Source organism: Pongo pygmaeus, chromosome 4 (genome assembly GCF_028885625.2).
Source record: "Pongo pygmaeus isolate AG05252 chromosome 4, NHGRI_mPonPyg2-v2.0_pri, whole genome shotgun sequence".
NCBI lineage: Eukaryota > Metazoa > Chordata > Mammalia > Primates > Hominidae > Pongo > Pongo pygmaeus.
In genome coordinates, this window is record NC_072377.2 from 152,646,767 (window position 1) to 152,767,843 (window position 121,077).

General features: G+C 35.7%; 2 protein-coding genes across 4 annotated transcripts; both read left to right on the forward strand.

Moving 5' to 3' along the window:
- The first annotated feature begins 27,956 nt into the window (after nt 1-27,956).
- On the forward strand, nt 27,957-102,556 carry SPINK5 (serine peptidase inhibitor Kazal type 5). 3 transcript variants are annotated; one of them, XM_054489198.1, is made up of 34 exons: nt 27,957-28,076; nt 29,329-29,354; nt 34,256-34,383; nt 36,084-36,156; nt 50,094-50,221; nt 52,222-52,285; nt 53,186-53,313; nt 54,854-54,917; nt 58,040-58,167; nt 59,492-59,579; nt 61,509-61,636; nt 62,874-62,955; nt 64,106-64,233; nt 65,007-65,088; nt 65,437-65,564; nt 68,617-68,665; nt 70,693-70,820; nt 72,411-72,495; nt 75,339-75,466; nt 76,440-76,506; nt 77,929-78,056; nt 79,928-80,024; nt 81,998-82,125; nt 82,547-82,619; nt 83,573-83,700; nt 83,859-83,937; nt 87,899-88,026; nt 88,832-88,904; nt 89,593-89,682; nt 89,792-89,919; nt 91,066-91,162; nt 95,331-95,461; nt 97,865-97,955; nt 101,060-102,556. In XM_054489198.1, the coding sequence occupies exons 1-34, from the start codon at nt 28,022-28,024 to the stop codon at nt 101,066-101,068; spliced, it is 3,267 nt and encodes a 1,088-aa protein (XP_054345173.1). In that variant the 5' UTR covers nt 27,957-28,021; the 3' UTR covers nt 101,069-102,556. The 3 variants fall into 3 exon arrangements, with proteins under 3 accessions (XP_054345173.1, XP_054345175.1, XP_054345174.1); XM_054489199.1 differs by having other exon boundaries at nt 27,966-28,076; nt 34,313-34,383; XM_054489200.1 differs by lacking the exon at nt 89,593-89,682.
- Nucleotides 102,557-109,653: 7,097 nt separating this feature from the next.
- Nucleotides 109,654-113,102, forward strand: LOC129036257 (double-headed protease inhibitor, submandibular gland-like). Its single transcript, XM_054487148.1, has 4 exons — nt 109,654-109,724; nt 111,209-111,251; nt 112,494-112,600; nt 113,057-113,102. The coding sequence occupies exons 1-4, from the start codon at nt 109,654-109,656 to the stop codon at nt 113,100-113,102; spliced, it is 267 nt and encodes an 88-aa protein (XP_054343123.1).
- Nucleotides 113,103-121,077: the final 7,975 nt, after the last annotated feature.

Below are 121,077 nucleotides of genomic sequence, written 5' to 3' on the forward strand. Positions count from 1 at the left end.
GAATACATGTGGTTTAGCCTTGACTATGACACTTTCTAGAAATTATGTCCTGAAATTAATTCTTTGGAGTCATCTTTTCTCAGCCACGAAATTCCAGTAAAAATATTTCACAGAGCTGTTGGAGTTATGAATAATTAAGTTGAAAATAATTTTATAGTATCTGGGACTAATATTAATGACAAAACTTTTTTTGGAACAGGCAACATCCACAATTTTGAATACATTCTAGGTATTTAAATTTTTAAATATTAGGAAGACAAGAAAATAAAAAAAAATTCCTTGTGAACAAAAATTTGTTATCTTTGGATACTCTTTTAGGTATTGTGGTTACAGACATGTATAAGACATTGAGTCTGCACTGTTAGATACATAGCTATGAAAAGAAAAAGCAGTTCATAATTTAGTAATTAAAATATTGTATTAAATGGGTGATCTAGTTGACACATGTGTCCTAGAGGAGATTTGAGGAGAGAATGGTTCCTGAAGCCAGGTGGACACAGAACTTTGCTTGTAGCAGATGAAACTGCTCTACTTCAACGTTAAGGGAGTAGGCAGATTCCTCAACTGATACTGTGCTCTTGTAATAACATTGCATCATAAAATTGGGAAGAAAATGATGGATCAACTAGTCTTTCTCCCTCATTCCACAGATAGGGAAACTGAGGCTCAGAGAGTGCAATTTTCATATAACGTAACTTTTTTTGATGATAAAAGCAGTACTCAATTCTAAATATATCTGACTTCCAAACCATTGTGCCTCACCATTTCTTCCCTTTTCTACAGGTAATTGTTTCCCTGGAAGACGGCTAAAAGAGTGAGCTGTATTATGTTTATATCACATTTTATGTCCATGCTATGTGATTTAAAGTTGAGTTGTCTGCTTCAAATGCCTTTTAGAATAAGGTGGGGTGGAAATAAATTAGTAAGTGAGCATAAATGCACATGAGTAGTCCTGGATAAAATGACAATCTTTAAATCTAAGGAAATCCTATGGGATGAATCATACCTCATGCAATTCACAATTTAATTTGACCGGGGAGAATTTGATGAACTTTAGGGACGATGTTGTTTAATTTTTAAAAAGGAGGTGATGGCATCTGGAATGAAGAGGAAAGAAGACAATCATTTATTGAATACTTTTTATTTGCCAATTATTGGGCTAAATTCTATTTAACCTTAATTCTCAAATTATTTTATGAGAACAATGTCATTATTTCTCCTTCCATATCAGTGATATGCCAAAGTTCATGCACTCGTAAGTGGAGAAGGCAGGCTCTAAATCATGTACCCCCTCCTCTGCACTGATTTGCTTTGTACAGTCGCCAGATAGGATGGGATGTTAGGTTTCCTCATTTATAAACAGTAATGATACTAACTTTCTCATCTGTTTCTCACATTGGAACAAGCGAAGCAGCCTTATTAACCAAATGGGCTAAAGATAGAGTGTTCTGAAAAATATTACCTTATTGTTTTCAGTTAGAAATGGGGGAATCACAGACATTTAGGACTCTAAGCTGGAAGGGGCATGATGGCAAGGCTTTGTGGGCAAACCTTTTGGGGATTGAAGGCTGTCTGTGCTACTCCTTAGTATCATGGTTTGGGGTACGAATTTTATCCCTCTGAGCCTCAATTTCTGATGTTAAAATGGGGATAATGATACTTCATAGGTTTTCCCATCGAAAGTAATGGCAAACACCGCAATTACTTTTGCACCAACTTAGTAGTGTGTTGGTCCCAAGGAGAAGAGATTTTACCCAAGCTACTTCTAGTAATGGGAATGTATTGTGAGATAACACATGGCAATAAGAAAGAAAAACCCTAGAGGGAAAATGGGATATATACATACATACAATGGAATACTATTCATTCATAAATAAGAAGGAAATTCTGTCATTCTACAACATGAGTGACCTTTGAGGGCTTCATACTAAGTGAAATAAGCCAGTCACAGAGAAAAATGTTGCATTATTCTACTTATGTGAGGTATATAAAGTAGTCGAACTCATGGAAACAGTTTGGTGGTTGCCTGGGGCGGAGAGGATTGGGAAATAGAAAGTTACTGTTCATTGGGTATAGCATTTCAGTGATGCAAGCTGAAAAAGTTCTAGAGATCAGTTGTACAACAGTGTGTTTAGAGTTAACAATACTGTACTGTATACTTAAAATTTTGTTAAGAAGGTAGATCCCATGTTATGTTTTTTTTTCTACGACAATAAAAAGATGGAGGAAAAAGAGGAAGAAGAGGAGGAGGAGGAGGTAAAGAAGGAAGAGGAGAGGGAGAAATTCTAGGGCAACTCTGGAATGGCTGTGCAAAAGTAGGTCAAATAAATGGTCCAACAGGAAGACTGATAAGGACCTACAAAACTGAGGTACCAGAATTTTTTTATAAAGGTTTTGATATTTCATTACAATTAGGGTATTGTCACAAAGGGAAAACACAAGTGTGTTAGGCTGCTGAACACATGTTTTAGTGTTTAGTAATTCACAATTTTGAATTCCATATTTTGAGGAGGGGTGTGTCAATATAATCACAATACTTAGGATTTCCGCCTTCCTCTCTGGGAGCAATGGATTTTTTTTTCTATAACTTTTACTATCTCTTCTGACTCTACTACTCTTCTGGGCTTGGCTATCTTCCCTTCCCTCCTCTAACCTCCCCTTCCCTTCCCTTCCCTTTTCTTTTCGACTGAGTCTTGCTCTGTCGCCCAGGCTGGAGTGCAGAGGCATGATCTTAGCTCACTGCAACCTCTGCCTCCCAGGTTCAAGCAATTCTCCTACTTCAGCTCCCTAATAGCTGGGATTACAGGCACCCGCCACCATGCCAGGCTAAGTTTTGTATTTTTAGTATAGACGGAGTTTCACCATGTTGGCCAGGCTGGTCTTGAACTCCTGACCTCAAGTAATCCACCTGCCTTGGCCTCCCACAGTACTGGGATTACAGGCGTGAGCCACTGCGCCCTTGGCTGTCTTTCTGAGTCTTTTTTTTTTCTTATTGCCAGTTTGTTCATTTTCTCCATATTATACTACTCAAATTCTAGTGGGGTAGAGGGGTGTTGTTTAGTTAAATAGTTAAAATAATATCCATTGCCTTATTCATGAGAAGCCTTTGTGCACAGTATCTTCAGCCTGTGGATAGACTGCCCTTGGACTAGGTATCCACCCAAGGGCAATTAGTGGCTATTCATCCTCATGCTCACAAAACAGCCCAGAGTTGCTTTTCATCCAATAAATCAGGTGAGGTAATTTCCCATAGACATGTCATGTCAGGTATCATAGAAGACAAAATTACTATTATTGTCATTACTTGAAATTAGAAGTCTTTTGGTTGATTTTCTATAGTGAATAAAGAGTATCTGTCATGAGAGGAAATGTAATTTGTCTAAGACCAGATGACTTGCAGCCAAACTTATAGAACAGGTTCTCTGGATTTTCAATTTCAATGTTTCTCCTATGCCAGGTATTATGAGCATGTTAATCAGCCTTGTTAAAAAATAAAAATAAAAATAAAAACAAAAACAAAACTAGCCAGAGTCAAACACTTTTTCTGAGCAGAATCAGTCTATTATTACATTTGTCATAGCAACTGTTATCATCAATGAATGTTTGAGTAGATAGATAAAAAAAGATAAGTATAGATGGATATAAATAGATATATAGATTCACAGATATGTTTAAAAAGCACAAGCTTGCAGTATTCTTTTAAAGCAACTCTGATAATTTTTCATTTTACTTTTTTTCAAATTATTATTTGTACAGCTGGACTAATTTCCAGTAAAATTGTTTACTGCAGTTGCATTTTAAAATGTAGTTTGTGTTAACTTTTACCAAATTTTTAATAAAGATATATCCATATTGATGATGCACAATTGACAACTCTTTCCACTGATTATATTTTCTAACTTATGGAGGTAAGTTATGAACAGTTTACTCCTCAATTTGGCATGCAAGAATTTGGCCACACTCAGTAAATATTCAAAGCAGAATAGTTAGCCAAGATGTTTGTTTCAATATAACATTAGCCCAGTATATTAACTTGCTATAAAGAGGAGATTTGCTAACTGAAAATATCAGATAGAAAAGCCATGAGAAATAAAGCAGGATCAGCCCTTATGATCCATGTATTGTTTCCTTTGCATTTTGGACTCAAATTTTTTTCTAAGCATGTCTATCATTATTTTTATTCACCTTTGTTACAGTCTAATTAAACTCTGCAATATCACTTTCCCCCCAACTATTCTCCTTTGAGACTTACCCACATATCTGTGTCCAGATCATCCATCTCTTAAGGTTTTTGTCAAATTTTATTTGTCCTATACATTTTTTTATCTTTCAGCTAGGAGTAAATTCACCCATTCCAAATTCCCATGGGACTTTATTTTTTGGCAGTTATAACTTTTCATTTCAAAGTAGGTTACATTGGGGATATGCCTTCTCCATCTTATTATATTATAAGCTCCTTTAGGGCAAGGTTTGTATCTGATTCATTGCCAGTAACGCCCACAGAACTTTGAAACTGATGCTAAAAAATTACTGAATCAATGAATGAGTAAAGGTTTTTGATAGAGGAAATGAAAAATGAGAAGTGGATTTTAAAAATGAAGAAAGGGACAGCAGGTCTGAATAACGTGTTCAGTGCAGAAAGATACAATTCTTCATAACGTGAGAAACATTCAGCTGATATATGACATACCTCAGAGCAATTGAATACAGGAGAAAACATGGCAGGGAGAAAGTGTTCACAATTGTCATTACTGTGATTTTCAAACTCTTTATATGCCTTTTTCCTTTTTCCTTTTCACCAGTTAATCAATATATAAATAAACATGTACATACCTCTTTGCATGTCCTTAGTGTGCTAGATCCTGGATAAAAACTGATGATTTAAAAAGTTATGCTCTTTGAACTTTCGATAAAGGAGAAGGCTGGCTGAAGCACCCTGTTCTCATCTCTGCTTGAACACATAACACTTCTATTTATTATGTATATTATGGTTATATTCAAGGTGTCATTTGAGCACATTTTATTGCTTAAACAATAAATTAGATATATTAAAGGCAGAAACATTGTAAGTCTCAGAGAAAGACCGGAAGACAACTGAAAGGTTCTAAATGAGCAAGCAGAGAGCAAGTTAGGAACGTAAGCCTTGGAACACAAGTTTCAGATAGACCATGGTTGTAAGACTAAAGAGTTAGAAATACAAATAAAGCTGTAAAATGTGACAAACTATGGGTCTCTGAGTAGCTTGTTAAAGTTTTAGCACAGGTGGGAAGCCACTCAAAGAAGAAAAGAAAGGATTTAGAAATTAGATCTCAGAGAAGTTCAGCTGTAGAGATGCTAGAAGACATAATAATGATCGGAAAACTTGGAGGAGACAGGTAGAAAGACCAAGGTGAAAAATCCAGTGATGTACATCATTTGAAATGGTCCTATCTCTGGCTGAAATGGGTAATTGATGGATTCAATATTTTTTGAGGGGCATTCTGCACTCACTAGAGTAAGGATTTGATTTTTAAAATCAGAGATGAGAAACTGACCAATCTAGTAGATTATTCAAAAATAAGTGTTGGCTGGGCCCAGTGGCTCATGTCTGTAAATCCCAGCACTTTGGAAGGCCAAGGCAGGCGAATCATGAGGTCAGGAGTTTGTGACCAGCCTGGCCAACATAGTGAAACCCTGTGTCTACTGAAAATACAAAAATTAGCCAGGCATGGTGGCAGGCACCTGTAGTCCCAGCTACTCAGGAGTCTGAGGAGGGAGAATCACTTGAATCTGGGAGGCAGAGGTTGCAGTGAGCCAAGATGGTGCCACTGCACTCTAGCCTGGGCCGCAGAGTGAGACTCCATCTCAAAAAAAAAAAAAAAAATTGTTACTTGGCTTTTTCTATCAGTACCTATATCCCCTCTAAGTAACATACCAGAGTCCCTTCTTACAGAATTGACTGTCTAATCACCAAGATAATTAACAAAGCTTTGAAGCTAATTCTGGTTATTAAGCAGAGAAAAGAGTTTCTTTCCTCACCTCTCTATTAACATTTCAAATGGGATGATTTTTTTTTCGGGGATAAGGGTTTGTCCTGAATATCGTAGGGTGTTTAGCAGCATCCCTGGCCACTATCCACCAGATCCCATAGCACCTCCACAGTTGTGACAACCAAAAATGTCTCTAGACATTGCCAGATGTCACCTGAAGGGCAAAATTGCCGCTAGCTGAGAGGCACTAAAATGGAGCAAAGCTAATAAAAACGCAAACTGGAGGTTAAACCCATTATATAAAATGCTGTATATGAGATGAGTGTGTTTGTCCCCTGGAATTCAGGGTGATGAAACAAGAGTCAATCCCCAAAATCAGACATGGTGGAAGATTGAAAAAGAAGCTGTGGTTTGGGAAAACCACCTAGGACCGGGAGTCAGGAGAACATGAATGAGTTCAAGTTCTGCCACTTTCTAGCTATGCTTGAATCAATGACTTTCTCTTGCCAGAGCTTCTTAATAAAATGAAAGGATTTAAACATGCTCTACTAGAATATACTGCAGCCCATTCTAGATCAAAGGCTATGGTAAGTTTGTGACTCTTCATAAATCTATACTTGGTTCTTTGGGTACTGAACTCTCTCTAGAACTAGACTCTCAAGAAGGCTGAGTGTGTTTTCTTGTCAGAGCCCAACTAACAGGTTTTCTGTTTCTTTTTTCCTTGTCTCACAAGGTTCATTTCTATATCTATCCTCACTGCTTAAAGAGAAATGGAGGTAGAATCTGTGATCTGGCAAAGGCAGCTATTTTGCCCTAAAATGATAGTCATTTTTCCCCTTGGAGAAGAGGCCTTAGGCTAAACAGTTTCTCTGGAGTAAGCACAATTTTTTTGAGCTCAGAAATATAACCTAAACGGGCAAGGAATCAAGAGTAAACTTCCATGGCAATTGTAGAGCCCAGGTCTCTACATACGCCTCTCTTAGAAAATGGACGTCAGAGGATATTCACTGTTTCCTCCATAAGTAGGCTGCCATTTTCCCATTGCATCACAGCTTTAAGATGAGAGATTACTTTGACTCCCAAGCTTTGTTTTCCAGTTCAGCTTCATGCATACCAGCTAATTAGGCAACATGACAACAGGGTGGAGCGATACTTGTATTCTGGATATCTCCACACCCACAGTGGATTTGGCCTGGTGCCACTGCCAGCTACCCTCAGAGCAGTGGCATCTTAAAATGCAGCCACACCCAGACACCAACAAATTGTATTTTTTAAAGATTCATATTAATGAAAAATTGTATATTATTAATTAATCTGTAGGCAAAAAAGAAAAGTGTCAGCTCTTTCTTCCCTCTTCTCACCCTCTACCTTTTTTGAGATTTACAGATACAGATTTTGGCATATCAGGAACATGGGCTAGCTTTTGCTTGGCACCTTAGAGCTTGTGGAGTACGTTCATTTACAGTTTAATTATATTTTAATGACAAAACTGATATACAGGTGGTATTATTATTTATATTTTATAAATAAGAAAAAATGGGCTCAGATATAAATAAACGTGTCAAAAATCACACACAAGTTGAGGGGCCCAGTTTTGACCCCAAATCTCATTCTTTTGTCACTCTTTTCATAGCTATTTTCTATGTAACTTAATGGTGGAATGTTCTGGTCTAAGATGTCATCAATTAATTCTGTATATATTGAGTGCTATTATGTTCCAGGTACTGCTACCTGCAGAGGCAATATTTTTATTAGATTGGCTGATATACTCGACAAGTACGGTTTAATTGGTCTGCCTTCTTTTTGTCTTCCTGTTCCATTTCCCAGTGTGCCTCACCTCATGAGTAATTCAGGAATGTAATCTGTGCTCACAGTCTTGCTTCAGCTAAATGTGAGGGCTGGAATTAAAACACAGACTTCCTAACTCCATAACAAATATTATTTTGAATACAATCATGACCTTGCTAGAAAATTAGAGAAATAAGAGGGATTGATAACAGCATGAAAGGAAATTTTTTTCAATAAGACATTTCTTCTCTTTAAAGAAGAGAAGATGTTTGAACATTTAAGAGCTTAAAATGAGCTGTTTGATTTTCTGAACTACTTGAAAAGGTGTCATTTTTTCATGACTCAAGTGACCTGTCAATCCTTCCAGCCATGTGTAGCTATTGTTCATTGAAGGTGAACCAATTCCTTCCAAAGACGTCACCATTTGTAATACAATAAACTGTTCAAAGGAAGGGGCACTAACAAGTAAATGATTTCTCTACCCTGGAGGTTACTAATTTGTACCCTTAAAATTAGGCACGTTTTTTGGCACTTCCCACAAAATGTTCAGCACTTCAAGAAACTCAGAGGTGAATTGCCCCACTATAATCTCTAGTTCGATGTAATCAACAGGCTAACAATTAAAAGACTTCTAATAATAGCTAACATTGAGCATTCCCCATGTGCCAAGTGTCATCTAAAGGCTTTACAGCATGAATGAATTAACTTAATCCTTGTGACAATCATGATTACCACCTCTCAGTTTAGTGGTGAAGAAATTGAGATAGAGGGTTTAGGCAAATTGCCCATCCTCATACAGCAAAGAAGGCAGCATTTGACCCCGGTGGCATTGCTCCAAAGCCAAACACTGAACTTCGGAATTATGCTTCCTTCTCAAGAAGGCTTGGCTATGTATAGCTTGACTGTTACCAATAATAGTTGCTTCAGCTCTGTAATGTAATCATCCCAATCTGCTCAATGGTCCTATCAAGGGGATGATACTCATGGTGATTTGCCTGAGGTCAAAGTGTTAGCTTGTCACACATTTCCAAAATGTCACTGGTCTATGTATGGTGCAGACTGGAGAAGTGATCTCTGTTGACGCACTGTCTGGGTCAGTCTGGAAAAGACATTCCAGGAAAATCCTGAAATACAGTCATACCTCAGAATAGACCAGGACTGATTTCCAGGACCCCTGCACATACCAAAATCTGCAGGTTCTCAAGTCCTGTAGCTACCCTACTGAATTTGATGGGATAAGTGAGTCCTTGGTATAGGCCGGTTTTGCATCCTTCAAATACTGTATTTTCGGATATGCCTTTCGGTGAAAAAACTCTGTGTATAAATGGACCTGCGCAGTTCAAACCCAGGTTGTTCACAAGTCAACTGTACTTTACTTTGGAATTATGGTGTGGGTGTTTTAAAAGGATAACTATCACGCTTACTCTCCATCAAAATAAATCATGACGTTTGTAGTTGAATCATATCAGGGAAAGGTGTCATTGAGGGTGTAGGCTGCTTATTTTTAAACTTGAAATAACTAGGAAATGCACTCTATTTGTCTTAGCCCTCCTATCTTCGTCTGTTAATTAAAGGAAGGAGGTGTGCTAGATGAATTTCAATATTCTATCCAGCCCAAAAGATATATATTCACTTAGTTAAAAAAATTTCATTTTTGTTCTTAAAAATAATACCTAATTTGTGCAGAAAATTTATCAGGCAAGAAAAGTAGGAAGAGAAACATTAACAAGTCATAAGTAATTCCACCCATCAGAGATAACAAATGTTAAGATTTTTTTGAAAACCCGTTTCTGTCTCTCTTAACAGAGACATATATAATGCTTTAAAAATAGTATGAAATGAATATGAATTTTTTTTTTCTAAAGTTAGGTTTACTGAGATACATTTTATAAAACCAAACTTCACAGTTTGGGTGTGCAGTTACATGACTTTCGGTAGACAAAATCACTTACGCAACCACCAGCAAAATGAAGGTATAGAGTAGTTTCGTCACCCCCAAAGCTCCCATGCGTACCTTTGTAGTCAGTCCCCTCCCCTGATCTCCAGCAAATGGCAATCACTGTTTTGATTTCTGCCCCTAAAATTTTGTCCATTTACGAATGTCCTATAAATGGAATCCTAAAGTATGTAACATTTCGTTTCAGGCTTCTTTCACTTAGAATAATTCTTTTGAAGTTCATCCATGTTGTAGCAAGTATAGCATTTCTTTTGTAAAATTCTTGAGTAGAAATCCATCATGTAGATGTGCCAGTTGGTTGACCTATTCATCAGTTGATGTACATTTGGCTTGTTTACAGTGTTTAGTGATTATGAATCAGGTCATTATAAATATTCTCTTATGGGTTTTGTATAGACATGTTTTAATTTCTCTTGAATAAATAACTAGGGTTAGATTGCGAGGTCGTATAGTAAGTGTAGGTAGGATTTTAAAATCCTCTTTTGTAAAAACTTGTTTTAAAATATATTTTGTTTCATAATTTGAAAAAATATTTGTTTTGAAAAAGATTTACAAGAATTTGGAAGATGGTACAACAATGCTCTGTCTGTGTACACTTTACCCAGTTTCCTCCAATAGTTAAGTCTTTTTTTCTTTAGATTTTCTTTATTTCTAATTCATTTGACTCACAGAATAAATGGGTGCTAACTACAGCAGTTACAGTGATATTATTCACACTACACAGAAGAAACCTTGGGTCATTAATTGATAACATCAAAACCTCATTCACCTACATTGAACTTCCAGAATCTTCCGTACCAACTGCCTATAAATACTAAATAAAACATATAAATATACAAATATAAATATATGTAATATAAATATATAAATATATAAAATATATAAAATACTAAATAAAATATATAAATATATATAAAATATATAAATATATAAAATATATAAATATATAAATACTAAAAATGTAGAATACTACAAATTAAAGATGAATACTTTGATAGGCATGAATGGCCAAAGTAAAACCAAGATTTATAGAGAGTCAATTAATTAAAAGTCTTCCACAAAGAGAAGCCCACAGCCACATGGCTTAACTGACAAATTCTATTAAATATTTAGTGAAGAATTAATGCCAACTCGTCACAAACCCTTCCAAAAAATAGAGGAACACTGTTGGGAACACCTACCAATTGATTCTGTGAGGCTAGTATTACCCTAATACTAAAGCCACACAAAAGCATCACAAGTAGACAAGTATGAATAAATATCCCTGATAAACACACACACAGAAATCCTTAAAAATGCTAGTGAAATGAGTCTAGTAACATAAAAATGACTGTACACCATGACCAAAAAGGATTATTTCATGAATGCAATGTTGACTTAGCCTCCAAAAACCAATCAATGCAATACACATAATTAATAGGATAAAGAACAACAACAACAAAAACAACAAAAAGATCTCTTCAATAGACACAAAAGAGTGTTTGACCAATCCAACACCCATTTGTGATTAATTAAGCTAAAGAGCTTCTGCACAGCAAAAGAAACTATCATCTGTGTGAACAGGCAACCTACAGAACATGAGAAAATTTTTCCAATCTATCCATCTGACAAAGGTATAGTATCCAGAATCTACAAGGAACTTAAACAAATTTACAAGGAAAAAAACCAAACAACTCCATCAAAAAGTGGGTGAAGGATATGAACAGACACTTCTCAAAAGAAGACATTTATGTGACCAGCAAACATGAAAAAAAGCTCATCATCACTGGTCATTAGAGAAATGCAAATCAAAACCACAATGAGATGCCATCTCATGCCAGTTAGAATGGCGATCATTAAAAAGTCAGGAAACAACAGATGCTGGTGAGGATGTAGAGAAACAGGAATGCTTTTACACTGTTGGTGGGAGTGTAAATTAGTTCAACCATTGTGGAAGACAGTGTGGTGATTCCTCAAGGATCTAGAACCAGAAATACCATTTGATGCAGCAACCCCATTACTGGGTATATACCAAAGGATTATAAATCATTCTACTATAAAGACACATGCACATGTATGTTTACTGCAGTGCTATTCACAATAGCAAAGACTTGGAACCAACCCAAATGCCCATCAATGACAGATTGGATAAAGAAAATGTGGCACATATACACCACGGAATACTATGCAGCCATAAGAAAAGATGAGTTTATGTCCTTTGCAGGTACATGGATGAAGCTGGAAACCATTATTCTCAGTAAACTTACACAGGAACAGAAAACCAAACACTGAATTTTCCACAATGGTTGAACTAAAGTACCCTCCCACCAACAGTGGGTGAAGAATATGAACAAACACTTCTCAAAATAAGACATTTATGTGGCCAACAAACATACGAAAAAAAGCTCATCATTACTGGTTATTAGAGCAATGCAAATCAAAACCACAATGAGATACCATCTCATGCCAGTTAGAATGGCAATCATTAAAAAGTCAGGAAACAACAGATGGTGGAGAGGATGTGGAGAAATAGGATGTGGCAAATATACACCATGGAATGCTATGCAGCCATAAAAAAGGATGAGTTCATGTCCTTCCCAGGGACACGGATGAAGCTGGAAACCATCATTCTCAGCAAACTAGCACAGGAACAGAAAACCTAACACTGCATGTTCTCACTTATAAGTGGGAGTTGAACAATGAGAACACAGGAACAGAAAACCAAACACCACACGTTCTCACTCATAAGTGGGAGTTGAACAATGAGAACCCATGAACACAGGGAGGGGAACAACACACATTGGGGCTTGTTGGGTTGGGGGTGTTGGGGGCAAGGGGAGGGAGAGCATTAGTACGAATACCTACTGCATGTGGGGCTTAAAACCTAGATGACGGGTTGATGGGTGCAGCAAACCACTATGGCACACATATACCTATGTAACATACCCGCACGTTCTGCACATGTATCACAGAACTTAAAGTTTAATAAAATTTTTTTTTAAAAATACAAAAATTATCTGGGCGTGGTGGTGCACACCTGTGATCCCAGCTACTCAGGAGGCTGAGACACGAGAATCACTTGAACCTGGGAGGCAGAGGTTGCAGTGAGCCAAGAACATGCCACTGCACTCCAGCTTGGGCAACAGAATGAGACTCTGTCTCAAAAAAAAATTGTATAGTTTAAAATCCACTTATTCTATCATAGAACCAGATAGTAGCAGCTCATTTAAAGGATCTGTAAGTATAAGCTGTAATTTTTCTGCCATCTCCAGATAAACACTTGCTTGATTTCCAGTCAGATTTTACTGTTAGAGAGCTGTCCCTTTCAATGGAGTCATACCTATCTCTAATTTCAATCAGGTTCTACCTGTGCATTCTTGGGTTATATGAAGTAGAACTAACTGTTGTTATTGTTGTTTTCTGCCTGATCCTAAAGAATTTCAAGCCTTTCCTAAGTGTTCAAAGTGCCAATGGGTAACAGTTCTGGATTAAAGTTGATTATAAACAGATTCTATGAATTCTCTATATATTATGTGAATACTTTATTTTCATCAAGGAAAACATTCTCTCATACAATTTTTGGAATTCGTGGCTATCTCTCATTTATTAGGTACGAACTACTTAGAATTGTAATGTCCTCTCCGTGAAATGATTCTTTGTCATCACGAAATGATTCTTTATCCCTGGTGATACTCTTTGCTCTGGAATCTACTTTATCTGATATTAACATAGGCACTCAAGCTTTTTTTTTTAATTTGTGTAGGTATCATATATTTTATCCCATTCTTTTACTTTTGAACTATTTTTGTATTTATATTTAAAGTATGTCTCTTTAGGCAGCAAATAGTTTGGGCTTCCTTTTTAAAAAATCGAATCTATCAATCTCTTTTAATTTACATATATAACCCATATTTATGTATAATACATTTACATAAAGTATATTCTTAGATTTAATATATACATAATTTACATAAAACAGATTTACATATTTCATAATCCATACGGTCAGATTTGCATCTACCATCTTATTATCTTTACCAATTGTTTTCCACTTTTATCACCTGCTTTCTATTTTTACTACCTTTTTTCTGAGACAGGATCTCGCTCTTTTTCCCAAGCTGTAGTGCAGTGGCATGATCCTGGCTCACTGTAGCCTGGAGCTCTCCAGGCTCAGGTGATCCTCCCACCTCAGCCTCCCAAGTTACTGGGGCTATAGGCATGCATCACCATTCCTGGCTAATTTTTCTATCTTTTGTAGAGATGGGATTTCACCATGATGTCCAGGCTGGTACCATCTGTGTTTTAATTCCCCTTTTCTTCTTTTCTGCTTTCTCTTGGATGAATCAAGTATTATGATATCATTGTATCTTCTTTTGTTAATTTACTAACTATAAATCTTTGTTTGTTGTTGTTATTGTTTAAACAGTTGGTTATTTTCAAAAGAGATTTAAATAATAAAAAAAATATTTATCCATGTAGCTACTCTTTTTAGTGATTTCCTTTCCTTTGCATAGATTCATATTTCTATCTAATATATTTTTTCTTCTGCCTGCCTGAAAAATCTTCCTTTAACATTTCTTCTGGTACAGGTCTGCAGTAAGTGCTGAATTCTTTTAACTCTTTTACGTAAAATCGTCTTTATTTCACTCTCATTTTCAAAAGTTGATTTCATGGGACATAGAATTCTAGCTGGTAGTTTTTTCCTTCAGTCACTTAAAGCTATAGCTTCATTTCCTCTTCACCTAACATTGTTTATTTTTTTTAAATCTGGTATTATCTTATTCTTTATTCCTTTGTATGTAACGGGATTTCTCCCTCACCTCTCTCACCCATCTACCAGCTGATTTTAAGACTTTTTGTCTCAATATTTTTGAACAATTTGATAATGGTGTGCCTTGATATAGTTTACACACACACGCACACACACACACACACACATTGTGCTTAGGATTCTTTTAAATTCTTGGACCTCTTAGTTTATAGTTTGAACAAATTTTGGCTGTTATTACTTCTAATTTTTTTTTACTTCCCAAGGCCCACTTTCAGGGACTATAATTATATTAGTCTGCTTAAAATTATCCCACAGCTTGCTGTTGCTCTTATCTTTTTTTTTTCTGTTTTATTTTGGACAGTTACTATTGTATGCCTTCAAGTTTATTAATATTTTCTTCAACAAGGTCAAATTATTGTTAATTACATTTAGTATATTTTTAATCTCAGATTCAGCTTATGTTTTGTTTTTATTCCTTGTCTCTGCTTTACATTTTTGAATTTATGAAACAGTTATAATAACTGTTTTAATGTTCTTAAGTATAATTCTAACATCCGTAAGTTTGGAGTCATTTATCCTACTTGTGAATCATATTTCTTTGCTTCTTGGTATGCCTAGTAATTTTAGACTGAGTGCCAGACACTGCTAATTTTACATTATTGAGTAGTGAATGCTTTTTGTATTTCTATAAATATAAAGTTTTGCCCTGGGACACAGATAAGTTACTTGGAAACCATATAATCTTTTTGGGTCTTGCTGTTAAGTGTTTTAAAGTAGAACCTATGGCTAATTATCCCCTACTACTGAGCCGCAGCCTGGTCTTCTGGGAATCAGAGCTGTCTCCTCAACACAGAGTCTGTGTGCCTGTGCCTGAGCTTCTTCTCCGTGCTCTATGGCTTAGACATTTTCTCAGGTCAGTAAACTGGAGCAATTTTAGGGTTTAGCTTGTTTGTTTACTATCTTGTGTATGATTTTTCTTTATTTCAAAAGACATGTCCACAATCTTGAAAATCATTGTTTAATATATTTTGTATTTGTATTTGCTGTTGTTGTTTGTTTGCTGCAGGCAGGAGGGGAACCCCAGTCCCTGTTACTTTATTTTGGCTAGAAGAATACATCCAGACAGTTTTTTCCTATTGATTTTGCTTCTTATTATGGGATTATTTTCCTGTTTCTTTGTATGTCTGGTATTTTTTAATTTTCTGCTAGACATTGTGATTTACTTTGTTAGGTGATGGATATTTTTTGTATTCCTGTAAATATCTTTGAACTTTGTTCTGGGACACAATTAAGTTACTTGTAAATAGTTTGCCCATTTCAAGCTTGTTTTTAAGCTTTGTTAGGTGGAAACAGAATAGGCTTTGCGGTTAATTTTGCCCCACTACTGGGGCAACACATCTCTCTAATCTGTAAATGAATGGCAAGGTTTTTCTTTCTGACTGATAGGAACACAAGTTATCTCCTCTCATATGTAAGTTCTGGAAATCATTCCTTCTAATCCTTAGAGTGATTTTTTCTGCAGCCTGGAGTATTTTTCTCACGTACATTTACTTGTCAGTACTCAATTGAAGATTCTAAATAAACTATGTGCCACAAATCTCCAAATGTTTCTCTTTGAATCTTTCTCTTCTTGTTAACATGCCATGGGAATTTTACCTCCTTTGGTCTCCCAGACCCTCAGGTTTGTATGATCATCTCAGGGAAGCTTCTAGGAGCTACCTGTGTTCTCCCTCTCTGTGCTACAGCCTGGCAACTTTCCACAGGCAGTGAACTGTGGTAATGTAGGGATAACTTGGTTTGTTTCCCCTTTCCCAAGAATCACTGCACTGTATTATATCATGTCCAATGTCAAAAACAATTGCTTTTGCTTTTATTTTTTTCTCATTGTTTCAGGTGAAAGAATAAAATTTTTTCTGTTATTCCATTTATGCCAGAAGCAGAAATCATATTTATAATTTAAAAATAAACTGATGTATTCCTTAACCCACACCTAAATTTGTGTTTCTATTTTCAGGATGTAAAGCAGGCATATTAATATTCTCATTTCCCCAATTAAAGCCTTCACCTTATTTGATTCCTAATAAAATTATAAAAGCTATGTCTTCAAGCATCTTTAACATTGTTAAGAAAGGTGAAGGACATAAGGAAAAGACAGAGTCTTGATTTAATAGACTTCTATCTGATTCCAATTATCACCACTTATTATTTGTGTCTGTGGAGAAGCTCCTATATCTCTCTAAGTTTCAGTAAATGAGAATGATAGCAATGATACGTGTCCAGCCTATTTTACAGGATGATCATGAGGACAAATGAGAATGCATACAGAAAAACACTGATAATTTGTAAGCATTTTACAAGTGTTAGTATTTACCTTCATCACCAAGACTAGTTAAAGTTCATTTTTTGCTTTCAATCCATTGATGTCTTTCAATTCTCTTTATTTTTCTAAAGATACACCTCTCCTTTGGACTCATTCCATATTTTCCTTTTCTTTCATATCCTAATGTCACTGAGTTGGTGTTTAAAACTCTGTTGAATATGAAAGACCAGAAAAAAAATATATATCAGAACATGAGTCATGAGGCCTGAGTTCTTGTCTCAGCTCTTCCATTTATGGCTAATAGATTTGAGACAAATTAGTCAATCATGCAGATCTTTAAACTTCTCATCCATGAAATGGAAATAACACCTTCTCTCCTTAACTTAAAGGTGAGGATCAGCTATATAAAATAAACAGAATGTAAATATTTAAATATTAATACACACATATTGTGTGCAAATTGGTATTATACAAGTTATTCTATATGCACTATTCTATAATAAATTATACATAAAATTGCTCTATAGTAATATAACAAACAAATGCCTTTAGTAATGCTAATAACTGTAAGAAGTACTTAAATAATTTTCTATACAGTTTTTAAGTACTTTTCCCAGCAGCATAACTAGTATTTTTTATCTAGAAGAGACAGAAAAAATAGTCCCTATACTGTAGACAAAAGATAGTTATTACTTTTTCCAGGGCTGTTTATGTGGATGGCAAATAAATGTCCATTATGTATAGTTTCTTGCTTAGAAATATGAAAATTAAAATTTGACCTCTCAGAGGTCAGAGATTCTATCTGTTTTTTTTTTTGGAAGTTTAACATTGGGCTCTAACACAGTGCTAGGCAAATGCAGGCATTTAGTTAATATTTGTCACATTCATGTGGAGAGTGTTATGGAGCTCATCTGGAATACCATAATAATTTCTTAACTTTGGATTTAGATTTTTAAATTTTTAAATCACATTTTAGTAAGTTGGTCCCATGCCTGAGAATTCCCTGATTTTAGAGTTATTACTCATTCCCTTCTTCCTTTTTTTTCTGTCTAATGAATCAAGGTTATGGTGTGACACAATGGTTAGTGCTGTTTAACTTGGCACATTCTTAATTTTTAAACCTTACGACCTGGATTTGAGTCTCAGCTTGACTGCTTACAAGCCATGTGGCCTGCTGTGAGTCACTGAGCCTCTCTATGTTTTTGTTACCTTCCTTTTAAACCAGCCTTCTTTCTTAAAGCAACTGAGATGAAATAAAACAGTAATTGTGGAAATTTGTTGTAGATTATAAAGCTGAATTCATCTTTTAGGGTTTTTTTACTCATTCATTTATTGATTTCACTAAAAATATCATTTATCTAATTGGAGAGATAGACAAGTCAACTGACAATTGCAAGACTGTGTCATGAGTGCAAGGTGTGGAAGTAGTAATGGCACCGGGTACTGAGGGGCAAAGAGTAAGAACACTCTATGAAGGGTCAGGAAGGGAGCCCCTGGGAACACACAGTCTAAGCTGAATCCTACAAGCAAAGATATACAAGTAAAGAAGGAAAAGATCATCCTACAAAACAAAGAAGCAATATGTGAATGCTTTAAAAGTGGGAAACATTATCAAGTAAACATTTTTGGTGGATGGTATTTGGGTTAAAGCAAGAGAAGTCTGGAAGTCTGTCTAGCTCTGTTACATACATTGCTGAAAGACATCAAAATGTGTGCGTTAAAGCCCTTGAGAGTACAAAAGATAAAATCTATACGAAGGAGCCAAAAGACTGATAACAAATGCAATATGTGAACTCCAACCTGAAAGTTTGTTAACCAGTTGGTTTTCTACTTTATCTAATGGCAAAGATTATTTCTTTGACCAAACTTTAATCAAATTCCTCTGAACCCTCTTTTTGACTAGGCCTTAACCTTGGCCTATGAGAACTGCAAATTCTTAGCCCAAATGATGTTGTCTACCTCCCTTTGTACTAAGAGGCTTGAACAAATGTTACCACAGTTTCTAATACCTCAAGAACATGTTCGTGATGACCCAGCCCCTGCTTAATTTCCTATCTGAAAAGCTCAATGCTACCTAAATAATTTACTGTTTACCTGACTGTAGACCCATGACCTCCCATTTCTTAGAGCATTTACTTTAGAAAACTTGCAACTATAAATTAGCAAACACAAATGGCCTAACCATAATAACCAACCTCCCCTGACATCTCCTTTAGTACTTTTCCTTTAGCACATGATATGGTTTTGGTCTGTGTCACCACCACATCTCATGTTGTAGCTCCCATAATTCCCATGTATTGTGGGAGGGACCTGGTGGGAGATGACTGAATCACAGGGGCGAGTCTTTCCAGTGCTGTTCTTGTGATAGTGAATAAGTCTTACGAGATCTGATGGTTATAGAAGTAGGAGTTTCCCTGCACAAGCTCTGTTTGCCTGTTGCCATCCATGTAAGATGTGACTTGCTCCTTCTTGCCTTCCACCATGATTGTGAAGCCTCTCCAGGCATGTGGAACTGTAAATCCAATAAACATCTTTCTTTTGTAAATGCCCAGTCTTGGGTATGTCTTTATCAGCAGCATGAAAACAGACTAATACAGTAAATTGGTAGCAGGAGTCGGTGTTTCTGAAAAGATACCCAAAACCGTGGAAGCAGCTTTGGAACTTGGTAACAGACAGAGGTTGGAACAGTTTGGATGGTCCAGAAGAAGACAGGAAAATGTGGGAAAGTTTGGAATTCCCTAGAGACTTGTTAAATGGCCTTGACAAAAATGCTAATAGTGATGTGAATGATAAGGTTCAGGCTGAGGTGGTCTCAGATAGAGATGAGGAACTTGTTGGGAACTGGGGCAAAGATGACTCTTCTTATGTTTTAACAAAGAGACTGGTGGCATTTTGCCCCTGCCCTAGAGATTTGTGGAACTTTAAACTTCAGAGAGATGATTTAGGGTATCTGGCGGAAGAAATTTCTAAGCAACAGAGTATTCAAGAGATAACTTGGGTGCTCTTAAAGGCATTCGGCTTTTTAAGGGAAGCAGAACATAAAAGTTTAGAAAATTTGCAGCCTGACAATGTGATAAAAAAAAGAAAATCCATTTTCTGAGGAGAAATTCAAGCCAGTTGCAGAAATTTGCCTAAGTAGAAAGGAGCCTGATGTTAATCCCCAAGACAATGGGAAAATGTCTCCAAGGGATATCAGAGACCTTTGTGGCAGCCCCTCCCATTACATGCCCAGAGGTTTAGGAGGAAAAAATGGTTCTCTAGGCCAGGCTTAGGGTCCCTCTGCTGTGTGCAGCCCTGCGTTGAAGCCACTCCAGTGGCTGAAAGGGGCCATGGCTTGGGCTATGGCTTCCGAGGGTGCAAGCCTGAAGCCTTGACAGCTTCCACGTGGTGTTGAGCCTGTGAGTGCACAGAAGTCAAGAATTGAGGTTTGAAAACCTCTGCCTAGATTTCAGAAGATGTATGGAAATGCCTGGATGTCCAGGCAGAAGTTTTCTGTAGGGGTGAGGTCCTCATGGAGAACCTCTGCTACTGGGCACCACCTGGTGGAGCTGTTAGAAGGGAGCCACCATCCTCCAGATCCCAGAATAGCAGATCCACAGGTAGCTTGTACCATATGCCTGGGAAAGCCACAAACACTCAATGCCAGCCTGTGAAGGCAGCCGGGAGGGAGGCTGTACCCTGCAAAGCCACAGAGGTGGAGTTGCCCAAGACCATGGGAACCCACCTCTTGCATCAGCATGACCTGGATATGAGACATAGATTCGAAAGATATCATTTTGGAACTTTAAGATTTGACTGCCTTGCTGAATTTTGGACTTGCATGGCACATGCAGCCCCTCTGTTTTGGCCAATATCTCCCATTTGGAACAGCTGTATTGACCCAGTGGCTGTACCCCCATTGTATGTAGAAAGTAACTAACTTGCTTTTGATTTTACAGGATCATAGGTGGAAGAGACTTGCTTGTCTCAGAGTGTGGACTTTTAAGTTAATGCTGAAATGAGTTGAGACTTTGAGGCATGATCATGGGAAGGCATGATCAGGTTTGAAATGTGAAGATATGAGATTTGGGAGGAGCCAGGGGTAGAATGATGTAGTTTGGCTCTGTGTTCCCACACAAATCTCATCTTGTAGCTCCCATAATTCTCATGTGTTGTGGGAGAGACCTGGTGGGAGATGACTGAATCATGGAGGTGGGTCTTTTCTGTGCTGTTCTCATGATAGTGAATGAGTCTGTTGAGATCTGATCATTTTAAAAATGGGAGTTTCTCTGCACAGTCTCTCTTGGCCTGCTGCCATCCACATAAGATGTGACTTGCTCCTCCTTGTCTTCCACCATGATTGTGAGGCCTCCCCAGTCACATAGAACTATGAGTCCAATACACCTCTTTCTTTTGTAAATTTCCCAGTGTCAGGTATGTCTTTATCAGCAGCATGAAAATGAACGAATACAGCACACCTCAGCATTAAAAAAGCATCCTGCCTTTGGTTTTAGCAGAATTGAGCTTGGTTTCTACTGGAGTTTCTTTTCTCTATTGGAATAGCCCAGATGAAGTGAGTCTTGCCACTTTTAATAAATATTCAGCTCTGTTTCTCTTTAACACTATTCTACAGGATCATAAGTTTAATGTAATGGTTACTTAAAGAGAAAGGAGCCTACATAAGACTGTATTCTCAACTGTATAACTGTGTCTATACATTTTTACACAGTTTGCATGTGACTGGGTCAATACATACGGTGAGTGTATTGTTTGCTAGGGCTGCCGCCACAAAATACCACAGACTGGGTGACTTAAACAACAGAAATTTATTATATTTTCACATTTCTGGAGGCTAGAATTTCAAGATCAAAGTGATAGCAAGTTTCGTTTTCTCTGAAGCCTACTTCTTGGTTTGTAATGGGCAAGTTCCCACTGCGTCCTCATGTGGTTTTTCCTCTGTGTGCATCACTAGTGTCTCTTTTGTGTGTCCAAATTTCCTCTTCTAGAAAGGACATCAATCAGTTTGGTCTAAGGCCTAACCTTATAACCTCATTTTAACTTAACCACCACTTTTACTTAACTCCAAATATAGGCACATCCTGAAGTAGTGGGGTTTAAGGCTTCAACATATAAATTTTGGGCAGACAGAGTTTAGCTCTTAACATTGAGTACCTGAGACACGTTAGTTACAGTTGTAGGTAATGTGGTTACTATGGTGTGTAGTGTTTAAGAGGCTGGGCTCTGGAGTTTGAATGCCTTTATTACATTGACTGTGATCATTTGCAAGATCACTGCTTACAAGCTGTATGACCTTGGAAAAGTTATAGAATCTCACCAAACCTCAGTTGCTTTACTTGTAAGAATAAAATGATACTTAATCTTTATATTTATTGCTGTACCTAAGTTCATGAAATGTGTTAGCAAATTTTATTTCTTTACACTTTTTTTTTTTTTTGAGTTGGAGTCTTTCTCTGTCACCCAGGCTGGAGTGCAGTGGCGTGATCTTGGCTCACTGCAAGCTCCGCCTCCTGGGTTCATGCCATTCTCCTGCCTCAGCCTCCCAAGTAGCTGGGACTACAGGTGCCCGCCACCACGCCTGGCTAATTTGATTATTGTTAGTAGAGATGGGCTTTTTTTTTAGTAGAGATGGGGTTTCACCATGTTAGGCAGGATGGTCTCGATCTCCTGACCTCGTGATCTGCCTGCCTCGGCCTCCCAAAGTGCTGGGATTACAGGAGTGAGCCACCATGCCTGGCCTACAGATTCTTTTATAAAGATAATCTTTTTCTAACTTTGCTATAAATCTAACAGTTTCATTCTTGCTTACTGTAAACACACACACAAACACACACACATATTACACATATAAAATTTGCAATGCTTTTTTGCTAAAATTAGGTAGACTCTTTTTTTTTTTTTTTTTTTAAGACGGAGTCTTGCTCTGTCGCCCAGGCTGGAGTGCAGTGAAGCGATCTCAGCTCACTGCAAGCTCCACCTCCCAGGTTCACGCCGTTCTCCTGCCTCAGCTTCCCGAGTAGCTGGGGCTAAAGGTGCCCGCCACCGTGCCCGGCTATTTTTTTTGTATTTTTAGTAGAGACGGGGTTTCACCGTGTTAGCCAGGGTGGTCTCGATCTCCTGACCTCGTGATCTGCCCATCTCGGCCTTCCAAAGTGCTGGGATTACAGGCATGAGCCACCACATCCCGCCGGTAGACTCTTAGCTACTTCAGAATTAATTCGTTATGATTTATTGAAAGACTGTAGCTCCTCAAACCTCTGTTTTCTATTGTCAGGATAAATCCTAGGAGACTTTAAAATGCACTAAATTTTTGAGTGATAAACAGTGTGGGGCCATGGGTCAGGGGTTCCAGTACATCAACTGTAGGGAGAAACTGATTGTTGTTTCTAAAATAAAATATAACCCATATGAAAATATTAATACAATTCAAAATTAGACATTGAAACTCCTGTCTTCTTAATCCTAATCTAATAAAAGCAGTAATTATGTCTATAAATAGCAGGGTCTATATATTCAGTAAACAAACAATGCCCATCCCATTCTATTACTAGATAAAATGAGATGCTTATCTCTAGTTTCTTAGTCTTTCCAGATAAACAGAAAGGAATTCCTGCACAGGGAGTGAAGTTAGTTGATAATGGAACATTACCAGATAAGATGAGTAAAGGCTGTTTTCCAGTTAGTGTCTTTTACAAAGGAGAATATAGGCCGGGCGCGGTGGCTCATGCCTGTAATCCCAGCACTTTGGGAGGCCGAGGCGGGTGGATCAAGAGGTCAGGAGATCGAAACCATCCTGGCTAACACGGTGAAACCCCGTCTCTACTAAAAAAAAAAAAAAAAAAATCAGCCGGACGCGGCGGCGGGCGCCTGTAGTCCCAGCTTTTGGGGAGGCTGAGGCAGGAGAATGGAATGAACCCCGGAGGCGGAGCTTGCAGCGAGCCGAAATTGCACCCCTACATTCCAGCCTGGGAGACAGAGCAGGACTCCGTCTCCAACAAACAAACAAACAAACGAAGGAGAATATAGACATGTTAAATTGATGGGGAAAAATATTAGAATTATAGAAAAGAAAATAGAAAAGAAATTATTTCATCTTTTAAGATATATTAGAATATATAAATTTTACTCATGGTCACAACATACCTCTTTTTGCCCAAGTGATAGTGTGTGTGTGTTTGTGTGTGTGTGCATGCATAGGGCTGTATCTAGTTTAAAGCACTATAATGTCTGGAGTCTCTTTTTTTTTTTTGTTTGAGACGGAGTCTCGCTCTGTCTCCCAGGCTGAAATGCAGTGGCGCGATCTCGGCTCACTGTAAGCTCCGCCTCCCGGGTTCACGCCATTCTCCTGCCTCAGCCTCCGGAGTAGCTGGGACTACAGGCGCCCGCCGCCACGCCCGGCTAATTTTTATTTTTTTGTGTTTTTAGTGGAGACGGGGTTTCACCATGTTAGCCAGGATGGTCTGGATCTGGATTCTCTTTGAACTGTATAAAAGTCTGTGAGATGGCCGTGGGGAAACTCAGAGAAATTAAAGGTATAAAAAGTGAGAAAGTGTCAAGGCTGAGATGACCATCTCAGCTAGTTCCTACTGCAGGTTTCTTTTATGACACCAATTTTGGCTGGTAAAGAAAAGATAATAACACATAATTGGCTGCCTCACAACACTGCATAAACAAATCAAAAGAGTTAATGAATGGCAGGTTGTTTTGAAAGCTGCGGAAGGTGATCTAATCATAAAAGACTATAGTTATTTATTAACTATTATCGTCATCAAGGATCCCTCTGTATAGAAAAACAGAAGACTTTAAGAATGATATGGTAACTTCGTATTTTGGAAATAACCTTTGTTTGTAGTAATATTACTGATCTACAACAATCTTTATAATTTTCTCATTTCCTCCCCCTGTATCAGTATCCTTCAGATTCTGCCAACCTCATAAATGTGTAAGATTGTAAAGTTCATAGCTTTTATTATCTAAGCCCCCTCATTTCTAATGAGAGGGAAAAAGTTTCCACATGTTTGATGAATAATTGAAAGAGTTAAAAACAAGGATGATATTTTGAGTTAGAAGAATACCCTGATAACCTAACTCTGACCCAAATCCGAGTTCTCCAAACCTTCAGTCCCATTCATTTAAATGCAATATTCATGGTGATTTTCAGGAATGAGGAGTGATTAACAGAGCATGCGATGAATCGCCTCTGGATTTACAACATTCCTAAAATGAAATGGAGAAGAAGCGCTAATGAAATGAAGCAGCTGATGGGTACTTCCAATTTTGAGGGTGCTCACTGAATCTTCTTTTTACTACTTTCTCCATTTGGAAAAGATATCAGTTTCAAACTTTTTATTCATCATTTCAGAAAAGGTTGGCATCTCTGAGGAGCTCTTTTCCAGTAAGAAGGAAACCAATGTCTTCAATGTTTCCTCATAGTAGAGATTCCTAAGACAGGCAATCATCTTTTGGTTCTTCTGTTCCACCCTAGCACCACTTCCACTCCTGGGAATATTCTCCGTTTGGGCTAGACTAGGGGTCACTAGAGCATAATACACAGTCATTGATTCCATTTTAAGGCATCAGACTGTTTTACCGTCAATAACAGAATATATGGTTGGGACACATTTCATATGGTCTGACAGGGCAGATGGAAGACAAAAAGTTAGTACTGAGATGTGACTATTTAGAAGAGGCTTTTAGAGAAAGTGACAAGAAATCAATGCTGACTGAAACAGAGCAATGGTTTTCGTAAGTTTTAACAGGTGATGTTTTGATTTGTTTAGGCATTATGGTTTAAAATACAATTAAAAGGGAAAAAGAAAACATATATCTTTATAGTTTAATTTTACCTCAAATTGTGTTGGGTAGTTATTCTACACTGAGTAAATATAAATCTATTGGTGAAATCCACAGTCAACAGATGTTTACTTTTTTTGGTATCTTAGAAATTATCTAGTACAACCACATTATTATAATTATGTAAAAATGCAAGACCAGCTATCATTAACTATCAAGCTTATCACATAAACTTGATAATTGTTCTAAACACCTCTCTCTCTCTCTCACACACACAAACACACACGCATTATATATATGATTTATCTCTAAACCTCTTAACACTAGTACAATGTAGGTGTTATTTTTATTTTACATATTAGGAAACTGAGGCTTAGAGAAAATAAATGACTTGTCCAAGGCAACATGGCTAACAATTCAAGATTTGGACCCATTTCTAGCTTGCTTCAAAGCTGGATTCATTTCTATCCCTACATAGTTGAAAAGACTACATGGAATAGAAATAGATTTCTGAAACCCTGTCTCATTCTCTTTCCATTAAGCTATGGTGGACTTTGATTTTCTAACCTGTAACAATAATGGAATTTGAACTTGCTCTCCGTGGTCACTAATTTTACTATTCCATTGGAAAGGAGCCAAGCTACAACAATAGTGCAGACCTTGAAACCAATGATTATATATATATGTATATATGTGTGTGTGTATATATATATGTATGCGTATGTGTGTGTGTGTGTGTGTGTGTATAGATCATTTTTTTTTTTTGATGGAGTTTTGCTCTGTCTCCAAGGCTAGAGTGCAGTGGCGCCATCTCAACTCATGCACCCTCCGCCTCCTGGGTTCAAGCAGTTCCCCTGCCTCAGCCTCCAGAGTAGCTGGGACTACAGGCACGCACCATCAAGCCCATCTAATTTTTGTATTTTAATAGAGATGGGGTTTCACCATCTTGGCCGGGATGGTCTCGATCTCCTGACCTCATGATCCACCAGCCTCTGCCTCCCAAAGTGCTGGGATTACAGGCGTGATCCACTGTGCCCAGCCCAATGATTATATTTTTATAGGAAATAAATTATTTCGTGAGAGAAAAAAGAAAGGACATATTATCTCACTGTGATAAATCTCATAATATTGGCAGACTCCCTAAGTTGGGCAACTTTGATCAGTTTTCTGGAACCATCATAAAAAGGCCTTTAATTGGATAAAGTCTCGAACTGTTCTTCTGTGGATGTGAATACCCTGAGAAGTACTGGAATGAAACAATTTGGCTCTGGTTTCAGTCATCTTCACATGTTTCTTCAGGTGCTTTCTTAAGCTATTAGGGCAAAATAAGCTGGTAGAAAAAAAAGTGTTACTTGTAGGATGAAAGAAGCAACTAAAGAGAAGAAACTTTCTCTAGAAAAATGTTACATTTACATATTTATAGTTGTTAACAACTTTTTTCTTTTCTTTTTGGGAGACTAAATAATGGGATGATACAGGAAGAAATCTAATTTAGAGAAAACTGATTGAGCCAAATTTTTCAAACAGTAATATGGGTAATCATAGGCTATGGAAAGTTAAACTGAGTCTCCAATGTTTATGATTATGATGTTTGGCTAGAATATAAAATAAGGCTTCAGAATATAAAATATCCTGCAGATTCAGAAGTTTTAAAACTAGTTACATACAAGTTTTATTTTTCCAACGTTTCTGCCTCTTCTAATGTCTAAGGATGAAGCAGTGTACAGAGAGGAAAGGATGCTGTATGTGTGGTCTGCCTGCAAGTGCTGGATGCCTCCTCTGCCTGCTCCAACTAAACTGTCTGCTTATGAGAAAGTCATTGCTCCTCTGAGTTCCTGCCTCCCTATATATTCAACATTAGAATTTTGCTAGGTTATTTTTTAGGATCATTCAACTCTAACATATATATGAGTCTGTGACACTGAACTCAGACACTTCAGAACATCTACAAATGAAAGGAACAGGAACCCTGGATTTCTCTGGATGTGGAAATCTTTAAATCTATACCTCACTGGTAGGACAACCAATCTGTCTTCCTTTCCTCTCCTCTCCCACTTATGAAGGGAGTCCGGTCAGAAACATGTTTGTCTACGAGGTAGTATATCTGGTATTTCTGAGGAATTCGGTTACTATATATGATTATAGAATGTTCAACTTTGAGTAGGGTCTATGGACTCAATCAATTGCGTTCTGGGGGAGGTACCATGAAAGAACATTACCACTTTAGAAATAGATATTCTCTGTTCAAACCTGTCACCCTGACAGGATCCTAAAGGATGGAAGCTAAAGTGGTGTGGTATATAAGTCCCATGACCTTGAACAACTGGTTTTATGTGGGTGTCACCAGTGCTTTATAAAAGTAAACTGCATCGCCCCGAGTTCAGTCATACTGCACCAGCTGAGCAATGCACAGAGTGGACCTGTAGGCGACTTGCATCATCTTCAACATGAAGATAGCCACAGTGTCAATGCTTCTGCCCTTGGCTCTTTGCCTCATCCAAGGTGAGCAATTTGTGTGTAATCTAAGCCTCTTGCCACACATCTCAAAGCCCTGGGGAAGGGACTTTTCTCCCCCTACTCCTGCCAAAAAATGTTTATGTATGCATGTATAATCCTGAAATGTCTTGCCAGACACAGAGTTGTGAAGATTTATATATGTGGCTTTATAATTATGTTGTTATCTTTAGAAATGGCAAGTAGTTTGAGATAATCTGAATTTTCTAACCACGAGAAATTCTTCCATTAATTCTTTATTAATTCTGAAAACTGAATAGATTCTTCTTCATCTTCCTCTTGCTAAATGTATCAATTCATAGTGCATATTCTTATATATGTAATAGACATTTAAAACTTAATTGTAAATAATATATGTATTTTAATGCTATAGGTATAAATGAAATATTTTTTAAAATTCAATCATCTGTTCTTATTTTAAAGCAGTAGTATCTTCTAGCTTATTTTAGTCTTGTGTTTTCAAATGCTACATGGGTTGAAAGCATTTCTCCCAAAGAGTGAGGGACTTTTGTGGGAGCTAGAAGGTTGAGTTTTATATTTGCTATTTAACCTTAAGAGAACACAAATTGCCTAGACTTATGTTGCTCTGAAACATTAAAATTTTTTAAAAGAGAAACTCATAGATAGTCTGAAATCATATACAAATAATGCCCATTTTCCTAAAATAGGTGTGTAGGTACAAAAGAGCCTATGTTAATGAGAGAGTATAATAGCCTGTGACCTTAATCTTACCTTCTGTCAGATCTCTAACTTTTGTAGCTATAATAAGGAGGTAGAGCTGCCAGAATTCAGAAAATTAAATTTTATGTATATATCCTATAAATGTAATGCTATATTATAGTTTCAACTATAATATAGTTTCAAAATTATATTATAATTGGTATAGTATTTTGCATGTATGTTATATTGTAATTTTAAAAGGGAGGCTGCCATTTATTACTCCGAAAGGACCTTTTGAAGATGAGCTATTTTGATGGGGTTAGAATTCACATGAGTATTATTTTCCAAAGTAATTGTAACCTTCTGAGTGATTAGACCTTTGTGAGTATATATACTAATCTCCTGGTCCAGTGCCCTTCTTTTATTTGCCATGATAAATCTTAATGTGTTCAAAAACCATTTGCGGTTTTACAACATATTGTCATTAAAGAAACCAAGATGCTGCATTAAATGAATTGTTTGTTTTGTTTATTAAATATTTTACATTTCCTTAACTTTGGTTTCTATATTTTCATCCCAGATGCTGCCAGTGAGAATGAAGATCAGGTTAGTCCTGCTTTTTCTGTTCATTGAATTCATTCCAAGATTCCCAAAGAAAAATGGTTTGTGGCCAACACCTTCATGTTAATAATACAAACATATTATACTGGTAGGTACTAATAGCTTTTGTTAAAAACACAGAAACAGATTTTTATGAATCAGGACATAAGCCTCTCTCTTTCTCTCTCCCCCTCCCCCCACACACACTTAACATATTAATGATGATGGATGTCTGCAAGAGGCAATTTATCATGTTAAAGGAGCATTTTAAAATTTCATAAACAAAAAATTAATCAACTGGAAAACTACTATTTTTCCATTTAACATCTCAACAAGCCATGATATACCACATAGGAAGCTAAAATAAATTTTCTAGTAATCATTATGCAAAACAGGGTGGTCTGTATCTTGTATATAGTCAGTGTATATAGTTCATGTAATGAATATTTATTGAGCATCTCTTAGATGTCAGACCCTGTTTAAGATGCTGGGGATATTTTTAAGTAAACAAAATAGATGAAATTCCTGCCCTGAAAATTACATTTTAGTGTAGGAAAACAGACAAATTAATAAGTAGCTTAGCAAAACATATGGTACATTAAATAATGATAAATGCTAGGAGAAAAATAAATCAGGAGTCATAATAGGATCCCTGAGAATGGAGGTGGTATCCATTCTAATAAGGATAATCAGGGAAGTTCTCTCTGGACAGACAGTATTAGAATAGGAATCTGAAGGTCATGAGGGAATGAACCATGAAGGTATTTGCAGTTTACAGCAGACCAGACAGAAGCACCTGTGAGTGCAGAGGCCCTGATGCAATAAGGTGCTTTACCAACTCTTAAAGCTCTTTTGTTTGATAAATTAAAAAATCGTTTTCTACTAGAAGTTAAATTTTTTGATCTATTTGAAAGATAAGATGACCAATTACTCACACACACACATTTTATATATTTATATACACACACACTGCTATGCATGCTATTAATTCAGCACTTAAAACACAATCTTAAATGTTTTGCTGAATATGTGGCAAAATTTGTTTTATCTCTGGCCATGAATATTAAAGGAATAAAAATGTGAAACAGCTTTTCTTTACGTTGGAACTCTGAGAACCATGGTTAAAATACTCTCTTGCCGTATTTTGTTGCAATGATTTTTTTTAAAGAAACTTCTTACATGAGTGTTCTAGAGAATTTTATCATGTTCTCTACTATTTCATCTAAGTTTACTGATAAGGAGAGGTCCAGAAAGTTCAGTAGAGTAGAAAATAAGCTAGACATTTGGGAAGCAGAGAGCATGCTCACTTGGAAGTTTTATACTGGAAAAAAAGAAGGATATTATATAAATATCACTGTGTATAAAACCATCATTTTCTTTTTCAGAGTCCGTGACGATGGTTGGTGATTTATGGCAGATACTGTGAATTTTACACTGATATTTTTCATAGCATTAACCTCTATTTCACTGAAAAATATTTTTAAAACAAATTTAGTGACTTCTTATATTTGGTATTAAAGGCAAGAACACAAAGAAGTAATTATTTATTTGGAAGCCTTTCTAATCAGAGTTTTTGGATACTGTGTCAGAAATGAAAACTATTGATGTAGTCTTTTTTATGATGCTGTGATTTTGATTATTTTCCAAGTTTAGTAGCTTGGGTTCCTTTCAGCATGATAAAAGCATGTTAAATGTCATAAACATGAACCTAAACAGCAGGGAAAAGCACTGCAACAATCTGCAAGGATCTTAAGCATGCTTAAATTTGTCATCACCTAAGAGTCATTCTTTAGGCAAAAGCAAGCTAGTCAGTGCTCTAACACTGAGACAGGGCAGCGGCAGCTCCTGGAGGGTTTTATTATAATATCTGGAGATGGACAATAGAAGACAACAAATTAGGCCTCAGCCAGTGAGGGAAACAGAAAGAACTTGGCCCTAGAGGGCTCTAGTTTTCCTGGGACACGCTGAGAAAAGGAGAATAACAGCAACAGTAACAAAACAAAACAAAAACAGGTTAGGGACTGGAAGTTACCCTGCAAGTAAACAGGTGCTGAAAAGTCATCTACTCAACTCAGGATGACTTTTGGTCTAAATATGCTTCTGTTTCAACCCTCTCTATTATGGTCATTGAAAGGGTATTCCATTTTGCTCAGAGAAAAACTCAACTGCTGCTTTCCATTTTTATGGTCTTTTCCTCTTTCCCAAGAGAATACATTGGATAATTTCATAACTCAGAAAAACAGCATTGATTCTCATCTTAACTAATTAATCACTGTGAACAAATTTCTTAACCTATTATTTGGGCCTCTGATGCTCGGTTTGTAAGAAAGAGAGTCTTTCTAGGAATTAAGTTCTCATCTAACAGTGATATTGGAGAAGTCCAATTTGGGGATTATTCTTATGGATGCAACTCTTTAATTTTTTTCATAAGTAGAGACAAGGTCTCATTATATTTCCCAGGAGGGTCTTGAACTTCTGGCTTGGCATCCAAAATTGCTGAGATTACAGGCATGAGCCACTGCACCTGGCCTGATGCTACGCTTTTATGATAAACTTTCAAAATTATTTAGAGCTTTATTCCAGGATTATCATGAGTCTTCTATACACTTTCTATAAGTCTTAATAAGGGATATATTTTCATTACAAAGACCCCAGGCTCTTCTCTGATTCTACTATATGGATTTTAGGATCAATTATATTCAGCAAGGTAAGCATAACTTGCAAAGTTGGCATTTGATACTGTAGAATCAGAGATCAGACAGATCTCAAGACGCCCAGTTATTAATCTGTGTCCAGAAATTACTACTGTGCTACTCTGCTGGAGTCACTGTGTAGGTATAATAATCTTAGAGATATTTAAGCATGCCATCCTTAGCTAAATTTCCCAGGGCGTCTGTGATATTGTTTAGTTATTCTCCTTCACCATTAATCATTTTGCAAGTGCTACCAACTGCCTACCATTTTTAAGAGGCTAGATTAAGTACATCATTATTCATCCAGGCAAGTATACTTCTGTTCTACCTAATGCTGTATCTATGGCACCTAGCAAAGTATAGTAATCTAATAATAAGTGATTGCTGGCTCATTCAATGATGATCATAAAGATATAGGAGACTACTGGTGTTCAAGACCAGCCTGGGCGATGTAGTGAGACCCTGCCTCTCCAAAAAAAAAAAAAAAAAAAGAAAGAAAGAAAGAAAAAAAACCAAGCACAAAACACCAGATATAGATATAGGAGCCTAAATAGAAACCTTTAATAAATTTTTTGGAAGAGGTTGTGTTTGTCAGAGTTGAAGCAAAAGCTTGGTTTATTTGTTTCCTGATACAAGCAACTTGAAGCAGATTAAAAAAAAGTCAAAACAAAAAACAACCAAAATCCCCTTAGATTCCAAAGGCCTAATCTAAAGACCTAGTGAATTTTCACTGGGTACAGTGGCTCATGCTTGTAATTCTAGCACTTTGGGAGGCTGAGGCAGGTGTATCATTTGAGGTCAGGAGTTCGAGATCAGCCTGCCCAACATGGTGAAATCCCATCTCTGCTAAAAATACAAAAATTACCCAGATGTGGTAGCATGCACCTGTAATCCCAGCTACTCAGGGGGCTCAGGCAGGAGAACCTCTTGAACCTGGGAGGTAGAGGTTGCAGTGAGCCGAGATCACGCCACTGCACTCCAGCCTGGGCGATAGAGCAAGACTCCGTCTAAAAATAAATAAATGCCTAGTGAATTTTCTAAATTAAAAGGGAATATAACATTTTAAAGTTGTACTTTACTAGGTAGCAGAAATGCACCATATTTTAAGCTCCTAAAAAAGAATGAGTGATGTATAGCAGGACTTTAATAATAATATTTAATATTATTTGTTAACATTTAATATTGAATGAATGAAAAAGAATTACCACTTTTGAAGATCATTCTTTCTTTTTCTCCATCAATTCTATTATTTAAAATGTTTCCACTGTCCTCCTTAAACTTTGTATAATGCAGTTATTGGTATTTACAAAACCAAAAGCCCAAAACAAATATAGTAGGATTTTAGTTCCAAAGGATGTGCCAAAAAAAATTACCAGAGAGAGAGAGAGAGAAAGAGAGAGAAAGGCTTATGCAATTATTGAGAAATTTCCTCAGTACTTCCATAGATTCACAAGGTTTGATTCTGATGGTAACGATAGTGTTGATGACATTTGTGGTGATGGTGATGGGGGTGGGAGTATGGGTACTTTTTAAAAAATATAATACAAATTTGAAAATGCAAAATGGTTAGGCCTCTCCCAGAACCTCTGAAGGGGGATATGACAGTGAAGGGCCCTGAATCTTAAGCTTTATTAGCTTTAAGGTAAGTCTGCCGGTGCTCATAAGTCAAGTGATTTATCAAGGGACATGAAGCTCTTTTCAGAAAATAAACCAGTCTAGAAACTTGTTTTCCAGATATGTATAACCAAGAAATCCTTTTTTCATTTAACACTTAAAATTTCTAGGAACTGATATGTTGTAGTACAGCCATGAGGAAATGTAGGCAGACATTTTGTAATGTTCAATGCTCAAACACCTTGCCTCAGTCCTTCAGCAACATTTTCATATTCCTTTCACAGCAATTAATATTGGCCTACTGTGTGCTAGGTATTTTATATGTGTCATCTTAGCATATTCCAGTAATAATGGCAATCACCAGCAACATCAAAACAATAATAATAAAAAAGGAGGAAGCAGGAAGGAGGATAATTTATTAATTGAATATCTACTATGTATCAGGCATTCTTTGAGGGCTTTGCATACTTAATCTTCAAAAAACCTTGGAATTGTGTGTGTATATATATGTAGACATATACATATATCTACATATATATCAAAACAAAGCTTTGTTTTGATGTACTTTTAGCTAACACAACTTTTTTGGCATTATCTTAGGAAATATGCCATGAATTTCAGGCATTTATGAAAAATGGAAAACTGTTCTGTCCCCAGGATAAGAAATTTTTTCGAAGTCTTGATGGAATAATGTTCATCAATAAATGTGCCACATGCAAAATGATACTGTGAGTAAAGGTTTCTTTCTTTCTTTCCAATGTTTGAGTTAACAGCTAGTCTCTGAACTGGTAAATGTATTCTTTTTCTTTTCTTTCAAGTGCATTTTTCTAAACCGAAATGGTTAAATAAAAGTGCTGAGCAGATCACTCTGACATCTTCCATCAGATAAAGTTGGATAATTGCCACCCACCTGGAAAGATTTTAATAATCATTCAAACAAGATTCTGAAAGCATTCCAGAGGGCCCGGTGTCAATACTTTGTGTAGCACTCTATAGTCTTTTGAGGATGTAGTTCAACTTTGAACTTCCTGGTTTTGGAAAAAAAATGAATTTGACAAAGAAAGTCAGATTCCTTGGGCCTGTTAAGACCTGATTCTGTTGCAGCCTAGGGGCTGAGAAGATCAGCTTAAGCATAATGCCAGACTCTCCCGTGGCAGCCAACCAGCAGAAGGACTTAAGCAAGTCCTGATTCTGTGAGCTGCCAGTGTCTTTAGACACCTAGCATTATTCTAGGATGAGATGAACTAAAGGGTAGATTATAGTTTCCAACTCCTTGCAGCTCAGAAAGAATTACTATCCTGGAAGTTTACCAATCTCTATTCAATGCTTCTTAACTTGGTTTCCTTCTCTCCATTCTCACCCTAAAGGTAAAAGAAGGCTTGAATTATCAATTGCAAATCCTCAAACCAGAATGTCCTAATTTGTTTTTGAAAAGGAAGGTTAGCCTCAATTTCTGACCACTGTCAAAACTTCAACAGTGGTAGCAAGCCAATACTGAGCTTACCCACTTAGGATAATTATGTTATAATTGGCTTTTTAAATGTCAGGTTGGTGTGTGTCACAGGATTTAATTTGGGGATTGACCTAGTCAATCATATTGGGATAATGAAGCTCAGATCGTTTGATCATGCACTGCTTCTAGTGAAGAGATTGTGAGACTATAAAGAAGCCAGGACAAGATTTAATAGAGGATGGGAGGCCTAGGGCAGGTTGAATAATTCTTTCTTCTTTTGAAAGTTGAATGTAAACCAGCAGGTATATTATTTATTATAAAATTTTCTTCTTGTTTCATAAGATGTTTTAATATGAGACTGAAAGTATGAATATAATAAATTTACTGAAAAATAATGTAAAACAAAAATGAAATGCCTTAAGAGTCTAAAGACAGTTTATCATTTTGAAGTTATTCAATTATTATTTTTATTACTTATGTAAATTATGTTGAAATAAAATTGGTTTTTTTTTACCTGGAAAGAAGGAGGCTGTGCAAGGCATAAAAGCTGTCACCAGATTCCTAAAGAACTGGTTTATGGAAGAGAAAATTGATTTGCTCTGTGGGTCCCTAGATGTTGGAATTAGAACCAATATAAGTAGGTTCAATGTGAATATTCTCTTTCAAAAACTGCATTCAAAGAATGGTTCAGATAGCTTTGAGAGTTGGTGACCACCTGGCTGTTGGAAGTATTCCAGGAAGGTAGTCTGTTACACAGTTAAAGTTAGAGATTCTTCCTATAATACCGTGTTCGAGATATTTTTCAATGTTGAAGGGAGATCTGGGGTTCTGTGTCCATTTCTGAACATGCTACCAATTTTGACATGCCAGGCTAGGCTGAGGAGAGCAGTTAAAATTAAGTTTACCATGTTAGCTGTTATTGCTAAAAGTTGAGCAAACAATGTTTAAACTATGCTATTTCTTGTCCTTTTCCAGGGAAAAAGAAGCAAAATCACAGAAGAGGGCCAGGCATTTAGCAAGAGCTGCCAAGGCTACTGCCCCAACAGAGGTGAGACTATTTGGAGCCAACCTGTTTACTTTTGAGAGGATGTTTGACTCTATTTAGAGCTATCTGTTTATTCCTTAATTACTAGGTCATACCTGTTTTGAAGCCAACAACTTAGGAGGGAGGGAACATGGGTTAGTCCAGGGGTGGGCTAAATATCTGGTACATCTTGTCCATAGGCCCAACCCATGATCCATCTCTAAAAACATTTTAGGCACTGACAGAAACTAAGAGGTGGAGTGAGCCAGTGTGATGTCTGCCTTCCAAGGCCATCATTTCTCATTCCTCTTGTCCTGTCTTAGCCCAAAGAAGAGCTTTCCTGGGACTGTAGAACTAAGTTCAAATCTTAGAATTCTTATCGCCTGTGTAACTTGGAAAATTTATGTATCTCTGGATCTCAATGTTTTCATCTATAAAATAAGTTTTAGACCGAATAGAAACTAAGTTTTAAAAGCCAGTCTCAGGGTTTAACATGTTCTAGCAGGTATTTGACTCATTCTATTTCCTTTTTCTTTTACTCTTTTGCTTTTTACTATATATGTTCCGGTACCTGGAGGGTCCTCCTAATTCAACTATAGTTGCTTGTTTATATCTATTTTGCAGACAGGGCCTCAGGCTAATATTTTGTTTAAGAAAAGTGTTCTCTGGTAAAAAAAAAAAAATGGTCATAAAACATTAAGAAGTAAGATAGAAGGAAGGAAAGAAACTGCAAATTTATCCTACTATATAAACCATTTCACTTTATAATTTTTTTCATTTATAAACATTTTTAAAATCTTTACAAAATTATAAAAATAAAATTTAAAAAATAAAAATTTGGGGTCCAGATTGGTGGAAATATGTGTCTAGCCTACAATATCTCACAAATGGGTTATTGACAAAGCTGGGACTACCACCAGCTATTCTAATCACCACTCACATCACCCCAGGTCTCCTATGCAGTTTCTTCACTAATTTCCTCTTTCTTTTCCTTCTCTGCTGGCCCCAACACATAATTAAAATAATCAATCAAGGTTAATTACTTACACCTTAATTACTTGTAACATCCATGGTCTGACAATGCTGACATCTTCCTTAGCAGTGTTAGCCAAGAACGTCTGAGAACCTCAGCCTCCACAGTAAACATAGTCTACTAAATTATTTGCCTGGGTGCAACCAGTCTCACTTTTAAAACAATAACAGGCACCACAAAATTGATCCATAATTGAAAACTCTTTATCTGTAGCAAAGGAGAGCTACTTTTATATTCTACAAAATCTGTGGGGGGCCAGAAAGGTTTAGTGGCAACTTTGTGTGTGTCTTATTTGTCACATTCAAAGAGTGGCTCACTTTCTAACATCCATTCTCCTCTTCCTCCTCTCTGTTCATCATAAAAAAATGATATATCTATAGTGTTTAAAAATATAAAATATGAGGAAATGACAAAAAAGCAAAATACACACAAACATACCAATTTTAACAAACCTATCTGAAAAATATAGCTAGTTAGATGTTTCCATATGTAGACACAAATTTATTGAATTTTAATCAAGTAGGAGTTTTAAAAAATAAATTTACAGTCTTAAGAAATAAAATTACTTTTTGTTAATATATTATGCCTGAGTGACACACACACATACACACACACACACAAAAATGTAAAAAAAAAAAAAAAACCCTCTTGATAAAACTCTTAATAGCGATGTGGTTCACTACTTAGGAAACTACTTACATAACCAAGTAGTAACTTACATTAAGTTAAGGCAGTTAACATTTGGCTGTGTGCCTTTCAAATAAGCTCTGTCTAAATTTTTCCTTGTCTCTGTATTTAAAAGGATTCGTCCAATTATACCATGTGTTTTTTGTTGTTGTTGTTGTTCTCTCCACTATAAAACAGAACAATGTGCTCATTTTTTCTGCTTAGATTCTGCCCATCAAAAATCAACCCTGCTACTCACTCTCAGAATAAGGTGCTTTGCATTTCAAGGAGTTTCCTCCTACAGACATCCTCTCACTCTCTCTTTCATCACTAATTTTCTTTTCACTAGTATGTCATCCCTTCATTTCCTGACTCTAGTGTTCCCTCCATTAACAAGTCTTGTTGGTACTGCCTCCAAAGTCTAACTCCTTTTCTCCATTTCCATCCCTACCATCTCAATCCAGTCATCCATAATTTCTGATCTCTGGTGTTTTGGTACATGTAAAGACTTGTTTTTTTAATTGATGAATTCATTCATTCAATGTTTATCATGGTTTAGGTTGCCAACTTTATAGAATATTAGGTTCACACGAGTCTATGTGTGTGTTTCTGAGGTCCCTCTTTTTTCAGATTCATTTATTGCTTTAATAACTAGTATGGTAAATCCCCCCTTCTTAGTTCATGTTGTTAAAAGTTGATGGGACCTATGCATAGATATATGGTTTCCATATACATGTTAGAGATAAAAATAACTGAGTTTATATAAACTTCATCTTGAATTTGGTAACCCAGTATGTTTATGGATACAAAGAATTTGTAAAGTAATTTGGGTAAAATTGACTTTTTACAGTATTAATTTTCTAAGCTCAAGAGCATAGAATAGTTTATGAATAATTCATATAATTTTGATCTACTTTATAAAATTTGCAAAATATTCAGAGATTTTTATAATTTTTGTTAATATTTTTAAAATGTGTAAATTTATTACTATTTTTAATATATTTTGTTTTTTATTGCATTTTATCTGTTTATTGTTGATATAGACAAATTCTATTGATTTCTTCAGGTTAATCTTATGTCAGACAACTTTTGTTTTTGTTCTTGGTAGTTGATCATATTACCTACATATAACAAGAGTTTTATAATATTCCTTTCAATCTTAGCACATCTTTCTTTCTTTTCTTATATAATTGGTAAAGGATCCAGACTTCAGTAGTTAAACACTAGTGATGGTAATGAACATCAAATAATCCCCTTGTCTCTTCATATTGAAGGGAATACCTCTAAAGTTTCTCCATTGAGTGTAATATTTATCATAGCGGTTTTTACCTATACAGTTTAGCAAGTTTGGAAAATTCCTTTCTATTTTTAGTTTGCTGAATATATGTTGCTTATTATTAAAAGTCTTCTTTGCAACTATTAAAATAATTTGATTTTTTAGTCTATTAACATAAATAAATTTCTGGATATATTTCTTAATATTAAACTATTATTGTTTTCTTAGAGTAAATCATACTTTATAATATATTTAAAATAAATTTATGAATTTGGATACTAATAGATCCATTAGATCTATTAGTTAGATCTAATGGATTAATTAGAAAATTTGCAATTATGTTCTTAAGTAAAGTGAATCTCCACTTTTCTCTTTTAAATTATTCTTATCTGGCTTGGGAATTTACATAAAATTATCCTAAGGTGTGACACTTTAGGCTATGACTAAATGAGGTGGTCAGGAGATCCTCTCCTCAGAAAGCAACTATAAAGCTAGACAAAATTGACCAAAAAACATTTTAGCAATCTGAAAATTGATCAGCAGTCTATACCAATCTGAGAAGCATTTATCTTGAAAAACTGCTGACTTTAGGAATAAAACGAGAGGTCTGTGATGTTCTTGCTCAGGGATATTGCCATTTCATCCCCTGGCTTGGTTGGCCATGGAGGTTCTATACAGGGTACAAATGTCAGCAAAGGCATTGCCATTGTTGAAGAAGGCTAACCTAATTTGGAGTAACGAGCAAAAGTCATACCTAGAGGTGTTTTCAGTGTAAGTGATAATCTTCACCAAGGGTAAGGAAAATGGTCTGAGATTGCAGTCATAATTGAAGCAAGTGTATTCCTGGTTGAGCCTTCACACGTAGTTGAAACAGCCCAAAGAGGGTCAAGAGATTCGCAAACTCCTAACTGACTATAAAGCTGTGCATATCCACTTAATAAACACAAAATGTCCCAGTGAGAAGCAAATGCTGGAGTAGATGCAAAAGTGGCCTGAACTTTGCATGCCCTCCCCTGTACACAAAGGTCTATCTGAGAGGGTGAAGCATTGTTAGCTTGAAGTATTTGAACACAAACCGTGTTAAATCCTTAGCTGACCATTAAACTACAAAAACATAGGGGAAAAACATAGGAAGCCAGGCTTAAAAAATTACCATGGTAAAAACTATCATTTTCTTAGCTGCACATCAGCAGCTGCAATTATGAGAGAGGAAGATTTCAAAGACTTAATCCAGCCACAGAGGCAAAAAAAGAATAAAAAAAGCAGTGAAAATAATCTTTAAAGAAAAAATTGTAAACCTGAGTACCTATATTATCTAAAACGTTCAGTTTTTATAATCAAAATGTTCAGTTTTTATAATCCAGGTTAGTGAGGTTAAAAAAATGTCAGTTTTCACCAAAAGTTAGACAATTTTCAAAGTAACAAGAATATACAACCCATACTCAAGAAAAAAATTTAATGGAATTTGTCTTTAACTGTGTATAGATGTTAGATGTGGCAGACAAAGACTTGAAGCAACTATTAACAATGTATTCAGGATACTAAAAAAAATCATGTTTGAGGGTTCACAAGAAAGTATAATAGCAATGAATAAGCCAATAAAAACTTTCAATGAAAAGATAGAAATAATTTGTGAAAAGACCCAATGAAAATTCTGGAGTTGAAGAGCACAATAACTGAAATGAAAAGTTCAATAGAGAGGCTCAAAAGCAGATTTGTGAATCCTTAAAAAAAGGAATTACCAAACTTGAAGAAAGCTTAATAAAAACTAACAATGGAAATACAGAGACAGACAATAGAGAAGAACAATGAACAAAATTATACACTTTTTGAGACAGCAGCAAGAAAGCCAACATATGCATAATAGGAATACCAGAAATAGAGGTGAGAGAAAAAGGAATACAAAGATTATTTGAAGAAACAATGGCCTAAGATGCCTTAAATTTGATGGAAAAAATTTAATTTTAACATTTAAGAAACTCAATACACCCCAAATAGGATAAATATGAAGAGATCCACATGTGGCTCATCATGATTAAAATGTTGAAATAAAAAAAAAACAAGAGAAAATTTAGAAAGTGGCAAGAGAAAAATGACACATCCTATATACAGGCTGTATACAATTAAAAGCTGGCCCCTCATCTAAAATAATGAAGGCCAGAAAGCAGTAAAATGACATGTTCATAATGCTGAAAGAAAAAAAAGATTAAGCAATATTCTATAGTCTCAAAAGCTATCCTACAAAAATTAAAACAAAATAAAGATATTACTGTACTAAAGAAATCTGAGAGACTTTGTTGTTAACACAATTACCTTAAAAATAATGATGAAGGAGGTCATTTAGCTGAAAGGAAATAACTACGAGATGGTAGCTTGGACCTACAGACAGAAATGAAAAGCACCAGAAATAGTGAAAATTGAGTTAATCTCTTAGCCTTTTTAAAAGAAATAATCTTAATATATAAGGCAACAATTATAATGCTGTTTTATCAGGTATATATATATGACAACAATAGCATAAAGGGTGATAGAGAAAATAAAGCTTTATTAAGGCAAAGTGTCTGTATTTTACCAGGATTAAGTATTATTCTGAAGTAGTTTGTAATAAATTAAGGTGCATATTGTAATTACTAGAGTAGCTACTAAGAAAATAGCATATGTAATGAATATATAACATCAACAAAGGAATTATAAAGGTGTACTTGAAATATTTAACCCAGAACAAGATAGTAGTAGAACAATAGAGAAGCAAAAAAAGACAAAAGCATATTGAAAACAAATAGAAAAGTAGAAATGTAAATACAACCATATAAGTGATTATATTAAACATAAATGGTTTAAACATCCCAATCAAAATGCAGAAATTGTCAAATGATAACAAACGAACTATAAGCTGTCTCCAGTAGGTGCTCCTTAGATTCAAAGACACAAATAGTTGAAATGATAAAAGATCGGTACCATGCTAAGTTTAACCGTAAGAGAGCAGGATTGGCTATACTAATATGTGATAAAATAGACATTAAGACATTATTAGAGACAAATAGGGATATTTTATAACTTTAAAAGTGTCAATACATTAAGAAATATAACAATGATAAATGTATACACACCTAATAGAGGCTCCAAATTTATATAACAAAAAATGCTATAATTAAAAGAAATGAAAAGAAATGAAGAATTCAAAAATAATCGTTAGGAATTTCAATACTCCACTTAAAATACTGATAGAACAGCTAGATTAAATATGACCAAATAGAATACTTGAAGAATACTATCAACTAATTCAACCTAAACTGAAATATAGACAGTGCTTCTCCATTGATTGTAGAATATGTATTATTTTAAAGCAACAGAGGAACATTTTCAGGATACACTATATACTAAGATACAAACATAATAAATTTTAATATATTAAAATCATATATAGTATTTTTTTTTTTTTACCACAACAGAGTTGAATTCAAACCCAACAAGGAAAATGAATCATGAAAATCCCCAAATCTTTAGAAATTGGGCAACATGCTTCTGGATAATTGGTGGGTTAAAGAAACAATCTTGAGAGAAATTGGAAAATAATTTGAATTGAATGAAAACAAAAAGACAACAATTTAAGACTTACTGGACTTGTCTAAAGCACTTTCTAGAGATTTAAATGGCTTAATCAGAAATAAGAGATTGGATTCAATAATTTAAGCCTCTACCTTGAGAAGATTAGAAAACAAAGTTTAGCAAACTAAACCCAAAGCAAGCAGAAGAAGAAACACATAAGGATTGGAACAGAAATTAATAAAACACGAAACATACAAATAATAGAAAAAATTAATAAAACCAATGTTGGTTCTTTGAAAAGATGAACAAACCTGACAAATCCTTAGTTTTATTTTCCCTTCAAGAAAAGAACAGAAGACAAACATTACGAAAATCAAGAGTGAAATAGGAGACATCAGTGTGTGCCCTGGAGAAACTACGAGGCTTATGATAAATATTATGAAAAATATTATGCCACCACATTAAATAACTTAGATGAAATAGAACAATTCCTAGAAATAATCAAATTATTGAAAATTGACCCAAGAAGAAATGGAAAATCATAATAGACTTACAGCATAAGTAAAGACATTGAATCAGTAATTAAATTTAAAAAAATGCCCAAGAGCAGATGACTTCATTGGCAATTTCCATTATATACTGAAAGGAGAAATAATATGAATTATTTACAGATTCATTCAGGAAGAAGAGGAGACACTTTACAGCTCATTATATCAGTCCAGCATTATTCTGATACAAAATGTAGAAGATATCACAAAAGCAGAAAACTACTGACAAATACTCCTCATAAACATAGACAGAAAAATCCTTAACAAGACACTGGCTGGCAAATGAATCTGCAATATGAAAAAAATAAATCATTACCAAATAAGAATTATCCCAAGAAAGCAATGTTGGTTTAGGAACAGAAAATCTATTAGTCTAATACACAATATTAACAGAATAAAGGGCAAAACCACATGATTATCTTAATAGATGTTGAAAAATCACTTATTAAAATCCAGCACTCATTCAAGATGAAAACTCACGCAAATATTATCAATAGAAGTAAGCTTCTTCAGTCTGATAAAGAACGTCTGTGAAAAACCTATAACTAACATTATAATTAATGGTTAGAGAATGAATGCTTTGCCCTTAGGCTTGAGAAGAAAGCAAAGGGTGGTTTACTGTCACCACTCCTATTCAACATTGTACTGGAGGTTCTTAGCCAGTATAAGGCAAAATTAATTAATTAATTAATTAAAGACACTTTTTATTGGAAATGAAACAACTGTCTTTAATTCCAAAACATGATACCATATATGAAAAGTTCTAAGGATCCACAAAAAGAAAAATTACTAGAACTAATGAATGAGTTTAGTAAGATTTCGGTGTGCAAGATTAATAATACAAAATTGTATTTCTATATACTAGCAATAAACAATTTGAGAATTAAAATATTAATTTCATTCACGATAGCATAAAAAATGTAGAAATGAATTTAACAAAATGAGTACAAGACTTATACGCTAAAAACTATAAAATGGTGCTGAGAAAAATAAAGATCCAAATAACTAGTGGGATAAATAGTCCATGTTCATAGATGAGAAAACTCAATATTGTTGAGATGGCAATTCTCCCACTATTAATCGATAAATTAAACATATTCCCAATCAAAATTTTGTCAGTCTTTCTTTTTGGTAGAAATAGAGCAGTTGATCCTACTAGTTATATAAAAAATATTGAGACACTTAACAGTAACTGAATTTAAATTTTGTTATAATGCAATAGTGATCATAACAGTGTGCTGTTATTTCAAGATAGGCATAAAGATTAGGGGAATAGAATTGAGATTACTTACTTTTATGGTCAGTTAATATTTAACCAACATGTCAAGATAATGCTGAGAAAATTGAATATAATTAATTTTAAAAAACAGTGTTTTATCTTCCACCATACACAAAAGTTAACTTAAATTTTATTTTGGTACTAAATGTAAAAGCTAAATATATAAAACTTCTCATGTAAAATATAGGAGGAAAAAATTCATGAGCTTGGGTAGGTAGAGTGACTTTAGATATAAAACCAAAAGCATAATCCATGAATACAAAATTAATAAACTGAAATTTATAAAAATTGCAAATTTGTGTGCTTCAAATGACAACAAGAAGTCAATGAAAAAGCAAGTCATAGACTGGGAGAAAAATAGTCACAACTTATATAGCAGGTAAGGACTTAAATCCACAAAATATATAAACCTCTTACAACCTGATTATAAGGAGACAACTCAATTAAGTATAGATATTACACCAAAGATATATGAATGGCTAATAAGCACATAAAAATGCTAATTAAAACCACAATGGGGTATCACTACACGTACCCACTAGAATGATTATAATCACAAAGACAGAAAATATAAAATGTTGAGGGTGTGGAGAAACTGGAACACCTATAGACAGATCGGGGTAATATACAAGGTTACAGCCATATTGGAACACAGTTTGAGAGCTTCTTAAAATTTTAAAGAGATTGACCATGTGATCCAGAAAATTCAGTCCTAGGAATTCAGTGAAGTGAAAATACAGGTCCATAGAAAGTCAGGCATGTGAATATTTATAGCAGCAATGTTTTTAATAGTTCTAAACTAAAAACAATCCAAATGTCCAAATGTCCACTGGTGAATTGATAAACAAAAGGAGTATATTTATACAATGAAATATTATTCAACAATAAGAAGGGATGTGCTACTGACAATTTTGCAATATGGATGAACTTCAAAAACACTATGCAAAGTGAAAGAAGCTAGAATTAAACAATTACATATTTATAATTCCATTTATATGAAATGTCCAAAAAGGGCAAATTTACAGAGTCAGAAAAAAGTTTAATGATTGCTTGAAGCTGGAGGTGGGAGCTGGATATACTGTACACAAGCACAGGGAAATCTCGTAGGGTGATGAAAATATTTTAAGACCAGGTTCTGACGATGGCTGTACAACTCTATTCATTTACTAAAAATCATTGAATCACTTTCAATGGGTGAATTTTATAGTATATAACTAATATCTCAATAAAGCTGTTTAGAATTTTATTTTTCAGTTCATATGATTGTAACTGCTTTGGAATGATTTATACATTACTATTATTTAATACAAGTTTTCCTAGACCTTCAGAAAAATAGATTATAAAGCTATTGGGACTGAGTTATTTTGGGGTGCGAATATCTCAGACCAATATATCAATTGGATTAATGTTTATTGACCTGTGTAACAAATGTAGTTATCTTATACTTTTTTGTAGTCATATATCCAATTTGGTTTTCAAATGTATTAGCATACTGATACTGATGAAATGCTTTCATCATATTAATGTCTCAATATTTATATGGTAGTTTTTAATTATCATTCCATATATTTTTACTTTTCATATTGCTTTTCTCTTTGGTCAGTCCTACTAGAAATTCTTTTATATCAGGTTGTTTGATAATATACTCTGTTGCTTCTGTTTTCTATGGTGTTAATTCCTGTTTCTTTATGTCTGTTCCTGTTCATTTTACAATGGGGTTGAGGAATACTTTATTCTTTAAATTTAATTTTTAAAAAATGTATGACAAATATATTTAAAGATATTAATAATTATATATCTCAAGATTTATACTTTAAGTATTTCTATTTATCATTATTTTCCAAACACTTCTTAATTTCTCTACCCCAATGTTTAGTAATAGATTATCTAATTTTCAAATATGTGGAACTTTTAAATATTTTATATTAGCTTTTAATTTTATTAAATTTTGGTCAGAGAATATAAATGATGTAGTATTGATTTTTGTTATTTCTTAAGACTTTGTGACCTAACAAATATTCTGCTTTTATGAATGTTTTATATATTCTTAAAAAAATGTTTATTTTCTGTTTCTTGGTTGTAGTTGTCTATAAAAATCTAGTGGCTTAATATTCTTTTTTTTTTACTTAATATATAAATTTCTGAGAAGTGTTTGCTTAAATCTCTAACTCCAGTTATTGATTTATTTAATTCTATTACATTCTATTTGTTATTGTTTGACATATTTAAAGTCTATATTATTAGGTGAATATATGCTCATGATTGTTATACTTTCTTGTTCTTGTTCTTGTCATTTTTTACTTCATATATTGTCCTTCTTTGTCACTTATGATACATTTTTGGACTCAATTCTAATTTTTAAGTGTTAATATTGCTGCATATGCTCTCTTCTTCATTTTTGTCTTGTATATTTTTATTATCTTACTGGTTTGATACTTGCATGCCTTTTCGTTTTAATTTTTCTCAATACATGGATTCTTTTTTAAACATCCAATTACCAATTGTCTCTTAATTTGTAGATTTAGCACACTTACATTTATTGTTATTTCTGTTATAGTAAGACTTGGTTCTTTCATTTTCAAAATATTTTCAGTTACTATACTTAGTAGTTTCTTCTTTCTAGCTTTTTTTGGGTGGTGATTTATTTTTGTTCTTATTATGACTATCCGTAAACAAATAGCCATACTTTTGATTATTTATTCTATTGCTAATATCTGTGTCTATTGTCAATATCTTTGTCTTCTCCCCAAATGTATGTTAATCTACTCTCCATATATTTTCTGTAAATACAATTTTGTTATTAACTTGATTTTAGCTTAAAATTCTTATTGCTTTTCTCTTTTATTCTTTTTTTGTTAATTATATAAATTGTTCCTTTCTTCAGATTTTTTTTCTATATTTATTTCCTTCTTTCTTTTGGAGACTTCTAATTCTATTTTAAATGTTCTTTAGCTTTTCCTTTTTTTAGAAAAATTGTTTCTTATTTCCATTGCCTTCTAGGAGAATTCCTTGATCTGATCATCTGATTCACAAGTTCATTATTTATTTGTACCTATCCCATCTTTATTCTTTATACTGCTAGATTTATTATCATTTGAATATTTTCCATATTCAAAATTTCCACTTTGTTCTTCCTTTATAACTTCTTTCTTGTTATTGTTTTACATTTGTTTATGCAGATATCTTCTCTTATCTCTCCATAACATAGTTAGACTTGATAAAATATTTTTCTACCCATTCCAATATTTCTACTTCAATTGATACATGTTATTTAGTATATTCTACTTTTTACTTGTCAGATATACAGATATTTTTATTGTAATATTCCATAATAGCTGTATTTATTTTTTCTGCTAAATTCAGTTAGGTAATATTCAATGTCAAGCTTCAGTCTGTAGCCCTTCTGGTGAGTATAAGGATAGAAAAAGAGATAAGACCCAGTGCTGGAGGTTCTGAATCCCCTCTTTTCCACTCCAGCTTGCTGCCACTTCACCAGGTCAGGAATCCATCTGTAAGGTCTCAGGCATTGTCAACATTAGGAAGAGGTGTTTTCTGTAGGTTGTGATCCACCACCTAGGGGTTTGGAGGGGAAGGAGGTGGAGTCATAAATCCTTGCGCCTGTTTTCATCATCCCCCAGCTGGCCTTTTGACTTGCTCTGTCATTCCCCTGTCTACATCTGTGACCTAGTTAGTACGTTGCTGTTGATTTTCTGGTGAAGGGGGATAGTAGTGATTGTTTTGAGTTAATTACTTTGATCTATAATTTCCCTATGCTTCTGTAGTTTCTTCAGGAATGATTTTTGAGAGAAAACCAATAGCCATCCTGCTTTTTCTTTATGCTTCGGTCAGATTTCCCTTCTTTCTGTCCATTCCTTAAAAAGGACAGTCTAGTTTCCACCACAAATCCTTTGCAATTGCCGTTCTCTATGCCTAGAATGTTCTTCCCTCAAATGTTTAATGGTTGACACAGCCTCATTAATCTCATGTTACCTCAAATGTCACCTTTGCAGAAAGACATTTTTTTGCCACTATATCTAAAATAGTCCCCATTCTGGTCACTATTGTATTTTTCTGTTTATTTTCGAAAGCACTTACTATAATCTATAGTTGTTGTGCATATCTGTCTCTTTCTATCAGAATGTAAGCTCCTTAGAATATGTATTCCATTTTTTTCTCTCTCTCTCTCTTTTATTTTATATTTTCTGTGGCAGCTTCACAGTCCAGAAGAGTGCTAAAATGTAGTTAATATGTAAAAAATTTTGTGGAATAAATGAACAAATGAATGAATGAAATAACTTATATGGCCACTGCTTATCTTATTTTCAATCTATTTTTAAGTTCTTTCTAAACATATGAATAGTGGAGTATGTTCTTTAGCTTTTCTTTTCTATTTTCAGTTCTTTTCCTTCTAGATAAGAGTTTCTCAACCTGATCTTCTGTATCCTACTTTTATTCTTTATATTGTGTGACATACTGATACATCATAGGTCTACATTCTAAGTGTTTCATATTTATCATTAAAATGTCTTTATTTTGCCAATGATAACATGAAATTGTATTTTGCAATGTGATATTCTAAAGAAAAATTATCCAGTTTCATTATTTGGTTTTCGGTAAAAGTTAAAGTCAAGTTAACTCTACATCTTTTTTAGCTAGGTTATGTCACAATAATAAGTTGCCAAATAATGTTTCATAAGAATTCACTTGATAATCCTTATTGCAAATCTGGAATGTAGGTAGGGTGTGAATTTCCATTTTTCTGATGAGGAAAGTGAGGTGCAAAGAGGTGAAGTGAGTGGGTGGCAGTTCTGAGACTTGAACACTAGTCTTCAGTTATTACTTTGTGCATTTGTTTTTCTTTACCATCAGGTTTGTTCCTAAGTGTATGTCACATTATTAGAATAGAGATTTGGGCTTTCTCCTGCCATACCTAAAAGATGTTTAGTTTTCTTGGCTTGTCAGTAGAGAAAACATTGAAAATAACAACAACAACAACAACAATAAATGGTTCTGTGCCAGGCACTGTTCCAAGTGCTATACATGATTTAACATATTTAAATCCCTATGTAGTCCTGAGAGTTTGACAAAATTATAACCATTTTGCACATGAGGACACTAAAGCATAGAGGTGTTAAATAACTTGTCCAAGTCCCATAGCTTAAGTGGTAGACTTAGAAATATGAAACAAGCAATCCTGCTATTAATTACTATTCTAATCTATAATAATAGAAACTTTACTGTAGTTTATAGTTTACTTAGAGCTTTCATATCCATAATCTACTGGGCCTCACTACTACTCTGTGGAGAAGGCAGGCAGGATTGGACAGACGAACAGTATGCCAAGTTTCAGAGTGGTGACTTGGCCTACTTCACCCAGACAGCAAGTGGTTGAGGTAATACTGAAATTCTTTCTTTTGAAATCTGATTTTATCTCTGTTCTTGGATCATGTTTTATTGCCCATAAATTTATTAGCTCACTAAAGCCTTTATGATATGTTTTTCTTCTCCAGCAATTTACATTATTGTGGGCTGAAAATGTTAATCTATTTATACATCTAAGGACTATTTTGTTGCTTATATTTTGACGTTCCTTGATCATGTCTTTTGCAGCTGAATTGTGATGATCTTAAAAAAGGAGAAAGAGATGGGGATTTTATCTGTCCTGATTTTTATGAAGCTGTTTGTGGCACAGATGGGAAAACATATGGCAACAGATGTGCACTGTGTGCTGAGAATGCGTGAGTATTCTCTGAAGTAGGCTTTCTCCCTAAAACATGTTCTCTCTAGAATTACATGACACAGTTTTTCCTACAATCTTTAAGCTAACAATTCATCATGTGGGAGTTAGCCCTTCCTAAATTATTAGTACCACTTCTTTTACTACTCTTAAGACAAATAAATATGTATAGCGTAACACTTTATATTTTACAAAGCACTTTTATGTATGATTTATCAGATGGTTATCACTTTATGAAGTAGACAGGATAGGGAGATTATAGATTATATGTTCATAATCTATAAAATGTTATAGATTTTATATTTAAAATGTATAATAAAATATAGCTTTAATATAATAAAACATTTAATATTATAATAAAATATAGATTTACTATTTTATAATCTATAAGATATAGATTATATGATTATAATATATAACAGATTATATATTTATTTAGACACACATACATACATATATACATATATATACATACACACATCTATCTTCTATCTATCCATCATCTATCATCTATTTGTTTATCTATGTGTATACTCTTTTTCACAGAGAATTATTTCATCATCAAATTATGTTTATTAAGTGCTTAATAATTTGTAATATTAGAGTAGATAATTGGGACTTTCAATATTAAATTTCTTCCCATCTCTCAACATTTACCAAATAGCTAAGGTATCTTACTGTCCTATATCTTGTCCCTGTTTTGTTCTTTCTCTACCCTCAGTGCTAGATTTGGTTATCAATTGTGTCTTCACCAACAAGATGACATACCTGCTTGGCAGGTTCCGGCTTGTGATCTCAATCTTGAATTGTCTGGTCTTAAGATTTTGCAAATATGAAAACCAAGGCTAATGAGGGATATTATAATTATTCACTTTTTGAGATCCTGCAAGCTTTAGCTCTCCTTGCAATAAATATTTTCAGCAAAATAAAACTGCATTAAAACACTCTCATCCTTTGCAGGATGGTATTTTCAGAAATTCACTTTAAAATTATGTTCTCAACTCTCACCAAGGGTCAACATAGAGAAACAGAAAGCAAACGTAGATATATGAAGAACACACAGATTTTTATCAGATACATATTGTGTAGCACAAGTATGAGCATGCTATATATTTAATTCTTACTGTGTCTTATATGGGGAATCCCATTATAAATATTTAAATTTCTGGTCCAGGTGAAAGTTTCTCTCCCCTAATTTCTGGTATATTTCTTTGTTCTATGTACTTTGTACTATGCGATGAGAATCATACTTGTCCTTGTGTTGTTTTCCTTGCAGCTCTAGCTGCTAGGAAGCTCTACAATAAAATTGAAAATTTGATTTTTATAGTGCCCCTCAGCTGATATCCTTTGAAATAACTTTTTTCTTATCACTTTTAAATACTTAGTTTTTTTCTTTATATTGTTTTTACTAAATTTTTATTGTTTTACAGATGTTATCATTGTAATCTGCTTTAACTTTTTACAAATTAGGAAATATGTCTTACATTTACGGTTCTGTGTTTTCAGATATACTTTAAAGGTCTACGAGACTGAACAAAATTAATTATCAAGACTTTATGTACTTTCTATGAAAAATAAAATACTAGTCTTTATAACCCAAATAAAGAGTAGTATAGTGGGATGTTAGATAATACAAATTTGACTTTGTTTATTTAAAACAACAAAGTTCCTTGGGGGCTGAGGGGTATCTATTATCCAGTTACAAGCTTTACTTTTTCCCATCTTCTTATGTGGATCCCTCCTCTAAACAAAGGTTAAAAAAAGATTTCTATAAATAATATTTACAAGTCTGAATCTTTACCATCTCTTCCATGTTAACTACATTTCTTTGACTTGAAGTTATAAACAGTGACTTTTATTAGAAAAAGTAATAAAATAATACTATGTGGCAGCTGTTTTCGGGAGTAAAGGAGAATGACAATGCAAGGTAGAGCAGTTAGGTTTGAATGGTGGAAAGTTCTGTGATATTAAACTGCTGTGTCTACTAACTTTTGATTCTAGGAAAACCGGGTCCCAGATTGGTGTAAAAAGTGAAGGGGAATGTAAGAGCAGTAATCCAGAGCAGGTGAGGTCAAATGTCAGCGTGATGGGAAATACTGGGAGGCTAACTTCAAATAGGAAGTAGGTGCTCTCCTCTTCCTTCTTAGGTGGGAGCCTTGGAAGGAAGTAATTCTTGCTTTATGTGAAATGGAATACCCAGTACTGCCCACTAATATGAAAAAGCTAATTATAGTCTCTGAAACTGGATCAGATTACTTTGGTGGTTAGATCTTTCAATCTATTTCTGCTTTCTATAAAAAAAAAAAAAAAAAAAAAAGAAGAAGAAGAAATAAAAAGGAAACTACATGTGTAGTAGAAAGGGCACAACACTTCAGTCACTTAGCCTGAGTTAAAACCCCAGCAGTGTCACTTGCTGTTCGGAGACCTTGGACAAATTACTTAACCTAAAATGAGATTTGAACTAAATAGATTTTTTTTCTATGATACAATTTTGTGAGCCTGTGATGGCAGAGGAAGGGGAAGGAAGAAAGGATCTCATGCATGTCACACTTGTCTTTTTCCAGGTGAATGATTTTCCTAATTTTCAAGGTCTGATGCCCCTTTTATAAGCTTCCAGAGCACCTGAGGTTACTTCCACCAAGTCATTTAGCATCATGCAATTTTAAATGTCTCTTTTTTATCACATAGGAGATTGGGAGCAAGTTGATGGCAAGGACTGTGCTCTGTCTGAGTTCTGGCACATAGTAGGTTATCTGTTTACTAAATAAATGAATAAACAAGTAAAAAAGTTTTATATTTAACCACATGAATTATCGAGTACTTACTGAGCTACATCTACACAGCTGGTACTGCTCTAAGTGGCCCATAGCAATGTCAGCGGGACTGAGTTCTATAAAATTTCTGAAAACAGTGTTGTCAGCATTACAGTCTTGGTAAGTTTCAAGTTCTTTTCCCGGTTCTTCAGGATGTATGCAGTGCTTTTCGGCCCTTTGTTAAAGATGGAAGACTTGGATGCACAAGGGAAAATGATCCTGTTCTTGGTCCTGATGGGAAGACGCATGGCAATAAGTGTGCGATGTGTGCTGAGCTGTTGTAAGTAGCATCATCCCCTGGTGGACTTCATGACGATGCATTTGGTTGCTGTCCTGAGAATCACTCTGCAGAGAGATAAAATCCTTTTCATGAAGCACGCAATTCTTTGTCTTTACAATGTGAAACAGCCTTTCTCACAGAAAGGCTTCTTTTCTTTTTCTTCTTATCATTGATTGAAGTTTCTTAAAAGGAGAGAATAAGGTGGTCATGTTAGTTATTAAATTCAAGACTCTTATTTCTTTTAAATTACAGTAATTTGAAAATGCATAGTGTTTTATAAGGCACAATATTTTAAAATTTAGAAATCACTTTCATATGGAATGATCTAGGTCAGTCGTTTGACATCCGTTGCTTCATTTGGGCATATGTAGAGACCCTTCCTGAGTAATGTGAGGCTAATTAAAATAATAATAGTAATAATGCCATGTGTCTGAATCTATTTATTAGCTTAAAAAGTGGAATGCGGATCATTATGAAAGGAAGGACTATTGGGTTAATCTTTATCTGAGTGCCTGGCAGTGCTTGGGCATTAAAGACACAGATGTGGATAAGATCTAATTAGTCTTTCATATTCTGGCTGTTAAACAAGGTTTAGACTCTCTAATTCATGTGCCAACAAGCCTTAAATTGCTATATTTACATCACTGGAACTTTAAAATCAGGACAGAAATTTAACTGATTAGCAAACGTCACACCTGCCTTTGAAAATTACAGTTAGTCCTTGTAGAATTCAAGGACATGTCCAATCAGGTTTACAAAACGGTGATGATAACTGGTTTCCAGACAGGAAATCAGCCTGATTTCCACTTTCTTATCTAGGAAACATGTTCTCTCAATGTTGAAATCTGCCCTAATTCTGTGGGGTTTTTTTTTTCTTTTTATGCATTATGTGAAAAGGGGAATTTGACCTCTCTAACTCCTGGTTTCTTACTCTGTGGAACTGAGATAGCCACACCTATCTCCAGAATGAGACGCTAATCAAATGATAGATGTGAAAGGGCTTAAAGCTCAATTCAAATGTAGCTTTCATTAACAACTTAGTACTTTTACATGAAAGCAAACAAATACTTTACAAGGTATACAAAGTTATACTTAAGGGTGTGGATGGCAATGTCTCAAATGCTCAGTTTGGTTTCACCCTTGTCACAGCATTATTTTAAAGCTCTTGGTTCTGCCTGTTAAAGGGAATTTTCCTGACAATCTTCTGTTTGTCAATCAAGGTGTCACACCCATTCAGTTTTACAGAACAAAGCTTCTAATTGACTGTCAGTGAGTCAGTTTCACACCCTTTCTTACTATAGGCAAGAAAGCTAATTTACAGAAAGCAAGTTTCCCAGATCCACTGTTGCCAGCTTTCTTTCTTTCCTTATCTTTGGCAATTTCTCTGGCTCAGGCATTGAAGATGGAAATGCTTGTCTCTTGTAAGTGGATCATTTTCAGAAATTCCTAGCAGAGGATATGAAAGTGTTTAGCACAGGCCTGAGGATACTGAAAATATGATTGAGTCATAAACTGACCAACTATTTACTTTTCTTAACAGTTTAAAGGAAGCTGAAAATGCCAAGCAAGAGGGTGAAACTAGAATCCGACGAAATGCTGAAAAGGTAAAATGACTCACCAACACAATTTTGTTCTTGTGGCCATAAATATTAACAAATTTATGCCTAAACCTTTGAGTAATGAAATAAAGTCATTGTCTTTTATTATTATATAGATACTTTTCTTAATATCAAAATTCCCCAAATTGACTATTCCTAGAATATTAATCATTAGATTCAGATTTAAAACAGCATTTCCTACTTAAGGCCCAAAATGTGCAATTTCCACCTGTGTTTCTCCAGTCCTCTAGCCCCCAAGAGAAGATATAAGATAGAAAGTTTATACAAACCAAATTCTGCTTAATTTCTAGCAGCCTTCTTTTTGGTTTAGTGTAAACCCATTTTACTCTGAATAAATTGTTTAAAAATGGCAATGTAATATAAATTAAACAGGAATAATTTTAAAATAGTGAGAGTGTTTTAAACACTATATCCACTAGTGCATTTTATGTGTAATTAAATTGACACAAGTTGAAGTTATTCACTTTGCCATTGTGATTATTCTGTTCAGAAAAACCTACATTTACAAAGGTCTTGGTTCTGCTTAAAAAAAAAAGACAAATTTTTAGATTGTGTTTTAAAAAATATCCTTAAAATTATTTTTTTGAAATTACTTGATAATTTAATTATTCAATCTAGTATAAAAAGTTTTGAATAAGCACTTCAGGTAATGCAGCCTGGATTTCTTAAATCACCTACTTTCAATGAGAGGGATAGCAGTTTCTTTGCTAAATGGCTAACCTTTTGTTGAGAAGTCAGAACACCTGAGTTTTAGCCTTGGTTTTGCCATGCTCTGGGTGTGGGAGACTAAGTAAATAATCATCCTGGGCCTTAGTTTTCTTGTCAGCAATGTAAAGAGGTTGAATAAATGACCTGAATTTTACCTTCCTGTTGGACTGTGATTCTACATCCTGCACACTTTTGTGCTAATGCAAGTGCACTCCTTTTGGCAGATCGTAGGGCTTATGTTTTCCTAAAGGAAGAAACAAGCCCACCTTTTGGTAGTCAAGAGCTAGCCCTTCAGTTCATAATGCTTATTTAATGAAGCAAAGCTCTCAACCTATATAGGGTATTAAAGGTTTACATTTAGGAAAACTAAGTATTCAGAACCATCTACAGTTTACCATTTACACTTGCCAAGGATTGAAAAGGAATTCTTTTGTGGTGGTTGTTAAATTTCAGTCTAAAACTTTGGGTCATCCTGTGATACTTAACATTTTATTACTTCATAAACACAGAGAGTTCTCCTTTGTTTTTCATTAGATCTCTGTACTTCCCTCTTCCTCTCTGTGGCTAGGGTCATTGTTTTGGTGGGGTCACTGGGCATGATGGTGTGAATAGGACTGCTTTATTGTGATGGCTCAATATGTTCCCTATAATTAACTTGTCACTAGGTTGCATACGCAGTGTTTCTTCAGAATCTCCTTGGATGAATCACAACTTATAAACTGAAATTATCATTGTTTCTTTTATGAGAATCATTGAGCATTAATTTTTTATACCATGTTATGATTATCAGGTGACTGTCTTCTGCTTCTCTATTTCTAGATTGTTACAACCATGAGATTTGGAGCACGTCCATTGCTTCTCCAAAAATAAATATCTTCTTAATAGGAAGCAGTTAGGATTCTCTGTTAAAGCATCCCAATGGAATTTGAATTTTTTTTTAAAAAAAACCAAAGAATGCTAGATCTAGAAAAGGTCCTACAGAGCATCTGTTCCAAAAACCTCATTGTAGAAGTAGTAACATAGTGGTTTCAAAGAAGAAGGGACTTTGGTGTGGTCTCCCAGTTGGGTGAGAGGCACAATCTAGTGGCCTAGGTCATTTGACTCCGAGCCATGCTCTTTATGCACATGTTTTCTTGCCTGAAATTGAATGACGAAGGTCACACAGTTGAAAAGAAAGTTACAGGCCAGGATTTTTTGTAGGTCATATTATAGTACTATATCTCACCACAAAATGTTTAATGACATAGAGATCCCCAAGCCTAGAGTAGCTTAGAGTATCATTTTTTTTGTGAAGTTTAGCCCTCATCACATAGTAGAGTTTTCAAAACACAGAAAGTAGCCTGAAAGTATTGAACCAAAGCATCAGGAAATCTGAAAACAAATCTTTCTTGGATTTTTCTTGGTGGGGGAAAGTCAGTCTTTTTTAGCTTTTCTAAATCAGTATCAGTCTTGATGATCTATCCGTCTAAAGTGAGGGTGAAAGGAAATTAGATCTACTCTCTCTCTACAATGTCAGAAATTATTATGGATAAAGAAGGCAGAATACACAAAAATTATCCACAGATCCATAGAGAAAATCAACTAAAGTAAGCATAACACTGTTGGATAACATCTTGTTTCTTTATACTTACAAACTTAGTTGGATTATTCTTGACTTGATCCATATTAAGTCACTTTTAGACATCTCATCTTCTCACAGCTTTTTTTCCTTTTTTGGTGTGATTTGGCTGCTGCATTTTGTTGTGTTTGTGCTGGAACCTCATGAAAGATATCCCCTGACCCCTACTGATTTGAAAGTTAAAAAGAAATACCTAGTTTTAATCCAAGAAAACTCTTGGTCAGCCTTATTTTTTCCGAGGCTCTTTTTTATCTTTTAATAAACATACCACACAACAGATACAAGTGCCAAGTAGTTGACAATATAATTACTATTTCTTAGTAATCCTCATTAATATGTTGTATGTATTTGCCAACTTCTAGACCTGATGTTTTGTGGTAATAAATCTATTATAAAGTTTCTAGATTAAAAAGTAGAAAAACAGTAAATAAAATTACTTGTTGGCTGGATGTGTTGGTTCACGCCTATAATTTCAACACGTTGGGAGGCCAAGGCAGGAAGATTACTTGAGCCAAGGAATTCAAGACCAGCCCGGGCCACATGATGAGATCCAGTCTCTACCAAAAAGGAAAAAATATAGCCGGGTGTGGTGGTGCATGTCTGTAGTCCCATTTAGTTAGGAAGCTGAGGTGGAAGGATCTCAGCCTAGAGGTTAGAGGCTTCAGTGAGCCATGATCATTCCCCTGCAATCCACCCTGCGCAATGCAGCAAAATCCTGTCTCAAAAAATAAAATATCCTGAAATGAAATGAAGTAAAATACATATAATTGTCTTTTCAAAGGATTTTTGCAAGGAATATGAAAAACAAGTGAGAAATGGAAGACTTTTTTGTACACGGGAGAGTGATCCAGTCCGTGGCCCTGACGGCAGGATGCATGGCAACAAATGTGCCCTGTGTGCTGAAATTTTGTGAGTATAGAAGCGGTTTTTTCAGAGTGATTCAAAGGGTGGGAGTGGAGATTGATTGGATTGATGAGTAAAAATAACTTTGAAAGGAAGCTTTGTTGTTGAGAACCATCTGGGCAGTTTTATGTCCTCCACAAATCATAATGCCACCTAGTGAGTAGGCGCTACTGATGTTTGTCTATTTCTGAAGAGAAACGGATTCCATTTTCCAGTTGAAATATTGACTTACAGCATACTTCTTAACATTCCCCTGTGACCGTGACCTACGTGAACCTCTTTGTGAACTAATTCTAGTATAGAATGGGCGTAAAAGCAGGTACCACGACTTCGATTGTTTTTCTTCAGTAATTATCCCATAGTAACAGTGTTGATGGAACACTCTTAGATACTTCAGGTTTATACATTAATTGGATTACTCATATCTTTTTATCTGGGACATATGACCTTGGGAGAAGGGCAAATCTCACAACATACAAATTATCACATTTATGAAAATGTCTTAGATGACATCTCATGACACTTTCGGCTTCTCTAGCTCTACAAGCCTTTTCCTGTGTCCTGTCCTATGCCAGTTCCTCCCAGTCTTAGCCAGCTGATGATGTCCCCTTCTCTTGTAGATTACATTTCAGATTATCTTTCCTTGGATAAGAACTCCTAAAGTCCTTCCCTAATTGAAATTAAATTCTCATAATCCTTAGTAATTGTCTTTTCTAACCACCATCACAGTTGGCAATTATACAATTATTTCTCCAAGTATTTGTTGACTTTCAGTCTTTTCTACCAGCCTCAAGAACTACAAGAGGGCAGGGTATGTGCTTGTATTATATACTCCTGCATGCCCAGGGCCCAGCAAATGCTTGCCCAAAAAACCATAATTACTCACTAAATGAATGAATGAAGATCTCCCACTCTCAAGAAGCTTAAGTTCAGTAGCAGAAATAAGCCATGGACATGTGCACATATTTATATATTGCAAAATAGAATAAAAACTGCTGTGTAAGAGAAGACTATTCAGATACAAAAACATAGCAATAGACATAGTGCTCATTTGTATTTGGGAACTGGAATGTCTTCTTCAAAAAGGTAGAATTTAAGCTGAAGAGTTTTAAATTTCTTTTAAGAAAGGGAGATGAGAAAAAAGATCATTTAGTGGAAGGAAATCGTATAAAGGTGAAATTAAAGGGTTTTTTTGGGAGGATTTGAGATGTTTTTAAAGTGTTTGTACTAAAACTCAGGACAACTTGGATATTTTTCCATCTGTACCTAATGACTATTTTGTAACATGAAGATCGGAAGCATCTCTACTCATTTATTTTACTTTTTCCAGCAAGCGGCGTTTTTCAGAGGAAAACAGTAAAACAGATCAAAATTTGGGAAAAACTGAAGAAAAAACTAAAGTTAAAAGAGAAATTGTGGTGAGAATCAGTTTGATTACTCTAGTTACAACTTGTGTGTGTGTGTGGGGTGTGTGTGTGAGAGAGTGCATATTAGGTAGTATGCACTTTCAATATTGTTTAATATTTTCCACACTACTAGTAGGTTTACTGGAAACTAATTTATAGTTATTGTTTTATGAAACGTAGATTAAAAAATTATGGCATTACAATTTCTAGCTGTATATGGAGGAAATTAATCAAGTCACATTAATAATATAGTTTTGCACTCCTAAATGAAGGTGAAATATCAAAACATTGTCTGAATTCAAAGTGTGATATGTAGTCTTCGATGTGTGGTAGCTATTGTGAAGGTATTTATTTCAAAAACAATATCAATGTTGAATTTTAACGTGCTTCCCTTTAAATTATACTGTTCTCTGCTTTCTAAGCATCTTTTAACTAGTCACCTGTCTGTTTTTCTACTGCTACCCTCTTAGCTCAGACACTTAATAGTTTTCTTTTGCATTGATGTATTGGCATCGTACCTGGTCTGTACACTGTTGGTCTCCATCTTTCTCAATCTTCAAGATTTAATTCATCCTCCATGTTGTTTTCATATTTCATAGAATATGAAAACAAAAACTATGGTTCCACGAGTCAGCAACGCTATAAAATTCCAATGTTTGAAGATATTCTAGAGTATATTCAGACCATTTCATTTCTTATAGAAACCCTAACTTATTTCTTACAGACAGTTTTCCAGACTTCTATGATGTGTAGTCAACAGTTCTCCTAAGTAAGCCACTCCATCAGGCCACCTTCTGCCAGTGTAACTCCATTTTCTTTCTTTCTCTTTTTCTTTTTCTTTTTTTTTTGAAGACAATTTCTTTCTTTTTTTTTTTCTCTGTCACCCAGGCTGGAGTGTAGTGGTGGGATCATGGCTCACTGCAGCCTTGACCTCCCACTCTCAAGCTATCCTCACACCTCAGCTTTCCAAAGTGCTAAGATTACAGGCATGAGCCACTACACCTAGCCTAAGCCTCATTTTGAACTGCTTTCTTCCCCTCGGTCCTGGGTTACCAAGGTCAAATATCTGTCAACTACTATTTTATCATTTATTTCCAATTTTATCCTTCCTTCCCTTTCTTCCTTTCCTTTCTCCTTTTTCTTTTTCTTCTCTCTATTCTTTTTTCTCTTTTCCTCCCTCTCTCTCTTTCTCTCTTTTTTATAATATAATTACTGTTCTAACTTCAGTCCCTAGTCAATCAAATCCTCCACACATCTGGTTGATAACCTTTGTAAAACAAAGATTTGATTTTACCATTTTCTGCTATAAACATTTATAATTTTCCCATTGCCTAAAAGTAATATCCAAATTCCTTTCAAAGTTTAGTGGTCTTTGATTTTCAAGGTCTCCTTTTGACCATTTCCCAAATATTCTTCTCTTTATCCAACTGATTATTTAGCCACTATATTCATAAATATGTTAGATTACCTCAAAATAACATGTTCTTTCACACCCCTGTGTGTTTGTCCATTTAATTCCTCTTGGATGGCCTTTTTCCACATTATGTTCCTGAATATATTCTCAAGATAGAACTTAGACATAAGTTCCCTGAACTTCCGTGAATTATTCTTTTCATTGTACTTGTACACACTTAATTCAGACTAGTGTTATATTTCTTAGCTTTTTATATTGCAATTACTTACCTTTTCCATTTGACTGATAAAGAACATAAATATAAATAAATCATATTTCTATTTATATATTCCTAACTTAAGCATTCATTGAAGATGTAAATGGATATTACAAGGAGAGAAATACCACAATTTTTGGATGGTCCTAAATCTTAGAAGTTTTATTTTTCATCCTTAATTTCTCTTTTTCAATTTCTTTGTAAAACAACATTTAACATTCATACATAGAAAACAGAACTATATCTAAACTTTTTCTTATTTATTATTCAGAAACTCTGCAGTGAATATCAAAATCAGGCAAAGAATGGAATACTTTTCTGTACCAGAGAAAATGACCCTATTCGTGGTCCAGATGGGAAAATGCATGGCAACTTGTGTTCCATGTGTCAAGCCTACTTGTGAGTATAGAATTTTAGAATGTCAAAGAAAGAAGGGATCTTGCAGGTAATTTAATAGAAACAGCTTCTTTCATAGATGGGGAAACCGTGGCTCAAGACAGGGAAGTGAGTTGAAAACGTTACATGGAAAATATCAGTAATAGAGCTGGGAGTAAGTACCTAGAGTTATTTGTTTTAAGACGCCTTGTTCCTCTGACACTCCCTCTTTTAGCACTGGAATGTCCTGACAAACATGGACTTGTACAAGTAGTAGATGCCCCCTTGCTCCTGAAACTTCACACTTTAGCCTGTTTTAGCAATTTATAGGTGTCTCATCTTCCATGGGAGTTAAGAGTCCAAAGGTGGCGCTTAATGTATAAATGGAATAAAGTCAAAATTCCCATGAAACAACACTAAACTCCTATAAAATTACAATGGGTATTATTTTATGTAATGCAACATTTCTCAATAAGTTAGAATGGACAGTTTTCTTTCAAAATTTATGATAGCTCTTTATTTGGCTGAGCTCAAATTAAGTATTTAACTTATATTTAGAATCTATGGCTTTTTTTGTTTTGATTGACAACTACATATGGTTGAAATATCATCAGTTAACTGTACATACTGTGCAATTCCATTGTACAAAGCAAATTTAGGCTTGTTTTATCAGTATATGGAAATTATTGTGGTTTTTTTTTTTTCACATCTTGTCCTTTAGATGAAACAGCTATAAGTAAGCAAAATATTTAAGTTGAAAGCAAAGCTAGGGTACACATGGTGTGGTAGATAGACCATGGTCTTGAGGGAGGAGACCTTGGTTGTAGTCATATCCTGAGATGTAGCAAAGGCCCCCTCTACCTCTCATCTTCTCTGATTAACAAGGGGATGAGTAGATGTACTTTGTTAAGGCCACTTTCAGCCTTCAGGTTATGCCACCATGATTTTAGTTTTGGTGCCTCTGTTATGAACATTGATGATGCTCCTTTTCTTACTATGGGCAAGAAAACTAATTTACAGAAAGCAAGTTTCCCAGATCCACTATTGCTGTCTTTCTTTCAACATTAAACAGACACTATGAAAAAATCATAGCACCATACTATCTGGGAGGATATTTTGTTGCTTCTCATTGATATGCAGTGATAAAGGGACAAAATTGTTCCACTCTAAGGAGGGAGAACAGTTGACAGTGCAAGGATGTGGAGAAATCATGGCATGTGTTTGTTCCTAATGGATCTGCTTCTTTTTCCCTCTTATTCAGCCAAGCAGAAAATGAAGAAAAGAAAAAGGCTGAAGCACAAGCTAGAAACAAAAGAGAATCTGGAAAAGCAACCTCATATGCAGTGAGTGGAATCCATCCAATAAATCCTATTTGGTGCTATAATTTGAACAAATTTTAAGAGCCTAAAGGGTGAGATTTTGCCCTGCAGAAATCCCCAGAATATCTTAACTCTTCAATCTGGGGATGGTATTGAGATGAATTATATGGGAAGATTGATCCGTTCTTGCTGATTCAAAACTAAACTAACTCTGCAAAAAAAAAAAAAAAAAAAAAAAAAAAATTGTTTAAAAGCTGAAAAACTGAGTTCTACTTCTACTTTTATCACTTATAGACTGTTAGCTTTTGCTAACTACTTTCCAGAGAAATTCTACATGTATGCTTTCTACATATGAGTTTCTGATATTTCACGTCTAATTTGAGATAAAAAATACCTTGATTCCCCCACCAAAGCATGATTTTTATTCCTGAAATATTACAATATTAGTTTCCAAAGCCTCAGCTCAGTTATCATCACCAATGGTTTTCATGATAAAAGTCTCCTAATTTTCACTCTGGATTCTATCCTTTCCCTTGCCCAACCAGTCTCCCTAACATAGCTGGAGTAATGTTTCAAAATGTAAATAAGATCATGATATTGCTCTGCTTAAAACCCATAAGCAGCTCATCATCAAATACAGGATACGCTTTAATCCCGTTATCTCTCCTCTTATTTTTATCCTTATCTCCATTCAGAAAATCATGCTCTGCTATGTGCCATGTCTTTTCCTACCTGTGTTTTTCAGCTAGTTTTATTTTCATAAACCTGTGTGCGTATTTCCCAATTCATTTTTTTTGCCTAGTCAAATCCTATTTACACTTCCACAGTCTCACCTAAATTGTTCTTGCTCCCTGACACCTTCCCTGGTTTCCTCTGAGTTCTCAGATTTTCTTGTACCCTGTATGTTTGTACTCATTTTATTCTGTTTATAGTGGAATTTGCTTATATATTGCTTGTATTATATCAGGATATTGTGCTATGTTTTATTTTTTCCTATCTCTCAGCATATGATGTTTTTCTTGTTGTTGAATTGAATTTTACATTTGAGAAAAACACAATTAAAATCCTCAGCTCAAGGAGATATAACATTAGTTTCTGCCAGTGTAGATGTTTGAACCTTCTGCTTTAAGAAGAAATGAAATATATGGCCAACTTACTTCTTCTATCTCGGCAGGAGATTTGCAGTGAATATCGAAAGCTTGTGAGGAACGGAAAACTTGCTTGCACCAGAGAGAACGATCCTATCCAGGGCCCAGATGGGAAAGTGCATGGCAACACCTGCTCCATGTGTGAGGTCTTCTTGTGAGTAGCACTGCAGCTGGGAACATGGAGGAATGATTTTGTTCTTTCTATTTCATTTCCATGTTCAATTATGGGAGGGCCACTTCAACATAAAAATGAAAGAATTAAAGCATATTTAGAGAAACTGTCTGATTGGAGACATGTATTTGAAAATCCACGTCCTTTGAAGATTGTTAAGACTTCACACTTAAGCAAGGAGAAAGTCATAATCTTGAAATATTCAAGTAGTTTTGTTTTTTAAGTGTGGAAACAGGACAAGTTCTAGCTTATCTCCATGAATAAAAGTGAGGCCAATGGGCCAAAGGATGAAAGCCCTGGAAGACAGGTTCCAACTGGATGCCAGGAAGAACTTCCTAACAGTTTGAGGATTTCAAAGATGGATGATTTACTATGGAATTCCAAGGATGATATAAGTACAGACTTTACAGGCAGATTAAAGCAAAGGCTTGGGAGTCATTAGAGATACAGTAATGAGCACTGGAAATTTAGAAAACCACCTCTGGACTAGGGTTTAAATCCGAAGTCTGTACTTATTATTTCTATATCTTCAGGTGAGTTATGCATTCCGTCTGTCAGTTTATTTGTACGTTGGGGATATAATAGTAGTTTTGTAATGCAATTGTGAGGATTTCACAGTGTAAGCACAGGGTTAGGCACATCACATTAAAACAATTTAATCGTTGTTAAGTGTAAAATTAAATTACATTTGAGATCACTTCTAATATGGTGATTCTATGATTTTTACTTATCTCTTCTTAACCATCCTTTTGTAGCCAAGCAGAAGAAGAAGAAAAGAAAAAGAAGGAAGGTGAATCAAGAAACAAAAGACAATCTAAGAGTACAGCTTCCTTTGAGGTGAGTGTATCTATCTCCTCCAACAACTCAGAGGGATATGGCCCTGAGGATCCACAGATCATGTTCAGGGAACACGTACATTCCTTAAAATTGTATGAAACAATTGTACAGTTTGTGTTTTCATATGTGTTTGCATGTGTGCAGTTATACATGTGCATATATGACTATTTCTTGGTTGATGGGTTCATTGTTTTTATCACTTAAAAAATCCATGCCTTCAAATTTAATCATTCTAAAATAAGCCAATTGCTAATCCTTGTTTAAGAAAAGAAGTACAAGCTTTAGCTATTTTTGCAATCTGATTCAACCTATATTCAACACTTTCAACTTCCTGCCTCAATTTCACAGGAGTTGTGTAGTGAATACCGCAAATCCAGGAACAACGGACGGCTTTTTTGCACCAGAGAGAATGACCCCATCCAGGGCCCAGATGGGAAAATGCATGGCAACACCTGCTCCATGTGTGAGGCCTTCTTGTGAGTAGGGCAGTAGCCCCATAGCATCTGAGGATTGAGCAGTGGGAATTTCCATGGGAAGTTTTCAAACCATTGTGAATAATGCATTTTCTTCTTCAGTGTAGCATTCAGTTTTGGGTGTCATATTTAAATGGACTAAAAACAAACAACAGCAACAATAAAACAAGTGGAGGGCTTTCTATTTTGATATAAAGAGATGCAGAATAAGCCAGACACAGAAAAACATATAATGTGTGAACTCTCTTATATGTGGGATCTAAAAAAAGCTAACTCATAGTAGAGTAGGATGGTGCTTACAAGAGAATGCGAGTAGGGAAGGATGAGGGTTGGGAATGAGGAAATGTTAATCAAAGGGTGCAAAGTTTTAGTTAAGCAGGAGGAATAAGTTTATGGAATGTATTGGAGAGCACGGTGACTACAGTTAATAATAATGTATCATATATTTCAAAAATATTTAAAAAGTAAATTATAAATGTCCTTACACCTTCCCAAAAAAGATAAGTATCATGAGACAACTATATAAATTGCTTGATTTAATCATCACAATGTATACATATACCAAAACATCACACTGAATTCAATTAATATGTACAATTATTATTTGTCAAGTAAGAACACAATTTAAAAAAGTGAGGTGCAGAATAATTTCTTTTATGACATTTAAAAAGTAACCTAGAATCATTCACCCAGAGAAGAGAATACTTCATGATAATTATACTAATTGCTTTTAGTTTTATGAAAACATTATCAGATGAAATAGGAAATACATATGATTACACATAAAATATTACAATGCAGGGACAATTTATGAGATTTTTTGTTCACTATCTTTCTTCCTACTTATTCTAAGTGATGTTAAGGAATATAATTAAAATGGAAAAGACCTATAGGAAGAAAGATTTGGGTTCATGATGAAGACTGACTTTGTAATAAAGTAGAGAAAGACGAATGGAGATTTTATTATGTAGGAGTTGGGAGCCTATTTATAGGGTGCCTAAAATAGATCTTTAGGATAAATGTCATGGTATGGCCAGCCCTTCAAAAATGTGACTAGGCTTTTCTTAAACTCTTGATTTTTGACTAAAAAAATACCCCATTTTATTTCCCACGTGCCAAGATTCTTAGAAAGGACTTAATTTATTTAGTCTTCTCATATAGAAAGCAATATATTCCAGCATATTTTCTCATAGCATTTGAGGCTTGGAGCACTAAAAATCTATTAGAAGGAAAGTTAAGATGATGACCATATAATTATCACAACAAACGTTTGTTGAACGTATATAATCATATGACACTTGCTAAGAGCTTTGTTACCTAATCTCATTTAATCTTCACAACAACCATATGAAATAGATGAAATCAGACAAAAAGCAAAACAGAAAACCACACTAAGGCCCAGAACAGCTGAGAATGATGGAAAAGTCAGGACAGGATATGGGACTTATAGATGAAGAAAAAGTTAATGTATTTCTTGTTGTGGGGTATAATCACTTAGCAAAGCCTTCAACCTGTTTTTTGTTCTCCCTTACATTAATCTTTCAGTAGCAAGAAACTAATTCTCCCACTTAGTGGTCATCTTTGCTGCCTCCTCTGGCAATTTTCCATTGGGGAAAGAAAATGCTGCTTAAATGTTTTAGTCAACTTAGTCTCGTGATAAAGGTTAGGTCGGTTTTCATATACGGACGTATGAACAATCCGATAATCTTGGATCTATTTTAGTCAGTTTATTTCATAAGTATGTAAGTTCTTTATTGAAAAGAAATAAGCTTTATCACCTCATGTTTTATAGATATGTTAACAAAGGTGATTGATTTTTTTTTGAGAATTATTCTACCCTCCATAGTTAATTTTTGCACACTTTCATACCATGTGAAAACAGTCTTTTAAATTTTTAAAATAGTTTTAGTTTGATCTATGTGCAAGTGTTTTGTTGATTGGGATACATTAAAACGTTTTCACAAATTATGTAATTTTTTTCTACATTTTGAACTATTTGTGTTATATATCCAATTATGCTGTAGATCCAATCCACCAAGCTCAATTTGCAACACTGTTAGTTATCCAAAATGTAACAGCTATCACTTTCACTTCATTTCCATCATATGCCTAGTTTTGGAAGGAAAGTTTCCTTTCAATAATGACAATAATGATTATGTCAATCTCTTATAACAATTATATCAATTATTTTATTTTGTACCAGGTACTGTTCTAATTGCTTTACATGTAACAACTCATTTAATGCTCTTAACATTCCAATAAGAAAGGTACTTTTATTACCTCTTCTATTCCTCCTAAACACACACTTAAAGATGAGGAAGGCACAGAGAGTTTAAGGTACTTCTTGTCTTCCTTACAGAATTTGGATCCAGAGTCTTTCCTCTTAACCACCATGCTACACTGCCTCTCAGAAGATAAATATTACCTCTCCATAAAGAGTAATCACACATGCAAAAGAATCAGCAAATAAGAAAGTACTATTGCAGTACATATACTGGGAAGTTAAACAGGTTTACTCCCTAATTCAGGGGCTTTCTCTTGCACACCATTCTCTTGAGGTAGAGTGAATCATAATTGTTTATTGTCTAATAAAATATAAACTACTATGGGTGGATATTTGGCAGTGTTTGAGAATAGTCAAAACAATAAATGATCAAGCTATGAAAGTTAAGGATCTAGTCTACTATATTAAGATCCATTTCTGGCTGGGCACGGTGGCTCACACCTGTAATCTCAGCACTTTCGGAGGCTGAAGCGGGCGGATCATGAGGTCAGGAGTTCGAGACCAGCCTGGCCAGCATGGTGAAACCCCGTCTCTACTAAAAATACAGAAAACTTAGCCGGGCATGGTGGCATGTGCCTGTAATCCTAGCTACTCGGGAGGCTGAGAGAGGAGAATTGCTTGAACCCGGGAGGTGGAGGTTGCAGTGAGCCGAGATCGCGCCACTGCACTCCAGCCTGGGTGACAGAGCCAGACTCCGTCTCAAAAAAAAAAAAAAAAAAAAAAAAAAAAAAGATCCATTTCTTCTCTCTTTTTCTTTTCGGTTTCTTACAGTCAACAAGAAGAAAGAGCAAAAGCAAAGGCTAAAAGAGAAGCTGCAAAGGTAATATTCTCAGGAATGCTGATGCTGTGCCCTGACATTTTTCATTTCTTTATAATTCTTTACTTATCCCATTAGAATAAATGTTTTCTGTTTGATTTTCATGCCTGAAATAAATGAAGAACATTTTTAACCTGAACAAAAAGGGTCTTGATTAGAAGTGTCCAGAGTACCAATTTTATTTCACAATTATTCAAATTTTGAGGTTTATTTCATAAAATGTGGAATGTTAACTTTTTGTAAGGAATTTTCCCCATATTTGGCTTTTATTAGATTTCTGTTGTTAGAGTATTAGCTTATGCCATTTACTAATTTCAATTTACATTATTCATATCTCTGTTATTTCAAATAGAGAGTATAAGATCTCATTCCAATTTACAAAATGAAAGCACATATATTATCATATTTGAGCTTTGTTACCACCCAGCTATGGAGCAAGTGGTGGTTTTCTTGCACCCAATTAAGATTATTAAGTAGGGCCTCTGACTTTCCAGTTATTTTTAGTCCACTCTCCATGCTTTTATAATTTTATACATAGCAGAGTTAAATTTATCTGTGTGGAGATGTTGAATTATTCTCATATAATAGCTACATACAAGATTTATCTTTCTTTCTTTGTTTTTTTGAGATGGAGTCTCGCTCTGTTGCCCAGGCTAGAGTGCAGTGGCGCAGATCTCGGCTCACTGCAACCTCTGCCTCCCGGGTTCAAGTGATTCTCCTGCCTCAGCCTCTCTAGTAGCTGGGATTACAGGCATGTGCCACAATGCCCAGCTAATTTTTGTTTTTTTATTTTTAGTAGAAATGGGGTTTTACCATGTTGACCAGACTGGTCTCAAACTCCTGACCTCAAGTGATTCACTCACCTTGGCCTCCCAAAGTGCTGGGATTACAGGTGTGAGCCACTGCACCCAGCCTGTTCATTCTATTTCTTAACAGTAGCCACAGTACAAACCTCATCATTACTTGGGGAAAAGTTGACACAGTTTAAAATTTACCTTCCTACTGACCTTTTTTTTTTAAAATAAGTGTTTCTACTAGGTGAAACTATCTTTTCATTGATCATTTAGAATTGAAAATGTGTTTTCATCCATTATGTTTGATCAGCTGCCAAATCCTCTTAGATATTTCCAGTGGTATTAACATATTCCTCCTTCTCTCCAGTCCTATTGTTATCCCCTTGCTTCAAATCCACATCTCCCATTCCTAGTATTTAATTTTTTAAAATCAATTTACTCCCAGAAATATGTTAGTTTCTCCAGGGATCAGACTTATTCTCTTCTCTATTTATAAAGATATGTCTTTTTAAATTTATTTATTTATTTATTTATTTCTGAGTCAGGTCTTACTTTGTTGCCCAGGCTGTAGTGTAGTGGTGCGATCAAAAGCTCACTACAACTTCGAACTCCTGGGCTGAAGTGGTCCTCCCACCTAAGCCTCCCAAGTAGCTGGGACTATAGGCACACACCACCATGCCTGGCAATTTATTTTATTTTTTTATTTTGAATTTTTCTGTAGACACAGAGTTTTGCTATTGTGTCCAGGCTTGTCTTGAACTCCTGGGCTCAAGCACTCTTGCGGTGGCCTCCTAAAGTGTTGGAATTACAGGTGTGAGCCACCATACCTGGACAAAACATATATTTATTTCTTAGGTTAAGCATGTTTTTTCTCTTCTTTCTCAGACCCCTAAAGACAAATCACAGGTAAGCAATATTCTCATTTCCTCCAGGAAGGCTTCTCATCTAAGCCTGACTATGGAATCTTCCCACCTCTGATCTTTCCTAGCTTTTATAGACCATGGTGTGCAACACAACACACACGTATGTTTTTGATGATAAATATTTTCAGATCTGCTATAATGACAGGACAATTCTGAGTTGATGTTGGAAGCTTTGTAAATACTTACTGATTTACTACTATGTGTTATCACTTTTCTTTTTACTTTTTACTCTACGTTATGTATTCCTCATAATAGGAAAAGATGCAGGAAGGATAGAAAACTACTCTGAGAAAATATTTTCTTCATTACCTAGGAAATCTGCAGTGAATTTCGGGACCAAGTGAGGAATGGAACACTTATATGCACCAGGGAGCATAATCCTGTCCGTGGCCCAGATGGCAAAATGCATGGAAACAAGTGTGCCATGTGTGCCAGTGTGTTGTGAGTGTCCACCCCATCTCTCCCACTGAATTTCTTCATCCATGATCGCCCCTGAGTCTCAGATCCTTCATGCATGTGTAGAGTATAGACTGTGAGTTATATGTTAGAAAGGTTTACAAGCAGATGGATAAGACATTAAGTAATATTGACTCATATAGTGACAATACTATTATTTATTCAATTATCCTTCTATTTTTCAATTAAGTCAAGGGAAAAGGCTCAATTTAATGCTTTTTTTTTAACACTTGATAATCTTCATTTGTAAAAAAAGCGAGAGCAGAAATTTCATGATTTGGATTGGATGATCTTTTTGATGTCTTTCCCACTCCTGACATTTTATGATTTGTTAGTCTATTCAGATAGGAGCTAAGGAGAAGCCAGCTGGATGGAGGTCTGTGGGGTCAGTACATAAAGACTATTAAAATAGCCTGAACAATAAATGGAATAGGGAGGATTGTTATTTATCCTTTCAAGGACATTACTGTGTAATGCAAACATTCGTAAGTGATTTAGTGTGGAGTAAAACCTTTAGGAAACAGGCTCATGCCCTAAATGTTTACTAAAATGTCTCCTTGTTAAGTCAGGTTCACGGCCTTCTAAGGCCTTTGTTTTGCTGAGTGGTGTAGGTAAGCCTGTGACCACAGCTCCATCGTGTGGGACAATATAGAAGTTAATTATTATCACTTCTAATTCTCCTCCTTTTTAGGCTCTTAATCTGTTCCTGAACTTAATCCTAAAATAAATGCTGAGAAAAACACTTATTTAAATAATACCTGCTGAGGTGCAAAGTTAATGTCTCCTAACTTTCACGTCTTGATCCAACCTTAAGTGGATGCCTACAATTCCCTAAAAGGAGAGGTTGACAGAGTAGAGCACTAGAAGAAAAGTAGCCTGAAATTCAAGAAGCCAGGGTTTTTCTCTCACCCATTCAATTTGCTGGTGTTGTGGTAATGACTAAATGTAGTAAATGCTAAGGATTTTCCAGCATTAACATGCTATATGTCAGTAGAAAATGGCAAGAATACCAGAATATTAGGTTTGTGTTCGACCCCCAAAGATTAGCAGTTGAATCTAATTGGACTTAAATCACTACTGCAATCCAAACCTTGAATTTCAACTTCAATATTAGCTCCATTGAAATAATATTTAAAATTTTTAGTTTAAAGTAAAGCATGGTTTATTATGATTTTGAGCCCATCATCTGACTTAGCATCACCCTTTGCTTTTATCATGGATGTGGTAGTTACTTGGAGAGGAAAAGTTTAACCAGTAAAATAAAATCAAGACAATTGTAGCTTTATTCAGAATGTTAATTAAAATTAGCGACCTACAAAAAATAAGATCACCTGAGGGCCACAGACTGATAAAGATGCGTGCTTGTTTTATAATTATTCTTCTTTAGAGGGGGAATGTAAACAGCTAAATTTATCTGTACTATTGGTCAAAGCAAAAGCACCTCTCAGACTAGATAAATTTGTATTGAAGACTGAATCTGACTATTGGTTTGGAAGATCCTCATTCCTTTTAAAAATGTACTACCAAAAAGAGTAGGGAATCATATTCAGCCTGTATCTTCTTTTTCTATTACAGCAAACTTGAAGAAGAAGAGAAGAAAAATAATAAAGAAGAAAAAGGGAAAGTTGAGGCTGAAAAAGTTAAGAGAGAAGCAGTTCAGGTAGTTGTTTGAGATCATCAGATCCACATAAATATTCAATGATCACTCTCCCTAGGGAGGGCTCCTATTCCCTCCTCCTCATTCCAGTATTCTTAGTTTCTTTGCAAACTGGGAAAATGTGTTTGGCTCCCCATATACAAGAGTACTCCCCTTTCTTTATTCAATTTATTCACACTAAATCTATTAATTGCTTGTGCAGTAGAGAGATCAATCACCATTTTCTCCCCTATTGTGTCAATGATATTACCTAAGAAAGAAGTATATATAGATTGTTATCTTACTGTCTGAATGCAGACTAATAGAGATAGATGTTCAGATTTTTCTCAAGTACACTTTTGAATATGAATATTTACCTTAAAAACAGCAACAACTAGGGATCCCACTTAATTATCTGTGAGATTTTGAGGAGATAAAAGCATCTCTGAGTCTTGAGTTTGCATTCTTTAACATCTCACATGATAGTGATAACAATGATAATTGTACATTCTTTGCTACTGTATGCATCATGGCATAAAGTTTTATGACTGATATTTGTAGTAGCCATTGAAGGGACATATTATTATCTGTATTTTATAGAAGAGGACTTGGAAGCTGACCTAAGAAGTTAAGAAATATATTTAATTAGTTACATATAATACAATTATATACTGATATATTATTTACTATATATTAACATAAACATTATATGATACAAATAATATCATATATAATTATAATTATATGTAGTTAGTAACTTGAGAACCAAGAATTGAACCAAAAGTTCTGGCTTTAAGGCCATGATGCACTTTAGATTTTACACGCTTCTGCCATTTGTATTATTCCTGCAGACTATGCCTTAGGTCCTCATTATTCTTTTCTTTTGTCCTTTTGTGATTTAGAAGAGCTCATTTCTACTGCTCTTACCTTTGCTCTCTATAATCTACTCTCAACTCTTAAGCCAAAGTAATTATTTAAAACCATAAGGCAGGTCATGCTACCCAGTGGCTTCTCATCTCACTCAAAGTAAAAATCAAGACACATGTAGTGTCTGGAAGTGCCATACATGGTCTGATCCCTGCCACTTTTCATAGGTCACATTTCCTATTATTCTACATTGTTCTCCATGCACCGGTTATACTGCCCCTTTTGGTTTCTTGGACATCCCAAGCATTGATTCATGGCTTTCTATCATGTGGTCACAAAAACAATGTGGTTAAAAAACCAGACTCTAGGCTCAGACGGTCAGGGTTCAAATTCTTGCTTCATTTCCCTACCAGTAAGGTCCTACAGTTAACATCTTCGTATATTAGCTTTCTCACTTATAAGATAAGGACATTATTATTATGTATATTATTTTTATGAAGTCCCAAGAAACTTATTAATGTATAACAGCACAGTGTCACACATATCTTAAGTAGTCACTCTGTAATATTATATTTATTGTTGTTAATGTCATTATTGGTCTAATCTCATTGTCCACTGGGGTGTTCCACACTGGAGAGTTCACCAATTCTTCAACATACAATGAACTTTACCTTCTATATGCCATTACTCACAGTCAGAATATCCCTCTTGTCTACCAAAATTCTGGCCACTTTTCATGGCTCAGACTGTGTGTTAACTGCTCCTTAAAGATTTTCCCATTTGTGCAATATACTTAATAACTCTATTACTTGTTATGCCAACAATTTAAAAAATATTTCAGTTATATTATTCATTTTATTATAACTTATAGTTGCCTCTATGTGTTTTCTTCAAAGAAATTAAAAACTCTATACTAGTTTTCCATGGTTGCGATAACAAATTAGCACACTTTAGTGGCTTAAAACAACATAAACTTCTCATTGTTCAACTCCCACTTATGAGAACACATGGACACAGGGAGGGGAACGTCACACACTGGGGCCTGTTTGGGGACTGGGGGAAAGGGGAGGGAGAACATTAGGATAAATATCTAATGCCTGAGGGGGCTAAAAACCTAGATGACGGGTTGATAGGTGCAGCAAACCACCATGGCACATGTATACCTATGTAACAAACCTGCATGCTCTGAACATGTCCCAGAACTTAAAGTAAAATAAAACAAAATAAAACTAAAAAACAATGAAAACAACAACAATAACATAAACTTCTTATCTTATTTCGTAGGTTAGAAGGCTAAAAAGGATCTCACTGGGCTAAAATCAAAGGGTTGGCAGAGCTGTATTACTTTTCTGGAGTCTGCAGGGGACAAGCCAACTCTTTTTCTCCAGATCTAGAGGCCGTCCATGTTCCTTGGTTCTTGGACCCCCTTCTCTATCTACAAAGCCAGCAATGTTATATCTCTCTGACTGTTCTTCTGTGGTTACATCTCTCTCTCACTCTGTCTTCCATCTCGCTCTTGCAGTTTTAAGGACTGATCCTTGTGATTGAGCCTTACATTGAGCCCATTATGGCAATACAGGATAATCTCTTCATTTCAAGGTTATTAACTTAATTATATCTGAAAAACCCTTTTTGCCATGTAAGGTAGCATATTCTCAGGTCTCAAGTATTAAGACTTAGACGTATTTGGTGGAACGGTATTATTCTGTATACTACAAATTCCTTTACCAATTTAAGAGGCCATACGTTATTCTTCTCTGTATCTTTCACAGTGCCTAGTGCAGAATAATATGTGACCTGAAGGTTTTCTAATGAGATAAATAACAGCAATCCATGTTCCAAATGTGTGACCTAGTTCTCTGAAAAGCATTTTGGTTACTATCAACCTTCAACATCACCTTTTCCATGCAATCATTATGTTTTAGTTTTTAAAGAGGTAATGTGGAGGAAGATTTCTAGTGTTTAGTTATTGGATTCTTAAAACCTGCTTCATTTGGCAGGAGCTGTGCAGTGAATATCGTCATTATGTGAGGAATGGACGACTCCCCTGTACCAGAGAGAATGATCCTATTGAGGGTCTAGATGGGAAAATCCACGGCAACACCTGCTCCATGTGTGAAGCCTTCTTGTGAGTGGGCAGCAGCCACTGCTGCTACTGAGTGTGGGAGAAGATCAGCATCGGGTGGGCAAGAGGGGTGACATTGGAAGTTTTCTCCAGGAGGTAGATAATAAAGGCTGTCTTTGCACTGAGTTTGGAAATTTACTATTATAAAGCCATATACTCAGCCCCTTTATTTCTGGTGTTCTTCAATAGTCTGAGAGGTACTTGAATCACCATCAAGAAAGGACCATGTGCTAAGAGCAAAATTACTCTGGAGTTAATGGCATAAAAGGACTAGGACTTCTGTTCTCTGCAAGCATAAGTCACTGTCAAATAATCCAAAGGTGTAATCATTAGGTGCTAATAAATTGAAAATGAGTTAACATCTAATTGATATCTTAGATTATTTCTGGGGAGAAGAACAACATCTTTATTTTTCAAAAGAGATATAGTCATAGAAGTTTCTTTACTGGTTTGCTATGGCATGTATGTCTTATTCTTTAAACAACATTAAGAACAAGAACGGCTGGGTGTGGTGGCTCACGCCTTTAATTCCAGCACTTTGGGAGGCTGAGGCGGGCAGATCACGAGGTCAAGAGATCAAGACCACCCTGGCCAACATGGTGAAACCCCATCTTTACTAAAAATATAAAAATTAGCTGGGCATGGTGGTGCACACGTGTAGTCCCAGCTACTTGGGAGGCTGAGGCAGGAGAATTGCTTGAACCCAGGAGAAGGAGGTTTCAGTGAGCCAAGATTGCGTCACTGCACTCCAGCCTGGTGACAGAGCGAGACTCCATCTCAAAAAACAAACAAACAAACAAACAAACAAAAGGACAAGAACAATGATATAGAGAGGTGTGTGTTTACCTTTCCACTCCAAAGCTAAGTTGGTGGAGGTATAGAAGTAATGGACCATTTTTATGTAGAGACATTTCTCCTTTAGGGTAGTGTGTATTGGGTGCTAGGAATGACTGTTTTGTCCTCCCTTTTCTTATAGCCAGCAAGAAGCAAAAGAAAAAGAAAGAGCTGAACCCAGAGCAAAAGTCAAAAGAGAAGCTGAAAAGGTAGTAATCCTGAATGTTTATACTGCAATGAAAGGATGAGGTTTTGCAGTATCTCTGTAAAAATAACTATGGAATTACTCAAACCCCAGTTGTGAGGGAACTAGGGAATCATTTAGTCCAGGGATTGAGAAACTTTTTCTTAACAGAACAGATAGCAGATATTTCTGTTTTTGTGGCCATATAATCTCTGTCACAACTACTCAACTTGGCTGTTGTGACTCTAAAACAGCCCTAGACTGTATACAAACATATGGGCATGGCTGACTCCAATACAATTTTATTTATAAAAACAAATGGCTGGCCAGATGTTGCTCACAGGTCACAGTTTGCAAACCCCTGATTTATTCTGTTCCCATATATTAATATTAACATTTAAAATTCAGAGAAAAAGAAGAACTTGCATATAAAGTTAGTGGGAGTATGAGTATCAGTACCAATATCTTCATATTTCAAAGTTCTGGAACAATAGAATTCAATCCTAGACTTCCTGATACCAAAGCCAGCCTTCTTTCTAGTACACTATTTGTTTTTGGATTACCACATTTGGGGAACACATGTGTTCCTTGCTTTACCTGTGGTTACATTTTGGTGCCAGCATTTAGGAAAAAGATTAAAAATTAGCATCCCCAAATAATGTTTTCTTGGATTCAAAAAGGATGGCTCCAAGTAGTTTATTCCAGGTTGTGGTCAATTCCCTGCCCCCATCAAAGACTATTGATATTAAAAATAACCTCTAAAGAAGTATCGCCCTGGAATTCTGTATGTTTGGCTTGTTTACAGTTGTATTGCACAGTTGTAATTCTAAATTTAAAAATAATAGCAGTTCATATGAAAAATAGATTAACTCTTCAACATCTAGAAGAGAAAATTCTTCAGTATGAGCTAATTTCTGATTTCACATTACTACTACAGACAAACTCTCCTCTCATATTATTTTTCTTTTGCTAAATATAACTAGTTAGGGGATCTGGCAATGAACCTTTAAGCTGAGCTAGGAGAAAAATTCCCTCTTTCATCCTCACTGAATTTCAACTTGAACTAAAGAATTCAGAATAAAATACAAAATCAATTGTAATTGCCATTTGTAATTAACTCTTTGATCATAAGTGATTGCTTATTCTGTCTCAATTTCTCATGTAACCCTAAACAAGGAGTGTGCCCAGTCATCAGAGAACTAAGTTTATTGAGAGTCTTGTGTATGGTTGCAGGTTTAGTCTGGATTTTGGGGCTATCAAGGAAAAAGAAATAGAGCCACCTTCTTAAGTCCTTTGTGTTTAATAGAAATTGAACACTATAATTGCCAGAAAAAAAAGTTCTCAGGTCATTTTCTCTTTTTTTTTTTTCCATAAAGCACTTAGTAGGAACCCAATAAACTAATTTCCCAGAAGATACTCAAGCTTTCTCCTTTTCTTTTCCTTTTAGGAGACATGTGATGAATTTCGGAGTCTTTTGCAAAATGGAAAACTTTTCTGCACAAGAGAAAATGATCCTGTGCGTGGCCCAGATGGCAAGACCCATGGCAACAAGTGTGCCATGTGTAAGGCAGTCTTGTGAGTGCACAAAGAAAACTGCTACTGTGGGATGGTGGAATTGGGGAAGCAATGAGCCAGGCAAATCATATGTATTGTGTTTGTCCTTTCCTTACATGTAATAGAAACAGAAGGTTATCTGTAAAGCATTTGAAATAAATCTTTTCTTTATAATGGCCAAGATGCACAGTTCTAGAAATAAAAAATATACAGCTAAGCTATTACATTCTCTGTTAGTTCTGGGGTAGACCCTGCCAGTAGATCACACTTCCTTGATAAAATTCTTAAGTTATTTGCTATCAAGTGGATCCTTTCTCTGGATTATCTCGCAATTCACGTTGGAAAGAAAACACACAGATTTTAATGTCAAAGCCCTTACCTACATTGTTGAAAATAACACATTTTCAAAAAATTAAAAGTAGGTCTTTATACAAAGTTTGGAAGTACACCTAGAATATTCAAGTCATTCAATAGCATTTACCAAACATCTACAATGTACAATGTGTATAACGTGTATAATGATTATACAAAAGTGAATGAAATAGATAATCTTCTCACAAATCATATAGTCCACTGAGATTAGTCACGGACATAAGATAATATAATACAAAGGAGGAACTGTTGAATGAAAACTTTGTCTGTAGTATGTTACGGTACTTCAAGAAAGGGACAGTTAATAGAAAGTTTTATGGTGGGATAAAACTAGACCTTATAATTTGGATAAAATGTGGACATGATAGAAAGTAATGAGAGGAGAAGAGGGGAACAGCAAGAGTAAGGATCTAAAATTAGGAAAAAAGCAAGTCATTTAGTTTAGTCAGAACTTACCAACTTTATCAACCTTGAATGCACACCAAAGGTTTTGAGGTCAATTCTACATGTAATGAGAAGCTGCAAAAATTGTTCAGATAGGACAGTAAGTGGCATAAATATTGTTCCTTTAGGAAGATTCATTTGTTAGCAGTAAACAGGAGAAAAAGAGAAAGAAAGTACTAAACTTAAAATTGCTACTCATGTAGAGGGAGGAGCTGCAATAAATAACCCAGGAAGAGGCAGCTACTCAGAGCAAGGAGGTAGGCTAGAAGGCGAGTGGATCAAGGTGGGGGATGCTGTGAAGGTGAAGTCAATGTCATGTGGCGACAGCTATGCAAGCTGAAGGACAGTAAGCAATTAGAGATGATTCCACAGTTTTGCGTTTGTTTTTTTGTGAAAGGTAGAAAATCCAGGAGAAAGAATACATTTGGTAGAGAAGATAATGATTTTGGGGCCTCTTGAACATTAGGTATTGTGATAAACACATCTGGAGATCCCCAGTGAACATTTATGAAGTGTTAGTTAATTACTCACCTTGTCTTTTTTTTTCTTATGGAATCTCACTCTGTCATCCACACTGAAGTGCAGTGGTGCGATCCCGGCTCACTGCAACTTCCGCCTCCTGGATTCAAGTGATTCTCCTGCCCCAGCCTCCCTAGTAGCTGGGGTTACAGGCATGTACCACCACGCCCAGCTAATTCTTGTATTTTTAGTAGAGACAGGGTTTCACCATGTTGGCCAGACTGGTCTCGAACTCCTGACCTCAGGGATCCACTCACCTCAGCCTTCCAGAGTGCTGAGATTACAGGTGTGAGCCAACACACCCAGCTTTACTCACCTTGTCTTGTTTATGGTGATATATATGTGGTGTTCTTTTATTTTAATGAGACCCCTTCCTGGCAAAGGACTCCATATAATTTATATTTTTATTTTTAGAGAAGGCCTGCAGCATAGTAGATGTTAACTCAATGCTCGATAATTCTGTACATAGTGATTTGTTCATATAATGAGAAACTCAAAGAAATGCACACCACTCTCTGTAATCTATTGTTCCCTACCTCCCACTTTCTAATTTCCAGCCAGAAAGAAGATGAGGAAAGAAAGAGGAAAGAAGAGGAAGATCAGAGAAATGCTGTAGGACATGGTTCCAGCGGTGGTGGAGGAGGAAACACTAAGGTGAGAGCAACCTCTAATTTCAATAACTGGGGCAGGCTCAGCTCCTTGACAATAGGACTATGACATAGCATGTATCGTCTATGGTAAAGGCAGTGCTGAGTCCTTGGGAGAACAGAGAAGTTTCTCCTTAAGGTTGCAGGGTAAGCTATCAGCACATTTTCACTGCTCCAGGGTTCATTTGGATTTCTTTACACCTCAAAATAATTAACAATATGTAATGACCTTATCCCAGTCTCCTGAGCCCTCTTTACGGTAATCTAGACCTCATATCAATAATCGTTCTCATCAGCATCACATGCTCTTCATTTTCTTTCATTATTCTTTCTTGCCTTGGACAGAGCCACTTTTTTGAGGTGGCTTTTCTGTTGATCCAAGGCAGCATGATAGGACAAAAGAGCACAGGCTTTGGAGTCAGATTGGGGTATGATTCTGCCCCTACTACCTGGACTTGTGAGACATTGAGTAAATTACTTCCTCTCACTGAATTCTACTTTCCCTGATTTAGCAGTACTCTTCCAGGGATAAAAGAAAATAATTTAGGCAAAGGTTTAGCATGTTTCTTGAGGCATTTTTAAGTGTCAGCATGGCAATGTTGCACATAAGGTCACCCCTTGGGTCTCTGAACACAGTTTCATAAAATTGCAGTCACCTTATTTATCTTTTTACAACCTTGGAATATCAAAACCATGTCTTCACTTCCAAATCTGACAAAGGCCCAATATTTACCTTTGATAAACTCTGGCTGTTCTGTTTTTTCCCATCTTTTTTGCTTTAGGAGGCTGAGTTCTCCCTTTTAAGGAGTAGCCCTGTTGATTAGAATTGTCTGATAGACATTTTGTGTGTCTTGTTCATAACTTGGTCAAACCTACCTTCCTTGACATTTTGCGTAACTTTGGGTTTTCCTCCAGCATTTTTCTCTCTCTTCTATCTGCACTAGAGACCTGTACATTTTTTTCTGTATAAGTCCAGCTAAATATTTTAAGCAATGTGGGCCTTGTGGGTCATATGATGTCTGCTGCAACTATTTTACTCTGCCACTGTTGTGGGAAAGAAGCAAAAAAAAAAAATATCTGAATAAATGAGTGAGGATGTGTTTCAGTAAAACTTTATGTGTAAGAACAGGCAGCAGGAAAGATCTTCCCTGTGGGCTATACAATTGACCCTTGAACAACATGGATTTGAACTTCCCAGGTCCACTAGTACTTAATTTTTTTTCAACCAAACTTAGATAAAAAATACAGGATTTGTGGGATGTGAAACCTGCATATATGGAGGGCTAACTTTTTGTATAGGTGAGTTGTACAGGGCCAACTGACAGATTTCAGTATACATGGATTTTGATCCTGGAACCAATCCCCCAAGTGCACCAAGGGGAAACTGTAGTTTGCTGACATTTAACATATGCTATTAAATTCAATCATATTTATAATTTCCTTGTGTAGATCCTTAAAAGCAACATTAGTTGCCATGACAACTCATCTCTTATAAGTAAAACATGGGTGATTCTGGTCCCCTTTTCTCTGCAGATACTAGACCTAGATGTTAGGTTTTTTTTTGTTTGTTTGTTTTTTTGAGATGGAGTCTCACCCTGTCACCCAGGCTGGAGTGCAATGGAGCAATCTTGGCTCACTGCAACTTCTGCCTCCCGGGTTCAAACGATTCTCCTGCCTCAGCCTTCCAAGTAGATGGGATTACAGGCACCCGCCACCATGCCCAGCTAATTTTTGTATTTTTAGTAGAGACAGGATTTCACCATGTTGTCCAGGCTGGTCTTGAACTCCTGACCTCATGATCCAGCCATCTTGGCCTCCCAAAGTGCTGGGATTACAGGCGTGAGCCACCACACCCAGCAATGTTATGTTTCTTATAAAGAGAGGTGAAAGAACTTCTCTTACTCAGATTTGTTAAAAACATTTACTAAGAATACAGTAGACTAAGTAATCCAGGGGCTCTTCATTCTTCTCTGTTTTCAGGACAAATGTGCTGAGTATCGGGAACAAATGAAAAATGGAAGACTCAGCTGTACTCGGGAGAGTGATCCTGTACGTGATGCTGATGGCAAATCGTACAACAATCAATGTACCATGTGTAAAGCAAAATTGTAAGTATTTCTCTCAACAGGCATGTCTAAAACATAGTCACATTCCTCTTGAATGAATGGCTATTTCTCATTTGCTATGGCTCCTTCCATGCAAATTATTCTTTTTGTTAATTTCCAAATATTCTATTTTTTTCTCTTGCGTTCTCTAAGGAACAATGAGCCTTAGGAAGGGGAGTTAACCAAGTGGCTGATTTCTATTGCATTTTCTATTACAATTCTGTGAACTCTAAGTGCTATCATGATAGACCGTTGTTCTTTATTGTGCCAGAATCCTAGGAAGACTTTGTCATGGCCATTTGGAATCATTGACCAGCACAGTTGAAGAAAGCTGACTTCTTGTCATTTGCACAGGACACACTTACTGCATAATCCAGGGTCAATATTTGTTAACAAGACGAATATTCACTTTTTTCTCCTCCAGGGAAAAAGAAGCAGAGAGAAAAAATGATTATTCTCGCTCCAGATCAAATGGGACTGGATCAGAATCAGGGAAGGTGAGTTATTATTTGGGTTTTGGCAAGAATGGTCTTTCTGTGAGTCAACAGTTGGCAATCAAAACTATAGAAGAAGGTGTCAGCATGATCAAGCTAGAGCTTGCCCTTAGAAGGTCAGGAGTTACCAAGTTATCAGTGACTATCACTGATAACTTGTTCAGTGAAGAAACCTAATGCCAAGTGGACGTCTTTAAGTCTGACACTTTACAAGGCATTTTTATAAATAATAGTTTATTTAATTATTTCAACAGCCTGGTCAAATATGGCCTTTTAACCTTATTTCATAGATAGGGAAAATGAGGTTTTGCAAGTATACTGGGATTTATTTTTGTTTTTGTATTATTTTGCTGCTAGTGTAACTAGTTACTATAAGCAGATGCTTAAAATAACACAAATTTATTATCTTATATTTCTGGATTCCATAAGTTTTAAATGTTCTGATTGTGCTAAAACCAAGGTGTCAGTAATGCTGCATTCCTTTGTGGAGGCTCTAGGTGAGGATCTGTTTCTTTGCTTTCTCTAACTTCTAGAAGCTACCTGTATTCCTTGGCTTGTGGCCACCCTGAAGCCAGTGATGGCCAGTCAAGTCCTTCTTATGCTGTATCATTCTCACACTGACTGTCCTGCCGCTGCCTCTCTCTTTCATGAGTAAGAACCTTTGCGATTACATGGGCCCCACTTGGATAATCCAGGGTAACTTCCCCATTTTAAATTCAACTGATTAGCAATCTTAATTCCATATTCAACCATAATTCCTCCTTGCCACGTAAAGCAACATATTTGGAGGATCCAGGAATTAGAACATAGACGTCTCTCTCTGTGGGCCATTATTTTGCCTACCACAGCAAGGTTACATGGCTGCCGGACTCTTGGAAAGAAATCCTCTGATTCTCAAATCCAATCAAATACTATGTAAAAACAGCACTTCCAATATAATCTTCCCATCTTTTCAGGATACATGTGATGAGTTTAGAAGCCAAATGAAAAATGGAAAACTTATCTGCACTCGAGAAAGTGACCCTGTCCGGGGTCCAGATGGCAAGACACATGGCAATAAGTGTACTATGTGTAAGGAAAAACTGTGAGTATGTTTCAAAATGAGCTTTTGACTGTGAGTCTTAAAGTACAATAATCATTTCTTACCAGTTTGAGAAAATGACAATTGTTTTAGAAGCAGATCTAGTAATTAATGAGGCGTTTGTTCACTTTGATTGAAATGTTTCATTGTTTTCCCTGCAGGGAAAGGGAAGCAGCTGAAAAAAAAAAGAAAGAGGATGAAGACAGGAGCAATACAGGAGAAAGGAGCAATGACAAAGAGGTAATAGATGTTAGACATGGTAATACCTGAATTCAGTTAGTTCATTGTATGGTATATTTATTCAACAAATATTCGTGAAATGCTGACTCTGTCCCAATCATTGGTGATATAATGGTAAACAACGAAGTCATGGCCAGATCTTGAAAATAAATAGCATGCTCTTCAGTTCCCCAGGAGTGACTCTGATGCAATTGTAGAACCAGTGACAATTGTCAAATTATTGTAGTTAGCCAGTGAATTTCATTTTTGAATTTTTTCTTTCCTTTGAGACAGTGTCTTGCTCTTGCTCAGGATGGTCTCGAACTCCTGAGCTCAAGCGATCCGCCAGAGCTCAAGTCTCAGCCTCCCAAAGTGCTGGGATTACATGAGCCATCGCACTCTGCTGTTTCTGAATTTTTTAAACAAATAAATATCAAGCAATCAGATGCCAACAATTACACAGAAAATTAGTATCAAAAGTTTGGAGTTTGAGGCCGGGTACGGTGGCTCAGGCCTGTAATCCCAGCATTTTGAGAAGCCGAGGCGGGCAGATCACGAGGTCAGGAGATCGACACCATCCTGGCTAACACGGTGAAACCCCGTCTCTAATAAAAGTACAAAAAAATTAGCTGGGCATGGTGGCGGGCGCCTATAGTCCCAGCTACTTGGGAGGCTGAGGCAGGAGAATGGCGTGAACCCGGGAGGCGGAGCTTGCAGTGAGCTGAGATCGCGCCACTGCACTGCAGCCTGGGCGACAGAGCGAGACTCTGTCTCAAAAAAAAAAAGAAAAGAAAAAGAAGAAAAGTTGGAGTTTGAGATAATAAATTCTTGATCTGGCATCTCATTGCCACCTAGTGTTCAGTTTTGGTCTTTGTAAATCGTGTTCAACACTACAACACCAACACGTAGAATATACACAGCACAATGTCTTTTAATCCACCGACGGACTCCAATTTGAAAAGATAAATAGTAAAATTTCCCTAGGAAGATTTTTCCTATTAGTAGGGCAACTTTTCGTTAAGCCTGTAGTGACTAAAGAAAATGAAACCTTAATAGTAATTATCATTATTTAAAAATATTTTGGGAATATCTGTTGTGCGTTATGGTAGATGAATGGCTTTGAGAAAATAACTTTATTGCACAACTTCACATGATCTCTAAAGGACATCTATTTAAAATCTTGGTAAATTTTTAATTTTATGATCCTTGTTTAAAAATTTTTGAACAGAAAAAATGCTATGTATATGTATATATAGAAAATACTGAGTGAAAAAAAAATAAAGAAAATATGGAGGCAGGGTGTGGTAACTCACTCTTAATCCCAGTGTTTTGGGAGACCAGAGCAAGAGAACTGCTTGAGCCCAGGAGTTCAAAACCAGCCTGGGCAACATAGTGAGACCCTGTCTCTACAAAATAATAATAATTAAAAAAAAATAGCCAAGCATGATGGTGCACAACTGTAACTCTAGCTACTTGGGAGGTTAAGGTGGGAGGATCACTTAAGCCCATGAGTTCAAGGCAGCAGTGAGCTATGATAGCATTATTGCACTCCAGCCTGGGCAACAGAGTAAGAACTTGTCTTAAAAAATAAAGACACATGCACATGTATGTTTATTGCGGCATTATTCACAATAGCAAAGACTTGGAACCAACCCAAAAGTCCAACAATGATAGACTAGATTAAGAAAATGTGGCACATATACACCATGGAATACTATGCAGCCATAAAAAATGATGAGTTCACGTCCTTTGTAGGGACATGGATGAAATTGGAAATCATCATTCTCAGTAAACTAGCGCAAGAACAAAAAACCAAACACCGCATATTCTCACTCATAGGTGGGAATTGAACAATGAGAACACATGGACACAGGAAGGGGAACATCACACTTCGGGGACTGTTGTGGGGTGGGGGGAGGGGGGAGGGATAGCATTGGGAGATATACCTAATGCTAGATGACGAGTTGGTGGGTGCAGCGCACCAGCATGGCACATGTATACATATGTAACTTAACTGCACGTTGCGCACATGTACCATAGAGCCTAAAGTATAATAATAATAATAATAATAATAATAATAATAGTAATAATAAAAAGAAAAAAAATTTTCCTGCAAAAAAAATAATAAAATAAAATAAAATAATAAAAAACAAAACAAAACAAAAATAAATAAATAAATAGAAAATATTGAGATTGTGTGTGAGTGTATGTGTGTGTGTGTCAAATAGAGAACTACAGTTTTATCTACACATGCAAAGTTAAATAAGTTTCACCAATAATTATATTTAAACCTCCCCAAAATCTATTCAGTGGTGATATTGTTCCAATTTTTTAGAATTCAGGAAAACTTAAGAGAAGTTAACTACACATAATTAATGAATAGAAGAGCCAAAGACTGAATTGCAGGGTTGCAATACAGTCAGAGGAGTGCTATTATAAACATATGTGGTATTGTGAGCACCTGGAAAATAAAATACTTCCAGTAATTTGTGAAAATGGTAGTTGTGAGACATTTAATATGTTGATAGGTATTTAATTCCAGAGAATTTTTTTAAATGCTGCAATTAAAAGTAAGGCCTGGAATTGTTTGTTTACAGACATCACAATTTAAAGAAAGAAGGGTAAGTACAATTTAGGTTACTGTGTTATTTTTTAAGGTAACGTTTCCATATCACCACTTTGGCTCTTTGGGCTTACATGAAGTTCCAGAGACTTCTGTAGCTCTCTGAAGATTTTAATACATTCTAGATCCTGTCTGTAGACTCGGTTCTGTTGGCTTCTTTTTATGATCATTATGTTTCAATGAACACAAAAGGCAGCTCCATATACTTATCCACACATAGGAGTTTTATTCTCTGCCTTGTAAAAGCAAATAAGTAAAAAGGTATAACCTGGTGGTTAGCAGGTTTCTGATCACAAATTCAACACTGACTTTATTAATTTCGCTGAGATTTATTTTTCTCATCTGTAAAATGGGAATGATGAGTATTTATCTTATAAGATTTTTACAACCACTAAAGGAAATCTATTAAACCACACGATAAAGCACCTCGCACGATAATTTTTTTGTTTTTTTTGGTAAATTGTGGTTGAGAAATGAAGCTGAAAGTTTACATGTTTTTATGTTTTGCCAGGAGAGTGTCATTTAGTTCATTCCAGGGCTTTTGAAGTAGACTTTTTATGTGTGGAATACTGAGTGCATTCATAGGGAGACAGGTTTGGGGCTCTGCCTCGTAGAAAATGTATTAAAATGAGATGGGGCAGGGCATTGGAGGCTCATGCCTGTAATCTCAGTGCTTTGGGAGGCCAATGTGAGAGGATCACTTGAGGCCAGGAGTTTGAGAGCAGCCCAGGCAACACAGAGAGACTCCTGTCTCTACAAAAAATTTTAAAATATTAGCCAGGCACGGTGGCACATGCCTGTAGTTCTAGCTACTTAGCAGAATGAGGTGGGAGTGTTGCTAGAGCCCAGGAGTTGGAGGCTGCAATGAGCTATGATTGCATCACTGCACTCCAGGCTGGACAACAGAACAAGATTATATATATATATATATAAAACAAGATTATATTATATACATAACAAGATTATATATAGATATCTTATATCTATATATATATAAAATCTTGTTATATATATGTAATCTTGTTCTGTTGTCCAGCCTGGAGTGCAGTGGTGCTATATATATATATATATATATATATATGATCTTGCTTGCATATATATATAGTTTTTAAAGGAATGGGCTGCTTTAGTGAAATTCCATTAGGGCAAGACAATCATTTGATAGAGATGCAATGGAGAAGATTCAAACTTCATAGGTAGAGATTGAATAAAGTGCCTTTAAAACATATTTCTTCTCTGAAATTTTACTTTCTCTGTTTTTTTCCTGTGTTATGAGTTTATATCTAATCGGTCAATCAAGTTATCAGGTTTGAAAGATTATACCATGACAGTAACAACTTTTTTTGCTACTGTTGGTAGGATCCGTGTCGTGAATTTCGAAGCATGCAGAGAAATGGGAAGCTTATCTGCACCAGAGAAAATAACCCTGTTCGAGGCCCATATGGCAAGATGCACATCAATAAATGTGCTATGTGTCAGAGCATCTTGTACGTAAAAAGGTTTATCAATAAATTTGATAGTTGTGCCTGTTTGCCAGAAATTAGTTCTTGTTACTTTTAAAACCTAAGATACTTGGCATCACACATTAATGATATGATAGCTCCTCTCTTTTGAAGAGACAATTTCCAAAGCACTTTCACAAGGATTTTTTTATTTTGATGTTGAGAAGCATAATCATACCCGGAACCTCTGGGGTAGGAAGAGGTAGCTTATCAATTAAGTAACCTGGGACAGGCCAGTTCATTGTGCAGAGCCTCAGTTCCTCCTGAGGGAAAAATGACTGCACAATATAGTTTTGTGGAGATTCAAGGACATTTTAAAAATGTTTATGAACTTCAAAGCATTATACCTATGTAAATAACATTCAAGGACATTTTTAAAATGTTTATGAACTTCAAAGCATTATACCTATGTAAATAACAATCAAAATTGTGAGTTTAGTTATAATTTAATTGGAAAAGTAAAAATGAGAATTATAGCAACTTTCTAGATGAAAGTCTTAAGTATGTTATATTAAGGAAAAATAAAGACCTTTTAGGATCATATTTTTCTGGGTAAGAGTATAGTAACAGCATCTATGAAAGTTGGTAGCATTGCCACAAATATATTATCATGAAAATTCCAACAATCAGAACTGATTAGCTTATAAAAAATATTCTTAGAATTTTTTTTAGGTATAAGAAAACAGTGTTAGATTTGCTAATGTTTAGAATTGCAGAAATACTTGGTTAAAGACAATTCAGTAACAACCCTTGAAAAATTACCCTATCTTTATTTTTTATTATTCTGCAGTGATCAAGAAGCTAATGAAAGAAAAAAGAAAGATGAAGAGAAATCAAGTAGCAAGCCCTCAAATAATGCAAAGGTTATTTATTAAAAGATACCAAAATAACCATTTTATTTTTCACCCTCATAATTTTGCATTCTTCTCCAGTTTTGGGAATAATAAAGATATTAATCTCTGAACTTCAAAGAAAATTGATTTTGCTTGTCTTGTCATTTTGGATCACAACAAGATTTTTGGGGGGCTTTGGGGGTTTGATGCCTTTTTTGATTTTGTCGAAAATTCTCTGAGAGTGTGTGTCAATTATTGTTTTAGTCTTTCCTCCTTGGGAGAAATATGGATTGAAAAGTAGAGGGTAAAATTCTTTACCAACTCAACTGCATGCTTATCTTTGACACTTTAAGTGTGAAATAAGGCTTTGGGTAGCTTGCTGATGTCTATTTTAATAACTCAGGCAATATAAACCAATCTAAGTCTCCCTTTTAGCTTCCCTTCTGTTTTCACCAGATGATTCTATCAGCATTAAAGAATCAGCAGTGTGCATGCGTGATGCTTTCTTTTCTATTTCTTTTTCAAGACTACAAAGAAGACATCTTCATTCAATTCTTTAACCGTAACAATCACATTTGTAGAGTTAGATCCCTGAGCAATTGTCCTTTTGTCAAAAGCATGCTTCATGGGGAAAATGGGGAAAGGAAGGATAGATGAATGGGAGAAAAAAACAGGAAGGTCTATCAAGTGTTGTTTTATGTTTCCCTACATTTTTCAGGACCAGTGCAGACAGGTTCAGAATGAAGCGGAGGATGCAAAATTTAGACAACCTGTGCGTTCCTTGGCCTCTGTTGCCAGGATAAGTACAGTGAGTCTGAGCCCAGAGCTAAGAGAGGACTTCCTAAAACCAAGTTTGAAAAAATCACTAAGCCAAAAAGGGACAAAGCCACGTTCACTTTCCGTTTCTCATTTTCTAGGATGAGTGCAGTGAATTTCGAAACTATATAAGGAACAATGAACTCATCTGCCCTAGAGAGAATGACCCAGTGCACGGTGCTGATGGAAAGTTCTATACAAACAAGTGCTATATGTGCAGAGCTGTCTTGTGAGTAAGAGGATTCTGCTCCCCCTGTAGCTAGCAGGGGAACTGCATTTTTAGAAACTGCTGATTGAATAAGTTTGTATATTTGTGAACCCCATGGGATTTTAAAAATAAGTCTTTAGAATTAAAGCCCCCAAATTGAGAACACCTGATATAGTAGAAAGAACACTGAGACTTAGAGACAGAAATTCCCTATGTAAGTTCTAACCAAGCTGTATACTAGCTGTGTCATTAAACAATTTGTTTTCAACTTTCAGCGTCATAATTAGAAGAAATTCTTCAAGATCTTTATTCCACAACTAGATCAGACTCAATTGAGATGCCTTTAAAAATAAATTCAAATTTTTACACCCCAAAATATATTATATCAGAATCTTGGGGCTATGGAATTTGTTTTTTAGAGAGAGTTTCTAGGTTATTCTAAAAAGCAAATAGAAATGGAGACCAATGGACATTATAAATGATGATGATGATGATGATGATGATGATGATGATGGTTGTAAAGCACACTGTGAACACAACAGTAATCAAATTTATTTAGCTTTTCATAGCGAGTGTTCTTTGAGGGGGGAATTACCAAATACTACTCTCATTTTATGTTCTAGAAAATCAAAACTTAAGAACATTAACCCACTTGTCATCTGTTAAGTGATGAAAGTTCTAAACCAGCTCCTAATTGTGTACTTTTCTTAATATGTCATACTGGTCACTATCTCAGTGTTCTGTGATTCTGTTTTATTTATTTATTTATTTATTTATTTATTTATTTATTTATTGAGACAGAGTCTCACTCTGTTGCCCAGGTTGGAGTGCAATGGTGCGGTCTCAGTTCACTGCAACCTCTGCCTCCCGCGTTCAAGAGATTCTCCTGCCTCAGCCTTTCGAGTAGCTGGGATAACAGGTGTGCACCACCATGCCCAGCTAATTTTTGTATTTTTAGTAGAGATGGAGTTTCACCATGTTGGCCAGGCTGGTCTCCAACTCCTGACCTCAGGTGATTCGCCAGCCTATGCCTTCCAAAATGTTGGGGTTACAGGCATGAACTAGCATGCCTGGCCTCTGTCATATTTTATGAGGATTGCTTAACTTCTTACTGGAATTTATGGGAACTGTTTCTTATTTTAAATTATTTTTTATTTTCTTCTCTAGTCTAACAGAAGCTTTGGAAAGGGCAAAACTTCAAGAAAAGCCATCCCATGTTAGAGCTTCTCAAGAGGAAGACAGCCCAGACTCTTTCAGTTCTCTGGTAAGGAGGACTATTTCTGAAAAGCTACTTATCAATTTAATTTTCTTGATTTTTTTTGACCTGTTGCTATTTGCTATTTTCATAGAAGGGTCTGAGGTTTGCTGATTCAGTGCAGCCTGAAGTCCTTTGAGGACTATATGCAGTTTATGCTTGGTGAGAGTTCTGGGATTTCTCATTAGTGCCTTATCCTGTGCCCTTTGAGATTATTTGCCCTGCTTCAATTTAGTACATTTTGAAATTTACAATGTGTGTGTGGAATAATTGTGACTAATCTCACATATGGTAAAATACATAGTCTCAATTCTGTAATTTTAGCATACGTCTTGGTATTCTTAGCTTCCTCACCTGGCTTCCGCTTATTTCCCTCCTCCAACCAAATCCGTTTCTACATCCTGGAACTCTATGCCAAGCATGCTCACAGGTATAAATTTCCGCAAATTAGCAATTCGGAGTAGCTAAAACTTCTTGTTTAAAATATAGGCTGAGCTGGGTGCAGTGGCTCATGCCTATAACCCCAGCACTATGGGAGGCCAAGGCGGGCAGATCCCTTGGCCCCAGGAGTTTGAGACCACTGTGGGCAACATGGTGAAACTCTGTCTCTAGAAAACATACAAAAAAAAAAAAATTAGCTGGGCATGGTGCCTTGTGCCTGTAGTTCCAGCTACTTGGGAGGCTGAGGTGGAAGGATGGCTTGAGCCCAGGAGGGCGAGGCTACCATGAGCCATGATAGTGCCACTGCACTCCAGCCTGGGTGACAGAACAGGACCCCACCTCTCTCTCTTCCTCTCTCTCATAGCTGATGGTCACCAGTAATGTAAGTATTAGTGTACATTAGCATGATAGGATTTACTTTGTAGAGCCTTGGCAAGATGAGGAGTAGAAAGGAGCAAAGAGGATATGAGATCATCAAGCAGATTCTCAGACTGGGCCCTAAAAGGAAGATTTTTAGCACCCAGGCTGATGACCCAGAAAAGGAGAAAGAAAGGTATCAAACATGAATTTTACCTCATTATTCACCCAATTCAACTAGGGTAATAGATGAGTTACATACATGAAATATGCATTAATTACATATTTCTGGTAAATTGAGCTCCACATCAGGGATCCAAAGGCATGGAGAAGAGCTATTAACAAAATCTGTTTTTTTTTTAAATACTAAAGTATAATGGTTACATAGAAGAAATGCACATATGCAAGTAAACAGCTAAATGAAATGTCACAAAGTGATCATACCTGTGATAGCAGCAAGAAATAAGATATCATCGGCAGACCAGTAGCCCCCTCATTCTCCCTTATAAGCTAGTCTGTTTTGGAGCTGAGATTTCTTTTGGAGAAATAAATCTTTCATTATTCATTTTTTTCATCAAGCCGGCAGTCCTTTTGTCAGTCTACAAATACTTACTGAGCACCTGCTATTTTTCCAGGCGTTATTTATTTATTTATTTATTTATTTATTTATTTTTTGAGACGGAGTCTCGCTCTTTCGCCCAGGCCGGAGTGCAGTGGCGCGATCTCAGCTCACTGCAAGCTCCGCCTCTGCAGTTCACGCCATTCTCCTGCCTCAGCCTCCCAAGTAGCTGGGACTACAGGTGCCCGCCACCACGCTAATTTTTTGTATTTTTAGTAGAGACGGGATTTCACTGTGTTAGCCACGATGGTCTCGATCTCCTGACCTCGTGATCCGCCCACCTCGGCCTCCCAAAGTGCTGGGATTATAGGCGTGAGCCACCGCGTCCGGCCTCCAGGCATTATTTATGCATGCTAGGTTAATAGCCATAAACAAAACAGATAGCGCTCACTACATGAAGTTCATAGCATATTGGAAAAGCAGATACAATAAATAATATGAATAAATGAAAAAATAATGCCAAGGAGGAAATAAGGCAGAAAAAAATGGTACAGTAAATTCTGAGATGGGGAGGGGATACAATTTTAAGTGACATATACAGAGAATAACTCTCTCAGAAGGTGACATTTACATCAAGACCTAAGGGTATTGATTCTGTAGGTATATCTGAGGAGAACATATTCCAGGGAGAAAACATAGCAAAGCGTTTAGTGTTGAAATAGAGCTTCCTCAGCTGTAGAAGAGGAAGTCAGGAAGCTAATGGGAGGCCATGTTATAAAGGGTTTTGTAGACAATTTTAAAGACTTTGCCTAATATTCTGAATGAAGGTTTTGAGAAGACTAATATGATTTGATTTATGTTTTAAAGGAATAACTTTGCCTGATACCTATTGAAAACACTGCAGGGAGGCAAGGGCTGGACAGCTAGTTAGCTATTGCAGTAGTCTACAGAAGAGATGATGCTGGTTTATACCATGTTAATAGTGGTGGAGCTCTTGAGAGGTGGTAAGATACTGGGTCTGTTTTGAAGGTGGAGTCAACAGAATTTTTTGAGTTGATGTACTACGTTAAACAAATAAAAAGAGAGAGACAGTAAGGAACATTGTAGTACCTTTTGAACATTATAGCACCAGTTACCTGAAAAAATACGAATGACATATCTGGTTGAGTCTAACCTTTGCCAGGCTTACATATAAGTTACTTATCTAAATTCTCTGTGAATATTTATACCAATATGGAACTCACCACAATCTAAAGCAATTCATTTAGGTGTTTGAATCATTTATCAAAACAAAGGAACAAGTACACAAAGACTGCTTGACTCCTCCAAAATGAGTATTAACAGATATAATACTATTAAATTTTCTATGTCGTCTTTGTATCTGTTTTCAGTAAGTAGTTTTCAAGGAATTTATTAATTTCATCTATGTTGTCAAATTTTTTGGCATATAGTTATTTATAACATTTCTAAATTATTCTTTTAATATCTACAGCTCATATAGTGATGACCTTTTATCTCTAATATTGGTAATATATGTTTTCTTGACTCTGGTCAATTTTGCAAATAGCTTATCAACTTATTCTTTTCAAGCAGCTAACTTTTGGCTTTGTTCTGTTTTCTGTTTCATCAATTTCTCCTCTTTATTATTTATTTTAAAAAATTTTCTGTGCTCATCATTGGCTAGCTCCTTCAGATGAAAGTTTAGATCATCCGTTTTAGGATCTCCTTCTTTTCTAATATATGTATTAAAGTTATAATTTTCCCCCAAATTACTGCTTTGGCTGCTGGGATTTGATAGGTTGTATTTTCTTTGTGATTCATTTCATTTCTAAATTCTATGATTACTTTGAGTCATGAGTTATTTAGAACTCATCCTTTTACTTATAAATATATTTCTTATAAATATTATATAGTTGATTCTTTTTGTTCTTCCAGTTAGATAATTTCTGTCTTTTAACTGGAGTACTTACTTGTTAATATTCTATGTAATTACTGATACCATTGGATTTAAGTTTTCCATCATCCTATTTGCTTTTGAATACTTTTTTTATATTTTGGCTCTACTTTTTGCCTTTTTAAAAAACTAATCAAGTTCTTGGAATTATCATTAATTATTAAACTCATACTTCCAAAACACTACAAAGAGCAAATATGTTTCTTCTTTTACATGGAAAATATACATATATTTTTTACCGTGGAAAACATACTGACAATTAAAATTTACTGAACACTTAGTATGTGACAGATACTGCGCTAAGCATGAAATTACATGCATTATCTGTTTTAATCCCTTAAAGCAGTAATATAAAGTAAGGACTACTATTATTTATGATTTTCTGGTGAGAAAATTAAGGCTGAGAAAAGTTAGATAAGTTACTTCTCTAGTTAGTGGTAGAGCTAGGACTCAAAAACTCGTGCAATTTATGAGTATTTACCTCTGAGTCTTTCCTTTCTAGGCTGTATATAACCAATACCTTCACTTAAAAAGGCGAATATTATTTCTAGCATGCCTATAATTCTAGATTTCTTCTTAAGGGCAGGTAATTGTGTCACATATTATAAAGGATTTTTGCTTTCTTATTGCTTTGCTATTCCTTGTTTCTTTGTTTACTTACCTTATCAAGTTAAAAGTTGCCAAATACAGGAAGTTAAATCCACCTCATATGGTGCAAAATCAATCTTTGAGTTTGAATAACGTATATCACACTCCTTTTACAACCATTTATTTAAGTTGGATTAAGGAACTCAAGAGGTTTTCTTAAGCCCATCCGTCTCCTTGAATGCCATGAAGTAAGTCTGCTTTATTTTTTGCTTCTTCAGGATTCTGAGATGTGCAAAGACTACCGAGTATTGCCCAGGATAGGTTATCTTTGTCCAAAGGATTTAAAGCCTGTCTGTGGTGACGATGGCCAAACCTACAACAATCCCTGCATGCTCTGTCATGAAAACCTGTAAGTATTCAAGTTGCCCCATCATATCTTCCAGTTTAGAATTTCTCAGCTAGAGTGTTAACCCATAGTAATGCACTGATATAAATTTGAAATGTGTTGCAAGTAATTTATTCATCATAGAAGTTAAAAATTCAAAATTTGTGAATTATCTTTCTTATATATAAAATAGAAAAGATTTAAGGCTATTCCTTTGGTAAATTGCTTACCTACATTGTTATATGCTCTACTAAGTAGAAGAGAAAGAAAAAAAATAGTGGGGTTACAACTGCAGAATATTGGTATAATCCTGTGTACAGTCATGGGAGCATGAACATCATTCATTCTGTGTGTAGTGGAGAAAAACAGTAGAGAACTACTGCTATATAAACCCAGCCCAGTGTATTATATCTAAAAGGTCCTGTGACTATAATATAGCCACATATTCCCCATTTCTTTAACCCTGCCTCTTGAAAGAAGTAGTACCTTGCAAAAGGAAAGTGCACTGTACAAAAGAAAGCACAATAAATAAATGGCTGGTCTGATGTCTGCTCTCATATTTCTGACTATCTGGGTATCTGGAGGCATATTATTTCATGATTCTGAATCTCACTCCCTTCATTGGAGAAATGGAGACAGTTCTCTGAGCTGCTGACTTCACAGATGATTGAAAAGAACTGCTAGATATGAAAATATTTTTATCTTAAGTTAAATACAAGGGATTCATTTTAATACTCTTATTGTTGGCTTTAGTTTTGTTGTTGCTACTCTGCTCAAATGCTGTCTGAATTTTTAAATAATTTTTAAATAATTTCCCCTTGCCTCTATGTGCATCCCTTCCCTTCTCCTGGCCACCATTTGGCCAGCTTTCAAGGAGAGAATGGTGACAAACCTTGGTTTTTCCATCTCACCTGACCCCAGACCTACATTGTAGTACTACTTTATCCTTCTTAGGACACTATAAGCAAGGCCCAGAATATGAGGATAGGACTCCCTGATATCCTGCTTTTTAATCCTGGAAAAATATTTAAAAGAAAAAGGTGCTCCTCAGTTCATATGCTTAAAAGCATAAAATCTGAATATAATCTTCATCTATAGGTAAGGTATGGTAGATAAGGCACTTTCAGATTTCAGTCACTGAATCCCTGCAATCTGCTACAGAATGTTATTATCTTTATTGTTCAGAAGGTTAATCTGAGGCTCAGAGAGTCTAGGTAATTTGTTTAAAGTTACAAAGCTAGGAAGCAAATCAGACAGGATTTTGACCTTATAGATTTGGGTCTAAATACAGTTTTCTTTTTTCTCCACTATCCTACTGTTATTTCTAAGACAGTAGTTCCTTAAATTGTCAAAGACCAAAGATTCCTTAGATAATATGAAGAAAGTTACCCCTTTCAAGAAAATTTTAAAAAAAATGTGATATGAACAATCCACACACATAATATTCATAGGCTCATGGAGTACTTGAAATTCATCTGTAGACCTTATAGGTTTTTAAGAATTAAGAAATTCCTGTTTAAGGAATAAATGAATAAATATAACTGTCCAGGAATTCCATTACTATATATACCTTATCTCCACCTCAGAAATCCTTTAATTCCTCTTTCTTGTAAATGTCAGGGCCTAAATTATCCATATAATTTTCTTCAACATTTTCATCAACTTTATAGATCCATAACAAGTGATCTATTTAAGGGAACTTTAGAGTAAGAAACTGAAATGATGAAAATATTAAGAGAGCATACCTCAGGATAGTTTGTTTGCCTAAGGGAGCTGGGAGTAGATATTATAAAGAAGGATCAGGTTATCTGAGGCAAAAGGAAACAATATTCATTTCTAAGGTTTTAGAGAAAGTTATATGAGAGCAATTTCAATTTAAGCAATGCCAAAAGACAAATTGCACTGCCTTGATAGATAATGAGTTTCCCATTACCAGAGGCAAACAAGTACATGTCTGATTCATAATATTTCTCCAGTGAGAGGCATTAAAATTCATACTCCTTAAGATTCATTCCAACTACCAAACCCAGACTGTATCATTTGTGTCTTGTTATATTTTTCCCCAAGTCATATTATTGGTACTCAATATAGTCAAACATCTCTCTGGGATCTGATTCTCGCATCTATAAATGTGAGATCACCTTTAGACCAGATGATCTCCAAGTTTATTTCCAACATTCTCTATGAATATATCAGTGAATGAAATGTGACAGGATAGGTCCAGGGCTAGGGGACAAATCTGGAGCAGAAGAGAGACAGCCTGGATGATACCTACTGAAAATGAAAGTAGTTGAATGCAGATCCCAGCTCCTCCCTCTAAATATAGTTTGGTTTGATACCCAAGTGTCCTGCATGTTGGTCCTTATTTATTTTCTTATTGTAACTGAGAACTTCCTCATTGTTGAAGCATCCTCTGATCTGTTTTAGGATACGCCAAACAAATACACACATCCGCAGTACAGGGAAGTGTGAGGAGAGCAGCACCCCAGGAACCACTGCAGCCAGCATGCCCCCATCTGTAAGTATATAAGTAGACTGGCCTCCATGGTTACGTTGTGAGGAGCAGTGGGTTCTGGTTTTGTTCTCTTCCATTGAGTAATGGACATTTATCTGGCCAGAGAGGTGACACTAGGTCAGGTGACCCAGAATTGGTCACATTTTCACTATAAAGATAATTAAGTAATTACTGAAATAAGTGGAAATAAGTAGCAGTTAATATTTTAAAATATTTAATGTGTTCATTAATAGATTGTTTATGAGCAATGTCTCCAACATAACGTTACTTATTTCAGGATAGGTTTTATTTTCTGTGATCTATAATAAAAAGATGAGACAGAGACCAAGAGAGGTCAGAGAGTGACAGAGTTGGATTTAAACAATTTCTATATAATGCCCATAATCTTGAACTTTACATTGTATTAAATTATTTCCCAGCATTAAAAGTTGACCAATTTCATTTAAACTCTTGAAAGGATGTTTCAACATACGTTACTGGATTTAACTTTCTCTCTGGTGGCTATTTGAATAGTCATCCTCAGAGAGATGGTATGTGACATGAAAAAATAGGAATTTTCAAATAAGAGAAAAATGTTTTGTTATGGGATAAATATGAGTGCAAATTTCAGTTTTTGCTGTGCTTCATATATGAGACTCTTGGCAAATCACATAAATACTCTAAACCAAATATCCCAATGACCTATGAAAATATTCAATAAATACTGACTTTTATACATTTGGCACAGTGTCTGAAAAATTAATGTCACTATTATTATTGTGCCTAAGACCAAAGTATGAATTTAGAAAAAGAGAAGAGTCCAAAGTATGAACTTAGAAAAGCAGACCATGGTATAGTGCTTATTTATTTTTAATAATTTATTTTCAATTGTAGTTTAATAAAATTATATGTAATAAACAATATTTTAATGCATTATATTTAATAAAGCTATTTATTATTATTCACATTCTCTTTGCTCCATTCCACTGCCACAAAAAGCTTTGGCAATAATGGAATCAGAAACTATTCAGCCAGATTTGAAAATCTTAGTCGAACAATACTAGATAAGGCCATATTAAAAACGTCTGCCCAACAATCTTTGTTATGGGAAACTGTGAAAACAAGAATCATAAGCTAGAGTCTTCCTAGTTTCACATTAGCAACTGAAAGCAATGTAGAGGAAGCTGAGGACTGGAATGAAATCAGAAGACCTTATCTTTCTCATGTAGGCTTGACAAAGTTATTTACCCCCCATTTAAAGACCTCTACTCTGGTTCTTTACCGGGATCCATAAAAAGAGAGTTAAAACTTTAACTCTAGTCCCTATATTGTGTTTGCTGTCTTATTATATAGAAATTCTTAGTAGTTTGCTCCCATTTTATTGACAGAATATACTGTTCCCCATCCTCACAAACTCACCTTTTCATATATCTCAGGAGAGAAAGGTCAAAATAGCTTTATGCCAGTCCAATAGACCACACCTTAGACCACACTTCCCTGTAACTCTCATCCTGTGTAGGCAACTTGGAAAAACTGCTTTATAAAGAACTTCCCATAGGTTTATACTGATAAGATGTATTTCTTTAAATAATGAAGAATCTTGCCGTGGCTCAGCACACAAGGTGTTGTAAAAGAGTGCCGTTCTTCCATTTCTGCGTGTATGCTTTCCACTGGAGTTGTATAGCAGGCATTAATAATGACAGAAATTATTATGCTGTTAGTTAATGAAACAAAAACTAAAAGCATCGTGGACACAGGTGGAACTTCAGTCCCTGTGTAAGATTCAAGTGTGTGATCTCGGGTACAGTTGGTACAGACTGGTCATGGCCTAGCATTGTTCTGATGACTAGTAAGGATGTATATACTGGGGTGGAAGCCTATTGTTTGAACTTTATTTCTGGGTGGAAGTTTCTCTAAGAAAGTCTGGAATCTCAAGAATAGAATAAGAGTCCAGGCAGTCACAACTTTCTTGGAAAAGTAGGTTGAGTATCTTGGAACCCACACTTTTGTTACTGAGTACATAATACTTTCTATTATGCAATAACTATTATACAGTAACTACTGAGATTTACATAGGTCTTTAGAGTTTTATGTGCATTTTCTGTTTGTACTGTTACAATAGTCATTTGATTAGGGCAGGTATCACTGTCTTTCACATTTTACAGAAAATCATCCTGGGGGAAAATGTCACTTATTAAAGTCCCTCAGTATAATATCTTGGGTTCATTGTAGATATCCTAACTTCATTTCCAGTGCTCTACTACCATTCCTTAGTTGTCAGGAGATTCTGAAAACTAAGTGCTCTCGAGAAGGCATTATCTCAATTAAAGGATGTTTTGCTATATTGGAAGGAAATTTCTATATTAAGAAAAATACCAATATTATTTTGTGAGATAAATGACTATTCTTATCTATATCTGTCAATTTCATGACAGATTTTCAAGGATTCAGGAAAACTGAAGCTTGCTACTTTCAAACCAAAGAAAACCTTCTGGAGTTGATATAGGCAATGAAGTGGAGATTTGAGTTTGGAATGACAGTGCTGCTCGTGCCCCAGGTGGTACTAGTTGAAGATGTGAAATTATGTGAAAGAAAACTTCCCGAGGCCCTCACCCGCTATAAGATTATTTTTAAATATTCATTTAGTGTTTTAAAGGCTGATTTCAAATATATGGATGAGTCAGGCAAAGGAAGACAGCTGATTACATTCTAGCAGTCTACAACAAACTATAGTAGAAAAAACATTCGTATTACAGGAATTGAATTCAAGTTATGACCTAACATGACAGTGGCAAGTTACTAAACTTCTCTGAAGCTCAATTTCCTCATCTGCAAAATGGTGCTAATGACACCTACTTCTTTTTCATCAGCATGAAGGCTGCATGTAATCAAAGGCAGAATTAAGCCATGTTCATATTTGTGTCCACCTCAACACGTAGTACATACTAGGTGCTCAATATTTGTTGTATCAAACTGGATAAAATGTGAAAGTGATTTTAAATTGCTACTTCTTTGCAGAATGCAGAATCTATGGATTTCTTTGATTAAGATGCAGCTATAAATATACAGCCCACATTTCTGCAATATCTCTGGGTTCTAGCATCTAACCTACCCATCTTCTCTTCTAGGACGAATGACGGGAAGATTGTTGAAAGCCATGAGGGAAAAAACAAACCCCAATTCTGAATCACCTACCTTCACCATATGTATATACAAAGAATTCTTTGGAGCTTGTCTTATTTGCTATAGAAAACAATACAGAGCTGTTGGGAATGGACTCACTGATTTTCAGTCTTTTCCATCTCTTTCCTCCTAGACTCTGTGATCTGAGGGTATAAAGACATCTCCACCAAGTCTGAGCCCTCAAAATGTCCTGATTACAATGCTGTCTGTTCCAACTGCCTGTTCAATAAAAGTAAACTCAGCAGAACACCCTTTCAGGGATTTCTTTCTCACTGTCTGGAAAATAGATATTTGCTTTTAAAGAAACTGAATAAACTCTACCCTTTTGTCTTTTTGTCTTGCTAAACCCATTGGTGGACAGAGAATGTTCACTTTTTTCCTGCTTAAGTTGCTGTCATAGCTGAGAAGGACTGTCTAGAAGAGAGGTGGGGAGATATGGGTTCCCATCAGCCAACAGCTATACAAAGTTAAACTAGCTATAAATCAGCTTCATCTTAAGTATTCATTACCATACCAGCTCCCCTTTCTGCATTTTCATGAATGGGATAACTGCCTCTCAGTTATTTAGGTCCCATCCAAAGACATAAACCAGTAAGTTTTCATGTCTATTCATTAAGTTACCTCTTGACAATTTCCTATATCACAGCCTTGTACCCATAATCTGGGAAGAACTAAGAAAATTAATTACCAATTTGTGTAAGCATCTACAGTGGCACTCTCCAATAGAAATGTAATTTAAGCCATATATGCAATTTTAAATTTTCTAGAGGTTACAAATAATAATTATAAAATTATTAATTTTAATAATATATTTCATTTAGCTTAAGATATCAAAACTATTAATATAATCAATATAAACTTTTAAATTTACTAAGTCTTTGATTTTGGTGTATATTTTACACTTACAGCACATCTCAGTGTGGACCAGCCACATTTCAAGTACTCAAGAGATACATGTGGGTAGAGATCACCGTATTAGGCAACGCAGTGCTGCCATGAGCTAATGGACGTGGGAAATCAGAGGAGGAATGCAGGCACTAGGTAGGGGTGGATGAAATGCTTGTAAGCACCTTCCTCTATGCTGAAACTCTGTAAATCCCTACTCTACCTAGTCGCTTTGTTCACTTGAAAATTCTGGGCTAGTTCTGAATACACTCCATAGGGAGAAATTATATGGAAAATCCATTTTGCTGCAAGACGTTTTCAGCTCCAGAAGAACTAGCCTGATGTGACAGATTTACTTGGATTTGGGAAGTTAATTTGTTATTTTTCCCCTCTTTTTTTTAAGTCTCTACTAGCTCAATTAAAATATCTCTGGGTTCTAGCATCTAACCTACCCGTCTTCTCTTCTAGGATGAATGATGGGAAGATTATTGAAAAATATCACTAAATCCTATTTTTCCTTTGTAACTGAGTGAAAATAAATTATCCCTTATGCTGCATTCTTTTCTATGTTACATTAAGAAAAAAAGAAGAAGGGTCAATAAATAATTTTTTCAAGCATGAGAAATATGGAGTAATTCCTGTTGAATTATTATTATTATTATTTGGCAATTTCAGGATGTACAGGATGGGTTCAGAGTGCCCATGACATATGAGATTTTATCTTCTTCCTGTTCACTTATAGGAAATCCAGAAAAACTCTTTTTCTGGCTAAAACATATGTTTTTCTGAGAAGGTGTTTTGTTATGTCATTTTGAATATTTGATTAGAATATAAACACAAACATATTTATTTTATTATTATTAATATACTCAAAGGGCATTCTTATCCTGTCCTTAAGACTTAACCAATTCTTGGTAATCATTCTGAGTACAGAGAAAGCGTTTGGCTTAGGGATAGAGTGGGGTAGAGGATATAATAGTCTGGAATGGGATGAGACAAAGAAATGAGGAGAAGCCCAGTGACCTCAGGAGTAAGAATCAAAGGTGGAGGGCAGGGTGGGTGCAGAGGTCAGGAATAGAACATGACCAAGGAAAATATCGTAGAAAATAGTGTGAGGCTCAAGGATTGGGGTTAAGAGAGTGAATGTGCAGAACACATTGCTTGTGATTTAAAAAGCTAAAAGTTGATTTCTTTTGGGGTGTATACAAACTAGGAGTGTATATAAAATGGAATCTATGTCAAAATGGTAACAAATAAATAGCTTCACTAAATATCAAGTAAACTAATCTTTGAGTTACTTAAGTTATATCCTGAAGGACAGGAGGTAAATGAAAACCAGACCTATCTCACTGAGGCTTCAAAACTAGATCTAAAATTCTAAACCAGAAGGTGATGCTAAGATGGGACTAAAGAAAGCCAAAATGCTTCTGTCAGCCCCATCTGTCCACTACTACCAAATAGTTATGCATTTCTCTATATAATTTGATCTTCAGATTTCATTTTGCATTAAGGGTATTCAGAGATCTGTCCCTTTCAAACTCCTATTTTCTCATATTAGAAGTCCTCCTGAAGCCTTCCCATTTCTTTCAGGCTTCAGAAATGCCAAGGATGTGGAGAAAAAAGAACGTTTACATACTTTTGGTGAAAATATAAATTATTTTAAACTCTGTGGAAAACAGTATGGAGACATCTCAAAAAACTAAAAATAGAACTACCATTTGACCCAGCAATTCCACTACTAAGCATCTACCCAGAGGAAAATAATCATTATATTAAAAAGACACCTGCACTAGGACGTTTATCACAGCACAATTCACAGTAGCAAAATCATGGAACCAACCTAAGTATCCATCAGCAGTTGATTGGATTAAAAATGTGGTATATATGCACCACGGAATCCAATGCAGCCACAAAAAGGAAGGAAGTCATGTCCTTTGCAGCAACATGGATAGAGTTGGAGGCCATCATCCTAAGTGAACTAACTCAGAAACAGAAAATCAAAGATTGCATATTCTCGGTTATAAGTGGCACTCATGGACATAAAGACAGATAATAAACTCTGAGGACTCCAAAGGGAGGGATGGGAGAGGGATGAGGGTTGAAAAATTACCTGTTTGATATAATGTTCACTATTTGGGTGATAAGTACACTAGAAGTCTACCATTATACAATATACCCATATAATAACATGCACATTTACTCCTTGAATCTAAAATTAGAAATGAAACAAAACTTCAAGTTACCTCTGGAACCAACAGCAAATAATTCTGTAGTTGATTAGTAATTCCTGCCATAGGCACAGGGAGAAGTAACAAAGGCAGGAACATCAGGTATTTGCCATCCCACAATAGGGCAGATACTTAGGAACTGAGCAGATCTAAGTTCAAATCCTGACTTTGTCACTCACTAACTCTATGACAATGAAAATGCTACTTTATCTCTCTGGGTCTTCATTTCCTCTATAAAAGGGGGGCTAATAATTTCTACCTTACAGGTTACAATGAGGATTATATTATACAGTTTATGAATGCCATAAACTGAAGATCTCATATACATTAAGAGCTCAATAAATGCTTGTTATCATTATTTAATATAAAAACAGTAAGTTGTCAGAATTTTGCCTATTCAATAAGCTCTCTAATTCAATTAATTTCCTTGTGATTTTTTTTCTGTTTTAACCTCAAAAATATTTTTGAGAACATAAATTTTAAAAAATTATAATTTTAGAAAATACAAAAGTATGCATTGTTTCTAATTTTCTTGAAACATACCATTTTCTTCACCAGTTTTTAATCTTTTCTTTTAAATAAGCACTCATGTCCTGTGGATATCTTGGATCAGGATTTGCTGTTGTTTATTTGTACCTAATTTTCACTCTAATAAAATGGATTGGATACTATAGCACAGTATTAAAGAAAAAAAAAGAAAGAAACTAAGGAAAGCACTTATCTAGACTATGGATCTCCAAACTTTTCCTGTAAAGGACCAAATTGTAACTATTTTTGGTTTTGTGGAATATGTGGTCTCTTTTGTTGCTGCTATTGTATAAACAAATGCAAATAAATTTATATTACGTAAACATGTTCTCACAGCTATATGCCAATAAAACTCTATTTACAAAGTTACATGGTGGGTTGGATCTGACCCTGGCGCTGTAGTTTCCCTGGTGTAGACCAACTAACTTAGTAATGGATGAATGTCCGGCTCTTATCCTTATTTGCAACTTGTCTACGCTTTGCGCCTTCCCACACCTTCAAACACCAACAACATTCTTCATTTTATGATAATAACAGTAATAATTTTTAAAAGTTCACTTTTATAAAAAATATGTGCTTGAAATCATGAAAAACACATAGGAGAAGCTCACATTTGTACCCTAAGTCTATGTGCTATTTTATGGATTGAATATCACTCCCTCAAAATTTGCAGGTTAAACCCTAGCCCCCACAGTAAATGTATTTAGAGATAGAGCTATTAGGGAGGTAATTAAGGTTAAATGGAATTAAAAGGGAAAGACCCTAATCTAACAGGATTGGTGTCCTTATAAAAAGAGGAAGAAACACCAGAGATCTCTCTCTGAATGTGCACAAGGAAGGGTCATTTGAGGACATAGCATAACGGCAGCCACCTGCAAACCAGGATGACAGCCTTCACCAGAAACGGGATTTTCTGGCACCTAGGTCTTGGACTTTTCATCTCCAGAGTGTGAGAAAATACATTTTTGTTGTTTAAGCCACCCAGCCTATGGTACTTTGTTATAGCGGTAGAGCTAACTAGTGTAGTAGTGGCCTTCCTGATTGACTTTGGCCAATGTTACTCTAATGTCTAACCCAGTTAGATTATGAATGAGTCCTCAAATGACACTCGCTGAGGACCTTACTAATGATGATGTCCCAAACTGTTCTTTTCATAGAAAGAAGCAGAATAGGACATCCTGTTCTTTCCTGGGCACCATCCTGGAACAGAGATCCCCTTTTCTTTCCAGTACTGAAATTAATGTTTTAAATAAATAACATATGACAATAAATCATTATTCAAGCATGAAGAGAGAACAGAGAGAAAGATTGTCACTTTTTGATAGGTGCCTGGAAAAAACATCAATTAAAATATTTTTCTTTCTTGATGGAATTTTCATTTGACCACGTAAAAGTTTTTCTTGGATTATTTTGAGGGATGATGCACTGTCTTGCTGCAAGTCATTCTAGGTACTTTATTTTAATTTGCTATAGTGCTTTTAACTATTTCTCAAGTCTATGGACATCTTGCATTCTACATTATTATTATTATTATTTTGAGATGGAGTTTCGGTCTGGTTGCCCAGGCTGGAGTGCAGTGGCACAATCTTGGTTCACTGCAACCTCTGCCTCCCGAGTTCAAGCGATTCTCCTTTCAGCCTCCTGAGTAGCTGAGATTACAGGCGTGTGCAACCACGCCTGGCTAATTTTTTGTATTTTTAGTAGAGACAGAGTTTCACCATGTTGGCCAGGCTGGTCTCAAACTCCTGACCTTAGGAGATCCACCTGCCTCTGCCTCCCAAAGTGCTGGGATTATAGGCATGAGCCACCGCATATGGCCTCTACCTTATTTTTTAACATGTATTTTCTACCCGCTTTCTCACTTCAGCAGACTTTTGCAATAGCCTTCTGCAATACACTTGTTTGTAATATGAATAATTCACATTCATAGGGGAAGGAGGTCGTGGAAGACTTTCAGAATAAAGCTGCGTCTTTACTGAGATGAGAAAAAATAGTATAGAGTTTGGAGAGACAAAAATTCTAAAATGGAAGGAAAAAGGGGAAGAGAAGGACCAAGAATGGATAAAGTGGTTGTGCTAGGAAGAGGGGGCATGTGTAGAAGGGAAAGAGAGCAACACAAGGGCTGTATCTTTTACAATTTGTTTTCAAATGACCTCTTCAAAACACAGATCTGTTCAATTTCCCAACTCAAATTGGTTGAAAAATCCTACTCAGCAGCCAAATTTCATTAGAACAAAACAAAACTAGGCAAACCTGAAATCTATGCATTCTCCTTGTCTTCCTCTTTCCATTTTATCCTTCATGTTATCACCAAATTTGATAAACTTGTTGGTTCCAGCTATCATCCTTCCTTCCTGATTGACTACAACAGCTTTATAATAGGTCTCAGTGCTGTACTCTTTTCTCCTTCATTCCATTCTCCCCTGTGGTAATTACCTAAAGTTAGGATTTGACAGTATTGTGCTTAAAACCTTGAGGTGGCTTCTTCTAACACATGAATTCTCTGTTTACCTCTTCAGCCTCAACACTTTTGTTGCTCTCCTTCCTGTCTACACTTGAATGATTTTCTTGAAATTGTTTCCACATGTCCCCTCTTCCTAACATAACCACTCTATCCATCTCTGCTCCTTCTCTTCCCCTTTTTCTTTCCACTTTAGAAATTTTGCCTCCCCAAACTCTATACTATTTTTTTTCATCTCGGTAAAGATGCTGCTTTATTCTAAAAGCCTTCCACAACCTACTTCCCCATATGAATGGGAATTATTTTTTCATTTGTTATGTTCCTATAACACCCTGTTCTTACACCTATGTTACCCACTGTCACTGTCTACTGACTACTTATTTACAAGTTGGTCTGTCTCACTGGAATGTGACTTCTTTAAAAAGTGACAGTTTATTATTGTTTTTATCCCTACTGCTGAATGCGATGCTGGGCACGAAGCAATTGCTCATTAAAAGTTGTTGAGTAAACTTAGACCTTTAAGATAAGAATTTTAAAAGGGAGTAATATTTAGGACAGACACTCTCAGTTCTGATCAGTAACATAAAGCCTCTACAAGGATAGAGAAGGGAACTTATTTTTCAAAGAACTTAGGGATTATGCATTCTCTTCCAGGTACAGATTAAAAATTGTTAGCACTGATGGAAACAGCTGGCATCGTTGGAAGTAAGCTAGCTCCATGAAGTATGAACTTATGAAATGTACCCATCTCCCCCTGAAGAAGGCTATAATCATGAGGTGATTCTTAGAAATATTAGATAAGCTGCAACTAAAAAGGAGGTCAAAGAGTAGCATGACCCCAGAAAAAATATCCTGTTAAGTGTATTTTTTTTTTTGTAATTAACATTGTACTTTCAACTAATTAATTGTTTTTTATTAGCTAAATACATAATGTGTAGTTGACAAAGATCTCAATCAGGAAAAAGTATTTCTTTAAGGTTGATAAAATCCTGGATTGACAGAACTGGAAGAGACTTAGGGATAATTTATCCAATATCCTTAATATATGGAGATCCTGAAGCTGAGAGGAACAGTGATTTTCTGAGCAAACCTAAGTGAGTATAAATAAGAAATAAAAATTTAAGTGAATGGCTTGTAATCTCATGTTCTTTACACCACATCCTTTAGCCTCATGAATCCTAGTCTTGTGTTCTCTGTATAAATAATATTGTCTATCTGATTGTGTCTTCAGGCAAAAGGAATGGAATTTGTATTCGGCGATCTTAGAAAATTGTTAGTTATCTGCAGAAATGGTCACTTCTGCTTATTTGTAGAATATTTCAATTTTATATCTACAGGATATGAGGTAGAAAAAGTACACTTGTAGATTTAACCCACATATAGCAATGGGGTTAGTGATAAAAAGTGAATTCCAATGCCTTGACTTACATGAAAGAAATCCACAGGGTCAGTTATACAATGAAGGGTTGTCAGCTGTTATATTCTTACTTTGGAATCAACTTTGTTCCTATAGTTTTAAGTAAAAAGAGTTGCCAGAAATTCTACTGCTAAGATCTCTAAAAGTGAGCTCTTAAACATATTTGCTTATGTTCTAGCCTTTGTTTATAGAACAGGCATTGAGGAGTTGAACAGGAAATGTCACATCATTCTTTAGCCAGGAGATATTCCTCACTGAGCTATACATTCAAAAGAAGCAGCTGGATGAGCTCCAGCTGTAAAGGTTTACTCAGGAACTTCTGGTAGGGATGTTTACCCTCAGATTAGCTGTCTTAGTTCATTTTGTTTTGCTATACAGAATATTTGAGGCTAGGTAAATTATAAAGGAAAGAGTTTTTTTTTTTTTTTAGCTCATTGTTCTGCAAGCTAAGTTCAAGAGCATAGCACCACATCTGGCTGGCTTCTGGTGAGGCTACGTTCTGGGTCAAAACATGGTGGAGAAGCATAAAAGTGAGTGGCATGTTCAAAGAGACCTCATGGCGAGAGAGCAAGGAAGAGAGAGAATCTAGGAAGCTGAACTCAATTTTATAACACCTGCTTTCTGGTAACTAATCCAGTCCTGCAATAGTGAGAACCCACTCACTACCAGGGGAGGACATTAATCTATTCATGAGAAATACATATATTTTGGGGTTCTCCAAGGCCCAAACACCTTCCACTAGGCCTCACCTCCCAACATTTACACACCGGAGATCAAATTGCAACATGACCTTTGGCATGTTTAAATGTCATGTGGTTTGGCATGTGCTTTTCCTTGGCAAATGAAGCAAATACCCTATCTTGAGTTAACAGACAATCATCATTGAAAATGTCAATCTTGGATGTGGGAGGGACCCTGCCTTTTTTGTGTATTTATACTTCTATGGGATAGACCACTCTTCTCTCTCTGGACTCCTTGGCTCAGAGCAGCATATCTCCATCATTGGCATTCACCATCACTATGAAGGGCTTCACTGCTTTTGCCATCCTTGGTCTAGCAGTCACTGCTTGGGCTACCTCGCCATCTGGCAAGTCAGGGTTTCTTTCCAATAGTCACGCATTTATGTTAACTGTAATATATTCAGCCTTCATTAAATTATAAATGTTAATGTCTAAAGAAAATTTAGAAGGCATCTGTTTGAATTGTGTATGCGTATATATATGTGTATGTATGCGTACTTGTTGGAAGTAATGGCAAAAACTGCAATTACTTTTGTACATATATTTTATATATATAAATATATAAAATATATTTGTTATTCAACCAAATTCTCATTCACATTATACACTATCTTTGGGGTATTAGCTGTTACCTATATGCATTTGATACCCACATTGCATTTAAGGAAACAGTCTCAAGCAGGAAATATATATTGGTCACATTTTCATGAATCTCCTATACTTTTCTTCCTCCACAGGAGAATTTTGAGGATAGCTATTTCTATTTAGGCTGTTAGCCATAGACACATGAAACCTTGTGAACTTATATGGAAATATATGACTTTGATCTATCCTTTAGAATTTGTGTTTCCTCTCATGATCATCTAGAAAAGTTGAGGGAAGGGAATGATAGTACAAATGAATAGTTGGAATTAGCATATCCCCACCACTACTAGCAATACAAGTTTAATATTAAGTCTTTACTTTTAACAAGATCTGAGATTTTAGAATGAAACAATGATTATTACCAGCCTTCCAGTAGTATGAATTCAATACTTTATGATTCATGGCTAAAATCATGGGCTTTGGTGTCAAACATTCGGATTAGAATCCAGACTCCACTTTGTAGATTATGCAAATACCCAAGTTACTACAAGCTTCAGTGCTCTTATCTCTAAGACAGAAATTATAATAGAATTTAGAATTCACTGTGATAAAGCATGCCAAATCTTAGCTAAGTAGCCAACGCAGAGTGCTTTATAGAAGTAAGCTCCTTTTTTCTTATCTTTTTCTTTCTTCTTTTCTCCCATTTTCTTGTCCTTTTGAAAATTTAAAGTCAAGTGTAACAGCAAGTGTTATCCAGAATAAGGTCTCTCAGTACATGTTAGCTCATACACTAACGCAACCAGAAGAGATTAAAATTATATTATCTCATATCCTGTTTTTAGAGAGCAGAAATCTAATATTTAGAAAGAAGTGAATATACCAAAATTATACAGACTTTAAGTGGCAGAGAAAGATTTGGTTGTATTTTCTTTTTCTTAATTGCAAAGTAAAGAACGTTTTCACACTATATTATGCCTTAGATTCTCATTGAACAGTCACAGGATTTTAAAAAATGCTCAACCTACTTTTAGTGTTGATTTTATGTTTTTATATTCTTACTTGATTCAAAAATGTTCATATATTAAAGATGTTTACTATCAGTATTAACCAACTGGGGTAGTTATTCAACAAGTACTTCTCATTCTCAGTCTAGGTCAGACAACAAAGAAATAACATATGACTATTTTACTCTACAGACTATGAAATCTCAAATTATCACATTATGCATTCAATAAAATCTTCTCTTCCAGAGATCAAGAATTTCAACTCAGAAAACTTCATGAAGGTGAATGTGTAAGTATATGCAGAAATTTTATTAATTCTTAATGTAAAATATTGTAATATGCCACACTTTCATAGAAAACAACTATTTAAAAATACATATTCTAAAAATTACCTATGACAATTTATATTCATAGATAAGGCATCTGGCCAACCTAAGCAGATCTGAAATATAGCAGAGGAAGAGTTCACAAACCTTACTTATAGCCCTTAATTGGAATATATTGCTATCCACATAGTTATTTTCTAACATTGCAATTAACTAGAAGGTTAAGGTGAGGATTTCAAGGAAAATTAGGAACTCAAAGACACTCTTATAACAATAAAAAAAGTTATAAATAAAGTATGAAAAAATTTAAAAACAAGTGTAGACACAATTAATTCAGGGGTAAAAAGCTAGGTGGGTGGAGTGTCAATAATTCTAATAGAGTTTAAAATGTGATATAAGACAATTGTAAACATGGGGTTATGACAATAAAGACAGTTCATTTTTAGGACGGGCACCTAACCAAATTTGATGGATGAGAAAGAGAAGTATCATTGTGAAACTGTTCTAAAAGTAGTTAAAATGACATTTAAAGAAGGAGTGGGAATTGTCCTGATAGATACAGTTGGTAAAGGTCAGGCAAGATAGGAAAACAGCAAGAGCAAAAGCACAAAAGTATCCAGGGGCAGGAAATACTTGGGAACTCAGTCCTGAGGTTTAATTAGAGTAAGATGCAGAAGACATTGCAGACAAACCTGAAGAGATAAGCATGAGTCAGGAGAGGATTATCTCCTAATGGAGAATCAGTTAAGTATTTGAAGAGCAGTATCTATTTTGCTTTTTAAAAGTTCAGTCTGGCATCAGTGTGGAGAGTGATTGAAACCTCAGATAAGCATAGAGAATGGGCAGAGAATTAGCAGACAACTGGGGTCGTTTGAACAGGACATATTGAGGGCTTGAATAAAGTGGATGACAGTATGATGAGAGGACTGACTCAGAAATGAAGTACCAGATAGAATCCACAAGGTATATTCATCACTTAGATATAGGGAATTAGTGAGAGGGAGGGCCTAAACTGGACTGAGCTGTCCCTAGCTGTGACAAGACTCCCAGCCTTGTTGAGACAGAGTAAGTAAGGTGCAGCAGCTATATTTTTTGCATATGGAATTTTGGAATGAATGATCTTTTAAGATATTTTAAGTTTGTTTTCTATGATTTAATGATTTGAAAGATAAAACATGTTTGTTTGTTTGTTTCTGATGGGGCAGATTCAGTGTACCAGGTATTCTGAGGCATGTACCATGGACTACAAACCTCACTGTGGATCTGAAGGAAATGTATATTCCAACAGATGTACCTTTTGCAATGCTATTGTGTAAGTGCTGAATTTAATGTATTATTTGCAGAACTAGCCTCTCTCAGAAATAGCCAGAAACAATCTTAGTACCTAACAGGCTAGATGCTACTATGAAGCATAAGACTATGATTATTATCATAATATTTTACCAAAAAAAGAAAAGAAAAGAAGAAAAGAGAGAGGAAAAGAGGAAGAAAATATATAAGGAAAAAATTGATGCTAAGAAAATAAAAAATTTGATCGATATCACTAAGTGGCTGCTAAGAGAAAAATTTACAGATTCTTTGGCTTCTGACTCTGGCTCTTATTACCATGAAAAGTCTCTTTTCTACTAGTTAAAGCTTATTGATTAATTACTCAGTTTTTTAATGCCATGTACTCATCTAGCTGGCTTAATCTAAAAATATGAAACTTTTCATTTAATATTTCCTAAGCCATCCTTTTAAAAAATAATAATAATAACTTTTCTTGTAGGAAAAGCCGAGGTGCAATTTGGTTGAAAAAATATGGATTGTGCTGAATCTCCCCGATGCTTAAGGATATCAAGTCTCCTTTGGCAAATTCCACTTAGGTAACCAGTTTGTCTTGGATGGCTGAGGAGGCAAGCAATAATCTGGTACAAACATGGATTTGTGTCTTCAATAAAATATTCTCAGCAAGGAACTGACTATCAGGCCTATCTGTGGATGTGATTCTTCTCTTAAGGAGAATATCTATGGTCATTTTCCTAAGCTAAAAATCATATAGAAAGATTTTCTCTATTTCTATACAAATTGGGAACTGGATATCATACACACAATGGTGAGAGGAGAATATGCTCATATCATGTTTAAAAGACTCAATTGTTTTAAGTAAACATGAGTCAGAGGATGGATCTGTCCATTGGTGTCATATTATCTTTGGCACACTAATGAAGAGTGAAAAATTTAGATTTGGAGAAAGTGAGAATCCAAAATACTATACACTAATCAGAACAGACAAGTCATAACGTATATTTTAGTTGTCATCATTCAAAGAGGACTCAGTCATGTATGGGCACATGCAAAAAAGGCATTATGTTGAAGGGACAGAGACATTAAAAACAAGATCTGGTTGATTAAATGTTGAACTCACTAAAAAGGCCTCACGAAAATATGATGGAAGTGGGAATGATGAGGATATATTCAAAACCATCATGAGAGAGAAACTCCAGAATTTTCTCATCTAGCATGCCATAGAAAGCACCCAGAGAATTAATTCAATTTGCTGAGCTAGATATTTCACCTTGAAGGAGAAAAGAATTTTCTAATAGTAAGTTTGGAGCACAGTAATGCCGTATAAATTTAACTGTGGAGAGCACATGATTTTTAAACACAGGTTGGTTAAATACATGCCAGATATGCAGTAGAGATGTGTGTGTGTGTGTGTGTGTGTGTGTGTTTTCCTAGCAAACGTATAGAAAAGTTCTGAAGGGTAAGGCAATGTTTTGTGTGGGGAAAAGCAATACTAATGGGCAAAAGAAGAATCCATTTCATAAAGAAATTTTCAGACTAGTGAGAGAGACATACTTTTAAGGAGTTAATTACCATACAATGTCACAAGGACCATACTATTAGAAGTTTAATCAAGACAAAAAGAAAAATATGAGGTGTTAATGACATACTATATCAATCTGTCTACTTGTTTCTCAGTTATAACAAAATGCCACAGACTGCATGGCTTAAACAATGTAAATTTATTTTCTCAAAGTTCTGAAGGTTGAAAAGTCCAAGATCAAGGTGCTGGTTAATTCTGTTCCTTGTGAAGCCTGTCTTCCTGGCTTGCAGATGGCTTCCTTCTCACTGTGTCCTCACGTGATGTGGGTGATGGTGGGAAAAAGGCAAGAAAGAGAGTGTTATCTTTTTTTCTTATAGAAGGCCATCAATCCTATTAGATTGAGACCCCATCATTGTGACCTCATTTAACCTTAATAAACTCCTAAAAACCTTATCTCCAAATATGGTCACATTAGGGGTTAGAATTTCAATATGTGAATTTTGGGGAACATAATTCTGTTTATTGCAGCTAGGTTACTACAGTTTTATTTTTATATTTTTTTATATGCATAAAGGATGGTACTTGGACAGGAGAAATGAAAGTATTCTATTATGAATTTCTTATACTATAAGTAAAGTGATATCATACCATTTAGTCTTGCACAGTGAGAATACATATATTTTGGGGTCTTAGTGAGAAGCTAAGGTTGTATATTTTTAAACCCTATAACAACATTAAATAGCCAATAAGGGAAATAAAATGGAATAATAATTTAAAAAAAAACTAAAAAAGAAACTTCAGTCTAAAGAAGGAAAAGAGAATAAAAAGGAAGTAAAATGAAGAAAAATAGGTTGGACTAACGGAAAACAAGTGGCAGGATGTTAGAATTAATACAACTGTATTAGTCTGTATTAGTCAGGGTTCTCTAGAGAAACAGACTGATAAAATAATAAAGTGTGTGTGTGTGTGTGTGTGTATGGAGAGAGAGAGAGCAAGACAGTAGGAGATTTAAGTCCCTGGCTCACACAATTATAGGGCTGGAGAGTCCAAAATCTGCAAGACAGAGCAGCAGGCTGGAAACCCAGAGGTGTATTGACATTGCTGCTCAAATCTGAAGGTGTCCTGGAAGCAGAATTTCCTCTTCTTTGAGGGCTGTAATTAGTCCATTTACTGTTGCTTATAACAGAATACCTGAAACTAGGTAATTTATAAAGAAAAAAATTATTGGGAACCATGCACAGGGCTACCGTACAGCACACTGAGATTCATTCCTGGCCCCCAACCACTCTGGGGGAATGGTTGAGTTAAACTGGCAAGGAGCAACCTGTTCTCATGATGGGCTTCTGGAATCCTGGCAGGACAAGACCCCTCAACCACCATGGACACTTGAGTTGGCAGGGAGAGCTGCTTAGTGAAGTGTTAGCGGCAGCACTCCACTTGGTGTAGAGCCCAGAGGGTTTGGTGTGGGAGCATCTGTAGCGGAGCTTGTCCAGGGACGCCCATCCCCCTAGGCTCAACTTTCTCCTGTAGGAGACTTTAGCCCTGGGGGAACTGCCAGACCTAAACTCTGCAGGGAGGTCTTGCTCATCAGACAGGGCCAGTCTGACCTGAGCACCTATTAGTCTGCTGGCCTCTCTTGGGGTCCCAGCCTTGCTGTATCTGTTTGCAGTGCCAGCTTTGGTGCCCTGGCGACCCTCATCACAGCTCTTGCACTGGCAGACTGCACCTGACCAGCAGAGCAGTCTCTGTAGACATGCACCAGCCTGCCTGATCCCTTCCCCCACTGCAGTTTCCCCAAAGTCCACAGCCACACCCTGCATTGCCTTATTCGTATTCCCTAGCACCATTCTGCAGCTGATGAGCATTCACCCTGCCATGTTGTTGCTGCCTCTACTGCTGGCACGTGAGAACAATGACAGATCCTGCCACCTTCACCTTACAAATTGCTTTGGCTATCACCACCCATCAGGGTTTGGTGACCAGTCGTCTGGAAGCACCTTGACCCCCATTCCCAGCATAATGGATTTCTAACCTCAAGGAGCCAGAGAACAAAGTTGGGGCCTGATAGTAGTCCCCCAGAGTTAAAGCAGAAAATCCAGCAGTTGGTAGCAGAGCCTTTAAAGCAGAAAATCCAGCAGTTGGTAGCTGAGCCTTTGCCCCCTAAAATCTTCCAATAATGAAGCCATGAGACTGAATCCAATTTTTACATACAATCAAACCCTCAAGGTCATAAAACAGAATACAAGAAAAAAAAATTCCAAGGGACAGCAGCTTCAAAGATTAAAGAAACATCAGCCCACAAGATAAGAACAGCAGCCGGGCATGGTGGCTCATGCTTGTAATCCCAGCACTTTGGGAGGCCAAGGCGGGCGGATCACGAGGTCAGGAGATCGAGACCACGGTGAAACCCCATCTCTACTAAAAATACAAAAAATTAGCCGGGCGTGGTGGTGGGTGCCTGTAGTCCCAGCTACTCGGAGAGGCTGAGGCAGGAGAATGGCGTGAACCTGGGAGGCAGAGGTTGCAGTGAGCCGCGATTGCGCCACTGCACTCCAGCCTGGGCGACAGAGCGAGACTCCATCTCAATTAAAAAAAAAAAAAAAAAAAAAAGAAAGAATCAGCACAAGAACTCTGACAACTCAGAAAGGCAGGCTGCCTTCTTTCCTACAAATGACTGAACCAGTTCTATAGCAAAAGTTCTTACCCAGGCGGAGATGGCTGAAATGACAGAAATAAAATTCAGAATATGGATAAGAAGGGAGATCATTGAGATGCAGGAGTACGTTGAAACTCAACCTAAGAAAGCTAAGAATCACAATAAAACAATGCAGTAGCTGACAGACAAAATATCAGTATAGAAAAGAACACAACCAACCTCATGGAGTTGAAAAAATATACTACAAGAATTTCATAATGCAATCACAAGTATTAATAGCAGAATAGACCAAGCTGAGGAAAAAAATTTCAGAGCTTCAAGACTGGCTTTCTGAAATAAGACAGTCAGACAAGAATAGAGAAACAAGAATAAAAAGGAATAAAAAAAGCCTCTGAGAAATATGGGATTACGAAGAGACCAAATCTACAACACATTGGTGTCCCTGAAATAAATGGAGAGAATGGAAACAACTTGGAAAACATATTTCAGGATATCATCCATGAAAACTTCCCCAACCTGGCTAAAGAGGCCAATATTTAAAATCAAGAAATGCAGAGAACATCAGTAAGATGTTTTTCAAGAATATCATCCTCAAGACAGATAATCAACAAATTTTCCAAGTTCAAAATAAAAGAAAAAATATTAAAGGAAGCTAGAGAGAAAGGGCAGATCACTTACAAAGGAAAGCCTATCAGACTAACAGCAGACCTTTTAGCAGAAACCCTATAAGACAGAAGAGATTGTGGGCCAATATTCAGCATTCTTAAAGAAAGGAAATTCCAACCAAGAATTTTGTATTTGGCCAAACTAAGCTTCATAAGCACAGAAGAAATGAGATCCTTTTCACACAAGCAGATGATGAGGGAATTTGTTATCATCAGACCTGCCTTATAAGAGCTTCTGAAGGAAGCACTAAATATGGAAAGGAAAGACCATTACCAGTCACAACAAAAACACACTTAAGTACACAGACCAATGACACTATAAAACAACCACAGAAACAGGTCTGCATAATAACCAGCTAACATCATGACAACAGGATAAAATCCACACATGTCAATACTAACATTGAATTTAAATGAGCTAAATGCCCCAATTAAAAACACAGCAAGCCGGATAAAGAACCAAGACACAATGATATGCTTTCATCAAGAGACCCATTTCACTTGCAATGACACCTATTGGCTCAAAATAAATCTACCAAGCAAATGGAAAACAGAAAAAAGCAGAGGTTGCCATCCTAATTTCAGACAAAATAGACTTTAAACCAACAATGATCAAAAAAGACAAAGAAGGGCATCACATAATGGTAAATAGTTCAATTAAACAACAAGACCTAACTATCCTAAATATATATGCACCCAACACAGGAGCACCATGATTCATAAAGCATATTCTTAGAGACCTTAAAAGAGTCTCAGACTTCCACATAATAATAATGAAAGGCTTCAACACCCCACTGAGAGTATTAGATCAGAGTATTAGATCATCGAGGCTGAAAATTAACAAAGATATTCAGAACCTGAACTTAACACTAGACCAAATGGAACTGATAGACCTATATAAAGCTCTCAACACAAAACAACAGAATATACATTCTTCTCATCATTACCTGGCATATGCTCTAAAACTGACCACAAAGTCAGACATAAAACAATCCTTAGCAAATACAAAATAACTGATATCATAACAACCACTCTCTTGGACCACAGCGCAATAAAATTAGAAATCAAGACTAAGAAAATTACACAAAACCACACAATTACATGGAAATTAAGCAACCTACTCCAGAATGATTATTGGGTAAATAAAGAAATTAAAGCAGAGATCAAGACATTCTTTGAAACTAATGAGAACAAAGATACAACATATGAGAACCTCTGTGACACAGCTAAGGCAGTGTTAAGAGGGAAATTCATAGCAGTAAATGCTCACATCAAAAAGTTAGAAAGATCTCAGTTTAACAACCTAACATTAAAATTTAAAAAAAAAACTAGAGAACCAAAAAGAAACCAACCCCAAACCTAGCAGAAGACAAGAAATAACCAAAATCAGAGTTGAATTGAAAGAGATTGAGACACAAAAAAATCATTTAAAAGATAAATGAATCAAGATTTGGCTTTTTAACAAAAATTAGTAAAATAGATAGACCACTAGCTAGAATAATAAAGAAGAAAAGAGAGAACATCCAAATAAACACAATTAGAAACAATGAAGGGGTATTACCACTGACCCCACAAAAATTTAGATAACCAATGCAAAAATCCTCAACAAAATATGGGCAAATAGAATTCAGCGGCACATCAAAAAATGTATCCAAAATGATCAAGTAGGCCTTATCCTTGGGAGGCAAGACTGGCTTAACATATGCAAATCAATAAATGTGATTCATCACATAAATGACACTAAAGAAAAAAAAAACACATGATTATCTCCATAGATGCAGAAAAGTCTTTTAATAGAATTCCATACACACTCATATTAAAAACTCTCAATAGACTTAGTATTTAATAAACATACTTCAAAATAATGAGCCATCTATGACAAATCCATAGCCAACATCATACTGGACGTGAGAAAGCTGGAAAGGACATGATCTCATTCCCTTTATTTGCTGCATAGTATTCTATGATGTCTACATACCACATTTTCTGTATCCAGCCTATTATCAATAGGTATTTGGGTTGACTCCATGTCTTTGCTATTGTAAATAGTGCTGCAGTGAAAATACACATACATGTATCTTTATAATAGAATGATTTATATTCTTTGGGTATGTACCCAGTAATGGATTGCTGGGTCAAATGGCATTTCTGGTTCTAGGTCTTTGAGGAAATTGACACACTGTCTTCCATAATGGTTGAATTAATTTACATTCCCACCAACAGTGTAAAAGCATTCCTTTTTCTCCACAGCCTTGCCAGCATCTGTTGTTTTTTGACTTTTTAATAATCACCATTCTGACTGGCATGAGATGGTATCTCATTGTGGTTTTGATTTCCATTTCTCTAATCATCAGCGACGTTGAGCTTTTGTTCATGTTTGTGGGCTGCATAAATGTCTTCTTTTGAAAAATGTTTGTTCATGTCCTTTGCCCACTTTTTTTTTTTTTTTTTGAGATGTAGTCTCTCACTGTCGCCCAGGCTACAGTGCAGTGGTGCGATATTGGCTCACTGCAACCTCTGCCTCTGGGTTTAAGCAATTCTCCTGCCTCAGCCTCCCAAGTAGCTGGGATTACAGGCACCCACCACCACACTCAGCTAATTTTTTGTATTTTTAGTAGAGACAAGGTTTCACTATGTTGGCCAGGCAGGTCTCAAACTACTGACCTCGTGATCCGCCCCCCTCGGCCTCCCAAAGTGCTGGGATTACAGGCGTGAACCACCACACCCAGCCCCTTTGCCTGCTTTTTAATGGAGTTGTTTGTTTTTTTCTTGTAAATTTGAACATACTCTTTCAAACATTAAGAGCTTTCACTGCTCAGAGTATCAGTGATATTCTTTCCTCTGTCTTTGGGATTGTGTACCAAGAAAACAATCCCCTTGTCAGCTTCTCCTAGCCCTGGCCCCAAATAAGCACATTCAGCCTACATAGTGTCTCCTCTCTGACATAGTATCCTCTGACCTCGAATTGTTATTCTCTTAATTTATTGTTTTATCTCTTCTAGGATGCGAATTCTTTTCTGTTTTCTCCTTCTTTTTATCAGTATCTTCTGCTTATGGTGATAGTTTATTTTGCCTACGCCAGCCTTCCTGCCTGTCAATATGAGAGATTTCGTTTATTCCTAGCCCTGTGAGTATTTTGCCTTGTCCAGCCTCCAACTTAAATGCCCTGTGAAAAAATGTCAACAGAGATCTGTAGTTGACTAACGTGAGGAAGACATTTCGAGGTATTATTACTTGAAATTAAAAATGTTCAAATAAAATTTGTTTTACCTTCTATGTCTTGTTGATAACTTTGTTAAGCTCAATGAGCTCAATGCTAGTCACAATATTACAAACTTTTGATATATTTCTAGCAATAAATTTACAATTTAAATTAGACACCCAAGGGAAATTTAATTTGACTTCTTCAATTGGCTGAATGAGTATTTACTAGTGATAGCTAATAACTGCTTTTAAGATTTTTAAAATTCTCAAGTTCTAAAATATTTTTGAAAAGTATTGCATTTTTCTCTAAATCATTAAGATCTCAGTTGGTCAAGAATGCACTCATTAACTTTCTCCAAATCCATTACTGATCAATAAATGAAAGTGAGTGATATTCATAGTTGTTTAATTTTTTTCAACAGTTTATTATTAAATATCAGAAAATACAGAAAAGT

Excerpts from the sequence above, each read along its gene's own strand:
- LOC129036257 (XM_054487148.1), top strand. The coding sequence starts at position 109,654 with ATGAAGGGCTTCACTGCTTTTGCCATCCTTGGTCTAGCAGTCACTGCT. Across the intron at positions 111,252-112,493 it reads AACTTCATGAAGGTGAATGT|ATTCAGTGTACCAGGTATTC; the intron begins GTAAGTATATGC and ends CTGATGGGGCAG. Across the intron at positions 112,601-113,056 it reads ACCTTTTGCAATGCTATTGT|GAAAAGCCGAGGTGCAATTT; the intron begins GTAAGTGCTGAA and ends CTTTTCTTGTAG.
- SPINK5 (XM_054489198.1), top strand. The coding sequence starts at position 28,022 with ATGAAGATAGCCACAGTGTCAATGCTTCTGCCCTTGGCTCTTTGCCTC. Across the intron at positions 80,025-81,997 it reads GTGGAGGAGGAAACACTAAG|GACAAATGTGCTGAGTATCG; the intron begins GTGAGAGCAACC and ends CTCTGTTTTCAG. Across the intron at positions 95,462-97,864 it reads ATGCTCTGTCATGAAAACCT|GATACGCCAAACAAATACAC; the intron begins GTAAGTATTCAA and ends GATCTGTTTTAG.